Source organism: Chlamydotis macqueenii, chromosome W, assembly GCF_036417535.1.
Source record: "Chlamydotis macqueenii isolate bChlMac1 chromosome W, bChlMac1.mat, whole genome shotgun sequence".
Taxonomy (NCBI): domain Eukaryota; kingdom Metazoa; phylum Chordata; class Aves; order Otidiformes; family Otididae; genus Chlamydotis; species Chlamydotis macqueenii.
The window spans coordinates 4,030,050-4,174,228 of NC_141592.1; the positions used below are offsets into that span (position 1 = coordinate 4,030,050).

Genomic DNA, 144,179 nt, shown 5'->3' on the forward strand with positions numbered 1-144,179 from the left:
TGGTGAGAGGCCAGAGGGTGAGGCCTGCAAGGCCCATGAGGCCTGTGCCTCCCCCTCTGCACCTCTGCCCCCGCTCAGCTTCTTCACATCTTCTCTTCTCTTTTTTTTTTTTCTGTTTTCCCCTTCTTAAATACGTTATCGCAGAGGCGTTATCACGGAACATTCTGCTACCAATCGGCTCAGCCTTGGCCAGCAGCAGGTCCGCCCTAGGCCCAGCCGAGTCCACTGAACAAAGGGGAGCGACTTCTAGTAGTTTCCTACAGAAGCTACCACCTTAGGCCCCCCCTCACTAACAAAACCATGACAGAGACCAAGGACACTGTCTGGGTTTCCAAGTCTCGTTAACGTGCAGAGGCAGGAAGCCGGGCAAAAGACAGACAGAATAATTGACCCAAACTGGCCAAAGAGAGTATTCCATGCCACAAACGTCATGCTCAGTATATAAGTGGGGGTTGACCATGGGAAGGGGCATCCTTTCCATCCTTGGCATCCATTCTTGGCATCCTTGGCATCCATTTTCCACCTTCTCATCTCTCTTGCTTGCTGGCATCGTTCCCTCTACCTTGCTGGCTCGCTTTCACTTTTTTACTTGTTACTTGATGTCGTTTCCGTGATCAGTGCTCGGGACGGGCTGCGTCGGTCATTCGGACATCGGGTGGTGAGAAATCGTACATTGTTAATTTTGTATATTTTGTATATTTTAATATCCTTATATTCTGTTATTTATTGTAGTTTTCCTTTGCTATTTTAGTAAACTGTCATCATCTCAACCCACGAGTTTCCTTTCTTCCCAATTTCTTTCCCCCATCCCACTGGGTAGGGGGAGGGTGAGTGAGAAACTGTGTGGTGACTCGGGCTAAACCACCACATCTTGTAACATTCTTATTTCCTTTTCTTTGCATTTCTTATACTGACATGCTGATTCCAAACACATTCCCAACACCTTGTATATTATTCCCTTTACCATTTTTCAGTTTCCCTCTCACAAAGTTTAAATGTACCTCTGCTTATTCCAATTATCTCAATTTTTGTGCACCCATTCTCCGTGCCTCTGTAAGCAGTCAGTGATTGAATCTGCCATCCTGCCGACTATGCCAATTTTGTCACAGAAGTTTCAGAGATCACTCAGATCTGATCTAGTGGTTAGTTTATTAGGTTCTAATCAGTAATTTAGGTATGTATAATATTTAATAAATATAGATGAATTGGCGGTCAATACTATTTACTACACTTAAAGTTAGTATGGGATACAAAGATTATTGTGTAAGCTTACTATACATATCTTTTGCATGAAAAAAATGTCACTTACCAACCCATCGATGCCTGGTGTCAAGTAAGGGATCTCTCAGCCTTGAGAGATAACCTTGAGAGGCATCTCTACTCAAGGGGAGATCACCGTCGTGCAGCTGGCTGCTGGGGAGGGAGAGCTCAATGGACCCTGATGGCTGCAGATATTTATAGCGTGAAGTGGTTGACTCGTAGTTCATGCAGTTTCTGCCGCTTATCAGCCCTGTCTCCAGCCAAAACATTTTTTGTTTGTTTGTTTTGGTGCTGGGTTCTTGCCGATAGCCTCACACAATAGGATTAACTTTGGTTAGGCCTACTTGCCTGGACCAAAGTTCAGTTAGTTCAAACAGGAGGAGTGCACCCATCACAGGAAGGTAGGGCATGGTTCTCTCTTTGGCTTGAGATATACTTTTGAATTCATTCTCTGCCTGGAGCTTGACTCTTGTGTATCCAGTTAGTTTAATTACCTGGCAATAGGCTCTCCAGCTCTTACCCCTCTTCATCCTGCCCCCTCCACCTGGACACTTCAATCATATTTACCACTGTTGACAGCCTGAGTTCTAGTGCAGACGACTTTAAAAAACAGCTAGATATTGAAAGTATCTTTTTCATGTGTTAATCTTGCAATGTGTGCAATTTTTCTCTTGTAAGGGAATAGTTGTTTCTGCTTGTTTAACAGTATTAACTACTTGTAACAACATACTGCATACTTAAAATATTCTGGGATGATTAAGTTCTGTGCTTAAAACTGTCAAGAAGTTATGAAGCTTGTGTCTTTGCATGTAAACTTTTTAATGATAAATATTTTTTGCTTCTCCAGTTAAGTGTAGTTTGTTCATTTAACTTTCATGAGAGGACAGAATTATTAAACTGAAATAATCCTGATATCACCACTGGGATAACAAAACTTTAAACACTTAGTTTATGAAGAAGTGAACTAAAGCTTGGAGAGACTAATTGATTTGCTGAAGAACAACAAAATGAAACTGCAGCACTGTTGGTAACCTGGCCCCGATAGCAGTCTATTGCTCTACCTAGTAATCACTCTAAAGCAACGCAGAGTTTGTCTGTGTCTAGCTCCTCAAGTATATGGCCAGTGCAAGTTTTGCTTTTGTCTGTGAAGCCACAGAACAAAGTTTTTTACATTTTCCTGTTAGAGCTTCAGGAGGGAGAAGTAAAACTTGGAAGTAGATTGACTATTTCTGAAGGATATCTATATGAAGACTAGCACATCTCTTTAAAGTTGTCAGATATGAAGTGCTCTTGATTGTAGGCAGCTGATGATGATATCCATGAATAACATTTTTTTATGAAGCTTACATGAATGAGTTTTTATGAAATTTTCCATTAGGCAAAGACAATTAATATTTTGTGAAACAGAATCTGACTTGAGCCCATCTCTGTGCAGAAATGAAATAAATAAATATGTCTGCTCTGTGTCTAAGATTGGTGTACTGCACACTAGGTAAACAAACCTAGATTTGGGACAACAATTACGTTGCAATTCGTGAGAAAATTTTTATATTTGGAAGTCTAAATAGAGAGTATTGGTCTAGCTCCAGATGAGATTTTCATTAAAAATGAATAGGAGCCTTTCTGAAAAGCAATATGTTTGGTGCAGAAGGGGCTGGAATCTTTTGCTTATCCACAGGACATGTAGTCTTGGCAAAACTGTCTGAACTTTCTTACCTTGATTCCTCATTTCTGTGATGTGTCTTGACACTGCTTTGCCAGTACTTCTTTTAATGGTAAGAAGATAGTTTAATGATAGGAAGGTAATTTAGTTTCCTGTCACATCAGCTCTAGATTCCTTTGAAGGGGCTAGTATTTAGGATATGAGTTCTCCCCTCTTGTGCCTCTGTTATCATAAGAGAAATAGTTCTGCCTTGGAATTCTTCATAGTTTAGCAGTGTCCCATTTGCTATATGATATTATGGGGTTTTAATTGTCACCTCTCTGGTTTTGGGGGTTTCTGTGGTTTTTTTTTTGTTTGTTTGTTTGGGTTTTTTAAACACTGTTTAGAAGGAAGCTTGCTCTCTTGTGCTGGTTAGAGTTTGTACTGGTTTTTTTTTTTTTTTTTCTTTTTTTTTTTTTTTGGTGCCTTCATGGAGGTGAGGTCCATCCGTGGCTATTGGCCATGATACAGCCTTTGGGGGCTTAACTCAATTGATTTCCCTGGCAGAACTTCCCAGTTGTCATCAAGGATCGCTGTTATACTTGTTTCTTACACTTTTTCCTTGAGTATTAGCTACTGGCTTTTGTACTTCTCAGCTCAAGAGAGTGAGAATACAGCTCTCTGCTGCCACAAATGATGCAATTAAATTTCCAGCATTTGAGGAAATTGCATGAGTCAGCACATATGGAGTGTGAGGCTTGATCTTCACCCTGAGAAAATTGCATTCCTGCCCAGAGTGTTTCCCCTGGATTCTGCTGGTGGCAGGATGCTTAGAGGAGAGAGCCCTTGGTCCCGCCCAGTATCAGGAGCTGTTCCGAGTTCTTAAAAATCATGTGGTGTGCTGGATGATAGCTCTCAAGCCTTCTTTTTCCAGGTTCCGCACTGGTTCAGCTTGGCACCTACATGACCTGGTGGGTAGGTGTCATCATAGTTCAGCCTCAGTCGAGGCCAGATTACTCAGTCTCTCTCTCACTCCCCCCACCCTCCGAGAGAATAGGAGGAGATAACATAAGAAAAAAAGGCTCAAGGTTTGAGATAAGGACAGGGAGAAATCCTTAAAGTTACCGTTATGGGCAAAACTATTCATTTATTACTAAAACTAGCAGGAGAATGAGATAGGGAACAAGATAACCTCCCCCCCACCCCTCCCTCTTCCCAAGCTTAACATTATCTCTACTACCTTCCCCCCCCGAGTGGCACAGGGGGGAAGAGGGAATGGGGGTTACGGTCAGTTCATCACGCGTTGTTTTATGCCACTGCTTCCTCCTCGGGGGAAGAACTCCTCACATTCCTCCCCTGCTCCGTTGTGGGGTCCCACCCATACGCCACAGTCCTTCGTGAAACTGCTCCAGCGTGGGTCATCTCTTCCACGGGGTGCAGTCCCTCTAGAACAGCTGCCCCAGCGGGCCCTCCATGGGCCACAGCCTCCTTCAGGCATCCACCTGCCCCGACGTGGGGTCCTCCATGGGCTGCAGGTGGATATCTACTCCTCCATGGACCTCCATGGACTGCAGGGGGATAACCTGCTCCACCATGGTCGTCACCACAGGCTGCAGGGGAATTCTGGCCAGGAGCCGCATTACTCCTCCCTCTCCTTCTTCACTGACCTTGGCGTCTGCAGCCGTTCCTCTCACATGAAAAATTCTTCGCAACAGGCAGGCAGACACCTCTCAGGATCTTTTTACATTTCTTTCACATCTCATCTCCTCTCCACTTCTTGCAGCCGGGCCAAGCTGACTCGGGCCCAGTCGGCCGCCCAGTGGGAGGCCACAGGGTGAGAGCTGCAAGGCCCACTGAAGGAGCATAGTCATGGACCCCTGCTGTATGCTAAGCGAAAATCATTTATTATTACAGCTTATGTGCTTATATACCCTCCGATCGTCCAACCACCACCAGATGTCCTTTATCTTGTTTTCCTTCTCTCGGGAAGTCCCTTGTTTCTCATTCCCATGGCTTCTTGATACTCGTCGTCCCCAACACTTCCCCCTTCTTGTTTTAACAGCACATGCACTTCTATCAAAAGCTCTTCTGAGGGCTTCTTGTAGACATCATAAAATACAAGGGAGAACACATGCCGTGGTCAACAATACTATAACATAATCCATCCTTACTCCTTCTTGTCCAATCAACAGTTATGCCACACACAAGCTTAGCCAATAAAATTACTGATCACACGTTATACATACTCATGATTGCTAAGCAAAACTAAATTTCACTACCTTCTAGTAATTTTCTACTACGGCATTCTTCTCCTATTACAGACATAACAACTCCCGTAACTTTCTTATCTGCAAAGCCAGTGACTATTTTTTTGCAAGCCTCTGTTGAAACAAGCCATAAATTCTGCTAACAATGTCTTGTATCTTAAAGCTTCCCTTCTCATTCCATGGCTTTCTTCCAGCGAGCATGATTGTATCCCTCTCCCAAGGTCAGTTTGCTTTCACTGACACTGTACTGGCTCAGCGAAATACCCACATCTCCCCCTTCTTTGTTTATGAGAAGAGGCTTGTTTCAACGCTTTATCTATTAAAGTCTGCACACATTTCAACACATACGGAATACAGATCAAAATAGATATATATAAAAAGAATGAATAAGCATCCTGCAGCTATTTGTAATAAGCTTATATCAATCCACCAAAAAGATTTCTGACTATATCAAAACCATCACTTTTTTAGAGTTTCTGTACTCTTTTTTCCACGTTTTGAATACTTTTGTGAATAGATTCTGAATAATCAGAAAGATTCATGGAGAAAAGCCCATCAAAATCCTGGCAACCATTACTTTGTACCTATAATAATAAAAATCCATTGCTGCTCTATTCTGTTACCAACCCGACTACGCTGGAGACACCGATGAGCAGGAGGGTCATTATCAGCGGGGGTCAGAGCAGAGAAAGGAGGCAAGCGCAGCACCCTCAGGACATCCCCTGTTGTTTGTAGAGTGTACTCTGGGTCCCTTCTCTCCTCCGCTCCGAGCCACCTGTTTATACCCTCAGCAGATTCAGTGGAAGAGTACTGACCAGGTGTTGATGCACATGTGGCCAGCACATGCAACAAGGCCTGTCAAATATGTGCTCTGTAGGCTAACAGCGGTTCTGTTTTGTAAAGTAGCGTAGTGTATAGAATCTACATCAGTTAGCAGCATTGATAGTGCCGATGTAGTTGCGTTTATTTGCTTAGCAAGCCAGCAGCCCAATTTATTTAGCGTAGCTAACACCTGGGCACTTGCCACACCAGGTGCAAAGATTGAAGCAGCAATAATTTCACTTGGGTTACAAAACTCTATATTATTGGCAGTCAGATTCAAAGCTATGTGTACTTCATTTAGGTCTTTTATGCTGTAAAATCATTGTATTATTGGGTATAAACACACCTAAGGTCCCTATGGTGCAGGGACCCCCTTTTATATGGGAGGATATACCTGCCCATACACAGTCTCCATATATGAAAAACATACCATCAGGGAGGCCCACTGGAGAAGTGCTGGATTTTGATATGTTAGTGCTCACATGACATGTGAGGGATTTCAGTGATGGTCCATGTAGGGCCACTGTGGGAAATTACAAGCTGCACACAGCTGTGAGAATGTGACCTTGGAGAGGGGAGCTAGGAGGGTTGTTATTGAGCAGGATGTTGCTGCTATCCGGGAACCGCTGTTAGCCAGCAGGGCATGTACTTGGCAGGCCTTGCTGCATGCGCTGGCCACGTGTGCATCAACACCTGGTCAGTACTCTGCCACTGAATCTGCTGAGGGTATAAACAGAGGCGGCTCAGAGTGGAGAGAGAGAGAAAGGACCCAGAGCACACTTTAAGAACAACAGGGGATGCCCTGAAGGTGCTGTGCCTACCTCCCTTCTCTGCTCTGACCCCGCTGATCATCATCCTCCTGCTCGGCGGTGTCTCCAGCTTAGTCGGGGTGGTAAGACTCTCACAAAGGGAAAATAATGCGCTGGTACCTGCTTATGCTAGGAACTGTAACTGCTTATGCTGGTAACTGCTTATGCAAGGCTATGACAGAGCAATAAATACTGTTGTGCTTTTAAATATCATATGTTGGGTGATCTTTGTTCATAGGAATCTTACGAACCGGTACATATGATTACACCACACTGTGTCATTGCAATGTATAGGTTCTGAAGCATTTATAGTCACTACCCCTCTAGTAACATTAGCTCCTGAATAGTTAGAGAAAATAGGCAGAAGTCCATCTTTATTGATCCCAGAAGTTCCATCTCTTGTGGTTCAGTGCTCAGCATTCGCGGCTGCTGTTTTATTACACAGAGTTGCTGTCCTACCGTTATCTGGCAGATTGCCCAAGCATGTTCTGAAAGGGTTATTTGCAGATGATACAGACAGACGAGTGATATCCTGTCCTGTGGCATTAGCTATAGTTACCCACACATTTGTTCTTTCCATGACTGATGTCCATGGGGCTGCCACACAGCTTGTTAACACTCCAATGAACGCAAGGCAGCTTGGAGCACTGGTCGTACCCATCGTGCAGGGATCCATTTGTTTACTGCTCCTGTAGAGACACAAGCATATCTTGTTCCCCATGTTATAAAAGGAAATGGTCCTTCCCAATTACCCGTTTCCAGATTCTTGACCATCACTGGAGCTTGCCCTTGGATGGCCTCATGTACAGTAGATGGTCCAAAATGTTTCTGTATTGGGGAAGAATTGTCACTCCAACAATTTAGAAAATTGAGCACATACGTTGCTTTAGCTAACTTTTCATTTTCAGACTTCCCTTCCATTCCCCCTTGTTTTAACAGCATATTTTTAAGTGTGCCATGGGCATATTCAATGATGGCCTGTCCAGTGGGATAATGTGGGACACCAGTAACATGCTCAATGCCCCAAAGAGCAAGGAAGGTTTGGACTGCACGAGAAGCATACGCTGGCCCGTTATCTGTTTTTATACGCGTGGGAACCCCCATGAAAGCAAATGCTGACGTCCAGTGTTGGCAAACATCTCGAGCATGTTCTCCTGTATGAGCAGAAGCAAATAATAAGCTGGAATGGTTATCAATGGTTACATGCACATATTTGTGTCGGCCAAATGACGGGACATGAGTTATACCAGATTGCCATAATTCTTGAAAGCACGGATTAACCCCATATAAAGGTGGCATAATTGTGTTTTGGCAACTGCTACAGAAACGCACAATTGCCTGAGCTTGTTCCCGTGTCAGCTTAAATTGTCGTTGAAGGGCTTTAGAGTTTTGGTGATAAAATTCATGGGACAGCTTGGCCTGCATGAGTGTGTTTGGAACGAGGGCCACATTAGTGAGAGCGTCTGCTCTTGTGTTACCTTCTGTGACAGGTCCTGGAAGTGAGGTGTGAGCTCTCAGATGTACAATAAAGTACGGATGATCCCGCACATGTGATACCGATAATAGCTGTTGAAACTGGTCATACGACAAGGGTTTATTAATTTCCCTTAACATTGCCCGTTCTGCACGTTGTATTACATTGACCACATAGGCAGACTCAGAGACAATATTGAGGGATTCATCTTTCCACTTATACAAAGCTCGTACCACTGCCGCAAGTTCTACAATTTGGGTTGAACCTTCTACCAATTGTATATCATGATGCTACTCATCATTTTTCTTCCACACAATCACGGATTTGTGCGTTTTTCCTGATCCATCTGTAAATATTGTCAAGGTTTTTTTTTATGGGAGTGTAACTTTGATGAGTTGCTGGATACAACATTAATTCTTCTAAAAATTGCAGCATTGGTTGCTTGGGCCAAGGAATGGAAGTCTGTAGCAAAACTGTTTGGAATGCCGTTTGTGCTTCTGGAGTTAGTCTCCTTTAAGTATTTGGAATAGTGGAGAAAGCAATTCTGTAGAGAGGCCTAATACTGGGTGTACCCAGCTCCCAGCAATTTCTGCAAATCGTTTAAGGCAAACACTGTTTGAGGGATTTTTAACTTTTGTGGCCTAATTGTTCTTTCCATAATTTGCCAGCCGAGATACACCTAGGGACATAACTTTTGAATTTTTTCTGGAGCAATAACCAATTTAAATCCAGATAATGCACTGGTGATATCATTAAGAACTCTGTCCACCAGAGAATCATCAGGTGCTGCAATTAAGGTGTCATCCATATAATGATAAATGAGGCTATTCTTATGTAAGCGCCTTACTGGTGCTATGGCTTGTGTGATGTACCATTGGCAGATGGTTGGACTATTTTTCATAACTTGCAGAAGCACCGTCCAGTAATATCGCTGATTGCTTTCTCCCATATTGATTGAAGGCACAGAAAATGCCAATCGTGGAGCATCCTCAGGATGTAAAGGTATAGTGAAAAAACAATCTTTCAAATCAATTGTGGTAATACTCCAGTGTTGAGGTATCATTGAAGGAGATGGTAACCCCTGTTGCAAAGGTCCCATATCCTCAATTGCCTAATTTACTGCCCTTAAATCCTGGAAGAGTTGCCATTTACCTGATTTTTTTTCTGTATTACAAACACAGGTGCATTCCAGAGACTGTCTGTTGGCTGTATGTGTCCGAGTTGTAATTGCTCGTCAAGTAACTCATTCAAATGGTGCAGCTTTTCTCTTGCTAAAGGCCACTGGTTGACTCAGACGGGAGTATCTGTAACCATGGCAGTTTTTGGGTAAGCTGCCCCTGCCCTGCCGGATGAGGGAGGTGCCTGGTGGCAGCCATGGCCCCGGACACATAAGAAGACAAAAAAAAAAGGCCTGAGGTTTGAGACAAGAACAGGGAGAGATTCTTAAAGCTACCGTTACAAGCAAAACAGACCCGACCCAGGGAAACTATTCATTTATTACTAAAACCAAAGCAGGATAATGAGAAAGGGAACAAGATAACCTCCCCCCACCTCTCCCTCTTCCCAGGCTTAACACCATCTCCACCTCCTTCCCCCCCACCCCGAGCAGGACAGGGCAGGCGGGGGCAGGAAGAGGGAATGGGGGTTATGGTCAGTTCATCACACGTCGCTTTATGCTGCAGTTTACTAAGAGGAAACCTACAATAATAACAAAATATAAGAACATTAATATATATTAAAATGAACAATGTACAATTTCTCACCACCCAATGTCCAAATGAACAATACTCTGTTTGCCTTTGGCCCAGCTTCCTGCACCTGCACATTAACGAGACTTGGAAAGCCAGACAGTGTCCTTGGTCTCATTAACAACAACCCTTATCATCAGAGCATTCTTATCAACATTCTTCACATACAAAATCCAAAGCTACTGAGAGGAAAATTAACTCCATCCCTGCTAAAACCAGGACAGTATTCACCCCTTATTCCATACCATTCACTCCATGCCCATACACACACACATAGACTGCTTATATCTGTCTAGGAAACTTTTAATTTCCTCCGGACTATAATCTGTTAATTTGTCTGTTTGCACTGCCTATCCGTCTCCACTTAAACATCTTATAACTTAACGCTGCACCTTGCACACAACAATATCAACCTGGATGTATCACTTGTTCCAATTGGGTTGACCTGCAACACCACTCAAACCAGAACACTAAGCTATAGCACAAATATAAATCATCTGGAATAAGCTTATGTCTACACCAACAACACTGAACAGTAACAAAAATATGACACCATTGACACAAAGGACACACAAACACACACAAAAAAGCACGACACCATTGACACAAAGGACACACACACACACACCCACACCCCAACATGCCACCTCTATAACGAGGAAGCTCCAAAGGCTGAGGGCTCCTTTTCCAGATCTATGGGACCTGGATCAAAGGGATTTTCCAGCTCTTTGTTTCCACGGGCGGAGGAGCGGACGGGGTAACAGGTGCTGTCGGATTCCCTTTCTGCGTGTGATTCTTTAAGGCTTCAAACACTACATGCCACGCCGGTAATGACTTGAACAGCAGGGTCACCCCGCGTTGCACAGTCCCACAGTTCAACACTTACACTGTCCCAGGTGCCCACCGTGTATATATTGGAGGTGTTAGCATCTGATACGTGAGCAGACACCCAAGTCAACAAGCTCATCAGGTCAGTGTTATTAATAGCACAGTTCTGTTCCTCTAACACTTTTGTTAGAATCGTTAAAATTGATTTATGTTCCTTGGAAGCCGTGCTTCTCATCATTCCTAGCTGCGTTACCTCCCTTATTCAAGGTAACAGATACTGCGGAAACTTCCCCAGTTCGGCTAGGTTTCTTTTTGGAGCCACACTCCCCTCGTTCCCGGCCGCTTACCTCCCTTAGTTGAGGTAACAAACTCGCTGCGCAGGCTTCCTACCAATCGGCCGGGCGTTCCCACCGGAATCACAATCTTCTAATCTTCACTACTTCTAACAAGTCCCTGTTTGAGCGCCATTTGTGGGAACGTAGTCACGGACCCCCACTGCATGCTAAACAAAAATCATTTATTGTTACAGCTTATGTGCTTATATACCCTCCGATCGTCCAGCCACCACCAGGTATCCTTTATCTTGTTTTCCTTCTCTCAGAAAGTCCCTTGTTTCTCATTCCCATGGCTTCTTGTTTCTCATTCTCATGGCTTCTGATACTCGTCATCCCCAACAGCCCACAAGGTTCACACCTCCCCCTCTCTGCCCCCGCTCAGCTGCTTCACATCTTCTCTTCTCTCTTCTTTTTCTGTTTTCCCCTTCTTAAATACGTTATCACAGAGGCATTATCAGGGAACATTCTGCTACCAACTGGCTCAGCCTTGGCCAGCAGTGGGTCCGCCCTAGGCCCAGCCGAGTCCACTGAACAAAGGGGAGCAACCTCTAGCAGTTTCCTACAGAAGCTGCCACCTTAGGCCCCCCTCACTAAACAAAACCAGAACAGGAGGTATTGTGTAAATGACCCAAGAGAATGAACACCTTAGTCTTAGACACCTTAGTCTATTTGTGGAGGCATTGATTTTTATGCAAAAATATGAAGTTTATCTTCTGTGTTGAAAACAGAGGACAAATTATAAAATTGACATATGTGATCAATTCTTTTTGAAAGGTACCATCTTCATTTGCAAGTGTAGTCTTTTTTTTTTTAACCCACTCCCTTGGAAATATGTAGAAGCTGTAAAACAACAGGAAGCCAAATCACTAAAAGCATCCAGAGGAATTTTTTATTATTTTTGTTAACTAATCTGCCCACTCACATCTATCTGTGTTAAGTATTTTTTAAATTAGATAGTCTTTTGATTGCTTATGGAGAGCTGTGGTGAAGTTTACCACTACTTATGCTGGGGCAGGAGGATGCTACTGGATTGTTAGGAAGGATGAAAAAATTTTATTTCCTTTTGTTGAAATGGGGAGCAAGTAGTAATTGATACATAAATAGTGTGGGGTTTTTTTTCCAATTTCGACCTATTCGGCTTCTGTTAACCTTACTAATTGAGGCTCTTTCTATGGGTCATTGGGTTTCCTTCCATCTAACGTAACATCTACAGGAATTTCAGAACAATAAGGAAACAGAACTGTTGTAAAATTGAAGTTTTCCTTCTTCCTGTTAAAGGTAACATTTACACTGAGTGGCTCTAGATTTTGGAATTTGGTGATTTCCAGTGACATTTGATCCAAAATGCTCGATCCTAGGACATGTTAGCAAGTAATCTGCAAAGTTCAAGTGCTGGTTTTTTTCACTGTAGTTGAATATATATTTAGAAAACTGGGGAAGGTGGCAGTTTCACATCTCTTGGGCTGTCTCCTCTGAAGTCCTAAGCCCGTCATTTGGATTTATTGTGAGGCCTGTGTTACATGTAATAACATAATATAGCCAAGATTGCACATGGAAGAGAACCCAGTAAGTGGTTCTCCTTTGTGTTTTCTGTCCATGGTGTAGTCCTGGCTCCTTATAAAGAGTTGGTGCCTAGAGAGATCAGGTGGGAGGAGGGCCGCTAAGATGGTTAGGCCATAAGCAGCATGTTTTCTCCTTTCCCTCAAGCTTGCAGTCCTGCTCTGAGTCTCTACTAAGGCTGAGACTTTCAACTGAATGTGCTGCACCCCTCCCAGTTGTTTCCAACAGGCCTCACAGTTCACTTCTGGTGCCTTGCGAGCTCCATCCTTCAGTTCTCAGCTTCAGTTCAAACTTCTGGCTTATTTTTGCCTGAACAAGTCGCTTGTACACAAAATAACCACTGATAAGTAGGAAATTTGAGGTATTTTTGTCATTGTGTTAGTGGCGATTGTTCAGAAATGTGAATAAAAACAAGTGGGAAGCCAGAAAAAATAACTTCATCCGGATCATAATCTAGTCCTTTCATTCAGGAGGACCATTTTCAGCTTCTTTCAATCCACTGCATTGTAATATGCAGTGCAAGGTCTGAAAAGTCTGATATGTATCACTGAAATCCTCTCCTTTGAGGGGGCTCTGGGGATCACCTCTTCACTGTATTCTGAGTAGTTCACTTCAGCTGTGTCATGAATCTTGCCTTTTTTTTTACATTTCTGTGTGGGTGGGTGAGCCTAAAGGGGCGATTACTGCCAAGGGAAGGACAGTTGCTCCATACATCTCTAGGTGCCCTTGCCTAATGAGCAAGTATGAGGCAGGATCCACTGTCCCTGTGTCAAGAGAAGACCTCTAGGAATGCATTTCTGACAGCCTCCCCAGGCAGTCTGTTCCAGAGCTTTGTTTGTCTTAGTTGTTTTCTGAGGAGAATGGAACCTTTCCAACTTTTTTTTTCCCTTGCTGTAACTGAAAGCCATTGCATCTTACACTGCTAAGCAAAAGTTCATTCCTTTCCTCCATAATCTGTTACATGCTTGAAGACTATTACTACCCTTGGTAAATAGAGGTACTGAAACTGCAGTTTACCCAAACTCAGGCTAATTAATTAAAAATTTTAATAAGAGTATTCAATATAGCATCACACAAAAGGTGCTCTGTGTTTTGTGTTGCCTTTAAGGAACATGCCAATAAACTTTCAAACTAGATGTTCTGGTTTTGTTAGTGAGGGGGGGCCTAAGGTGGTAGCTTCTGTAGGAAACTGCTAGAAGTCGCTCCCCTTTGTTCAGTGGACTCGGCCGGGCCTAGGGCGGACCCGCTGCTGGCCAAGGCCGAGCCAATTGGTAGCAGAATGTCCCGTGATAACGCCTCTGCGATAACGTATTTAAGAAGGGGAAAACAGGAAAAAGAGGGAAGAGAAGATGTGAAGCAGCTGAGCGGGGGGCAGAGAGGGGGAGGCACGAGCCTCATGGGCCTTGCAGGCCTCACCCTCTGGCCTCCCGCCGGGCAGCCGACTGGGCCCAACTCGGCCCGGCCCGGCTGCAAGAAGTGGAGAGGAGATGAGAAGTGAATAAGATGTAAAAAGGATCCTGAGAGGCGTCTGCCAGCCTGTTGTGAGGAACGGCTGCAGACGCCAAGGTCAGTGAAGAAGGAGGGGGAGGAGTAATATGGCTCCTGGCCAAGATTCCTCTGCAACTCGTGGTGAAGACCATGGTGGAGCGGGTTGTCCCCCTGCAGCCCATGGAGGTCCACGGAGGGGCAGAGATCCACCTGCAGCTCGTGGAGGACCCCACGCCAGAGCAGGTGGAGGCCTGAAGGAGGCTGTGGCCCGTGGAGGGCCCGCTGGGACAGCTGTTCTAGAGGGACTGCACCCCGTGGAAGAGATGACCCACGCCGGAGCAGTTTCACGAAGGACTGTGGCCCGTGGGAGGGACCCCACGCTGGAGCAGAGGAGGAATGCGAGGAGTTCTTCCCCTGACGATGATACAGCGGCGTAAAACAACGCGTGATGAACTGACCGCGACCCCCATTCCCTTTCCCCCCCCGTGCCGCTCGGGAGGGGAAGGTAGTAGAGATAATGTTAAGCCCGGGAAGAGGGAGGGGTGGGGGGAGGTTATCTTGTTCCCTGTCTCATTCTCCTGCTAATTTTAGAAAATAAATGAATAGTTTTCCCCAAGTCGAGTCTGTTTTGCCCGTGACGGTAACTTTAAGGATTTCTCCCCGTCCTTATCTCAAACCTTGAGCCGTTTTTCTTATATCATCTCCCCCTGTTCTCTCGGAGGGTGGGGGGAGCGGGAGAGAGACTGCGTAGTCTGGTCCTGATCAGGGCTGAACTACGACACTAGAAAAACTAATGTAAAATGCTTTCTTTTCATCAGAGCTTACTCTTTGCTGTTTAGAGAAGCCATTCTGAAAGAACCACAGCTTTTGTATGTTTGGTCTTCCAGGCAGATTAAGCATTGTTCCCTTACCTGTTAGTTCTCTTTCAGCTACTGGGGTTTAAGCTTTGTTTAAAGAAACTCACTTAAATCAAGGTGCTTTCAGGAAAAGCATTCAGTCCAGAACTCTTACCAGCAGATCCAACTGACAACATACTAGTCATCTGCTAAATTATATTTCTTGAAAAGAGTAATAGAATTTTCATCAATGGTAATTGTGTGAATTGGGCTCTATGAATCAACCTCAGGTAAACTGAGAAAGATTTGGAATCAGTTCTTAATTCTGTCTTGGGCTCAAAAATAAACAAGGAGTAATACTTGACAAAATTGCAAATAAATTGCATCACAGAAAAAAGATGTGTGATGTTGAAGTGTAATTTATTAAAACTCTTCTTTCAGTACAGATTATTATGCTATTTTGGCTTGAAACTATTTCAAATATAAGGTGCCTCTAAAGTATTTATTAGTCCTTCACATTCCTTACATAGCTAAACTTTCTTAGTCTGAATTGTTCAGATTAAGTTCTGTATATTAGCTATTATACTATTATGCTTACATATAAATAGGCTTTATTTTTTTTCATTTCTGTAACTGAGGTGAACTGGAAATGCTTCTATTTTGCTTGAATATGGAACACACAGATGTTTCAGAACATCCTTTATTTGATGCATCTTGTACTTAGAGAAAGGCCGGTTTACATAAAGGGAACCTTAGCAAGCCAACAATAGTAACAGAGCCATAGTAAAATGAAAGTGTGGAATGGACCCAGTGCTAATGCATATAAAGAGAGTACTGAAAAAATTCTAGGCTTCCAGCTTCACTGACTCTAGTATGGAACGTGCTTCTTTATACTCTTTGGCTTCTTCCAATTCTTTTTCATTTTCCTGGAATTAAAAACAAAATTTTTGAGTACTTTGAAAAGAATGGACATGGAGTTAAATTTAAGATGGAAACTATGAAACAAGGGATATATCATTACTGAAAACATCAGTTTTACATAATTCAAAGCACAGGTAAAGCAACCTTTAGAGACTTCCAAGTTCTTAATAAGAATAGTAACTCCTCACATTCCTCATTTTAACTTTATACAGCACAGTGTATGGATCAATAGCATCACTTCTGCATGCTGCTGAAATGTAGACCAGCTAACTGTGAAGTAACTAGCTGAATGATAAAAGGACCCTAAATCCTGCCAGGTACTGAGCATTTATTTTGGAAAACAGTAGAGGCATGCCACCCAAGGACAAGACACCTTGAGTTTTCCTTTGAAAAGAGTTTTGCATTTTAGCTGTCAAATGTGTCTGAGGCTTAATTTATGGTATGTATTTTTAGCCTCACAGTATCATTTACATGTGTAGCAAAATTCTTGGTGAAAAATCAGCTTTTAAAATAAGCATGACTATCTTCCATAGCATAATACAAGTAGTAAGCAAAGTATTTTTACTATTTCAGTTCACTACAAGCATATTATATACATCTACATGATCTACCTAAAGCAAGTGAACTATTTTTTCTGATTGTGTAACTATCACAGGATTTCAGAGTCCATTCTAACAGTTCAGTATTTAAGTGTATGTTGAGTGTGCACTCCCTTAAAGACAGCTTCTGATATTCTAACACACACAGTTTGAATAGACTGAAGACCAAGTTTGCAAAGACAGTTATCTAAAATAAAATATTGGTATGTTATTGGATGCTAGTCTTGGGACCTATAAAAAGTAATTCTTCAATCCAGTTTTAATATGCTGCAATTGCACTACAGACAAGCATGTTTATCCAAGTTCATCAAGGAACAGCAGCATTTCTTAATCAGTGGATTTTGGTGCTATACTTACTAGTAGTTGAGTAAGATCTGCACGTGCAACTTCTAATCTGCGCTGGCAGTCTGGGATCATCATTCGTGACTCTTGTAAGATCTCAATCTGAGAAAATTAGAAGCCAATGAAATGAGAATGTATTCCAGATAGGAATGTTATTTTTTAAGATAAGTCTTTACTCTGAAAAATCAGTAGTCCAGTCAACATCTAGGAACTTCAGAAGAGTGGTACCTATTTTTTGAATAGGCTTTTTTATTAAAAGACACAATTAGCATAATCACTTAAAACTGTTAATTTACAGGACACTTCCATTTACTTTGTGCTTAATTTAATATAAAGTATTAAGTGCAAAAGAATATTTAGAATAACTTTTTCCTTAGAAAAAGGTACTGCCTGGTAAGCTTTCCATACAGCATTTGTTTAAAAAGGCTATTTAAAATAAATTTTCTCCTGTTGTCATGAAGCAGCTTTATCCAAAATGGGATCAGCTGGTTATATATCTCCTACATCTTATGGGTAATAAAGAAAAACAGTGTTCAGATAATACCGCATAGAGATAATTACTGCATGAAAAAAGTTATTGAGTTATTTATCACATTGTGTGCACACTGCAGGAAGCTCTGACTGAAAGAGAAAGGTAAAGAAAAATTAAAAGCAAAGACCAGCAAGCTCATATTTTTGGTGCCTATCATGTATAAAAAGTTATTACTTATCCTTGTGCTTCATTTTAGGATAAAGATTATTCTCACCATGCACTTCGAACAAAATTACTGAACTGGCATCCCACCGAATCTGAACATCCTGCCTCTTCCTACAGAAAACTTCAGATTTATACAAGGGAACATTTATTTCAGGGAACATTTCTGGATCTGAAATCCACCCACTAAGAAAAAAAGGTAAGCAGAGTTGTTAAATAATGTTAAATCTATTTAGAAATGAAAATAGGTTAAATATTTAAGTATGAAACCTCTTCTGCGTTCAGGATAACCTGCAACAGAAGGCTTTCATTTTAAATGGCTTACTTCATTCTGTCATTCCCATGTTGTATTCTTTCAGTATTAATGCTGCTATACTGAAGGGAACACTGTCATCACAAATGGGAAGATAAGCTATGGCTAAGAATGTATTTATGCATATAGGAAGGCCTTTTGTAGTACATGATTATCATCATTCTTAAGTATCATATGCTTAAGTTCTTAGTTCAAGTAATTTTTGAGATAAAGGGTTTAAAAACTTTGTTTCTAATTTCCTTTCAGAGAATCTAGGACAAAACTTGTCTACTTTGATGAAGCAAAGATGGGTGACGAACATTTAAAAAAAGTTAAGATCAAGTTCTAGTTCTCACCAGTATTATTACTTTCTTTTAAGCATTCAGCATTGGACTGTATTAAAAATAAGACTAGCCAGTCTGCATGTTACACTTTCAGTAGTGAATGAATAAAGGCTTGTAACTTCTATAGAATGAGGTTTGTCATGAGATTATGCCTTCTGCTTTATGCACTACAACTTTGTTCTACAAATAATACCTACAGGAGTAAGAATACCCAATAATGACTTCCTTGGGCCAGTAATGCTAAATAGTTGTGTGTTGTAAAGCTGGTGGATGATATGGAAAGTAGTAACTTATTTGATATATGCCATTCAATAAGCGATCTGGGAAGGTATATAAGCTGTAGTCCTGGCTGCTGTAAGAAAAGAACAAAACTACCCTAACCACTCTGTTCAAAACAGAATTTGACTGAGATCCAAAGGGGTACCTGAGTTTTATTTACATTTGTCTGCAGTTATGAAATAATAAATAAGAAACAGAAGGAAAATCAATCCTGTAACTACATTCAGTAGGTGCAAACAATTGGAGATTGGAACAGGAATTTTGTGGAACCAAGATTATTAGTTGATTACTGAACTACTTATGCAAACTTTGATAACTTCTACATAAAACACTTTTTTCCAAGATAATCCCAGGTGGACCATTTACTGTTACAAATGTATATAATAAAGCAAGTCAAAAGCACAAATAATTAGATAAGCTTTAGGACTGGAATTTTTAAAAAGTGTTTGCTCTCCAAATTCTATCAACATTTATTAAGCAGCCCTCTCCCCTCCCCCAATACATTCTAGAAACTTTCTGTCTAAATTCTAAGGAGTTTAAATTATAAGCAAGTCACAGAGGAAGTTATTACATGAAACTGATCTAACTTTGCAAAGAACCATAAATATCTTGTCGTAGTTCAGCCCCGATCGGGACCAGACTACGCAGTCTCTCTCTCACTCCACCCACCCCCCGAGAGAATAGGGAGAGATAATATAAGAAAAAAAGGCTCGAGGTTTGAGACAAGGACAGGGAGAAAATCCTTAAAGTTACCGTTATGGGCAAAACAGACTCAATTTGGGGAAAACTATTCATTTACTACTAAAACTAGCAGGAGAATGAGACAGGGAACAGGATAAACTCCCCCCACCCCTCCCTCTTCCCAGGATTAACATTATCTCTACTACCTTCCCCACATGAGCGGCACAGGGGGGAAGAGGGAATGGGGGTTGTGGTCAGTTCATCACATGTTGTTTTACGTGGCTGCTTCCTCCTTGGGGGAAGAACTCCTCACATTCCTCCCCTGCTCTGTTGTGGGGTCCCTCCCACAGGCCACAGTCCTTCGTGAAACTGCTCTGGCGTGGGTCATCTCTTCCACAGGGTGCAGTCCCTCTAGAACAGCTGCCCCAGCGGGCCCTCCATGGGCCACAGCCTCCTTCAGGCATCCGCCTGCCCCAGCATGGGGTCCTCCATGGGCTGCAGGTGGATCTCTGCCCCTCCATGGACCTCCATGGGCTGCAGGGGGACAACCTGCTCCACCATGGTCTTCACCACAGGCTGCAGGGGAATCTTGGCCAGGAGCCGCGTTACTCCTCCCCCTCCTTCTGAACTGACCTTGGCGTCTGCAGCTGTTTCTCTCACAAGAAAAGTTCTTCACAACAGACTGGCAGACGCCCCTCAGAATTTCTTCACATCATCCAGCTCATCTCCTCTCCACTTCTTGCAGCCGGGCCGGACCGAGTTGGGCCCAGTCGGCTGCCTGGCGAGAGGCCAGAGGGTGAGGCCTGCAAGGCCCATGAAACCTGCGCCTGGCAAGAGGCCAGAGGGTGAGGCCTGCAAGGCCCATGAAGCTTGCGCCTCCCCCTCTGTGCCTCTGCCCCCACTCAGCTTCTTCACATCTTCTCCTCCCCCTTTTTTTTTTTCCTGTTTTCCCCTTCTTAAATACGTTATCGCAGAAGCGTTATCAAGGAACGTTCTGCTACCAATTGGCTTGGCCTTGGCCAGCAGTGGGTCCGCCCTAGGCCCGGCCGAGTCCACTGAACAAAGGGGAGCGACTTCTAGCAGTTTCCTACAGAAGCTACCACCTTAGGCCCCCCCTCACTAAACAAAACCACAACAATCTGCAAGGTTTCTGTGAATTACAATGCCAAACAGAAGTATTAAAAAACTGTTGTAACTGAAATGCATCTAAAGAAAGTGTTAAGACAAAAACAATAAAGCATAAAAGTATGTACAGAGAGAATCAAATTTAATTTGTTGTCAATAAGTGCACGTAGGACCAGAAAAGCTACTGTGACTTGTGAGGATGACGTCCCTATTCCTTTAAGTGTACTGAAAAATCCAGTTAAACAAATCTCTTCAAAGAGACATATTTCTGGTCAGTTGTCTTTTAGGACTGAAGGTATTTCTCCTAAGGGAGGAGATGTCTGGCATCTTTCAAAAGAAAGCAGTCTGCTCAGATGTGATGGAGCTCTCTAACTGTTGAGGTGTATATAGCCTATTTACTAAACATGATGTGGAATTTTGTAAATTGGTTCAGATGTCAAAGAACTATTGTGCAGAACGCACTATTAATAGCCTTCAATTGTGGCTTATTGACACACGGACTCGACTTGTGGTGTAAGCAAGACCCTGTTTATTCTTACAAGTGGGTTTTTATACGTTTCTCTTCTTAAGCATTACCTTTCTTACTTCATTCTTATCCAATCAACAGTTATGCCACATACAAGCTGAGAAACAGCTGAGGAGGTAATGCCTGAGGCTTGATTTTAGCAGGTCCCACAATAAAAGTTCAAAGCCAGTATTTCAACTTATCTAGGCAGATCAGAGCTGCTCAGATGAGGCAGATTCTCTAGTTTTTGGCTCACCCAAGAACTTACGCTAAAACAAATTTCTGATACTTTAAGAACACAAATAAATATTACTGCTTATGAGTGTCGATATCAAGTATTCTCCAACAGGAAGCAATTTTGCTCATCCTAACTGACATGTATTGTATAATGGGGACAACAGTTTTATCAGCTTCAAAAAGATGGAAGCAGAGTTTGGTGGATTTTTTGGTTTTGGGTTGTTTTGGTGTTTTTTTTTCCCAGTTGACCCACAACTTAACAAGAGTTTTAGAGATGTGCAGACTCACAAATAATTTGAAAATAACAACAAGAACACTTCCATAGGACACTCTGTCATTCCTTGATCTTAAGGACAGCCTAATAAACTACTGGGTCACAGGGTATGGTGGCAATATTATTTTATATGACAGGAATGGTATTCTAAACACAAAAGATAGGCTAAGAAAAATTAGAAATGTGAATAAGTCATATATATATACAAATTATATACACACACATGAATATATATTCATGCTTTTAAATACTGCCTCATAATTATTTGCCCTTTGTTGCACAACTGAAAACAGATAATCATAACAGTATGGATCTACTCAAAGACAGTAAGGAAGAAAAGAAAAAGCATGCAAATAATTCAGTTTGCTAAGAAAAGTGCTACTTGTTTGAACTACTTTTCATCAGAAAGTTTGTAAAACACTTAGAATCCATTGACCAGTTACAGTCATATCTGATGGAAGGACAGAGACCCAAAAGAAAAAAAAGGACATCTCTAAGTATCATGAACACCAATGGTTCCAAAATTAATAATCCTACTAAGGAAAAAACTGTAGCACAAAGCAAACAGTGATTCTAAGGCTACTAGTTGGCTAACCAACATATTTGTAACTTAAAACCACAGCATGGTATTACTTCTCACCTCACTGGTAAACAGGAAATATAAAGGCACAAGATGCTGGGACAGGATGGTGGCAAGGGGATGCAGGGAGTAGGACATAGGTGATGTAGGAGAAAGATGGGTATAGGGAAGGCAGGAGCTCACAGGAGATAGAGCATTAAAGGGAATATAGAGGGGAAAAAACCCCAAACACACACAAAAACTGTAGGAAACAAAGTTTTATTAGTTCTACTTCCTTTGAAGCAACTTGGTTTATTTTCACATAGCAGAGCCCAAAAAAAAGCTTAAGCCATCCACAAATATAGGATACAAGAACACACTGCAGTCTATTGTGAGTACTTTGCCAAATACATTTGAACAAAACACTTCTGAAGGACCATGAACAAAAGGCTGAAGTAAAGAATTGGAGAACGTTGTTTTGTTTCTGTAGTGCTTGAGCATTTCAGGCACTGAAATGGCCATGTATCAACCACAAACTAACTACCATTTGTAGCAAGAAAGATGGAGAAGAAAACCCTCTAGATCTAAATGCCTTAGTATTTCAAACAAGCTTTCTCTGTAGCCCCTCTTAGGTGAGGGCCAATCCTGTTTCTTTTAAAGCAGATCACTTCAGGACATAAAAGCCAGAAAGGTTCCTTTGGTCTTTCTGGAAAACAGTTTGTCACTGGCTGTTTTCCACTAGAGTACAACTGTAAGGTGGTTTTCTTCATTGCCAGCAGCGGGGGATGGAGGGAGAACACCACATGATGTGAAGCTAAAAAATGGAGATCCTGTTCAGAGGACAGAAGCAAAACTCCATGTCCTCCACTGAAAAAGTTTTGAATTGAATACTCTGTATCATAAATTACAGATACTGCTCCTTTAAAATTAACTTAGAGGACGATAATGGAATTATCCATTACAGAAAGTTGTCATTTAATCACCAGGCAGCACATTTCCTCTCAGCAACTCAAAACTCTCCCTGAATAGATCTATGTTGATGTCTCACGCTGTAAAAAGGTAAGAGGTGGTAAACATCTGAATGAAGAGGTTTCTATGGGAGCAGAATAAAGAAAACACAGGCTTCCTTTCCTGACAAGAATGGCTCAACCCTGTTAGAAAAAATAATCAAATATTCTCTATGTATGTCGAGATTAAGCCTGAGGGAGAGGTTTAGAGAGTTGGTTTTTGTTGTGGTTTTTTGATTACTTGTTAAGATAGCATATAGATTCTGAATGCATGCTTTGCTAAAAGGTAGCAGGCTGGTTAGGAGATATTTTAGATTAAGCTTGAAGGTTTGGGAGGAATCTCTGACCTGTTTTCTGGAGGCAAAATACCTGGGGAAATATTTGTGCTAAAACTGGAAGCAGAACAGACATGGGAAGTTCCCTACATAGAAAGAAGGAAGAAAAATAAAGTCCAGATTTTCTTCCTCCCTCTAGAGCTGTTGTGGTTTAGCTACAGTCAGCAGAGTACCACACAGCTACTCAATCACTCTGCCCAGGGGATAGGGGAGAGAATCGGAGAAAAAAGAAAACTCGCAGGTTGAGATAAAGACAGTTTACAAGGATAGTAAAGGAAAAGATAATTATATTTATATATAATAATGATAATAATAATAGAAAAATTAGTAATAATAATAATAATTAACCCCACCCAACAAACAAAAATAAAAAAATAACACCAATTATGCACAACTTCTCACCATCCAACGACCCGATGAATGATACAATCCATCCTGAGCAGTAATCACGAGCAGTAATCACGGAATGGAAAACAAAACCTGTAAATGATCCTGGAACGATTCCAAACAGCTAGAGAGAAAAAAAGAGAAAGCCAACTCACTGGCCCACTCCCACTTAAGTACTGAGCATGACATTTATGGCATGGAATACTCTCTTTGGCCAGTTTGGGTCAATTATTCTGGCTATATCCGTAATAGGGGATGGGATATACCCACTCAATGCCATGTTCTTTGGCCCAGGTGTCTATAAGGTTGTTTGGGAAATGGGTACCATTGTCCAATTCAATTCTTTCTGGAGTGCCATGTCACCATAAGACTTGCTTCTCAAGGCTCAGGATAGTGTTTCAGGCAGTGGCATGGGGCACAGGATATGTTTCCAGCCATCCAGTGGTTGCTTCCACCATTGTAAGCACATAGTGCTTGCCTTGGTGGGTTAGTGGGAGTGTGATGTAATCAATCTGTCAGGCCTCTCCATATTTATATTTCAGCCATCATCCTCCGTACCACAGAGGCTTTAACCGCTTGGCTTGCTTAATTGCAGCACATGTTCCACATTCATGGATAACCTGTGCAATAGTGTCCATGGTCAAGTCCACCCCTCGATCATGAGCCCTTCTCCTCTGTTGGCATTCCAAAATCTGGCCAGTCCGTAATTACTCCTAATATCCCTGGGCGAGTGGGGTTTCCTATTTGAGCTCGCTGTGATCAGTGTCACCCAGTTACTCTACATAGCATCAGTTGCATGATGTGTAGAGGGGACCCTTCCTTTGAACATCCAGCCCAGCACTGGAACTCGAGGTGCCAGGAGGAGCTGTGCTTCCGTACCAATCACTTCTGAAGCAGCTCCAACTCCTTCATATGCTGCCAGTATTTCTTTTTCAGTTGGAATATAGCGGGCCTCAGAGCCTCTATAACCCTGGCTCCAACACCCTAGGGTCTATCTCAAGTTTCCCCTGGTGTTCTCTGTCAACTGAACTCCAGATTGTCATAGTTCAGCCCCGATCGGGACCAGCCTATGCAGTCTCTCTCTCACTCCCCCCACCCTCCGAGAGAATAGGGGGAGATGATATAAGGAAAACGGCTCGAGGTTTGAGATAAGGACAGGGAGAAATCCTTAAAGTTACCGTCACAGGCAAAACAGACTCGACTTGGGGAAAAATACTCATTTATTTCTAAAACTAGCAGGAGAATGAGACAAGGAACAAGATAACCTCCCCCCACCCCTCCCTCTTCCCAGGATTAACATTATCTCTACTACCTTCCCTCCCCAGCGAGTGGCACAAGGAGGGGAAGAGGGAATGGGGGTTGTGGTCAGTTCATCACATGTTGTTTTACGTGGCTGCTTCCTCCTCAGGGGAAGAACTCCTCGCATTCCTCCTCTGCTCCAGTGTGGGGTCCCTCCCACGGGCCACAGTCCTTCGTGAAACTGCTCCGGCGTGGGTCATCTCTTCCACGGGGTGCAGTCCCTCCAGAACAGCTGCCCCAGCGGGCCCTCCACGGGCCACAGCCTCCTTCAGGCATCCACCTGCTCCAGCGTGGGGTCCTCCACAGGCTGCAGGTGAATCTCTGCCCCTCCGTGGACCTCCATGGGCTGCAGGGGGACAACCTGCTCCACCATGGTCATCACCACAGGCTGCAGGTGAATCTCTGCCCCTCCGTGGACCTCCATGGGCTGCAGGGGGACAACCTGCTCCACCATGGTCATCACCACAGGCTGCAGGGGAATCTTGGCCAGGAGCCGCGTTACTCCTCCCCCTCCTTCTGAACTGACCTTGGCGTCTGCAGCCGTTCCTCACAACAGGCTGGCAGACGCCTCTCAGGATCCTTTTTACATCTCATTCACTTCTCATCTCCTCTCCACTTCTTGCAGCTAGGCTGGGCCGAATTGGGCCCAGTCGGCTGCCCGGCAGGAGGCCAGAGGGTGAGGCCTACAAGGCCCACAAGGCTCGCGCCTCCCCCTCTCTGCCCCCTGCTCAGCTGCTTCACATCTTCTCCCTTTTTTTTTTTTTTTTTCTGTTTTCCCCTTCTTAAATACATTATCGCAGAGGTGTTATCACGAGACATTCTCCTACCAATTGGCTCAGCCTTGGCCAGCAGCAGGTCCGCCCTAGGCCCATCTGAGTCCACTAAACAAGGGGGAGCAACTTCTAGCAGTTTCCTACAGAAGCTACCACCTTAGGCCCCCCCTCACCCAACAAAACCAGAACAGAACTGTAGGATAACTATTAAAAAACCAAATTATCATTTATCCATAAAAATGCTGACGGTTAACAAAAACATCAGAGTAGATCTACAATCCTACTGAGAGGAAATAAGGAATAGATACCTCAGGCTCTTTCCACACTCACAAGCCTCAAGATAAATGCATGAGATGGGAAAGGATGCTATTTAAGTACAGGACTGTAGCCGGTTCGTAGGATTCCTATGCACAAAGTTCACCCAACATATGATATTTAAAAGCACAACAGTATTTATTGCTCTGTTATAGCCTTGCATAAGCAGTTACCAGCATAAGCAGTTACAGTTCCTAGCATAAGCAGTTACCAGCGCATTGTTTTCCCTTTGTGAGAGTCTTACCACCCCGACTAAGCCGGAGACAGCGCCAAGCAGGAGGATGATGATCAGCGGGGTCAGAGCAGAGAAGGGAGGTAGGCACAGCACCTTCAGGGCCTCCCCTGTTGTTCGTAGAGTGTGCTCTGGGTCCTTTCTCTCTCCCTCTGCTCTGAGCCGCCTCTGTTTATACCCTCAGCAGATTCAGTGGCAGAGTACTGACCAGGTGTTGATGCACACGTGGCCAGCACATGCAGCAAGGCCTGCCAAGTACGTGCCCTGCTGGGTAACAGCGGTTCCCGGATAGCAGCAACATCCTGCTCAATAACAACCCTCCTAGCTCCCCTCTCCGAGGTCACATTCTCACAGCTGGGTGCAGCTTGTAATCTCCCACAGTGGCCCTACATGGACCATCACTGAAATCCCTCACACATGCCACCGCGTGGTCCGTAGTTGGGACACTGTGGTATTCCACAACCCGCACTCTTAAGCGGTGTAAAGCTGTTTCAACAATAGTCCACAACAATAACTGTTTTAACCAACCCCACCCCCATGTCCATCCAGTGAACAGGTTCCGTCCAGTTGCTTCCACTAATTGCTGGTTCAATCGGCGTATCTCTTGCAATTGTGCATGGATGGATTTTGAGTGGTCACTTAAGTTCATGCAACACAAACCATCCAAGTCCTCACATCCATGTCCATGAGCTAGGAGTAAAAAGTCAATAGCAGTGCGATTTTGAAGCGTAGCATGCTGTATACTATCTACATCAAGAAACAAATCAGAAAAAGCTATACTAGTAGCGCTACTAGTAGATTTGAAATAGGTACAGATGTCTGCATCCAGTGTTCCCAGGATTCAAAGTTCTTGTGGGGGTAATGCAGGTGATTTACCCAGATACGGCAGCCAGCTGTCCCACTGGTTTATAAGTTTGGGCAACTGTGTAACTTTGTCGGTGAACTCACTTGCGGTGAAGGGTACTACTACCAAGCTTGTCGTAAATCAGTTCCGGGGAGTCGCTGTGCTGAGACAAAGGGTATCTTGTCTGGTCACCTTCGCCAGTGTCATCCATACGTTTCACTCATGGGGGAAATGTGTATACATAAACCTGTCAAAACAAAAACCAGACAAAACCAAGGTTAACCCCCCCCCCCCGACTCCCCGCCTTTTGTCTTTTTTTGTCTTTTTTTTTTTCTTCTCTTCTTCATTCTCTGCGTCGTAATTGCTGCGCAGGTACACGCAACCAGTTTGATTCACCAGTAAGGGCAATGGTGATGGCCTGTGAATCAGCAGCATCCACCACTTCAGCTGCAACTGGTCCTGGCTGCCCAGGGGGGTGATACCAAACACATGCACCCGCAAACATTTGCAATACAGGGTTGGGTTCAATGTGGAGTGGGGGCATCATCCAAAAATACACAGATGCCAAAAGGCCTGCAGGGATACTCCTACTTGTTGGTGCAGTGTTGCGCAGGCCTAAGAAGATAGGCCGTTGATTGCTACTGTGTACTAGGTTTGTTAGATTAAAACCGCTGATGATATGGTTTGGGTGTAATGTGAAGACGAAAAACACCATCTGTTCTGCTTGTACAGATATTTTTACGTCCAGAGGGAACCACTGAACTTGTCTGCCATCAACTGTTAATGTTTGTGCAGAATAAAGAGATAAGAATACCTGCTCAGTGGTCAATGTAAATTGAGTGCCACTCTCGTATTGCACCAGAGTGAGTGGTACTTTTATTGGCCTGGCTTGGTAATTTTTCATCAATAGGAGGGGTGTTTTATCTCCTGCCACTGCGCGGTTATTCAGCACACACATGGCGGTGGGCAGATGATCTACCCATCGCGTGTATTTTGTACCTCCTAATCTACGCAGTTGCTGTTTCAATAGGCCATTAAGGCGTCCCACCAATCCTGCACCCTGTGGGTGGTAAGGTCAATGCCACACCCACTGTATCTCTCCCTTGGCGGCCCAATTCGCTACTGTATGATTTCTAAAATGAGAACTGATTGCATTTCGATTGGCGTTCCATAGTATGTTTCAATCGTATCCAGACAGCGAACAGTAGTATTAGCATTTGCGTATCTACTAGCTACAGCCACTGTCACTCCAGAAAAGGTGTCTGCAGCCACACACACGTGCCGTTGTCGCCTGTGTTCGGGCAGTGGGCCTATGTAATCGATTTGCCATACTTCCACTGGACATAGGCCACGCTTTATGTGACTGGTTGGTTGTGTGAAAACCTGTTCCTTCAACTGAGAGCACACCTCACATTGGTGTATAACGTCTGTAACCACATCTTGCAGCAAATGAATGCCACGTTGTCGGGCCCACGCTACTGTAGCATCCCGGCCTGCGTGCCCCGCTTTGTCATGAGCCCATTGCGCTAGCGGCCTCTGCTCGTTGCTGTTGTGAATAGCTGCTTTTACCATAGGTCGTGCTATCTGATCTACCTCAGCATTCCACCACGTGGTTTCTGATTGTTCTCTGACATGTGCATGGAACACTCGTACTTCTCGGGTTTGCAACAATTCCCAAATTTTTATCCAGTAATCTTTCCCCCATACTTCTTTGCTACCAATATACCATCCATCTGCATGCTATTTGCCTAACCAATTTACCAATCCCTGGGCTACTGCCCAGGAATCTGTATATAGATAGCAAATGGTGTTCTCTGGAGTGGCATCTATGGCTTGCCACAGAGCGACCGGTTCAGCTAGCTGACTGCTGCCTTCACTCCCTTCCGTAACCAATTGAGTTTTACAACTGGGCTGTAAGGCAACTGCACGCCACATGGATTTGCCTTGTTTTGTTCCAGCACTACCATCTGTGAACCAGGCATGCTTCTTTTGACTTTCAGTTAGCTGTTCATAGGGTACTCCCCAGCGTCCAATCTGATAATTGTATAGATCATGTTTTTTCTCTGCTTCTCCCGTTAGGCTCTGACCTACTAATTCATGCAATTGGTGTACACCTCGCATCCCAGGTTTTGCTCGTTCTTGGATGTACCATTTCATCTTGACTATAGTAGACTCTTGGGCGTGTCCTATTTTGTGACTCGCTGTGGGTGCCAAGGCCCATGAAACTATAGGTACTGCTGATCACACTAATACCTCATGTCCCACTGTCCTGTCTTCTGTATCTAGCAAGGCCCAATAAACCGCTAACAATGCCTTTTCGAAGGCGGTATACCGCTCTTCAGCTCCTGTAAGGCATCATGACCAAAATCCTAGAGGCCGCCTTCGCCCCTCTTGTAACTGCCACAGGCTCCAGAGGGCCACATTCTGCTCCAATGTTACTTGGAGTTCTACCGGACCCACCTGGATAGGGTGTAGTTCCATATGATGTTGGATAAGCTCACGAACTTGTTCAAAAGCCTGCTGGTGTATACCGGCCCACTCAAAGTGCACGTTTTTTTGGGTGATTCTATATAATGGTTTTAATAGTACTGCCAGCCCTGGAACATAGGAACGCCAATATCCTACTGCGCCCAGAAACCTTTGCACTCCTTTTTTATCTTCAGGTCGCGGCCAGTTCCTAATGGTATCCAGAGCTTTGTCAGGAATGCGCTGCATCCCGCGATTCCAGACAATGCCTAAATATTTGACTTCTTGTGCTGGGCCTTATATCTTCTGAGGGTTGACAGCTCCATCCTTCCTGACGCAACAATTTTAATATCGCATCTAGGTGGTGTTGTACTTGGTCAAAACTACTACCTTGTATTAGTACATCATCAATATACTGCACAAGTTGTACACTAGCCTCCATGTGATGTTTTTCTATAGTCCAGTGTATAGCCTGGTGACAAAAGGTCGGGCTGTGTTTATACCCCTGTGGCAGTCTGGTAAAAGTATACTGACTGCCACCCCATGTAAAAGCAAACTGTTTTTGGGTTTCGAGGGGGAAGGGTATGGTAAAGAATGCGTTAGCCACAGCATACCAGGTGCCCTCATGTGACTGGATCTGGTGTACCAAAGTAGCTACCTCTGGCACTGCTGATGTTATGGGTGGAGTATGTTTATTGACCGCTCTGTAATCTACTGTCATTCGCCAACTACCATCAGGTTTCTTCACTGGCCAAATCGGGCTATTAAATGGTGAATGAGTATATCGAATGACTCCGGCTAATAGTAAATAATTAATAGTATCCTGTATTTCTTTCATTACTCCGGGTATCTTATATTGCTTTATATTTACTATTTGGGAAGCAATAGGAATTGCAGCGGGGGCCTGGATTTTTCCCACAGTAATCGCCCGGGCATGGAGCCACCGAGTTGACCCAAAGGCCCATAACATCCCTTCTATCATCATGGTTGCCCCCTTCAACACATCCATCCCTATGATATATTCCCCAATCTCAGCTACTAATACCTGATACATATGGGGGTCCCAATCACCAATCTGCAACTTTAATTTTGTCATTGTTCCCACCACTGGCTGGTTTCCTAGCCCCCATACAGGACTAGTAGTCCCTTGCATCTTGCATGGATTTCCATGTATGATAGTGACCTCTGCCCCCGTATCGACTAATGCTTTGACCCCTTGTTTGTTAGTGGACGACCACCAGATAATACAGCACGTAAAGGGTCAAGGGTCATAGCGCAATACACGGCAATCCAATGCGGGGGCTTGGTCTAATCCCTAATCCTCTTTAAGGTGCCGCTGCACCTTCCTAACATCTGTCCATGGATACATTGAATCCTCAAACTCGGGGGGGGGGGAGGGGGTGCAGATGGTTGTGTGCACCCGAATGACGGAATGTCTGGTTGTCCCAATGACAACTCTTGGGTTTTATGTGTAAGGGGTGCTACGAAACTCATATCTTGCTCATCACAGGCAATCTTTCGTATCCGTTTCTGGTGGATTTCTTGTGCCATGCGCAGCAGCACCTAGAGTGGCTTGCGATCTATTTCCCTCCGATCAACGCTCCTGTCTAAAAGCAAGCAAAACAATTTATTATGCTCCCCTGGCTCCCTCTCTTCTGTCTGGGATCGTGTATTCTGCTTATCTCCTTCTAAGTCCCCCGTAGAGGACTCCAAACCAGGCAAATCTCCCACTTGGTTTATTTTTTCAATAATTTGGTCAATGGGATTCCCTTGCTCTGCTAACAAAATGGGGATTAGATATGGTTTCCAGCCCTTTGGGCAGCCCTCTAGGAGTGTGTTTCGTATTCCCGGGATTAAATGGTTGGCTCAAGTAGAGTTCGGGAGATCCCATCATTACTGCCAGCTTCATGCCTTCTGTTTTTAATAGAGTACAGGCTTGTCGTAGGGTTACCCACTCCCGGGGGCCAACTGGCCAGGCCCCATCGTTAGTATACTGGTCTGACAAGCCTTCTGCCACCACCGCAACCATATTTATTGTGTTGTCACCTAGGCGTCGCAGGGCAGCTTGGACATAGGGGTCAGGAGTGAGGGTCATAAATTTCTTGGCGTCCATCCCATCTAGAAGCACAGTGTCTACCCCTTCTTCCATTAATCGTACTAACCAATTCTGCAGCCACTCCCCAGGCCGTTGCCTATACTTGTCCAGTAAGGTTTTAACTTCCTCCGGACTATAATCCGTTACTTCGTCTGTTCGCACTGCCTGTCCATTTCCATTCGAAACTAGGCGGTGCTTAAATACTGGGGCTGCTCGAGCCCCTTTTTTCATGAGAACCTCAGCTTCTTTCCCTCCATCATCACTAGTCTCCTCTCCCTCACTCGTGCTCCATATGTCCCCATCCCATGTCTCAGGATCCCAACTGGGGTCTTTTACGATTGCCCTCACTCGTGGTCCCATGTCTCAAGTCTTACTGTCCTTTTTGCGCCACCGTCGCGCAGACCATACAGCATACTGCTGTGCCAGTGCTGCACATTTTCCTTCCAACTGTTCCTGTCGCTGTTCCCCTTCCTTTGCTGCCGTCATGAACGTTTGCCTTTGCAACAATATTTCAGCCTTTAAGCGCTCATTCTCCTGTGTGACATCCTGTACTCTTTGCTTCAATTCTCCTACTCGACCCACCATAATCTTATAGGCAAACAACAAGCAACCAGTCATGCATCCGGCATGGGTGAGCCGGTCTCAGGAAGGCATATGGGAAGTTTGTATAAATTCCCCCCAATATTTCAATACCTCCATAGGTTCCACAGCCCCCCATGGTTCGGGTCCCACATGAGTACATGTCTCTAATTAATCCCACAAGGTACACCAGGGCTCTGTAGTCCAGCCAGGTCTATCGACTGGAGGGGCATTTACACCCCCTGTCTTTTTCCACTCAAACATCTTATGAATTAATGCCGCACCTTACACGGGAACAATGCCAAACTGGATGTATCACTTATTCCAATGGGGCCGACCTGCGACACTGCACACACCAGAACACTCAGCTATAGCACAAATATAAATCAGCTGGAATAAACTTATGACCCCACCAACAACACTGGGTGGTAACAAAAGTATAACTCCGTCGACACAAAGGACACCCACACAAACACACCACCTCTATCAAAGGGAGTCCAAGCTCCAAAGACTGAGGGCTCCTCGCCCCTCCCCCCCCCCCCCCCCCGCCACACTCGGGACAGCACACTCTTGGCACAGCAGCGCACTCTACTGACCAAGCCCCGTCCACTCGCTCCTTACTCCTGGGACAGTGCACTCTTGGCACAGCATGCACCCCACTGACCAAGCCCTGTCCACTCGCTCCTTACTTCCCACTCCCTGGGTCGTTTGTGCTACAGGAATCCCATCCTTGTCGCCAATTTATGTAACCAGTTCATAGGATTCCTATGCACAAAGTTCACCCAGCATATGATATTTAAAAGCACAACAGTATTTATAGCTCTGTTATAGCCTTGCATAAGCAGTTACAGCTCCTAGCATAAGCAGTTACCAGCATATTGTTTTCCCTTTGTGAGAGTCTTACCACCCCGACTAAGCCGGAGACACCGCTGAGCAGGAGGATGATGATCAGCAGGGTCAGACCAGAGAAGGGAGGTAGGCACAGCACATTCAGGGTGTCCCCTGTTGTTCATAGAGTGTGCTCTGGGTCCTTTTTCTCCCCCTCTGTTTATACCCTCAGCAGATTCAGTGGCAGAGTACTGACCAGGTGTTGATGCACGCATGGCCAGCACATGCAGCAAGGCCTGCCAAGTATGTGCCCTGCTGGCTAACAGCGGTTCCCGGATAGCAGCAACATCCTGCTCAATAACAACCCTCCTAGCTCCCCTCTCTGAGATAACAACCCTCCTAGCTCCCCTCTCCAAGGTCATGTTCTCACAGCTGTGTGCGGCTTGTAATTTCCCACAGTGGCCCTACACTGACCATCACTGAAATCCCTCACACAAGGACATATCGACAACCACAGAAATAGAGAAAATGAGTGGTTCCTACCATTAGTCTGCGTTCATGAGTAACTACAGTGAAAAGGTTTTATTACAGATAAAGTATCATGAAGCCCTGTGTAAAGTCTTCATATATCAAGAACCATTACAACTGTGTGGAAACTAAGGCTTCATTACAAAAAAAATCCACACGGAGGTACAACTGCATTATTTGCTGCTACCAGTTACGGGTCTTCATGACCCTCTACAGAAACTATATGCAGAATTTACACTTGAAAGAATACATCAGAAGTCTTTTAATACTTTATTTCTAACTTGTACGAACCTGTTTTGCATAAAATAGTTTCGTTTTTAATAAACTTATTTTCAATTTAGTATTTTATTAAAATAAAACTAGTTTTCCTCAAAGTCTTGTGGTTGAAGATAGTGTGATTTTGAGATATAAAATTTATTAAAATATTTTCTTTCATAGTATTTTCCCCCAAATACTGCTCTTCATTTATTATATTTTTTTCTGCCAACGTATTGTCCTAAGCTTTCCCCTAAATTCTAAACTTCTCATCTGCCTTTTGTAGACAAAAAACAGACAGTGTGGTTTTTCTATTTGGGGTTTTTTGTTGTGAGTGGGGGGGGTTGGGAGGGGTTGTTTGTTGTTTTCATTTGAATTTGTTTGTTGTTGGAGTTTGTCTTTTTATGAGGGTTTCTCTGTCGTTTTTTTAAATAAGCTGTAAGTGATGGGAAAGGAAGGGCTTCCCTGCCCCATAATACTAGCGATTCTTTCCCTGGGATATACTACCTACCACAAGTAGATCGATTCAGCTGAAATAAACTACTTGAGAGACAGCAAGTAATGCAAAGACAACATGCACCCAGGACAATGGTAACATATGGGGTCTTCAAGTTATATTCTTGGACAGAGTATACCAGCACTGCGAGCAAACTGTCCTTTTAGTTTCTCAGATATTGAATCTGCTCCCCATTAAATTAGTCTTTCTGGACAGTGCAGGTGAAAGCTAGTATCTAACAACTGGCAACTACCCTAGTTGTTCACTGCCTCAGCTGGAGATCACTTGAGTTCACAGAAACCACAAGGTGCCCAACTGTATAAGCAGTTAGAAGAAAAATTGTGAGTCAAACCCTAACTATTGTTCTACAAGGGGACTGATTCCTCCTTACAGACCAGACACACCCTAAAGTCTACATATGCTTTAGAAAGAGCATGATTAATTTTAAATTTTTCCTTAGACACTTCTGTATTGTCGTCATAGTTTAGTCCCGCTCGGGACCAGACTACGCAGTCTCTCTCTCACTCCCCCCACCCTCCGAGGGAACAGGGAGAGATAATATAAGACAAAAGGCTCGAGGTTTGAGATAAGGACAGGGAGAAATCCTTAAAGTTACCGTCACGGGCAAAACAGACTCGACTTGGGGAAAACTATTCATTTATTACTAAAACCAAAGCAGGATAATGAGACAGGGAACAAGGTAACCTCCCCCCACCCCTCCCTCTTCCTGGGCTTAACATTATCTCTACCACCTTCCCTCCACCCCAAGCGGCACAGTGAGGAGAAGAGGGAATGGGGGTTATGGTCAGTTCATCACACGTCGCTTTACACCGCTCCTTCCTCCTCGGGGGAAGAACTCCTCACATTCCTCCCTTGCTCCATCGTGGGGTCCCTCCCACAGGCTACAGTCTTTCGTGAACTGCTCTGGCGTGGGTCATTTTTCCCATGGGGTGCAGTCCCTCCAGAACGGCTGTCCCAGCGGGCCCTCCACGGGCCACAGCCTCCTTCAGGCATCCACCTGCTCTGGCATGGGGTCCTCCACAGGCTGCAGGTGGATCTCTGCTCCTCTGTGGACCTCCATGGGCTGCAGGGGGACAACCTGCTCCACCATGGTCTTCACCACAGGCTGCAGGGGAATCTTGGCCAGGAGCCACATTACTCCTCTCCCTCCTTCTTCACTGACCTTGGCATCTGCAGCCGTTCCTCTCACAAGAAAAGTTCTTCACAACAGGCTGGCAGACGCCTCTCAGGATCTCTTCACATCATCCAGCTCATCTCCTCTCCACTTCTTGTGGCCGGGCTGGGCCGTGTCAGGCCCAGTCGGCCGCCTGGCAAGAGGCCAGAGGGTGAGGCCTGCAAGGCCCACAAGGCTCACACCTCCCCCTCTCTGCCCCAGCTCAGTGTCTTCACTTATCTCTTTTTTCTGTTTTCCCCTACTTAAATACGTTATCGCAGAGGCGTTATCAGGGAACATTCTGCTACCAATCGGCTCGGCCTTGGCCAGCAGCAGGTCCGCCCTAGGCCCGGCCAAGTTCACTGAACAAAGGGGAGCGACTTCTAGCAGTTTCCTACAGAAGCTACCACCTTAGGCCCCCCTCACTAAACAAAACCAGAACAGTAACTAGAAAGATAAATGAGAATAGTAGTACATTAAGAGGTAAGTAATACTTTTAAGCATCCCTCCCTCAACTCTGGATTTATTTGTATATACATATCTGATTTAGCTGATACCTCAGCTAAAATAAGTTAAAATTATTCTCCTAGTATGAAATGATTTAATTCTTTCCCATCCCCCAAATGCTATTTTTCATTACTAAAATAAAATCCATAACCATATTTTTAAATAAAGTTACTCAGATTAGGAATTATTAACTAAAAGTAATTTTAAAAATATGTAACTTCAGATATTTTTCCTGAAGAACTTCTCAAAGTATTAACTCTATCCAAAATGGGGTTTTTTGAGCAAACTCTCCTGGTATTATATAATTTTCTTTAGTGTAAGAAATTTGATCCTCTGAAAAGCATGCACATTCTTTTGGAGCCTCCAAGTTCTTTATAATCTAAAATATTAACAACTTCCAGAATGTAAAGTGATCTAAAAGAACAATAAGTGAAATTTATACAACTCCTTATATAATAGGAGTCTAGAAAAAGGTACAGGAGATTCTTTTATTTAAGAATGACTATGATTAAATCGGAGCAAAGAACAATTTTATAAAACAAGTTTTAGGATAGTTTACCTGCTTCTTAATTCCATAATCATCACATGCTTCAGCTTTCATTTTTTCAATCTTTTCTTCTTGCTGTTTTGCTTCTTTTTCATACATAACTTTTTCTTTTGCCAGTCTGCAATTAAACCAAGTGTTTGTGTTAATCTGGGTCTATTATGGTAAAAAGTTAAGCCGCTAAACCAAAAAAACCCGCTGAAAGCTGCATCCCTCTAATACACAGTTTTATAAAAAAAAAAAGCTCTTAACCACTGCAAAAGACTGCATCTAGGAAATGCTGAATTTAGCTATAATGTATAATAATTCTTATAAGAATAATTTCAAATAAAAATATTTTTAAAGATTCTGTGTGAGCTTATCCATATTGAATATCCTAAAAAAGCTATATACTGGTACTTCATTTCAAATACATAGAATCATAGAATGGTTAGAGTTGGAAGGGACCTTCAAAGGTCATCTAGTCCAACCCCCCTGCAAGGAGCAGGGACATCCCTGACTAGATCAGGTTGCTCAGAGCCTCATCCAGCCTGGCCTTGAATGTTTCCAGGGATGGGGCATCAACTACCTCTCTGGGCAACCTGTTCCAATGTTCTACCACTCTCATTGTAATTTTTTTTTTCCTAATATCTAATCTGAATCTACCTCCTTCTATTTTAAAACCATTATCCCTCATCCTATTGCAACATGCTCTACGGAAGAGTTTTTCCCTGTCTTTCCTGTAGGTCCCCTTTAGGTACTGGAAGACCACTATGAGGTCTCCCTGGAGCCTCCTCTTCTCCAGGCTGAACAGCCCCAACTCTCTCAGCCTGTCCTCATAGGAGAAGTGCTCCAGCCCTCTGATCATCTTCATGGCCCTCCTCTGGACCCTCTCCAACTGGTCCATGTCTTTCTTATGTTGGGGGCTCCAGAATTGGACGCAATATATAATAGAAAGAAATAAGAAGCTGCCTTGTAGATCTGGATGACTGCTAATAAAGACAGTAGTACAGAGGAGAAAACTATCTTTCTGTCTTAAAAGTAGTCCTCACATCATAGGTAGCCAAAATAAACTTAATATTAAGATGTCTGCAAAGTCAACATTCTTATCACTGACTTTTAGATCAGCATTTGCCAGACTTTCTCATCACCATTCAGACTCTTGACAGTTCTGTGAGTGACCCTTATTAGCTGTTATAGTCATATGGCCTTTCTTCTGTCCTATTCACTACTAAATAACACCACTGCAACTGCAACAAAAAATGACAGACATTCTTCTTAGTAGTAACTGAAAAAAAGTTATCGCATATAAATGAAAAGAATAAGCACTTTCAGGTTCACAAACTATGATCTCAAAAAGGTTTTTTTATTTTTTTTCCTGATCACAACTACATGTCATGCCATTAAATGCAATATTTCCCATACTAGTTTTTGTACAAAATAATGAAAAGCAAACTTCCCAAATAACACAGTAGCCTCATAATCTTGCATTCCCTAGAGTATTTTCTCCATTTACAGTGATGCTGGTTTGGAAGTTATAGACAAAAGTAACAGTTCTAAAATGTACATTACATCAATTTTCTTTATGGTGTTAGTTTTAAAAGGGAAAAGAATCCATCTTTTAATCCTAATAATGGACCCATATCGGGGAGTAGGATGCTTTTTGTTAACAAGCGTAGATTCAACAGTAATGCAAGAAATTTTGAAGGTCAGAAAGGAATATTAAGGTAGTCTAGTCTGATGTCCTGCAGTAATTTTTAGATTGCAGTTCATAGAATCATAGAACTGTTCGGGTTGGAAGGGACGTTAAAGATCATCTAGTTCCAATTCCCTTGCCATGGGCAGGGGCACCTTCCACTGGATCAGGTCACTCAAAGCCCCATCCAACCTGGCCTTGAACACTTCCAGGGATGGGGCATTCACAATTTCACTGGGCAGCCTATTCCAGTGCTCACCACCCTCACAGGAAAGAATTTCCTCCTTATATCTAATCTAAATCTACCTTCTTTCAGCTTTCTGGGCTGCAAGTGCACATTGTCGGCTCATGTTGAGCTTCTCGTTCACCAGCACTCCCAAGTCCTTCTCCTCAGGGCTGCTTAAAACCCATTCTCCGCCCAGCCTATATTTGTGTCTGGGATTGCCATGACCCAGGTGCAGGACCTTGCACTTGGCCTGGTTGAACTTCATGAGGTTGGCACGGGCCCACCTCTCCAGCCTGTCAAGGTCCCTCTGGATGGCATCCCTCCCTTCCAGCATGTCGACAGCACCACACAGCTTGGTGTCATCAGTGAACTTGCTAAGGTTGCACTCAATCCCACTGTCCATGTCACCCACAAAGATGTTGAACAGGGTCGGTCCCAATATTGACCCCTGAGGAACACCACTCCTCACTGATCTCCACTCGGACATCAAGTCATTAACTGCAACTCTCTGAGTGTGAACATCCAGTCAATGCCCTATCCACCGAGTGGTCCGTCCGTCAAATCCATGCCTGTCCAGTTTAGAGAAAAGGATGTCATGTGGGACAGTGTCAAATGCCTTGCACAAGTCCAGGTAGATGATGTCAGTTGGTGATCCCTTGTCCACCGATGCCGTCACCCCGTCATAGAAGGCCACCAAATTGGTCAGGCACGATCTGCCCTTGGTGAAGCCATGTTGGCTGTCACCAACCACCTCCTTGCTCTCCATCTGCCTTAGCATGGCTTCCAGGAGGATCTGCTCCATGACCTTGCCAGGCACAGAGGTGAAGCTGACCGGTCTGTAGTTCCCTGGGTCTTCCTTGTTTCCCTTTTTAACAATGAGGGTTATGTTTTCCCCTTTTCCAGTCATGGGAACCTCACCAGAGTGCCACAGCTTCTCAAATACAATGGACAGTGGCTTGTCAACTTCATCTGCCAGTTCCCTGAGGACCCGTGGATGCATCTCATCAGGTCCCATGGACTTGTGGACCTTCAGGTTCCTTAGACAGTCCCAAACCTGCTCTTCTTCTACAGTGGTCGGTTCTTTATTCTCCCAGTCCCTGCCTTTGCCTTCTGCGACTTAGGCGGTGTGGCTTAGCCCTCGCTGGTGAAGAGTGAGGCAAAAAAAGTCATTAAGTACCTCAGCTTTCTTCATGTCCCGGGTAACCAGGTCTTTCATTTCCTTCTAGAGACGGTCCACATTCTCCCTGGTCTTCCTTTTATCCCTGACGTACCTAAAGAAGCTTTTCTTGTTGTCCTTGATGTCCCTGGCCAGATTTAATTCAATTAGGGCTTTAGCTTTCCTGACCTGATCCCTGTCTGCTCAGAAAACCTCTCTGTATTCCTGCCAGACTACTTGTCCTTGCTTCCACCCTCTATAGGCATCCTTTTTGTGTTTGAGTTTGTCCAGGAGCTCTTTGTTCATTCATGCAGGCTTCCTGGCATTTTTGCCCGACTTGCTCTTCATTGGGATGCATCGCTCCTGAGCTTGGAGGAGGTGATCCTTGAATATCAACCAACTTTCCTGTGCCCCTCTTCCCTCCAGGGCTGCATCCCATGCCACTTTACCCATCAGATCCCTGAGGAGGCCAAAGTCTGCCCTCCTGAAGTCCAGGGCAGAGAGCTTGCTGTGTGCCCTCCTTGCTGCCCTAAGGATCTTGAACTCCACCATCTCATGGTCACTGCAGCCAAGGCTGCCCTTGAGCTCCACATCCCCCACCAGCTCATCCTTTTTGGTGAGAACAAGGTCCAGCATAGCACCCCTCCTCATTGGCTCCTCTATCACCTGCAGGAGGAAGCTGTCATCCACACATTCCAGGAACCTCCTGGGTTGCTTATGCCCTGCTGTGTTGTCCCTCCAACAGACGTTGGAGTGGTTCAAATCCCCCAGGAGGACCAGGGCTTGTGACTGTGAGGCTGCTCCTATCTGCCTGTAGAGGGCCTCATCTGCTAGGTCTTCCTGGTCGGATGGCCTGTAGCACACCCCCACTGTAATGTCCCCTGTCCCTGCCCTCCCTCTAATCCTGACCCATAAGCTCTCTGTCAGCTCCTCATCCATCCCCAGGCAGAGCTCTGTGCACTCCAGCTGGTTGCTGACCTAGAGGGCGACACCCCTTCCTCATCTCCCCTGCCTGTCCTTCCATTCCAACACTCCAGTCATAGGAGCCATCCCACCACATCTCTGTGATACCAATAAGATCATAGCCCCGCACGCATGTGCAATTTCATTATCAGGCTTAATTATTTGTTGTTACTGCAATTTTGCTGTTATATCTCCTACTTTTTACCTATGTTCATTATGTATATGTTGGATTGCATAATACTAAATTAGAACCAAAACATCCTTCAGGATCTGGAGAATTATGAAGTAATTCCCGATTAGCTAATTCAAGACCAAAACAAATACTGAGATATTAATACAAACCTTAGAGCAGAACAAGCGTATATGTCATGGTTTTGTTTAGTGAGGGGGGGCCTAAGGTGGTAGCTTCTGTAGGAAACTGCTAGAAGTCGCTCCCCTTTGTTCAGTGGACTTGGCCAGGCCTAGGGCGGACCCACTGCTGGCCAAGGCCGAGCCGATTGGTAGCAGAATGTCTCGTGATAACGCCTCTGCGATAATGTATTTAAGAATGGGAAAGCAGAAAAAAAAGAGAGAGAAGAGAAGATGTGAAGAAGCTGAGCGGGGGCAGAGGCGCAGAGGGGGAGGCGCAGGCCTCATGGGCCTTGCAGGCCTCACCCTCTGGCCTCTCGCCAGGCAGCCGACTGGGCCCGACTCGGTCCAGCCCGGCTGCAAGAAGTGGAGAGGAGATGAGAAGTGAATGAGATGTAAAAAAGATCCTGAGAGACACCTACCAGCCTGTTGTGAGGAACGGCTGCAGACACCAAGGTGAGTTCAGAAGGAGGGGGAGGAGTAATGCGGCTCCTGGCCAAGATTCCCCTGCAGCCTGTGGTGCAGCCCATGGTGGAGCAGGTTGTCCCCCTGCAGCCCATGGAGGTCCACGGAGGAGCAGAGATCCACTTGGAGCCCGTGAAGGACCCCATACCGGGGGAGGTGGATGCCTGAAGGCAGCTGTGGCCCGTGGAGGGCCCGCTGGGACAGCTGTTCTGGAGAGACTGCACCCGTGGAAGAGATGACCCACGCCGGAGCAGTTCCATGAAGGACTGTGGCCCGTGGGAGGGACCCCACGCTGGAGCAGGGGAGGAATGTGAGGAGTTCTTCCCCCGACCATGAAGCAGCGGCGTAAAACAACATATGATGAACTGACTGCAACCCCCATTCCCTCTTCCCCCCTGTGCCGCTCGGGGGGGGAAGGTAGTAGAGATAATGTTAAGCTTGGGAAGAGGGAGGGGTGGATGGAGGTTATCTTGTTCTCTGTCTCATTATCCTGCTGTTTGTAGTAATAAATGAATAGTTTTCCCCAAGTCGAGTCTGTTTTGCCCGTGACGGTAACTTTAAGGATTTCTCCCTGTCCTTATCTCAAACCTCGAGCCGTTTTTCCTTATATTTTCTCTCCCTGTTCTCTCGGAGTGTGGGGGGAGTGAGAGAGAGACTGCGTAGTCTGGTCTGATCGGGGCTGAACTACGACAGTATATCAGATAAGATTTTTTAAGGAGAACTCAACAGCCAAAAGTACATAATCAGATCCAAGAAGCAAAGAATATTATACAAATGAAAAGAGAATAAAGGTCTTGTAGAGAGATTCTTGGTCACGTTAGCACATCAGAGCAAATTCATTCCTAATTTGTCACAGTTAAGTACTCTACTGGAAGTACTGTTGAGGATGGACAGAACAGCACTGGGTTGATAAGAACCTTTTGTGAACTGAAGCTACCACAAAAGCACCACTGCAGTAATACCTTGAGAAAAATTCCTAAGAGAATATGCTGATATTGCAACAGCAGGAACTCTCTCTGTTTTTGACACAGTGTACATCATCAAAAATTGTTTTGCCAAAATAGTCTTAAGCTGTGGTTCCACAACATTTGATCCCTGGAAACGTTCAAGGCCAGGCTGGATGAGGCTCTGAGCAACCTGATCTAGTCAGGGATGTCCCTGCTCCTTGCAGGGGGGTTGGACTAGATGACCGTTGAAGGTCCCTTCCAACCCTAACCATTCTATGATTCTATGATCTAAATTGTGGCAACTCTCACTTGAACTGGTTTCAAACCCCGTGGAATCACACCATTAGAGAGGGCCTTCAGTCTTATAAAGCAGCAGTGTGTAAAGCATGTAGTGTAGGTATCATCTAGGCCAGTTTCTACAAGTCAGTCAAGTACTAGCTTTGAAAAGTAGTAGTGGGGAAAGACAGAAGTCTAATTGCTACAAATAAAGATACTAATTCAGGGGCTGTAATTCCAACTACTGGAATTAGCTCCAATATTAGCATCAGTAAATATTGATTTAACAGAGAATAAGTTAATTGTTTGATCAAGGCTGCTTAATTTAATTCCAGACAGTATTATTTGCTCTGCTATTTTTAGGTTCCAAAAAAAGTTAATTTTAATCAACCTGTGAGATAGCTGATTTTTTTTGAATGAGAACAGAAAATTCCCTTGAGAAACTGGGGGAGAGATTAAAAGTAGTTTTTACCTTGATTCACTTACTAAAGTGTGTATGCCATCAAAACTAAAGGCAACTTGCATCACTAAACACAGTATTTTGAATTATTTTAATTTTTAGCTAGAATAAAAAGCACAATGTTTGTCACTACTTATGTTTTCACACATCTCCCTCTATGCACACTAACATTTCAAACTGCCTGCTGTTCAAGTTTGCTTACTTTTGTCAAAAGGTAAAGGACTGCATGTTCTGGCTTAGTTTAGAACTAAGTTTAACTTGATTTTTTGCTCACCTTTCTCAGATCTGGATGCTTAATATTTATCCATATTTATCTACCTACTTCTATTTCCGTATTAATTGTACATTTCAGAAGCAGAAGTTGAAATATTCTGCTTTCAAAATTGGAAACATTACATGAAACCTGAATTATAAGACTGTTTTCTGTGACACTTTTTCCATTGCACTTTTTTCAGTAATCAGAACTGTCCAATTTAATGTTCCATTTATCATTCATAAGACTGGGATACTGATATTAATGCTATTAAGAATTTTAGATTTGAAAACATTTCCTTCCTCTAGATGCCATGAAGCTGTTTCTGTTGAGTATGTAGCTTGGAAGATTGTTCTGGTTTTGTTTAGTGAGGGGGGGCCTAAGGTGGTAGCTTCTGTAAGAAGCTGCTAGAAGTTGCTCCCTTTGTTCAATGGACTCGGACGGGCCTAGGGCAGACCCGCTGCTGGCCAAGGCCGAGCCGATTGGTAGCAGAATGTTCCGTGATAACGCCTCTGCGATAATGTATTTAAGAAGGGGAAAAACAAAAAAAAAAGTAGTGAAGATGTAAAGGAGCTGAGCTGGGGCAGAGAGGGGGAGGCGCGAGCCTTGTGGGCTCGGGACTTATCTGCTCGGGACGGGCTGTATCGGGCATTGGGACATTGGGAGGTGAGAAAACATACATTGTTCATTTTGCATATTCTAATACCCTTATATATACCCTTCTAATACCCTTATATTTTGTTACTATTGTAGTTTTCCTTTGCTATTCTAGTAAACTGTCTTCATCTCAACCCATGAGTTTTCCTTTCTTCCCAATTCTCTCCCCCATTCCGCTGTGGAGGGGGAGGGTGAACAAAGAACTGTGTGGTGACCAGGGCTAAAATATCACAGTTCTTTTGGTGCCGAACGTGGGGCACGAAGGGTTGAGGTAACAACAGATCTGACCAGAGTATATTAAAGTTGTTAAAAGTGCTCATTATTTTTATTTAAGAGTCCCTGGTAACAATGTTGCACTACGTGTTTGCATGGTTGTGTTATGTAAATCCTCAGTTGCATCACATATTTCCTATGGTGCTGTTTATCACTTCTCAAAAATGGATCAGAATTATCATTTTACTGTACTGGGCAATACTGCCTTATGATATGATGACATCACTGGTCATGAAATCAGTCTGGTCCTTGTATTCGGCATTGCTGGCATCTCCGTACCTCAGGCACCATTTTTCCTTTTTCTCCCTTTGAACCAATCTATGGGGAAGTCAGGGGAGGATACTTTCCCTTACTCTTATACCTTCACTTTGTAGTAGTTCAGCCCCGATCGGGACCAGACTACACAGTCTCTCTCTCACTCCCCCCACACTCCGAGAGAATAGGGAGAGATAATATAAGGAAAAACGGCTCGAGGTTTGAGATAAGGACACGGAGAAATCCTTAAAGTTACCGTCACGGGCAAAACAGACTCGACTTGGGGAAAACTATTCATTTATTACTACAAACAGCAGGATAATGAGACAGAGAACAAGATAACCTCCCCCCACCCCTCCCTCTTCCCAAGCTTAACATTATCTCTACTACCTTCCCCCTCCCCTGAGCGGCACAGGGGGGAAGAGGGAATGGGGGTTGCAGTCAGTTCATCATACGTTGTTTCATGCCGCTGTTTCATGGTCGGGGGAAGAACTCCTCACATTCCTCCCCTGCTCCAGCGTGGGGTCCCACCCATACGCCACAGTCCTTCGTGAAACTGCTCCGGCGTGGGTCATCTCTTCCACGGGGTGCAGTCCCTCCAGAACGGCTGTTGCAGCGGGCCCTCCACAGGCCAAAGCCGCCTTCAGGCATCCACCTCCCCTGATGTGGGGTCCTTCACGGGCTCCAAGTGGATCTCTGCTCCTCCCTGGACCGCCATGGGCTGCAGGGGGACAACCTGCTCTACCATGGTCATCACCACAGGCTGCAGGAGCCGAATTACTCCTCCCCCTTCTTCTGAACTGACCTTGGCATCTGCAGCCCTTCCTCTCACAAGAAAAGTTCTCCACAACAGGCTGGCAGACGCCTCTCAGAATCTCTTCACATCATCCAGTTCATCTCCTCTCCACTTCTTGCAGCCGGGCCGGGCCGAGTCGGGCCCAGTCGGCCGCCTGGCAAGAGGCCAGAGGGTGAGGCCTGCAAGGCCCATGAGGCCTGCACCTCCCACCCTGCACCTCTGCCCCCGCTCAGCTTCTTCACATCTTCTCTTCTCTTCTATCTTTTTTTTTCTGTTTTCCCCTTCTTAAATACGTTATCGCAGTCCTTCGTGGAACTGCTCCGGCGTGGGTCATCTCTTCCACGGGTGCAGTCCCTCTAGAACAGCTGTCCCAGCGGGCCCTCCACGGGCCACAGCTGCCTTCAGGCATCCACCTCCCCCGGTACGGGGTCCTTCACGGGCTCCAAGTGGATCTCTGCTCCTCCGTGGACCTCCATGGACTGCAGGGGGACAATCCGCTCCACCATGGTCATCACCACAGGCTGCAGGGGAATCTTGGCCAGGAGCCGCATTACTCCTCCCCCTCCTTCTGAACTGACCTTGGCATCTGCAGCTGTTCCTCACAACAGGCTGGCAGATGTCTCTCAGGATCTTTTTTACATCTTATTCACTTCTCATCTCCTTTCCACTTCTTGCAGCCGGGCCGGACCGAGTCGGGCCCAGTCGGCCGCCTGGCGAGAGGCCAGAGGGTGAAGCCTGCAAGGCCCATAGGCCTGCGCCTCCCCCTCTGCGCCTCTGCCCCCGCTCAGCTTCTTCACATCTTCTCTTCTCTTCTCTCTTTTTTTTTTCTGTTTTCCCCTTCTTAAATACGTTATCGCAGAGGCGTTATCACAGAACATTCTGCTACCAATTGGCTTGGCCTTGGCCAGCAGTGGGTCCGCCCTAGGCCCGGCCGAGTCCACTGAACAAAGGGGAGCGACTTCTAGCAGTTTCCTACAGAAGCTACCACCTTAGGCCCCCCCTCACTAACAAAACCACGACACTACTCTAGCCTCCGTGACAGGCACTGCAGCCAAATCAGAGAACCAACCAGTGTCGGTATCAGTTGCCCCTGTACAGACGAAGTGAAAAGTCAGCTCGGAAGCGAAAAAGCTTGGAAGCAAAAGTCAGCTCATTTAGTAAGGGATGAGGAAAGACCAGGACCATCAGGAGCAGAGGAGGAGGAGGAACTCATAAACAAGACTGCAACCACCCAATCCCTATGCTTGAGTGAGCTACAAGATATGCGAAAATATTTCGGCCAGCGTCCAGGCAAGCACCTTGTCACCTGGCCGCTCCGATGCTGGGATAGTGAGGCCAGTAGCCTGGAATTAGAGGGTAAGGAAGCTAAACAGCTGGGATCTCTTTCCAGGGAAGGGGGCATCGACAAAGTGATTGGAAGAGGTGCACAAGCTCTCAGCCTCTGGAGGCGACTACTGTCCAGTATGAAGTAAAGATATCCCTTCAAGGAAGATATTACTTATCATCCAGGCAAGTGGACCACCATGGAGAGAGATATCCAGTATCTAAGGGAATTAGCTGTGCTGGAAGTCATTTACAGTGACCTAGACAGCGAGGTGTCACCCAAAGATCCAGATGAAGTCCAGTGCACACGGCTCATGTGGCAGAAGTTTCTACGGAGCGTACCTTCATCACATGCCAATTCATTGTCAGTACTGCATTGGAAAGATGGAGAGGGACCAACAATGGATGAATTGGCTAGTCAGCTCTGGCAATACAAAGAAACTCCCTCCTCCTCCCTTGTCTCGGCTGTGGAGAAACTGTCTCGGGAGGTCCAGCAGTTAAAAGAGGATAAGTCCTACTCCCCACCAATACAGACGAGTATTTTAGCTATTAGGAGTAAACATTTCCCTGCTCAAGAGAGATGGTACACACGGTGAGGTACCCTGTGGTTTACCTTGTGTAACCAAGGAAAGGACATGAGGGAGTGGGATGGGAAACCTAACTCGGCCCTGGAGACACATGTACGTGAGTTTCGTGGCAAAAAAAATTGCAAATAAATTTTTGCCCTAGAAAATTGCTGCTCCAGTCTCCAATGGACAGTTACCCACACAGAACAGAAGGGCTGATCTTACCTCTGATCCTATGGACGGGAATTCTGATTCATATTTAGAAAAAGTGAGTAGCAAATACTATGAACAGGACTAGAGGGGCCCTGACTCCAGCCAGGTGGAGGAGAGGGACAACCGAGTTGTGAGAGACTGAACTGTAGGACTTCTGTCTCAAAAGATTGCTTAGTCAAGCGAGAAATTCCTCCAACTACTTGATAAGATAAGGACGACTGCAAGACCACAGAGACGCCTGGTTTGTGATTTATGTAACAATGGTGTGAAGAGCAGGGCCAGAGTCATGAAGCATATACATGCAGCTGGTCAGAATCCGCAGCCCTTGAGAGAGGATAAAAGGACTGTTGAGACAAGCCCTCACTGTGATTGTCCACCACCGAAGACAAACCCCGATGCAATTGTCCACCACCGAAGGCAAACACTGACGCAATCGACCACTGCCAAAACACTGAGAGATTTGGACCCCCGGGATGTCGCGGATCCATGGTGGTGACTATTCTTACAACTCTATACCAAATGCTTGCTTAATTTCCACCTTTTCTTCTCACTCTGTCCTATCGCTACTATCATTCAGCTTTTTATAATAAAACTAAGTTTGGTTGCATGGCATTTGACCTCATTTGTGTCTTAATCTCGCTCGAGGCGATGGAACCTGCAGTGAGAGGTTGGTCTAGCCGCCTCGAACCTCCCTGACTTGTCTGAGGTCGGCTAGAACGCAAGGGTGCCTTCCTCTCATCTGAAATCAGATCATAACAACTGTATGGATTTGATGGCCTGGCACATCAGACCCACAAGAGTATAAAGCTCTAGTAGACACTGGTGCACAGTGTACCCTAATGCCATCAAGCTATAAAGGGGCAGAACCCATTTGTATTTCTGGAGTGACAGGAGGATCCCAACATCTGACTGTATTAGAGGCTGAAATGAGTCTGACTCGGAATGAGTGGCAAAAGCACCCCATAGTGACTGGCCCAGATACTCCATGCATTCTTGGTATAGATTACCTCAGGAGTGGGTATTTCAAGGACCCAAAAGGGTACCTGCTTCGGAAGTGGTAGATACGGAAGCACAGCTCCTCCTAGCACCCTGACTGCCAGTGCTGCGCTGGATGTTCAAATGAAGGGTCCCCTCTACACATCATGCCACTGATGCTACGTGGAGTAAATGGGCTGCACTGCTCACACAGCGAGTTTGAATAGGAAACCCCAGTGTTCTGGTTTTGTTTAGTGAGGGGGGGCCTAAGGTGGTAGCTTCTGTAGGAAACTGCTAGAACTTGCTCCCCTTTGTTCAGTGGACTCAGCCGGGCCTAGGGCGGACCCGCTGCTGGCCAAGGCCAAGCCAATTGGTAGCATAATGTTCCCTCATAACACCTCTGCGATAACGTACTTAAGAAGGGGAAAACAGAAAAAAAAAGTAGTGAAGATGCGAAGCAGCTGAGCAGGGGCAGAGAGGGGGAGGCGCGAGCCTTGTGGGCCTTGCAGGCCTCACCCTCTGGCCTCCCACCAGGCAGCCGACTGGGTCTGACTCGGCCCAGCCCGGCTGCAAGAAGTGGAGAGGAGATGAGATGTGAATGAGATGTAAAAAGATCCTGAGAGTTGTCTGCCAGCCTGTTGTGAAGAACTTTTCTTGTGAGAGGAACGGCTGCAGACACCAAGGTCAGTGAAGAAAGAGGGGGAGGAGTAACGCGGCTCCTGGCCAAGATTCCCCTGCAGCCTGTGGTGATGACCATGGTGGAGCAGGTTGTCCCCCTGCAGCCCATGGAGGTCCATGGAGGAGCAGAGATCTACCTGCAGCCCATGGAGGACCCCACGTCGGGGCAGGCGGATGCCTGAAGGAGGCTGTGGCCCATGGAGGGCCCGCTGGGGCAGCTGTTCTGGAGGGACTGCACCCCACGGAAGAGATGATCCACGCCGGAGCAGTTTCACGAAGGACTTTGGCCCGTGGGAGGGACTCCACGATGGAGCAGGGGAGGAATGTGAGGAGTTCCTCCTGCAACAACGAAGTAGCGGCGTAAAACAGCATGCGATGAACTGACCACAACCCCCATTCCCTCTTCCCCGCTGTGCCGCTTGGGGGGGGAGAAGGTAGTAGAGATAATGTTAAGCCCGGGAAGAGGGAGGGGTGGGGGGAGGTTATCTTGTTCCCTGTCTCATTCTCCTGCTAGTTTTAGAAATAAATGAATAGTTTTCCCCAAGTCGAGTCTGTTTTGCCCGTGACGGTAACTTTAAGGATTTCTCCCGGTCCTTATCTCAATCCTCGAGCTGTTTTTCTTATATCATCTCACCCTATTCTCTTGGAGGGTGGGAGGACTGAGAGAAAGACTGCGCAGTCTGGTCCCGATCGGGGCTGAACTACGACACCCAGTCATCCAGGAATCTTAGAAGTTATCAGAGGTAGCCAGCTCTAGTTCTATCACTGCTGCACCTCAAGCAGTTTCATTGAAGCTCATTCTTGGCTGATGAGGGTGATTCCTGCTGCAATATGTTTGATATAACATGTAGTTACTACAGGAATGATGACATACAGTTTAAATTATTGGTTATTTTGACCTATAATCAGAGCTCCTTGAGGTACACATTGGACTTCCCCATCCTCAAGCATTACCCACCAAGTACACCCAAGTCCTTGAGCAAAAGGAATCCCATGCATGGGTTTGCCATTGCCCAAGGGAGGAATAACCCAGACTGTCTTCCCCAACATATTCCTTAAATGCACCACAGGGACTTTATTCCCTTCTACAGTATGTAAAAGTTCTGATTGGGCAGGGCCAGCTCGATTGGCGGATCCTAGAACGTTGACTAACCAGGTGACTTTTGCTAAATGTGTATCCATATATTTGAAGGCTCTACCACCCATTGCTTTCAGTGTAGTTTTCAGCAGTCCATTGTACCGTTCAATCTTTCCAGAGGCTGGTGCATGATGGGGGATGTGGTATACCCACTCAATGGCGTGCTCTTTGGCCCAGGTGTCTATGAGGTTGTATCAGAAACAGGTCCCATTGTCTGACTCAATTCTTTCTGGAGTGCCACGTCGCCACAGAACTTGTTTCTCAAGGCCCAAGATGGTGTTTCGGGCAGTGGCATGGGGTACAGGATATGTCTCTAGCCACCCAGGGGTTGCTTCCACCATTGTAAGCACATGGCGCTTACCTTGACGGGTTTGTGGGAGTGTGATGTAATCAATCTGCCAGGCCTCTCCATATTTCTATTTCAGGCATCGTCCTCCGTACCACAGAGGCTTTATCCGTTTGGCTTGCTTAATTGCAGCACATGGCTCATGTTCATGGATAACCTGTGCAATAGTGTCCATGGTCAAGTCCACCTCTCGATCACAAGCCCTTTTGTATGTTGCATCTATTCCTTGATGGCCCGAGATGTCATGGGCCCACTGATCTAAAAATAGTTCACCCCTGTGTTGCCAGTCTAGATCTACTTGGGAAACTTTGATCTTAGCAGCATGATGCACCCTCTGATTGTTTTGATGTTCTTCTGTGGCCCGACTCTTGGGTACATGGGCATCTACGTGACAGTTTTAAAACCAGATTCTCTAACCGGGCAGCAATATCTTGCCACAATGTCTCAGCACAGATGGGCTTGCCTCTATGCTGCCAGTTGCTCTGCTTCCATTGCTTTAACCACCCCCACAGAGCATTTGCCACCATCCATGAGTCAGTGTAGAGATAGAGCACAGGCCATTTTTCCCATTCATTGATGTCTAAAGCCAGCTGGATGGCTTTCACCTCTGCAAACTGACTGGATTCACCTTGGCCTTCAGTAGCTTCTGCAACTCATCGGATAGTACTCCACACAGCAGTTTTCCACTTCCGATGTTTTCCTACAATATGACAAGACCCATCAGTGAAAAGGGCATATCACTTCTCATTTTCTGGTTGATTATTAAACAATGAGATCTCTTCAGCATGCATCACCTCCTCCTCTGGTGGCTTTCCAAAATCATCACCTTCTGGCCAGTCTGTGATCACTTCTAATATCCCTGGGCAACTGGGGTTTCCTCTTCAAGCCCACTGTGTGATCAGTGTGACCCACTTACTCCATGTAGCACCAGTTGCATGATGTGTAGAGGGGATCCTTCCTTTGAACATCCAGCCCAGCACTGATAGTCGGGGTGCCAGGAAGAGCTGTGCTTCCGTATCAACCATTTCCGAAGCAGCTCGAACTCCTTCAGATGTTGCCAATATTTCTTTTTCAGTTGGGGTATAGTGGGCCTCCGATCCTCTATATCCCTGGCTCCAACATCCTAGGGGTGAACCTTGAGTCTCCCCTGGGGTTCTCTGCCAAAGACTCCCTGGCTGTGGTGTAGAGGATGTTTTTCACCCCTTGTCCTGTCTGGACTGGCCCAAGGGCTACTGCATGAACAATCTCCTGTTTAATTTGTTCAAAGGCTTGTCGTTGCTCAGGGCCCCATTTAAAAGTCATTCCTCTTTACGTTCACTTCACAGAGAGGGCTTACAACCATACTGTCATTTGGAATATGCATTCTCCAGAAACCCACAACATCCAAGAAGGCCTGTGTTTCCTTTTAGTTAGTTGGTGGAACCACAGCTCCTATTTTGTTGACCACATCCATTGGAATGCGATGACGTCCATCTTGCCATTTTACTCCTGAAAACTGGATCTCTTGTACAGGCCCTGTTCTGGTTTTGTTAGTTGGGGGGGGCCTAAGGTGGTAGCTTCTGTAGGAAACTGCTAGAAGTCGCTCCCCTTTATTTAGTGGACTCGGCCGGGCCTAGGGCGGACCCGCTGCTGGCCAAGGCTGAGCCAATTGGTAGCAGAATATCCCGGGATAACGCCTCTGCGATAACGTATTTAAGTAGGGGAAAACAGGAAAAAAAAGGAGGAGAAGATGTGAAGCAGCTGAGCAGGGGCAGAGAGGGGGAGGCGCGAGCCTCATGGGCCTTGCAGGCCTCACCCTCTGGCCTCCCGCCGGGCAGCCGACTGGGCCCAACTCGGCCCGGCCCGGCTGCAAGAAGTGGAGAGGAGATGAGAAGTGAATAAGATGTAAAAAGGATCCTGAGAGGCGTCTGCCAGCCTGTTGTGAGGAACGGCTGCAGATGCCAAGGTCAGTGAAGAAGGAGGGAGAGGAGTAACATGGCTCCTGGCCAAGATTCCTCTGCAACTCGTGGTGAAGACCATGGTGGAGCAGGTTGTCCCCCTGCAGCCCATGGAGGTCCACGGAGGGGCAGAGATCCACCTGCAGCCCCTGGAGGACCCCACGCTGGAGCAGGTGGAGGCCTGAAGGAGGCTGTGGCCCGTGGAGGGCCCGCTGGGACAGCCGTTCTAGAGGGACTGCACCCCGTGGAAGAGATGACCCATGCCGGAGCAGTTTCATGAAGGACTGTGGCCCGTGGGAGGGACCCCACAACGGAGCAGGGGAGGAATGCGAGGAGTTCTTCCCCTGATGATGATACAGCGGCGTAAAACAACGCGTGATGAACTGAACGCGACCCCCATTCCCTTTCCCCCCCCCCGTGCCGCTCGGGGGGGGAAGGTAGTAGAGATAATGTTAAGCTTGGGAAGAGGGAGGGGTGGGGGGAGGTTATCTTGTTCCCTGTCTCATTCTCCTGCTAGTTTTAGAAATAAATGAATAGTTTTCCCCAAGTCGAGTCTGTTTTGCCCATAACGGTAACTTTAAGGATTTCTCCCCGTCCTTATCTCAAACCTTGAGCCGTTTTTCTTATATCATCTCCTCCTATTCTCTCGGAGGGTGGGGGGAGCGAGAGACAGACTGCGTAGTCTGGTCCTGATCGGGGCTGAACTACGACAGGCCCCTTTACCTTGCTTCGTTTTATGGCAAAACTGGATTTCAGGAGGATTTGGACTATTTTCTCTCCCTTTTCAAAAACTACTACGGCTGTAGTGCTCCACATTATGATGTCATCAATGCACTGCATTTGTTCTGGACCTTCAACTTTTTCCAGTGCAGTCTGGATCAGCCCATGGCAAATGGTGGCACTGTGTTTCCACCCCTGGGGAGTTGATTCCAGGTGTTCTGGACGTTTCTCCAAATGAAAGCAAACTATGGCCTGCATATGCTGCCAAAGGGATAGACAAGAACGCATCCTGGCTTGCATCAGGAACAGTGTGGCCAGCAGGAGTAGGGAAGTGATTATGCCCCTGTACTTGGTAGTGGTGAGGCTGCACCTCGAATACTGTGTGCAGTTTTGGGCCCCTCAGTACAAGAAGGAGGTTGAGTTGCTGGAGTGCATCCAAAGGAGGGCAACAAAGATGGTGAGCTGGAGCACAAGTTTTATGCGAAGCAGCTGAGGGAACTGGGGTTGGTTAGACTGGAGAAGAGGAGGCTGAGGGGAGACCTTATTGGTCTCTACAACTACCTGAAACGAGGTTGTAGGGAGGCGGGTGTTGGTGTCTTCTCCCAAGTAACTACTGCTAGGACAAAAAGAAATGGCCTCAAGTTGCAGCAGGAGAGGTTTAAGTTGGATATTAGGAAACATTTCTTTACTGAAAGAGTGATAAGGAACTGGAACACTGTTCTGGTTTTGTTTAGTGAGGGGGGGCCTAACGTGGCAGCTTCCGTAAGAAGCTGCTAGAAGATGTTCCCCTGTGTTCAATGGACTTAGAATCATAGAATCATAGAATGGTTAGGGTTGGAAGGGACCTTCAAAGGTCATCTAGTCCAAACCACCTGCAAGGAGCAGGGACATCCCCAACTAGATCAGGTTGCTCAGAGCCTCATCCAGCCTGGCCTTGAACGTTTCCAGGGATGGGGTATCCACCACCTCTCTGGGCAACCTGTTCCAGTGTTCTATAAATCGCGTTGTAAAAAATTTTTCCCCAATATCCAATCTAAATCTACCCCCCTCTATTTTAAAACCATTACCTCTCGTCCTATTGCAACAGGCCCTACTAAACAGCCTCTCCCCATCTTTCTTGTAGGCCCCCTTGAGGTACTGGAAGACCGCTATCAGGTCTCCCCGGAGCCTCCTCTTCTCCAGGCTGAACAGCCCCAACTCTCTCAACCTGTCCTCATAAGAGAGGTGCTCCAGCCCTCTGATCATCTTCGTGGCCCTCCTCTGGACCTTCTCCAACTGGTCCATGTCCTTCTTGTGTTGGGGGCTCCAGAACTGGACACAGTACTCCAGGTGGGGTCTCACCAGGGCAGAGTAGAGGGGGAGAATCACCTCCCTCGACCTGCTGGCCACGCTCCTCTTGATGCAGCCCAGGATGCGGTTGGCCTTCTGGGCCGCAAGGGCGCATTGCCTGCTCACGTTAAGCTTCTCATCCACCAGCACTCCCAAGTCCTTCTCCTCAGGGCTGCTCTCAATCCATTCCTGGCCCAGCCTGTATTTGTGCCTGGGATTGCCATGACCCAGGTGCAGGACCTTGCACTTGGCCTGGTTGAACTTCAGGAGGTTGGCACGGGCCCATCTCTCCAGCCTGTCAAGGTCCCACTGGATGGCATCCCTGCCTTCCAGCGTGTCAACGGCACCACACAACTTGGTGTCATCGGTGAACTTGCTGAGGGTGCAATCTATCCCACTGTCCATGTCGCCGACAAAGATGTTGAACAGGGCTGGGCCCAGCACAGACCCCTGAGGGACGCCACTCGTGACCGGTCTCCACATGGACACTGAGCTGTTGACCACCACTCTCTGAGTGTGGCCATCCAGCCAGCTCCTGTGATGGTTTAGCCCAAATCACCACACAGTTTCTCGCTCACTCTCCCCCTCCCCAGGGGGATGGGGGAGAGAATTGGGAAGGAAGGAGAACTCGTGGGTTGAGATGAAGACAATTTACTAAAATAAAAGGGAAAACTACAATAATAACAGAATATAAGGATATCAAAAATATACAAAGTGAACAATATGTGTTTTCTCACCACCCGATGTCCCAATGACCGATACAGCCCGTCCCGAGCAGCGATCACGGAAACAAACCCGAGCAGCAAGCAAAGGAGCAAAAAGGGAGCCAGCAAGGTAGGGGGAACGATGCCAGCCAAAACAAGCAGGAAGGATGGATGCCAGGAAGGCAGATACCCACCCTCGCCTGCCCCCACTTATATACTGAGCATGACGTTTATGGCATGGAATACTCTCTTTGGCTAGTTTGGATCAATTATGCTGTCTGTCTTTCTCCCAGCTTCCTGCATCTGCACATTAGCGAGACTTGGAAAGCAGGACGGTGTCCTTGGTCTCATTCACAACAACTGGTATCATCAGGGTGTTTATGAACATTCTTCACACACAAAATCCAAAACATACCAGCTACTGAGAGGAAAAATTAACTCCATCCCTGCCAAAACCAGGACAGTATCCACCCCTTATTCCATACCATCTACGTCATGCGTATACATATACACACACACAGATGTAACTCCTTCAATCTATGGGCTATCCCTCCAAAGTCTGTTGAGTTCATTTAGTCCATGACTTTGGGTTCCATATGTCATACAGTCTTTCAGGACAAGAGAGATCGTATGTAGCATGGGACTGTTGCCTGCTGCATCTGGAACTCGCAGTTGGTACATCTGGCATGGCTGGTGTATCATGTCCATGGTCTGCAAATTGAAGATGTTGATCTCGAGGAAATTGTTGGGCGCCAGTTCCTGTTCCATCATCGTTGCATGTCTCCTGTTTTTATTGAAACTCATTCTTCACTGATCAGGGTGTTCTTGCTGCAATACCTTTGATATGACATATAAGAACTATGGAAATGATTATATACAGTTCACATTATTGGCTGTTCTCACCTAAAATCAGATCTCCTTGAGGTACACATCGGACTTCCCCATCCTCCCGCATCACCCACCAAGTACATCCAGGTCCTTGAGCGAAAGCAATCCCTCGGGTGGGTTTGCCTTTGCCCAGGGGAGGAATAACCCAGACCGTCTTTCCTAACATATTCCTTAGATGCACTACAGGGACTTTATCACCCTCTACAATATGTAACAGTTCTGACTGGGCAGGGCCAGCTCGATTGGTGGATCCCCGAGTGTTAACTAACCAGGTAGCTTTTGCTAAATGTTTATCCCAATTTTTGAAGGTCCCACCACCCATTGCTTTCAGTGTAGTTTTCAGCAGTCCATTGTACCGTTCAATCTTTCCAGAGGCTGGTGCGTGATAGGGGATGTGATATACCCACTCAATGCCGTGCTCTTTGGCCCAGGTATCTATGAGATTGTTTCGGAAATGAGTCCCGTTGTCTGACTCAATTCTTTCTGGAGTACCATGTCGCCAGAGAACTTGCTTCTCAAGGCCCAGGATGGTGTTTCGGGCAGTGGCATGGGGTACAGGATAGGTCTCTAGCCACCCAGTGGTGGCTTCCACCATTGTAAGCACATGGCGCTTACCTTGACGGGTTTGTGGGAGTGTGATGTAATCAATTTGCCAGGCCTCTCCATACTTATACTTCAGCCATCGTTCCCCATAGCAAAGAGGCTTTAATCGCTTGGCCTGCTTAATTGCAGCACATGTTTCACATTCATGGATAACCTGTGCAATGGTATCCATGGTCAAGTCCACCCCTCGATCACGAGCCCATTTGTATGTTGCATCTCTACCTTGATGGCCCGAGGTGTCATGAGCCCACCGAGCTAAAAATAGTTCACTTCTGCGTTGCCAGTCTAGGTCCACTTGGGAAACTTTAATCTTAGCAGCCTGATCCACCCTTTGGTTATTTTGGTGTTCTTCTGTGGCTCGACTCTTGGGTATGTGGGCATCTACATGACGTACTTTTACAACGAGATTCTCTAACCGGGCAGCAATATCTTGCCACAGTGCAGCAGCCCAGATGGGCTTGCCTCTACGCTGCCAGTTGCTCTGCTTCCACTGCTTTAACCACCCCCACAGAGCATTTGCCACCATCCATGAGTCAGTGTAGAGATAGAGTTTTGGCCATTTTTCCCGTTCAGCGATGTCCAAAGCCAACTGGATGGCCTTCACCTCTGCAAACTGACTCGATTCACCTTGGCCATCAGTAGCTTCTGCAACTCGTCGTGTAGGACTCCACACAGCAGCTTTCCACTTCCAATGTTTTCCTACAATACGACAGGACCCATCAGTGAACAGGGCATATCTCTTCTCATCTTCTGGTAAATTATTATATGGTGGGGCTTCTTCAGCACGTGTCACCTCTTCCTCTGGTGGCATTCCAAAATCTTTGCCTTCTGGCCAATCTGTGATTACTTCCAAGATTCCTGGGCGATTGGGGTTTCCTATTCGAGCTCGCTGTGTGATCAGTGCGACCCATTTACTCCATGTGGCATCAGTTGCATGATGTGTAGAGGGGACCTTCCCTTTGAACATCCAGCCCAGCACTGGCAGTCGGGGTGCCAGGAGGAGCTGTGCTTCAGTACCAATCACTTCTGAAGCAGCTCGAACTCCTTCGTATGCTGCCAGTATCTCTTTTTCAGTTGGAGTATAGCAGGCCTCAGATCCTCTATATCCCCGGCTCCAAAAGCCTAGGGGTCGACCTCGAGTCTCCCCTGGTGTTTTCTGCCAAAGACTCCAGGTAGGGCCATTCTCCCCGGCTGCGGTGTAGAGGATGTTTTTAACATCTTGCCCTGTCCGGACTGGCCCAAGGGCTACTGCATGAACAATCTCCTGTTTAATTTGTTCAAAGGCTTGTCGTTGTTCAGGGCCCCATTTAAAATCATTCCTCTTTCGAGTCACTTCATAGAGAGGGCTTACAACCACACTGTAATTTGGAATGTGCATTCTCCAGAAACCCACAACGCCCAAGAAAGCCTGTGTTTCCTTTTTGTTAGCTGGTGGAGCCATAGCTGTTATTTTGTTGACCACATCCATTGGAATGTGACGACGTCCATCTTGCCATTTTACTCCTAAAAACTGGATCTCTTGTGCAGGCCCCTTGACTTTGCTTTGTTTTATGGCAAAACCGGCTTTCAGAAGGATTTGGATTATTTTCTCTCCTTTTTGAAAAACTTCTGCTGCTGTGTTGCCCCATACGATGATGTCATCAATGTATTGCAGGTGCTCTGGAGCTCCACCCTTTTCTAGTACAGTCTGGATCAGTCCATGGCAAATGGTGGGGCTGTGTTTCCACCCCTGGGGCAATCGATTCCAGGTGTACTGGACACCCCTCCAAGTGAAAGCAAACTGTGGCCTGCATTCTGGTGCCAAAGGGATGGAGAAGAACGCATTGGCAATATCGATGGTGGCATACCACTTGGCTGCTTTTGACTCCAGTTCATACTGAAGTTCTAGCATGTCCGGCACGGCAGCACTCAGTGGTGGTGTTACCTCATTCAGGCCACGATAGTCCACTGTTAGTCTCCATTCTCCGTTAGATTTTCTCACTGGCCATATGGGACTGTTAAAGGGTGAGCGGGACTTGCTGATCACTCCCTGGCTCTCCAGTTGACGAATCAGCTTGAGGATGGGGATTATGGAGTCTCGGTTGGTGCGGTATTGCCGCCGGTGCACTGTGGTGGTAGCAATTGGTACCTGTTGTTCCTCAACCTTCAGTAATCCCACAACAGAAGGGTCCTTTGAGAGCTTGGGCAAGGTGGCCAGCTGTTTATTTTCCTCCGTCTCCACAGTGGCTCTACCAAAAGCCCACCGGTACCCTCTTGGGTCTTTGAAATACCCACTCCTGAGGTAATCTATACCAAGAATGCATGGAGCATCTGGGCCAGTCACTATGGGGTGCTTTTGCCACTCATTCCCAGTCAAACTTACTTCAGCCTCCAATACAGTCAGTTCTTGGGATCCTCCTGTCACTCCAGAAATACAAATGGGTTCTGCCCCTTTATAGCTTGATGGCATTAGGGTACACTGTGCACCAGTGTCTACTAGAGCCTTATACTCTCGTGGGTCTGATGTGCCAGGCCATTTAATCCATACAGTCCAATAAACTCTGTTGTCCCTCTCCTCCGCCTGGCTGGAGGCAGGGCCCCTCTAATCCTGTTCATAATATTCATCGCTCACTTCCTGTGAATATGAATCAGAATTCCCTTCCATAGGATCAGAGGTAAGATCAGCCCTTCTATTCCGTCTGGGGAACTGTCCACTGGAGACCGGAGCAGCAGTTTTCCGGGGAGAACCTCTATTTGCAAATGTCTTTCCCCGCAGCTCACGTACCCGTGCCTCTAGGTCTGAGGTAGGTTTCCCATCCCACTTTCTCATGTCCTCTCCTTGGTCACGCAAGGTAAACCACAGGATACCTCGCCGTGTGTACCGTCTCTCTTGAGCAGGGAAACGTTTACTCCTAATAGCTGAAATACTGCTCTGTATGGGCGGGGAGTAGGACCTATCCTCTTTTAACTGCTGGACCTCCCGAGACAGTTTCTCCACAGCTGAGACGAGGGAAGAAGAGAGAGTGTCTTCATATTGCCGGAGCTGAGTAGCCAATTCATCTATTGTTGGTCCCTCTCCCTCTTTCCAGAGCATAATTGCCAATGAATTGGCATACGATGATGGTACACTCCGTAGAAACTTCCGCCACATGAGCCGTGTGCACCGGACTTCATCTGGATCTTGGGGTGACTCCTCGCTGTCTAGGTCACTATAAATGGCTTCCAGCACAGCTAATTCCCTTAGGTACTGGATACCTCTCTCTATAGTGGTCCACTTGCCTGGATGATAAGTAATATCTTCCTTGAAGGGATATCTTTCCTTCATACTTTACAGGAGCCGCCTCCAGAGGCTGAGAGCTTGTGCACCTCTTCCAATTACTTTGTCAATGCCTGCTTCCCTAGAAAGGGATCCCAGCTGTTTAGCTTCCTTACCTTCTAATTCCAGGCTACTGGCCCCATTATCCCAGCATCGAAGCAACCAGGTGAGAAAGTGCTCGCCTGGACGGCGGCCAAAATCTTTTCGTATGTCTCGCAACTCATTCAGGGATAAGGATCGGGTGGTTTCAGTCTCATTTATGAGTTCCTCTCTCATGAGTTCCTCTCTCATGAGTTCCTCTTCTTCTTCCTCTGTTCGTGATGGTCCTGGTTTTCCCTCATCCCTTACTAAACGAGCTGACTTTCGCTTCCAAGATTTCTTCTTCTGTACAGGGGCAACTGATACTGACACAGGTTGGTTCTCTGATTCGGCTGCAGTGCCAGTAGCTAGAGTTGGAGTAGCCGCAGTGCCTGTCATTGGGGCTGGAGTAGCCACAGGGCCGGTAGCCAGGGCTGGAGCAGCTGCAGTGCCGGTAGCCGGGGCTGGTGTAGCCACAGTGCCGGTAGCCGGGGCTGGAGCAGCTGCAGGGCCGGTAGCCGGGGCTGGAGTAGCCGCAGGGCCGGTAGCTGGGGCTGGAGCAGCTGCAGTGCCGGTAGCTGGGGCTGGAGTAGCCGCAGGGCCGGTAGCCGGGGCTGGAGTAGCCAGGGTATCGGTTGGTTGATTTTTTCTCCCTTCTTCCTGAGGGTGCTGCACGTTAAGCAGTGTTTGGTAGATACTAGCCAGTGCCCAGCACAAAGCGGTAAGCTTTGCCTCTTTAGAATAGCTATGGCATTTTTCTTTCAAATATTCAATCACTTCATCTGGATTCTGTAGTTGTTCGGGAGTGAAGTTCCAGACCATTGGAGGTGAGAAGTTTTCTAGGTACCTGCCTGTCTTCTCCCACATACCATGCCACCCCTGCCCCTCCAACCTCAAGGTAGATCTCCGGGTGAATTTTGTAAATAATTGTTTAATCCTAAACAACATCTGAAACCCATTTAGGACACAGAGCAATAGGAGTATGCTGGCTTGCACATCCCAAGGATATTCAAAATTCTCGAGAGCTGATGTGACTCGCTCAAAAGAAAAAAGGGAAGGTAAAGGAGTAGGGGAAGGTACCCTCCTCTGACTTCCCCATAGATTGGTTCTCCAGGGAGAAAAAGAAAAATGTGTGATTATTAATAATTCTTACCAAATGGCATCCAAAGTACGGAGTTGCCAGCAATGCCGAAAACAAGGACCAGATTAGTTTAATGACCAGTGATGATACCATATCATAAGCCAGTAGTGCCCAGTAAATCAAAATGAGAATTCTCATCCATTTCCGAGAAATGATAAACAGCACCAAAGGAAATATGTGATGCAACTTAGGACAGACATAACACAACCATGTGAACACGTAGTACAACATTGTGACCAGGGATTCAAATAAAATAATGAGCACTTGTAACAACTTTAACACACTCTAGTCAGATCTGTCCTTACCTCAACCCTTCGAGCCCCACGTTGGGCGCCAAAATGACTGTGATGGTTTAGTCCAAATCACCACACAGTTTCTCGCTCACTCTCCCCCTCCCCAGGGGGATGGGGGAGAGAATTGGGAAGGAAGGAGAACTCGTGGGTTGAGATGAAGACAATTTACTAAAATAAAAGGGAAAACTACAATAATAACAGAATATAAGGATATTAAAAATATACAAAGTGAACAATATGTGTTTTCTCACCACCCGATGTCCCAATGACCGATACAGCCCGTCCCGAGCAGCGATCACGGAAACAAACCCGAGCAGCAAGCAAAGGAGCAAAAGGGAGCCAGCAAGGTAGGGGGAACGATGCCAGCAAAAACAAGCAGGAAGGATGGATGCCAGGAAGGCAGATACCCACCCTCGCCTGCCCCCACTTATATACTGAGCATGACGTTTATGGCATGGAATACTCTCTTTGGCCAGTTTGGATCAATTATGCTGTCTGTCTTTCTCCCAGCTTCCTGCATCTGCACATTAGCGAGACTTGGAAAGCAGGACGGTGTCCTTGGTCTCATTCACAACAACTGGTATCATCAGGGTGTTTATGAACATTCTTCACACACAAAATCCAAAACATACCAGCTACTGAGAGGAAAAATTAACTCCATCCCTGCCAAAACCAGGACAACTCCTTATCCACCGAGTGGTCCGTCCATCAAACCCATGCCTCTCTAGTTTAGAGAGAAGGATGTCGTGCGGGACAGTGTCAAAAGCTTTGCACAAGTCCAGGTAGATCATGTCAGTTGCTCGGCCCTTGTCCACCAATGCTGTCACGCCGTCATAGAAGGCCACCAAATTGGTCAGGCACGATCTGCCCTTGGTGAAGCCATGTTGGCTGTCACCAACCACCTCCTTGCTCTCCATGTGCCTTAGCATGGTTTCCAGGAGAATCTGCTCCATGACCTTGCCAGGCACAGAGGTGAGGCTGACCGGCCTGTAGTTATGTGGGTCTTCCTTATTCCCCTTTTTAAAAATTGGGGTTATGTTTCCTCTCTTCCAGTCATCGGGGACCTCACCAGACCGCCACGACTTCTCAAATACGATAGCCAGTGGCTTGGCAACTTCATCCGCCAGTTCCCTCAGGACCCGCGGATGGATCTTATCAGGTCCCATGGACTTGTGCACCTTCAGGTTCCTCAGATGATCCCGAACCTGCTCTTCGAGTACAATGGGCAGTTCTTCATCCTCGCAGTCCCTGCTTGCACCTTCTACAGCTTGGGTGGCGGGACAAGAGCTCTTGTCGGTGAAGACTGAGGCAAAAAAGTCATTGAGAACCTCAGCCTTCTCCATGTCCCGGGTAACCAGGACACCAGTTCCCATCCGGAGGGGGCCTATATTTTCCCTGGACTTTCTTTTGTCCCCTACGTACCTATAAAAGCTCTTCTTGTTGCATTTTATATCCCTGGCCAGATTCAGTTCTGCCAGGGCTTTGGCCTTCCTTACCTTATCCCTGGCCACTCGCACAGCCTCTTTGTAGACCTCCCAGGCTACCTGTCCCCACTTCCACCCTCTATAGGGCTCCTTCTTTATTTTCAGTTGGTCCAGGAGCTCCTTGCTCATCCACGCAGGCCTCCTGGCCTTTTTGCCCGACTTGTTCTTCATCAGGATGCACCTCTGCTGAGCTTGGAGGAGGTGCTCCTTGAATGTGGACCAACTTTCCTGGGCCCCTCTTCCCTCCAGGGCCGCCTCCCATGGCACTTGGCCCATCAGGTCGCTGAAGAGGTGGAAGTCTACCCTCTTGAAGTCTAGGGCAGAGAGCTTGCCATGTATTTTCCTTGCTGCCCCGTGGATCTTGAACTCCACCATGTCATGGTCGCTGCAGCCAAGGCTGTCCTTCAGTTTCACATCCCCCACCAGCTCATCCTTTTTGGTGAGCACAAGGTTGAGCATGGCACCCCTCCTTGTCGCCTCCTCTATCACCTGCAGGAGGAAGTTGTCGTCCACGCATTCCAGGAACCTCCTGGACTGCCTGTGCCCTGCCGTGTTGTCCCTCCAACAGATGTCAGGGTGGTTGAAGTCCCCCATGAGGACCAGGGCCTGTGACCGTGAGGCTGCTCCTATCTGGCTATAGAGCGCTTCGTCTGCTCTGTCCTCCTGGCCAGGCGGCCTGTAACAGACCCCCACCGTGACGTCCCCTGTCCATCCCCATCCTCTAATCTTGACCCATAAGCTCTCTGTCAGCTCCTCCTCCATCCCCAGGCGGAGCTCCACACACTCCAGCCGGTTGCTGACGTAGAGAGTGACACCCCCTCCTCGTCTCCCCTTCCTGTCCTTTCTAAAAAGCCTATACCCCTCCATGTTGACGCTCCAGTTGTATGTGTCATCCCACCACGTCTCTGTGATGCCAACGAGGTCGTAGCCCTGCTCGTGTGCAAGCATCTCCAGCTCTTCCTGTTTATTCCCCACGCTGCGTGCATTGGTATAGAGACACTTCAGCTGGGCCCCCGACAAAGCCGACTTGCTGGCTGGAGCAACAGGGGTGCTATTGGATCGCAGTTTAGGTTCATTTGCACTTATCTGTGATCCCTCCTCAGCTTCTGGACCCTCGGTACTGGCACTGGCACCATGCTGACAGCAGTGGGCTGAACTGTGCTCCCCCTCCCCCAGCAACACTAGTTTAAAGCCCTCCGGACGAGCCTGGCAAGTCTTTGTCCAAACACACTCCTCCCATTCTCGGTTAGGTGCACGCCATTCGCCCCTAGCAGCCCGGGCTTCTCAAAGCACGCCCTGTGGTCTAGATACCCAAAGCCCTGGCTGTAGCACCACTCCCTGAGCCACAAGTTAACCTGCCAGATACATCTGGCCCTTTCAGGTCCCTGCCCTTCCACTGGGAGGATTGACAAGAATACCACCTGCGCCCCAGAGCCTTTGACTGTTGAACCCAGAGCCCTGAAATCCCTTTTGATGTTTCTCAGGCTGCTGCCAGCTGTGTCACTGGCCCCCACATGAAACACCAGCAGTGGATAATAGTCTGTGGGCCCTATGAGGCTAGGTAGTCTCTCGGTGACATCCCTGATACGAGCCCCCGGGAGACAGCATACCTCCCAAGAGAGCACATTTGGGCAGCAGATGGGTGCCTCCGTACCTGTCAGGAGGGAGTCACCCACTACTACCACTCGTCTCTTTTTCTTGGTAGCGCTAGTTATTACACGAGCCGGGCACGCTACCTCGCATGGCTCCCGTGCCTCCCCTGAGGTGCTGGGTCTTACTTCTTCAGTCTGCAGAGCAGCAAAGCGGTTCTGCAGGGGCACCTCGGGGTTCTGGGGAAGCTGCTTCTTCTTCCTCCTGCGCCTTGCCCTTGCAGCTTTCCATTCAGTGGCATCTTCTGCCTGCTTGCTAATGTCGTGTGTCAGTGCAGGGGGGGTTGATTGGTTCACTGGGTGCTGCGGTTCCGGTGCAGACTGTGCTTGGAACCAAGCATCCAGCTCCCTCTCCGCCTCCCTGATGTCCCGCAGCCTCCTGCAGCTCAGCCACCTGCCGCAGGAGCTGCTCCACCTGGGCACACCTTCTGCAGTCAGGGCTGCCGCCTGCCCCTGCCCCGGGAGTAGGGTCCAGGCACTGCCTGCAGCCCGAGGTCTGCACCGCAGCCTCCCCCCTCGGCTGCTCCGTCTGCACGGAGGCATCGACCGCCGCAGGGGATGCCGGTGCAGACCTCCCAGCCGGAGGTGCAGCCTTTAAAAAAAAAAAAAAAAAAAAAAAATTAAACGCCACCGCGTCCCTCCCTGGGCCTGCACTCGGCCTGACGGCACCGTCACGGCTGCTGAACCTTCGTTCGCTTGGGGGGCGGGTCATCGGCGCCGGCTTTCACGTCGATGTCGTTCTCGTCTTCATCCTCCTCTCCCTCTTCGTCCTCATCCTCGACATCACCACGCGGCCCGCCGCTGCCCGCAGCCTCTCTCTCCGCCTGCACCAGGGGCGCCAGCAGCTCCGCCACGCGCTCCTGCATCTCGGCCAGCGCCCGCCGCACCGCGCGCAGCCTTGGACGGGCCTAGGGCGGACCCGCTTCTGGCCAAGGCTGAGCCAATTGGAAACAGAATGTTCCCTGATAACACCTCTGCGATAACGTATTTAAGAAGGGGAAAAACAGAAAAAAAAAAGGGAGAAGATGTGGAGATGTTGAGCGGGGACAGAGAGGGGGAGATGTGACCCTTGTGAGCCTTGCAGGCCTCACCCTCTGGCCTCCCGCCAGGCGGCCGTCTGGGCCTGACTCAGCCCAGACCGGCTGCAAGAAAGTGGAGAGGAGATGAGATTTGAAGAGAACCTGAGAGGCATCTGCCTGCATGTTGTGAAGAATTTCTTGTGAGAGGAATGACTGCAGACGCCAAGGTCAGTGAAGAAGGAGGGGGAGGAGTAACGCGGCTCCTGGCCAAGATTCCCCTGCAGCCTGTGGTGATGACCATGGTGAAGCAGGCTGTCCCCCTGCAGCCCATGGAGGTCCACAGAGGAGCAGAGACCCACCTGCAGCCCATGGAGGACCCCACGCTGGGGCAGGTGGAGGCCTGAAGGTGGCTGTGACCCATGGAGAGCCCACTGGGGCAGTCATTCCAGAAGGACTGCACCCCATGAAAAAATGACCCGTGCCGCAGCAGTTTCACAAAGGACTGTAGCCCGTGGGTGGGACCCCACGATGGAGCAGGGGAGGAATGTGAGGAGTTCTTCCCCCGATGACGAAGCAGCAGGATAAAACAACATGTGATGGACTGACCATAACCCCCATTCCCTCTTCCCCCCTGTGCCGCTTGGGGTGGGGGAAAGGAGTTAGAGATAATGTTAAGCCTGGGAAGAGGGAGGGGTGGGGGGAGGTTTACCTTGTTCTCTGTCTCATTCTCCTGCTGTTTTTAATAATAAATGAATAGGTTTCCCCAATTCGAGTCTGTTTTGCCCGTAACAGTGACTTTAAGGATCTCTCCCTGTCCTTATCTCAAACTTCGAGCCTTTTTTCTTATATTATCTCTCCCTGTTTTCTCAGAGGGTGGGGGGAGTGAGAGAGAGAGAGAGACCGCGTAATCTGGTCCTGATCGAGGCTAAACTGTGACAAACACGTAGCCAAAGGAAGTGGTGGAGTCACCATCCCTGGAGGTGTTCAAAGGATGTGTAGACGTGGCACTCCAGGACATGGTTTACTAGGCAAGGGGGTGTTAGGTTGATGGTTGGATTTGATGATCTTGGAGGTCTTTTCCAACCTTAAAGATTCTATGATTAGCAATATCAATGGTGGCATACTACTTGGGTGCCTTGGACTCCAGTTCATACTGAAGTTCTAGCATGTCTGGCACGGTAGCACTCAGTGGTGGTGGTACCTCATTCAGGCCACGATAGTCCACTGTTAACCTCCACTCTCCACTAGATTTTCTCACTGGCCATATGGGACTGTTAAAGGGTGAGTGGGACTTGCTGATCACTCCCTGGCTCTCCAGTTGACAAATCAGTTTATGGATGGGAATCAGGGAGTCTCTGTTGGTGCGATATTGCAGCCAGTGCACAGCTGTGGTAGCAGTCGGTACTTGTTGTTCTTCGACCCTCAACATCCCCCCAATGGAAGGGCACTCCAAGAGACCAGGCAAGGCGGACAGCTGTTTATTTTCCTCCATCTCCATGGTGGTTATACTACAAGTCCACCGGTGCCCTTTTGGGTCTTTGAAATACCCACTCCTGAGGTAATCTATACCAAGAATGCATGGAGCATCTGGGCCAGTCACTATGGGGTGCTTTTGCCACTCATTCCCTGTTAGGCTTACTTCAGCCTCTAATACAGTCAGCTCTTGGGATCCTCCTGTCACTCCAGAAATACAAATGGGTTCTGCCCCTTTATAGCTTGATGGCATTAGGGTACACTGTGCACCAGTGTCTACTAGAGCCTTATACTCTCGTGGGTCTGATGTGTCAGGCCATTTAATCCATACAGTCCAATAAATTCTGTTGTCCCTCTCCTCCACCTGGCTGGAGGCAGGGCCCCTCTAGTCTTGTTCATAGTATTCGCTGCTCACTTCCTGTGAATATGAATCAGAAGTCACTTCCATAGGATCATAGGTAAGATCAGCCCTTCTATTCTGTCTGGGGAACTGTCCATTGGAGACTGGAGCAGCAATTTTCCTGGGAGAACCTCTATTTGCGATTGTTTTTCCTCACAACTCATGTACCTGTGCCTCTAGGGCCAAGGTAGATTTCCCATCCCACTTCCTCACGTCCTCTACTCGGTCATGCAAGGTAAACCACAGGGTACCTCGTCGCGCATTCTGTCTTTGTTGAGCAGGGGGAGATCTTCTAATAGAACCATAGAATCTTTAAGGTTGGAGAAGACCTCCAAGATCATCAAGTCCAACTGTCAACCTAACACCACCATGCCTACTAAACCATGTCCTGGAGTGCCACGTCTACATGTTCTTTGAACACCTCCAGGGATGGTAACTCCACCACTTCCTTTGGCTGCGTGTTCCAGTGCCTGACCACTCTTTCAGTAAAGAAGTGTTTCCTAATATCCAACCTAAACCTCCCCTGCCACAATGTGACGCCATTTCCTCTCATCCTACCACTAGTTACTTGGGAGAAGAGACCAACACCCGCCTCACTACAACCTCCTTTCAGGTAGTTGTAGAGAGCAATAAGGTCTCCCCTCAGCCTCCTCTTCTCCAGACTAAACAATCCCAGTTCCCTCAGCTGCTCCTCATAAGACTTGTGCTCCAGACCCCTCACCAGCTTTGTTGCCCTTCTCTGGATGTGCTCCAGCAACTCAATGTCCTTCTTGTACTGAGGGGCCCAAAACTGAACACAGTATTCGAGGTGCAGTCTTACCAGTGCCGAGTACAGGGGCACGATCATTTCCCTACTCCTGCTGGCCACACTGTTCCTGATACAAGCCAGGATGCTGTTGGCCTTCTTTGCCACCTGGCCACACTGCTGTCTCATGTTCAGCCGGCTGTCTACCAGTACCCCCAGGTCCCTTTCTGCCAGGCAGCTTTCCAGCCACTCTTCCCCAAGCCCGTAGCATTGCATGGGGTTGTTGTGACCCAAGTGCAGGACCCAGCACTTGGCCTTGTTGAACCTCATACAGTTCACCTCAGCCCATCGGTCCAGCCTGTCCAGATCCCTCTGCAGAGCCTTCCTACCTTCAAGCAGATTGACACTCCCGCCCAGTTTGGTGTCATCTGCAAACTTCCTGAGGGAGCACTCAATCCCCTCATCCAGGTCATTGACAAAGATATTAAACAGAACTGGCCCCAGCACTGAGCCCTGGGGAACACTGCTTTGTGACCAACCACCAACTGGATTTAACTCCATTCACCACAAATCTCTGGGCTCGGCCATCCAGCCAGCTTTTAACCCATCGCAGGGTACACCTGTCCAAGCCACGAGCCGTCAGCTTCTCCAGGAGAATGCTGTGGGAGATGTTATCAAAGGCTTTGCTGAAGTCCATGTAGATCACATCCACAGCCTTCTCATCATCCACTCTGCGGGTCACCTGGTCATAGAAGGAGATCAGGCTGGTCAAGCAGGACCTGCCCTTCACGAACCCATGCTGGCTGGGCCTGATCCCCTGCTTGTCCTGCACATGCCAGGTGAGCGCACTCAACGTGAACGGCTCCATAATCTTCCCCAGTATCAAGGTCAGGCTGACAGGCCTGTAGTTTCCCAGATCCTCCTTCTGGCCCTTCTTGTAGATGGGCGTCACATTGGCAAGCCTCCAGTCATCTGGGACCTCCCCTGTTAACCAGGACTGCTGACAGATGATGGAGAGTGGCTTGGCAAGCTCCTCCACCAGCTCCCTTGGTATTCTTGGGTGGATCCCATCCAGCCCCATAGACTTACACATGTCCAGGTGGCATAGCAGTTTGTTAAATCCTTCCTCCTGGATTGTGGGGGGTTCATTCCACTCTCCGTCCCCATCTTCCAGCTCAGGGGGCTGAACACCCTGGGGATAACTGGTCTGACTATTAAAGACTAAGGCAAAGAAGGCATTAAGTACCTCAGCCTTCTCTTCATCCTTGGTGATAATGTTCCCTCTCGCATCCAATAAAGGGTGGAGATTCTCTTTGGCTCTCTTCTTGTTGTTGATATACTTGTAGAAACATTTATTTTTATCCTTAACAACAGTGGCCAGATTGAGTTCTAGCTGGGCTTTTGTCTTTCTAACTTTCTCTCTACATGACCTTATGAGCTCCTTGTACTCTTCTTGAGTTTCCTGCCCCTTCTTCCAAGAGCGGTAGACTCTCCTTTTTTTCCCTGAGTCCTAGCAAAAGCTCCCTGTTCAGCCAGGCCGGTCATCTCCCCCACCGGTTCGTCTTACGCACATGGGGACAGCCTGCTCCTGTGCCTTTAAGACTTCCCTCTTGAAGAACATCCAACCTTCCCGGACCTCTTTGCCTCTCAGGACTGTCTCCCAAAGGGACTCAGTTAACCAGTGTCCTGAACAGGCCAAAGTCTGCCCTCCGGAAGTCCATGGTAGCAGTTTTGTTGACCTCTCTCCTTACCTCTCCAATAACTGAGAACTCTATCATTTCACTAAGTCCAAGATGGTCTCTGACCACCACATCTCCCACTAGCCCTTCTCCGTTTGTAAACAGCAGATAGAGCAAGGCACCTTCCCTGGTAGGCTCACTCACCAGCTGTGTCAGGAAGTTATCTTCCACACATTCCAGGAACCTCCAAGACTGTTTCCTCTCTGCTGTGTTTTATTTCCAGCAGGCATCTGATAAGTTGAAGTACCCTATGAGAACAAGGGCCAGCGATTGTGAGACTTCTGCCAGATGCTTGTAGAACGCTTCATCTGCCTCTTTTTCCTGGTTGGGTGGTCTATAATGTTATATGACATAAAATGCTTAATCAATATAATTTTAGAATAATATGATTTTTGGAAATTAAATATCAACATGAGGTGATTCTCGCTAACTATAGAACTGTAGTCACATAGGTTACATTTTATATGATATCTATTTATCCTTAGAGGGAACAGGGAGTTTTAGAATTGTTAAGAAAATACAATATTTCATTTGTTAGAAGTTAGCCTAGCATATCTGGGGCAATTAAGAAAGGTGGTAGAACAAAGGTAGGCCTCAAACACCAGCTGTGAAGATAGGCCCTGAGCCATCACTTTGGAGCCAAAAAATCAAGGAGCAACGCGACCTGTTCTCAAGACCATATATGGAGATTTTTAAGGAGGGGTTCAATCAGCAAATTCGAGGAGGGGGCACTCCGACGATCCCCAGGACCACCAGAAGAACCTTGACTCAAAAGACTGAGCATGCGCAAGTGGGTGGGGAATATTATAATGTTTTCTAGGAAAACTGATGATTATGTATTAGTATTCCGGGAATTTTTAATGATTATGTATGAAATCACTAAATATATTCTGTCCAGATTTCCAGACCAGCATGCACGCTAGGTGGAAGGATCCCCCGTGCATCTGGCACTGCAATAAAGAATGCCTGCTTCTTAATACTACATTGGTGTTAAGGAGTTTGATTCCCGATTTCGGTGACAATAACAGACACCCAACAGGATATCTGCCTCGTTGGCCTTCCCCCTCATCCTTATCCATAAGCATTCAACCTTATAATCACAATCGTTGAGCTCTATGTAACCAAAACACTCCCTGACATACAGAGCCACCTCACCGCCTCTCCTTCCTTGTCTATCCATCCTGAAGAGCTTGTAGTCGTCCATCGCAGCACTCCAGTCATGAGAGATAGTTTGTGGGGTAACGTTAGCAGGGCTGCACCTACGCAGGAGGGGCGGTCCACGCTGAAGCGCGGATAAGTCCATGAGTGCAGGTGGCAGGTGCGTCCACGTACATGGTGGGCACGGATAAGTCCATGAGTGCAAGGGGCGGGTACGTTCGCGTGCGCAGCGGGTGTCCGGGTATTTAACCCTGTATAGTGCAGCATTAAATTGAAGGCTTGGCTTGACGGTATCCGTGTGATGCCCTGCTTTCCCCGGGGCAGGGCTCCGGTGCGCCCCGGGTTGGTTTGCTGGCAAGGGAGCCGGCAATAGTTGACATACTCGTCTGTACAGGTGGGGAGTAAAACCTATCCTCTTTGAGTTTCTGAAACAGTTTTTCAAACAGGCTTTCAGATCTTTCAATCAGTCTTTCCACAGCTGAGACATAGGCCCATATCACAGAAGACAGATTGTCTTCATATTGTCAGAGCTGGTTAGCCACTGCACGTACTGGTGGTGCGTCATTGTCTTTCAAACTAATTGCTGCCAATGAGTTGGCATATGACGATGGTGTGCTCTGTACAAACTTCTACCACATGGGTTGGGAACATTCAATTGCAGCTGGATCTACGGATGTCCATGGGTCATCCAGGTTACAATAAATCAGCTCCCAAACAACTCATTCCCTCAGAAACTGGATACCTCTCTCCATGGTGGTCCACTTGCTTGGGTGGCATATAATGTCTTCCTTGAAGAAATATCTGTCCCTCACACCTGACAGGAGTCGCCTCCAGAGGCTGCAGGCTGCTGACTCTCTTCCAATCACCCTGTCAATGGCTGCTTCCCTAGATAGAGATCCCAGCTGCCTGGCTGCCCTGCCTTCTAATTCCAGGCTACTGGCCCCACTGTCCCAGCATCGGAGCAACCAGATGACAAGTTGCTCACCTTGATTATGGCTGAAATCCTTTCACATATCTTGCAGCTCACTCAGGGATAGGGATCGGGTGACTACCTCTGCTTCTGCCTCTCCCTGTTGTGATATCCCTGGTTCCTCATCATCTTTCACTATGCGAACTGATTTTTTTGTGTGTGTGTACTTTTTCTGTACTAGGGCAACTGATTCCAGCACAGGTTGTTTTCTTGGTTCATCTGCAGTATTGCTTGCCAGGGTTTAAGTAGCCACAGTGCCTGCCATGGCAGCTGAAGCAATTGCAGAGCCCGTAGCAGGGTCTTGGATAGCCAGAGTGCCTGCCGCAGGGGCTGAAGTAACCACAGTGCTCATAGCGGGAACTGGGGTAGGTGCAGTGCCTGTCATGGGGGCTAAAGTGACTGCAGCATCTGTAGCGGGGATTGGAGTAGCCACAGTGTCTGTAGCGGGGACTGGGGTATCCGCAGTGCCTCTTGCCGGGGTTGGAGTAGCTGCAGTGCCTGCTGCCAGGGTTATGGCAGCCACAGTATTCTTAAATAGTTGTTTAAACTTGATCAAGATCAAGATCCGAGATAGCTGCAAGAGACCTGCCAAGATGAACATGGTGGTTGGGGTATCCCAAGGGTATTCAAAATTCTTAAAAGTTGTTGAAATTAGTTTGGCCAAGTGGGGGAAGCTGTAAACAGATGTTCTCCCTGCAGCCTGGCTTCCTAGACCAAAACAAGAGGTATAATTCCAAAAAACACCCACGAGATGGCTCCCAAAATACCCAGATGGAGTCATTGCTGCCTCTTAACTCTGTGCATCGCCCGCCGCCACTGAATAAAAAAAAACTCTGAGAGCAAGTAAAACATTGTGGCTAGCGATGACCAAACCGACATAATGAATGCTTTTAAGAACACACTGTGTTCAAACCTGTCCTTATCTCAACCCTTCGGGACTGACCGGGGGCTCGAACCTTGGATCCTCAGATTAAAGTCTGACGACCTCTCAACTGATTTAGTGAGGTCCCTTCGTGCCCCACGTTGGGCGCCAAAAAGACTGTGGTGGTTTAGCCCGAGTCACCTGTCCTGGTTTCAGCAGGGATGGAGTTAATTTTCTTCTCAGTAGCCGGTGTGTTTTGGATTTTGTGTGTGAAGAATGTTGATAAAAACACTCTGATGATACGAGTTGTTGTTAATGAGACCAAGGACACTGTCTGGCTTTCCAAGTCTCGTTAAGGTCTCGTTAACATGTAGATGCGGGAAGCTGGGCGAAAGACAGACAGAATAATTGACCCAAACTGGCCAAAGAGAGTATTCCATGCCATAAACGTCATGCTCAGTATATAAGTGGGGGTTGCCCCTGGGAGGGGGCATTCTTTTCTGGCATCCATTCCATTCGGGTATCTGAGCAGGCACCCTTGGCATCCTTTTCTTCTCTCTTGCTTGCTGGCATCGTTCCCTCTACCTTGCTGGCTTGCTCTCCCCACTTTACTTGCTGCTCGGTGTTGTTCCTGTGATCGCTGCTCAGGACGGGCTGCGTCGGTCATTCGGACATCAGGTGGTAAGAAATTGTACATTGTTCATTTTGTATATTTTGTAGATATTAATATCCTTATATCCTGTTAGCTTTGTAGCTTTTAGTATTTTTAGTAAACTGTTTTTATCTCAACACACGAGTTTTCCTTTCTTCCCAATTTCTCTCCCCCGTCCCACTGGGTAGGGGGAGGGTGAGTAAGAAACTGTGTGGTGATCCGGGCTAAACCACCACATCACCACACAGTTTCTCACTCACCCTCCCACTCCCCAGTGGGATGGGGGAGAGAAACTGGGAAGAGAGGAAAACTCGTGGGTTGAGATGAAGACAGCTTACTAGAATAGCAAAGGAAAATTACAATAATAACAGAATATAAGGACACTAAAATATACAAAATTAAAAATGCACAATTTCTCACCACCCAATGTCCCAACGACCGATGCAGCCCATCCCGAGCAGCGATCATGGAAACGAAACCAAGTAGCAAGGAAAGGAGCGAAAGGGAGCCTGCAAGGTAGAGAGCGATACCAGCGAGCAAGAGGGACCTTGACAGGCTGGAGAGGTGGGCATGTGCCAACCTCATGAAGTTCAACCAGGCCAAGTGCAAGGTCCTGCACATGGGTCGTGGCAATCCCAGGCACAAATACAGGCTGGGTGGAGAATGGATTGAGAGCAGCCCTGAGGAGAAGGACTTGGGAGTGCTGGTGGATGAGAAGCTCAACATGAGCCGGCAATGCGCCCTTGTGGCCCAGAAGGCCAACCGCATCCTGGGCTGCATCAAGAGGAGCGTGGCCAGCAGGTCGAGGGAGGTGATTCTGCCCCTCTACTCTGCCCTGGTGAGACCCCACCTGGAGTACTGTGTCCAGTTCTGGAGCCCCCAGCATAAGAAGGACATGGACCAGTTGGAGAAGGTCCAGAGGAGGGCCACGAAGATGATCAGAGGGCTGGAGCACCTCTCCTATGAGGACAGGCTGAGAGAGTTGGGGCTGTTCAGCCTGGAGAAGAGGAGGCTCCGGGGAGACCTGATAGCGGTCTTCCAGTACCTCAAGGGGGCTGTCGTAGTTCAGCCCCGATCGGGACCAGACTACGCAGTCTCTCTCTCGCTCCCCCCACCCTCCAAGAGAATAGGAGGAGATGATATAGGAAAAACGGCTCAAGGTTTGAGATAAGGTCGGGGAGAAATCCTTAAAGTTACCGTTACGGGCAAAACAGACTCGACTTGGGGAAAACTATTCATTTATTTCTAAAACTAGCAGGAGAATGAGACAGGGAACAAGATAACCTCCCCCCACCCCTCCCTCTTCCCGGGCTTAACATTATCTATACTACCTCCCCTCCCGAGCGGCACGGGGTAGGGGGAAGGGAATGGGGGTCGCAGTCAGTTCATCACGCATTGTTTTATGCTGCTGTGTCATCGTCGGGGGAAGAACTCCTCGCATTCCTCCTCTGCTCCATCGTGAGGTCCTTCCCAAGGGCCACAGTCCTTCATGAAACTGCTCCGGCGTGGGTCATCTCTTCCATGGGGTGCAGTCCCTCTAGAACAGCTGTCCCAGCGGGCCCTCCATGGGCCACAGACTCCTTCAGGCCTCCACCTGCTCTGGCGTGGGGTCCTCCACGGGCTGCAGGTGGATCCCTGCCCCTCCGTGGACCTCCATGGGCTGCAGGGGGACAACCTGCTCCACCATGGTCTTCACCACGAGTTGCAGAGGAATCTTGGCCAGGAGCCACGTTACTCCTCTCCCTCCTTCTTCACTGACCTTGGCGTCTGCAGCCGTTCCTCACAACAGGCTGGCAGACGCCTCTCAGGATCCTTTTTACATCTTGTTCACTTCTCATCTCCTCTCCACTTCTTGCAGCCAGGCTGGGCCGAGTCGGGCCCAGTCGGCTGCCCGGCAGGAGGCCAGATGGTGAGGCCTGCAAGGCCCATGAGGCCCGTGCCTCCCCCTCTGCGCCTCTGCCCGTACTCAGCTTCTTCACATCTTCTCTTCCTTTTTTTTTTTTTCTGTTCTCCCCTTCTTAAGTACGTTATCGCAGAGGCATTATCACGGGACATTCTGCTACCAATTGGCTTGGCCTTGGCCAGCAGCGGGTCCGCCCTAGGCCCGGCCGAGTCCACTGAACAAAGGGGAGCGACTTCTAGCAGTTTCCAACAGAAGCTACCACCTTAGGCCCCCCCTCACTAACAAAACCAGAACAGGGGCCTACAGGAAAGATGGGGAGAGACTGTTTAGTAGGGCCTGTTGCGACAGGACGAGGGGTAATGGTTTTAAAATAGAGGGAGGTAGATTCAGATTGGATATTAGGAAAAAAATTTTTACCATGAGGGTTGTAGAGCACTGGAACAGATTGCCCAGAGAGGCAGTTGATGCCCCATCCCTGGAAACGTTCAAGGCCAGGCTGGATGAGGCTCTGAGCAACCTGATCTAGTCAGGGATGTCCCTGCTTCTTGCAGGGGGGTTGGACTAGATGACCTTTAAAGGTCCCTTCCAACCCTAACCATTCTATGATTCTATGATTCTATATACTGAGCGTGACGTTGATGGCATGGAATACTTTCTTTGGCCAGTTTGGGTCAATTATTCTGTCTGTCTTTCCCCAGCTTCCTGCATCTGCACATTAGTGAAGCTTGCAAAGTCAGTGTCCTTGGTCTCATTAGCAAGAACTCATATAATCAGGGTGTTTATGAACATTCTTCTCATTCAAAATCCAAAACACACCAGCTACTGAGAGGGAAATTAACTCCATCCCTGCCAAAACCAGGACAGGTACTCATCCTTTTTAAAAGAAAAATCTTAATTTTGCTCACAAAACAGAAATTCTATTCCTTCTTGCACTCAAGGTAAAACATTTTGGCATACATTACAACATGTATCCTCTCAGCTACGTTAAAATGCTATTGTATTTTTCAAATTTTTCTCAAGTGCAACTATGACATATGATAAGTAAATGGAAATAAAGTAACCAGATGTATTGCCTTCAGTATAAGGCAGAACTTCAGTTGAAAAAAAGAGTAATTTAAAATGCAACACACAAACAAAACATAAAGGACAGTTAAGATTGAGGAAGATTAAGAAATTCAACCTCTCCCCATTTTTTTATATTTACATATATTACAGTTAAGTAATAACAGCATACCTGTAAAATGTATACTGTATCATCAGAATAAATGCATTAATTTTGGTATACACCAAGTTCAGTATGAATACTCCATTCAGAAAAGCCTCTACAAAGCTCCGTAAGGTATATTATAATGCAAAGGTATCCCATTGATCAGCACAAAACTGACCTCAAAATAACTACAGCTTTTGTTCGACACTTCAGAAAAATTCATTGTTGTCTCCCCTCAAACTCAAAAAAGGTAGATGACAACATCCATTCTTTACAGTGTATCACTTGGATAGACTCAGATACTGAGATGTATTTTGTACAGATGTAGTTGTAGAGAGCAATAAGGTCTCCCCTCCCCGCATTCTGCACTTGAGTCACAACAACCCCATGCAACACGACAGGCTTGGGGAAGAGTGGCTGGAAAGTTGCCCGGCAGAAAGGGACCTGGGGGTGCTGGTAGACAGCCAGCTGAACATGAGCCAGCAGCGAGCCCAGGTAGCCAAGAAGGCCAACAGCATTCTGGCTTGTATCAAAAATAGCGTGGCCAGCAGAACTAGGGAAGTGATTGTCCCCCTGTACTCGGCAGTGGTGAGGTCACACCTCAAATATTGTGTTCAATTTTGAGCCCCTTGCTACAAGATATTCAGGTGCTTGAGCAGGTCCAAAGAAGAGCAACAAAGCTGGTGAAAGGTCTAGAGAACAAGTCCTATGAGGAGCAACTGAGGGAACTGGGGTTATTTAGTCTGGAGAAAAGGAGGCTGAGGGGAGACCTCATTGCTCTCTACAATTACCTGAAAGGAGGTTCTAAGGAGGTGGGTGTCAGTCTCTTTTCTCATGTAACCAGAGATAGGAAGAGAGGAAACGACCTCAAGTTGTGCCAGGAGAGGTTTAGATTGGAGATTAGGAAAAATTTCTTCACCAAAAGGGTTATCAAGCACTGGAAGAGGCTGCCCAGGGACTTTGTTGAGTTGCCATCCCTGGAGGTACTTAAAAGACAGTGCAGACATGGTGCTTAGGGACATGGTTTAGTGGTGAACTTGGCAGTGTTAGGTTTATGGTTGGACTCTATGATCCTAAGGGTCTTTTCCAACTTAAATGATTCTATGAAAACTGAAATAAGACTTCATGTAGTTGAAAACACAGTTATTGTTAGCTTTTTAACTTGAAATATTTCACAGAAGCCTGACAGTGTATGTGTACGTTTCCTGAATCCTTGGTAGAGATTTTTACGTTGGGTGTCAGAGGCACTGTATAAGCCAAGAATTTTTCCATACTCATTTGCTGTATACAAAGTTTGTTTGTACAAAAATATAAAGCCTTGCCCGAGTTATGGACAGAAGTACCAAAATAAACATTTGTTTTGCTCTTTCATCACATCCCCAAACCTCTGACCCAAACCCATTTTTATCCCATAAACTGTTTTGTCAATGATGTGCAGTTAGAGGTACTACCTAAGACTCTGCTCTGCCTTTTGTATTTGTAGAAGGGTGATGTCAAAGATGCTCCAATTTCTATCTCCATGTCTGTGACAGCTCTAAACTACAGCCAGTTTTATTTTTATTTCAACACTATAAATCCAGTCATTTGCAATCTAGCTGCACGCTCATTAGCTGCAAAACGTAGCAATTCAGCTCATTTCTGCTCATTCCACTAATCTTCCGTCTGAACTCCATTTATTTGGCACTTTTGCTGCTGCTTCTCCACAAAATACAGTACTGCCCCTTCTAAGATTAATTGATCATAAATTTAATCATAATTTGGATCAAGTCAGGTGGTAAGTGGATCACTTCTGCTTGTTAGCGAAATGTGTGCAAGCATATTGATACATTTTAATTCTTTATCAATTACCACCAAATGAAGTAAATCTATTAAATAAATTCTACCCTGATTGCTATAACAGAGTTTATCAATAGCGATATTTTCAATGATTCTCACTAATATTCTTTTCTGACTGCAGTTGCTGGGTTGTTGGCACAACAACAAAGAATTGATTTTTCATATCGTCAGCTGCATATGCCTCAACAATCCTTCATTAATCAGTTACATTATGGGGCTGCTCCTCCATAATGCGTGTTGCTTTGCTCAGAAAGCCTAAAACTTTGTCATCTTTTATGTCAATTACCAGCAATTTAAATATCCTTCCATCAAGGCAACTTGTAATAGTTAGCATATCCTACACTAAGTGTCTTTAAGCTCTTAGAGATGAGTTAGTTATATTGGCGATACGGTTGTGTTTCGTAATGCTGTCTTTGGAATGCAAATAACAAAGCCACAGGCTAATGAAAAAACATCCCTTGATCTTAATTTCTTATTGCACAGGCTAAGTAAACTTATTTAAAATAAGCTCAGCTGCACCTTTCATATGAATTTGCCAGTATGTTTTCCCCGAAGTCGATGGAAAAGCAGTTCTCTGAAAAAAGGAAAAAAGAATTAGACTCAACACACATTCAATTACTCTAACACTTTATTTTTGAGCCAGGTAGCCAGTATCAGTTCAAATTACAAAAGTAAATTGCTGTTGTCATTTTACATGTGTAAGGAGCTAACGCAAGTGTGCAAAATTGTAGAAAAGCAGAGAAAGGAAGCAGTGGCAATGCTTCATTTAACTTTGCACTATGACTGCAGGTCTTACCCAAAGTCACACTTACTTAAGTGTGCACCCAGCCCTGTTGCAGAATTATAAATGGCCTGGAATAAAGGTGACTGTTCACTGATTTCTATTTCACTAGAAGAATATGACTGAATAAGACATTTCTTCATTACGTGCAAGAAAACTGCTTTTTTCATGCACAAGCAAGCCATTATTCAAAGTCGGTAAAAGTATTTTAAACCAGTGATAAACATGTGGGTTTGTACAAAAGACAACACAAAAAGTTTGTAATTGTTACCAACATATGTATTTTACATAAAATTAGTATTTATTTTGCACATTCCTCTTTCACAATTTACCTTCAGGTTACAGAGGCTAAAGAAATTAGGTTCATTTCCTCCCTTTCTGCTCACCCTCAGACCAGGGCAGGCATCGTGCAGAAAGCTGATGTTCAAACACAGCAAGTCAAGAACCTGGAATTTCTAAAAGCACAAGCATGATGTTTTAAACTAAACTATTCCAGGCTGGTCATTTAAGTAACAGCTTTGGTACCGACAGGATCCGCAGCGGCGCATCCCACCTTCTCGGGTACACCTAACTGAGAAGGGGAAGAGTGTCTTTAGCCAAAGACTTGCCAGACTTGTTAAGAGGGCTTTAAACTAACATTGCCGGGGGAAGGGGGAGCATGATCCAGCCCACCACTAACAGCACGGTGCCAGTGCCAGCACCAAGTGCCCAGAAGCCAGGGAAGGACTGCAGGTGAGTGCGAGAGCACCTAGAATGCAGCTCAATGGAATTGCTATTGCTCCAGCTAGCAAGTCAACTTCATTAGGGGCCCAGCTTAAGTGCCTCTATGCTAATGCATGTAGCATGGGGAACAAACAGGAAGAGTTAGAGATGTATGCACACATGCAGGGCTGCAACTATATTGGCATCACGGAGATGTGGTGGGATGACTCCTATGACTGGAGTGTTGGAATGGAGGGATACAGGCTCTTTAGGAAGGACAGGCAGGGGAGATGAGGAGGGGGTATTGCTCTCTATGTCAGCAACCAGCTGGAGAGCATGGAGCTCTGCCTGGGGATGGATGAGGAGCTGACAGAGAGCTTATGGGTCAGGATTAGAGGGAGGACAGGGACAGGGGACATTACAGTGGGGGTGTGCTACAGGCCATCTGACCAGGAAGACCTAGCAGATGAGGCCCTCTACAGGCAGATAGGAGCAGCCTCACAGTCACAAGCCCTGGTCCTCATGGGGGACTTGAACCACCCCGACATCTATTGGAGGGACAACACAGCAGGGCATAAGCAACCCAGGAGGTTCCTGGAATGTGTGGATGACAGCTTCTTCCTGCAGGTGATAGAGGAGCCAACGAGGAGGGGTGCTATGCTGGACCTTGTTCTCACCCTAGAATCACAGAATCATAGAATGGTTTGAGTTGGAAGGGACCGTTGAAGGTCATCTAGTCCAATCCCCCTGCAGGGAACAGGGACATAAAAAAGTGAATATTGGGTGATATGAGTGCTAGTACAAGTCATCATACTGATGTTAATGACAGTCATCAATGACAGAAACTATTTTCAGTATAAATTTGCATTGGTGCTAATCTGTACACAGCAGTACCCTGGAAAAATGTATAACTCTCAGGAAGAATAGACTGTAAATATTTGTGTTTAAAAAACAAACTGTAGTGGCAAATCTTTTAAAGGGGAAAAAAAAAGCCACGTCTTTATAAAGCTTCCTAAGAAAAAGTAGGGGAATTTTTTGTTTGGTTGTTTTTTAGTCTGGCAAGTTTACTTTCTGTGCAAAATATATGCAGTACACTGACTGAAGAGAGAAGCAGTTGCCAAGCTGTGTGATGGTACCACTTAACACACGGACTACATCCCTAAAAAGTATCTTCCTCTGTGTATAAATAAGAGGTTGGGACTGCACCCAAGTAAGAGCCCAAGACCATGACAACAGACCATCATTCTGTCCAGGACATGTCCAGTTTAAAACACTCACAAACCTTCCTCTCACAGGGATGCAGCAGTGTTGAGAAAAAAAAAAAAATTATTTATGTAACTGTGTTAGTTTTACTTAGTGAAAGGGGGCTACGGTAGCAGCTGCTAGAAGTTGTCCAGTGCATTCGGCCGGGCCTAGGGTGGACCCACTGCTGGCCAAGGCCGAGCCAATTGGTAGCAGAAAACGCCTCTGCGATAACATATTCAAGAAGGGGAAAAACAGGAAAAAAAAAGAAGAGAAGATGTGAAGATGCTGAGTGGGGGCAGAGAGGGGAAGGCACAAGCCTTGTGGGCCTTGCAAGCCTCACCCTCTGGCTTCCTGCCAGGCAGCCATCTGGGCCCAACTCGGCCCATTCCAGCTGCAAGAAGTGGAGGAGATGAGATGTGAAGAGAACCTGAGAGGCCTCTGCCTGCATGTTGTGAAGAATTTCTTGTGAGAGGAAGGGCTGCAGATGCCAAGGTCAGTGAAGAAAGAGGGGGAGGAGTAATGTTGCTCCTGGCAGAGATTCCCCTGCAGCCTGTGGTGATGACCATGGTGAAGCAGACTGTCCCCCTGCAGCCCATGGAGGTCCACAGAGGAGCAGAGACCCACCTGCATCCCATGGAGGACCAGAGATCCACCTGCAGCCCATGGAGGACCCCACACCAGGGCAGGTGGATGCCTGAAGGAGGCTGTGACCCATGGAGGGCCCACTGGGGCAGTCATTCCAGAGGGACTGCACCCTGTGGAAAAAATAAGCCCATGCCGGAGCAGTTTCACAAAGGACTGTAGCCTGTGGGTGGGACCCCACGATGGAGCAGGGGAGGAACATGAGGAGTTCTTCCCCTGACCATGAAGCAGCAGCATAAAACAACGTGTGATGGACTGACCATAACCCCCATTCCCTCTTCCCCACTGTGCCGCTTGGGGTGGGGGGGAAGGTAGTAGAGATAATGTTAAGCCTAGGAAGAGGGAGGGGTGGAGGGAGGTTATCTTGTTCTGTCTGTGATTCTGTCTCATTATCCTGCTTTGGTTTTAGTAATAAATGAATAGTTTTCCCCAGGTTGAGTCTGTTTTGCCCGTGACGGTAACTTTAAGGATTTCTCCCCGTCCTTATCTCAAGCCTTGAGCCTTTTTTCTTATATTATCTCTCCCTATTCCCTTGGAGGGTGGGGGGGAGTAAGAGAGAGATTGTGTAGTCTGCTCCCAAGTGGGTCTAAACTACTATAGTAACCTAAATACTTTTTATTTCTACTTGACCATCATCTGCCAGAAAAAAAATAAGAAACAGTAATTTTGCTTTTATTATTTCTTGGATCTCTTTCCCTTCTGATTTGATTTTCTGCTTTAGGAATATTTGCCCTTTGGCCATAAAGTTCTCTCTTCACACTTGAAACTTTATCCTGAAGTTTCAAGGTAGGGCCTCAAATTTTAAGATATCAATGATTTTTTTTTTTAAACTCAACAAGATTGCTATAAAGAATAAATTATTTAAAGATTAGACTTGAGAGTCACCATCTAAATTAATAGTTTTAATTAATGTATTTTGCAGTTGGGTCAGATGTTAGAAAAAAAGCAAAAGTTTCATTTTTTATATATTTTGTTACAATTTCCACATTCCATTCTGCTTTCTGGCAAGTGTTACAGTTCAGTGGACTATCAGTAAGCATGTGAAAGCTTTTGATTAGAGGCACCTAGGACATAATTAAGGTACCAACTAATAATTGAAGTTTTCCTTTAGTTCTCCACCTTTTAAAATATATTTACTGACCAAGAATTCCCTAATCTTTCCTCTCCTTGGAGACCATAAGTTAAATAAGTATGTCCTGGTTCTGACTAGGATAGAGTTAATATTCAGCTGAGCTAGGAGGAGAACTGGAGCTGGTGGCCCCTATGGCTGGGGCACCCAGCTGGGATAGTTTGCTCATTAGCTAACAGCTGGGGTTAATTTACCCAAATTAGCCAAAGGGCTCTTCCATCCCATGTGACATCATGCTCAGTATATAAGTGAGGAGGGTGGTAAAGAGAGCCTTCTGCTACGCGGGAAGAAATTGGGTGTTGAGATTTGCTGTGAGCCGTTATACTGTGTTTGTTTTCCATTGCTGTTTTGTTTTCTTCTGTTATTGCTGTTAAATGTTTTTTTTTGTGTGTGTTTTATCTCAACCCACACATTTTTGCTGCCTTTTGTATACCAGTTCTCCCTTCTGTCCCACTGGAGGGTGGAGGGAGTGAGAGAGAGAGACTGTGTAGTCTGGTCCTGACCAGGGCTAAACTATGAGAAGTAAAAACTGACAAACAACTGCATACAACCAATATTAGCTTATTTGCATACTTCAAGTCTCCATTTACAACAGCTCTTTTCAGCCATCAGAACTCTACATAAATTTTCAATGGAAGTGAAGGCTCCCAAATACCTGGTTTTAATCTACCGAAAACAAGCTTGGTTTCCTTAGTTATCTTTCAAGGACCCCAAAGCAGAAGTCTATGCCCTCAGAAACAGAGGAAAAAATAACCCAAACAAAATATTTTTACTAGTTTCTCCCAGTCTTTTGAGATTAAAAAGAAGAAACACAAGACCCTGTCTCCAATGACAGCCAGTAGTTAACTACTGGGGAAAGAGTATAAAGAAACAAATCAAACCTGAAGCATCATTTCCTGTGGTATGGCTGCCTCTAGAAATCAAGTTAAGGACTTTTTAACACTGTAAAACAAAACTAAACCATGAATGTTTAATAGTCAGCTCCTGCTGCCCTTTTAAAATCCTTTGCACATTTGACTTACTTATCACTTAACAATCAATTCCACAATTTGTGTGTTCTGTGTAAAAAATACAGTTTTATTATTTTAAAGCTGCAAACTAAAACCAGAACAGCTCAAAAAGCTTGAGAGGGTCTTAGCTAGAAGAAAGAAGAAGAAGAAAAAAAAAAAAAAAAAAAAAGGAGGAATTCCTTAACTACCTTTACCATAATGTCCTAGTTTCAGCAGGGATAGAGTTCATTTTCCTCTCAGTAGCCAGTGTGTTTTGGATTTCATGTGTGAAGAATGTTGATAAACACCCTGATGATATGAGTTGTTACTAATGAGACCAAGGACACTGTCCTGCTTTCCAAGTCTCACTAATGTGCAGATGCAGGAAGCTGGGAGAAAGACAGACAGAATAATTGACCCAAACTGGCCAAAGAGAGTATTCCATGCCATAAACATCATGCTCAGTATGTAAGTGGGGGCAGGCCAGGACAGGTATCTGCCTTCCTGGCATCCATCTCTCTCTCTCGTTTGCTGGCATTGTTCCCCCTACCTTGCTGGCTCCCTTTTCACTCCTTTGCTCACTGTGGATACTGTTTGGTATTCCTGAAGTTTAAAAGAAAGCAAGAACCCCTTCAAACAAGTAGTTTTGTTTCTGGAGACGAGAGTCAACTTGCAATTACCCTTAAACTAATTATCTGGGTTGGTGACTACGTATGCCACAGGTTAATTCAGACAGCACTGTGTAAATGCACATGCGCTCTTTTCTCAACCAGTTCACATCAAGCAGTTTTTATGTGAGACAGAGACTAAATTACTAAGTCTAAAAGACTGAAGCAGTCTTCAATTACAGGGCCAACTCGGGACTTCCTATATCAGATCCTCATGTCAGGAGCACTACAGAAGGTACTTAAGATGTATCTAAGTAGCTCTGGACTGCAACAACATTTCGCTAGCACTGAACCAAAGTTTACAGGCTTGGGCAGTTAAGACTCCAGGACCGAGCTGGTGACAACCCTAGACAACAGCTGCACAATGCTCCTGCACTCTGAGACGGGCTATTTAATTTGGATACAGAGTCAGCTTGTATCTAACAGTGCATGCAATATATTCACCCCACCTGAATCCCTACACTCTTAGATGTGCAGCGTAAACATTAAATAGCTTTATCATGCTGACTCAGTATAGCTGAGCAGCTCTGCAGATCATTCCTCAATACCCATATAATATAGGATATCCAAACTCTTCCCATTAATTGGGCTAACAAGTACTTGTTGCATACAATCTTCTAATTATAATGAGAATAAAGAAAGGAGACATGAGTTTCTTATCAATATATGGAAAAAAAAAGAAAAAAAAGAAAAAAAAACAATAATCAGGGCTAATGCCCTCAGCTAATCAGAAACGAGCAAGAAAGTGACCATAATTCATATGGCAGAAAGAAGACTCAGATAATTTGTGATTTACACCAGAAATAGCAAATTTCTTTAGTAACTGTCGTAGTTCAGCCCTGATCAGGACCAGACTACGCAGTCTCTCTCTCACTCCCCCCACCCTTCGAGAGAACAGGGAGAGAAAATGTAAGAAAAACGGCTCAAGGTTTGAGATAAGGACAGGGAGAAATCCTTAAAGTTACCGTTACGGGCAAAACAGACTCGACTTGGGGAAAACTATTCATTTATTACTACAAATAGCAGGATAATGAGACAGAGAACAAGGTAACCTCCATCCACCCCTCCCTCTTCCCAAGCTTAACATTGTCTCTACTACCTTCCCCCTCCCCCGAGTGTCACAGGGGGGAAGAGGGAATGGGGGTTGCAGTCAGTTCATCATACGTTGTTTTACGCCGCTGCTTTCATGGTCGGGGGAAGAACTCCTCACATTCCTCCCCTGCTCCATCGTGGGGTCCCTCCCACGGGCCACAGTCCTTCGTGGAACTGCTCCAGCATGGGTCATCTCTTCCACGGGTGCAGTCCCTCTAGAACAGCTGTCCCAGCGGGCCCTCCATGGGCCACAGCTGCCTTCAGGCATCCACCTCCCCCGGTACGGGGTCCTTCACGGGCTCCAAGTGGATCTCTGCTCCTCCGTGGACCTCCATGGGCTGCAGGGGGACAACCTGCTCCACCATGGTCGTCACCACAGGCTGCAGGGGAATCTTGGCCAGGAGCAGCATTACTCCTCCCCCTCCTTCTGAACTGACCTTGGCATCTGCAGCCGTTCCTCACAACAGGCTGGTAGATGTCTCTCAGGATCTTTTTTACATCTTATTCACTTCTCATCTCCTTTCCACTTCTTGCAGCCAGGCTAGACCGAGTCGGGCCCAGTCGGCTGCCTGGCAAGAGGCCAGAGGGTGAGGCCTGCAAGGCCCATGAGGCCTGCGCCTCCCCCTCTCCGCCTCTACCCCCGCTCAGCTTCTTCACATCTTCTCTTCTCTCTTTTTTTTTTCTGTTTTCCCCTTCCTAAATACGTTATCGCAGAGGCGTTATCACAGGACATTCTGCTACCAATCGGCTCGGCCTTGGCCAGCAGCAGGCCCGCCCTAGACCTGGCCAAGGCCCCTGAACAAAGGGGAGCGACTTCTAGCAGTTTCCTACAGAAGCTACCACCTTAGCCCCCCCCCCCACTAACAAAACCACGACAGTAACCAAGGTAAATAACTAGTTTTGTGCTTGAATTAGCAATAGTCACCATACAGCAAAAGTAATATCTGCATTCTCTGCAATACTGCATACTTAATTTGCACAAAATGTATCCTGAACTCAGCAGTAAAATAATAACATTTAAATTTATATTTTAAAAGAAATCAACAGTTTTGTGCAACTTGCAGAACTTTCTGTGCTTAGGGGGAAACATAAAGAAAACACAGTATAAGTTGCTTGGCAATGTAAGAATATTTTACAGAGAGAAAAAACAGTATCAATGTCAGTGCTACAGGCAAAAGAACATCTTAGGAAGGTTCCATAGTGTTAGAAAGGTGGTTTTAAAAAAGGGCTGCTTCACAAAAATCAATACACTTTCCTCATAGATTCATGATGTAAAATTCTATAATCAAGGTTTTTAAGTTCGTAGTTATGGTATGTCAGTCACATTTAAACAAGAGTGTAAGATTGTTAAACTAATACAATTGCAATGTGAATTGTCTTAGTCTCATTCTAATCTACTGGTGTCACTTCCATTTAATCAGATGGAAACTACGGGCAAAGGTAAGTGCTATTTTAACATGCCCCAACTTACTTGGATCGCAGTAGTTTCTAAAATCATTGTCAACCTGAAACGAGTATAAGGTATTTTTTTAAGTGGAGTTTCCTCCCCAACAAATAATTCCATCACTCTCCAGCAGGTTGTCTGAGTTTGGATTTACTAAGAGCGTGGAAAAACAACAGAAATGGGGGAAATGGAAAAATACTGTTTCCCAAAGTTCATCTTACAATCTTAACATAAGCCATAATATTAAAAGAGCTGTGAGGTGAGATGCAGTTGCTGCTTGTGGGAATGGAATGTACAATATCCTTGAAATGGGGAACAGAGTGATGCAGAGGTACCACGGCTCATTCCTGTTATCAAGACTGGCAAAGACAACCGCACAACTGCTGTCTCAATAATAACAGTGAGATCATGCCCCGTAGCTGAACTTTGCTCCTTACAACGTCATTATAATACCAAAACACACCTCCATCCCAAAAGCTACCCACCTCTGAGGTGCAACCACCTCTCACTGAGCATGCATTCTGAATTCCTTCTAATCTATACCTTTAAAAGCAAAGCGAGGGAGATTTATACCAATCCTAACAAAGGTATGTATGACTAGAGTCACTCAAGCTCCACCTAAAAGTAAAAAACAGTATAAAAATGGCTTAAGAAAAGGGGGATAGTGGGGAAAAGACCTCCATCAGAACGTCTGGGATCAGTCGACAGGCTGGACCTCTCTCTTCCCCTCCTCCCCCCCAATAAGAGACATCTATTGGGCAAGAGCTCTGCATTATGTGCACTCAGACACTAACATCTTCCTAGCTATTAAAACTTAGTATTGATAAATTATACATCTCTGCCATGACCACTTCCCTGGGGAGCCTGTTCCAGTGACTGACCACCCTCTCAGTGACGAACCTTTTCCTTATGTCCAATCTGAACTTTCCCTGATGCAGCTTCATTCCATTTCCATGTGTCCTGTCACTGGTCACCAGAGAGAGGAGATCAGCATTTCCCCCTCCACTGCCTCCCTTGAGGAAGTTGTAGACTGCAATGAGGTCATCCCTTAGTCTCCTCTTCTCCAAGCTGAACAAGCCAAGTGACCTCAGCTGCTCCTCCTAAGTCTTGCCCTTGAGACCTTTCACCATCTTGGTTGCCCTCCTCTGGATACACTCTAATAGTTTGAGGTCCTTCTTACATTGAGGAGCCCAAAACAGCACACAGTACTCGAAGTGGGGCCACACCAGTGCAGTGTAGAGGGGGGACAATCACCTCCCTCAACTGGCTAGCTATTCTGTGCTTGATGCGCCCCAGGACACAGTTGGCCCTTTCGGCTGCCAGGGCACACTGTTGACTCATATTCAACTTGCCATCAACTCAAACCCCCAGATCTCTTTCTGTGGGGCTGCTCTCCAGCTTCTCGTCCCCCAATTTGTACCTATAACCAGGATTACCCCATGCCAGGTGCAGAATCCGGCACTTGCTCTTGATAAATTTTATATGAATGGCAGTTGCCCAGCTCTCTAGTCTATCCAGATCTTTCTGTAAGGCCTCCCTCAAGGCAGTCCACAGCTCCTCCTAGTTTAGTATCACTGGCAAACTTAATGTACATTCGACTCCTGCATCCAGATAATTTATAAAAACATAGAAAGAGCACTGGCCCTAAAATTGATCCCTGGGGAACCACACTGGTGAATGGCCACCAGCCCGATGTAACCTCATGCACTGTAACTCTCTGAGCCCGACCCGTGTAACCAGTTCGTAGGATTCCTATGCACAAAGTTCACCCAACATATGATATTTAAAAGCACAACAGTATTTATTGCTCTTTTATAGCCTTGTATAAGCAGTTACTAACATATTGTTTTCCTTTTGTGAGAGTCTTACCAACCTGACTAAGCCAGAGACACCGCCAAGCAGGAGGATGATGATCAGCAGGGTCAGACCAGAGAAGGGAGGTAGGCACAGCACCTTCAGGGCCTCCCCTGTTGTTCGTAGAGTGTGCTCTGGGTCCTTTCTCTCTCTCTCTCTCTCTCTCTCTGCTCTGAGCCGCCTCTGTTTATACCCTCATCAGATTCAGTGGAAGAGTACTGACCAGGTGTTGATGCACGCGTGGCCAGCGCATGCAGCAAGGCCTGCCAAGTACGTGCCCTGCTGGCTAACAGCGGTTCCTGGATAGCAGCAACATCCTGCTCAATAACAACCCTCCTAGCTCCCCTCTCTGAGATAACAACCCTCCTAGCTCCCCTCTCCAAGGTCATGTTCTCACAGCTGGGTGCAGCTTGTAATTTCCCACAGTGGCCCTACACTGACCATCACTGAAATCCCTCACACAGCCCATCAGCCAATCATTCACCCAGTGTATTATGGGCTTGTCTATCTGTGTGCTGGACATTTTTTCCAGAAGGATACCATGAGAGACAGGATTAAAAATACTGCTAAAATCCAAAACCACCACATCTATTGGCCTCCCTTAGTCAACTAGATGGGTGACCTTGTCATAAAAGGAAATTCAGTAAAGCAGGACTTTCTGCTCATGAACCCATGCTGGCTATGACCAATGTCCTGGTTTTGGCAGGGATGGAGTTAATTTTTCCTCTCAGTAGCTGGTATGTTTTGGATTTTGTGTGTGAAGAATGTTGATAAAAACCCTGATGATACCAGTTGTTGTGAATGAGACCAAGGACACCGTCCTGCTTTCCAAGTCTCGCTAATTTGCAGATGCAGGAAGCTGGGAGAAAGACAGACAGCATAATTGATCCAAACTGGCCAAAGAGAGTATTCCATGCCATAAACGTCATGCTCAGTATATAAGTGGGGGCAGGCGAGGGTGGGTATCTCCCTTCCTGGCATCCATCCTTCCTGCTTGTTTTTGCTGGCATCGTTCCCCCTACCTTGCTGGCTCCCTTTTGCTCCTTTGCTTGCTGCTCGGTTTTGTTTCCGTGATCGCTGCTCGGGACAGGCTGTATCGGTCATTGGGACATCGGGTGGTGAGAAAACACATATTGTTCACTTTGTATATTTTTAATATCCTTATATTCTGTTATTATTGTAGTTTTCCCTTTTATTTTAGTAAATTGTCTTCATCTCAACCCACGAGTTCTCCTTCCTTCCCAATTCTCTCCCCCATCCCCCTGGGGAGGGGGAGAGTGAGCGAGAAACTGTGTGGTGATTTGGACTAAACCATCACAGTCATTTTGGCGCCCAACGTGGAGCTCGAAGGGTTGAGGTAAGGACAGATCTGACTAGAGTGTGTTAAAGTTGTTACAAGTGCTCATTATTTTATTTGAATCCCTGGTCACAATGTTGTACTACGTGTTCACATGGTTGTGTTATGTCTGTCCTAAGTTGCATCACATATTTCCTTTGGTGCTGTTTATCACTTCTCGGAAATGGATGAGAATTCTCATTTTGATTTACTGGGCACTACTGGCTTATGATACGGTATCATCACTGGTCATTAAACTAATCTGGTCCTTGTTTTCGGCATTGCTGGCAACTCCGTACTTTGGATGCCATTTGGTAAGAATTATTAATAATCACACATTTTTCTTTTTCTCCCCGGAGAACCAATCTATGGGGAAGTCAGAGGAGGGTACCTTCCCCTACTCCTTTACCTTCCCTTTTTCTTTTGAGCGAGTCACATCAGCTCTCGAGAATTTTGAATATCCTTGGGATGTGCAAGCCAGCATACTCCTATTGCTCTGTGTCCTAAATGGGTTTCAGATGTTGTTTAGGATTAAACAATTATTTACAAAATTCACCCGGAGATCTACCTTGAGGTTGGAGGGGCAGGGGTGGCATGGTATGTGGGAGAAGACAGGCAGGTACCTAGAGAACTTCTCACCTCCAATGGTCTGGAACTTCACTCCCGAACAACTACAGAATCCAGATGAAGTGATTGAATATTTGAAAGAAAAATGCCATAGCTATTCTAAAGAGGCAAAGCTTACCGCTTTGTGCTGGGCACTGGCTAGTATCTACCAAACACTGCTTAACGTGCAGCACCCTCAGGAAGAAGGGAGAAAGAATCAACCAACCGATACCCTGGCTACTCCAGCCCCGGCTACCGGCCCTGCGGCTACTCCAGCCCCGGCTACCGGCCCTGCAGCTGCTCCAGCCCCAGCTACCGGCCCTGCGGCTACTCCAGCCCCGCAGCTGCTCCAGCCCCGGCTACCGGCACTGCAGCTGCTCCAGCCCTGGCTACCGGCCCTGTGGCTACTCCAGCCCCAATGACAGGCACTGCGGCTACTCCAACTCTAGTTACTGGCACTGCAGCCGAATCAGAGAACCAGCCTGTGTCAGTATCAGTCGCCCCTGTACAGAAGAAGAAATCTTGGAAGCAAAAGTCAGCTCGTTTAGTAAGGGATGAGGAAAAACCAGGACCATCACGAACAGAGGAAGAAGAAGAGGAACTCATGAGAGAGGAACTCATGAGAGAGGAACTCATAAATGAGACTGAAACCACCCGATCGTTATCCCTGAATGAGTTGCGAGACATACGAAAAGATTTTGGCCGCCGTCCAGGCGAGCATTTTCTCACCTGGTTGCTTCGATGCTGGGATAATGGGGCCAGTAGCCTGGAATTAGAAGGTAAGGAAGCTAAACAGCTGGGATCCCTTTCTAGGGAAGCAGGCATTGACAAAGTAATTGGAAGAGGTGCACAAGCTCTCAGCCTCTGGAGGCGGCTCCTGTAAAGTATGAAGGAAAGATATCCCTTCAAGGAAGATATTACTTATCATCCAGGCAAGTGGACCACTATAGAGAGAGGTATCCAGTACCTAAGGGAATTAGCTGTGCTGGAAGCCATTTATAGTGACCTAGACAGCGAGGAGTCACCCCAAGATCCAGATGAAGTCCGGTGCACACGGCTCATGTGGCGGAAGTTTCTACGGAGTGTACCATCATCGTATGCCAATTCATTGGCAATTATGCTCTGGAAAGAGGGAGAGGGACCAACAATAGATGAATTGGCTACTCAGCTCCGGCAATATGAAGACACTCTCTCTTCTTCCCTCGTCTCAGCTGTGGAGAAACTGTCTCGGGAGGTCCAGCAGTTAAAAGAGGATAGGTCCTACTCCCCGCCCATACAGAGCAGTATTTCAGCTATTAGGAGTAAACGTTTCCCTGCTCAAGAGAGACGGTACACACGGCGAGGTATCCTGTGGTTTACCTTGCGTGACCAAGGAGAGGACATGAGAAAGTGGGATGGGAAACCTACCTCAGACCTAGAGGCACGGGTACGTGAGCTGTGGGGAAAAACATTTGCAAATAGAGGTTCTCCCCGGAAAACTGCTGCTCCGGTCTCCAGTGGACAGTTCCCCAGACGGAATAGAAGGGCTGATCTTACCTCTGATCCTATGGAAGGGAATTCTGATTCATATTCACAGGAAGTGAGCGATGAATATTATGAACAGGATTAGAGGGGCCCTGCCTCCAGCCAGGCGGAGGAGAGGGACAACAGAGTTTATTGGACTGTATGGATTAAATGGCCTGGCACATCAGACCCACGAGAGTATAAGGCTCTAGTAGACACTGGTGCACAGTGTACCCTAATGCCATCAAGCTATAAAGGGGCAGAACCCATTTGTATTTCTGGAGTGACAGGAGGATCCCAAGAACTGACTGTATTGGAGGCTGAAGTAAGTTTGACTGGAAATGAGTGGCAAAAGCACCCCATAGTGACTGGCCCAGATGCTCCATGCATTCTTGGTATAGATTACCTCAGGAGTGGGTATTTCAAAGACCCAAAAGGGCACCGGTGGGCTTTTGGTAGAGCCACTGTGGAGACGGAGGAAAATAAACAGCTGGCCACCTTGCCCAAGCTCTCAAAGGACCCTTCTGTTGTGGGATTACTGAAGGTTGAGGAACAACAGGTACCAATTGCTACCACCACAGTGCACCGGCGGCAATACCGCACCAACCGAGACTCCACAATCCCCATCCTCAAGCTGATTCGTCAACTGGAGAGCCAGGGAGTGATCAGCAAGTCCCGTTCACCCTTTAACAGTCCCATATGGCCAGTGAGAAAATCTAACGGAGAATGGAGACTAACAGTGGACTATCGTGGCCTGAATGAGGTAACACCACCACTGAGTGCTGCCGTGCCGGACATGCTAGAACTTCAGTATGAACTGGAGTCAAAAGCAGCCAAGTGGTATGCCACCATCGATATTGCCAATGCGTTCTTCTCCATCCCTTTGGCACCAGAATGCAGGCCACAGTTTGCTTTCACTTGGAGGGGTGTCCAGTATACCTGGAATCGATTGCCCCAGGGGTGGAAACACAGCCCCACCATCTGCCATGGACTGATCCAGACTGTACTAGAAAAGGGTGGAGCTCCAGAGCACCTGCAATACATTGATGACATCATCGTATGGGGCAACACAGCAGCAGAAGTTTTTCAAAAAGGAGAGAAAATAATCCAAATCCTTCTGAAAGCCGGTTTTGCCATAAAACAAAGCAAAGTCAAGGGGCCTGCACAAGAGATCCAGTTTTTAGGAGTAAAATGGCAAGATGGACGTCGTCACATTCCAATGGATGTGGTCAACAAAATAACAGCTATGGCTCCACCAGCTAACAAAAAGGAAACACAGGCTTTCTTGGGCGTTGTGGGTTTCTGGAGAATGCATATTCCAAATTACAGTATGATTGTAAGCCCTCTCTATGAAGTGACTCGAAAGAGGAATGATTTTAAATGGGGCCCTGAACAACGACAAGCCTTTGAACAAATTAAACAGGAGATTGTTCATGCAGTAGCCCTTGGGCCAGTCCGGACAGGGCAAGATGTTAAAAACATCCTCTACACCGCAGCCGGGGAGAATGGCCCTACCTGGAGTCATTGGCAGAGAACACCAGGGGAGACTCGAGGTCGACCCCTAGGCTTTTGGAGCCGGGGATATAGAGGATCTGAGGCCTGCTATACTCCAACTGAAAAAGAGATACTGGCAGCATACGAAGGAGTTCGAGCTGCTTCAGAAGTGATTGGTACTGAAGCACAGCTCCTCCTGGCACCCCGACTGCCAGTGCTGGGCTGGATGTTCAAAGGGAAGGGCCCCTCTACACATCATGCAACTGATGCCACATGGAGTAAATGGGTCGCACTGATCACACAGCGAGCCCGAATAGGAAACCCCAATCGCCCAGGAATCTTAGAAGTGATCACAGATTGGCCAGAAGGCAAAGATTTTGGAATGCCACCGGAGGAAGAGGTGACACGTGCTGAAGAAGCCCCACCATATAATAATTTACCAGAAGATGAGAAGAGATACGCCCTGTTCACTGATGGGTCCTGTCGTATTGTAGGAAAACATCGGAAGTGGAAAGCTGCTGTGTGGAGTCCTACATGACGAGTTGCAGAAGCTACTGACGGCCAAGGTGAATCGAGTCAGTTTGCAGAGGTGAAGGCCATCCAGTTGGCTTTGGACATCGCTGAACGGGAAAAATGGCCAAAACTCTATCTCTGCACTGACTCATGGATGGTGGCAAATGCTCTGTGGGGGTGGTTAAAGCAGTGGAAGCAGAGCAACTGGCAGCGCAGAGGCAAGCCCATCTGGGCTGCCGCACTGTGGCAAGATATTGCTGCCCGGTTAGAGAATCTCGTTGTAAAAGTACGTCATGTAGATGCCCACATACCCAAGAGTCGAGCCACAGAAGAACACCAAAATAACCACAGGGTGGATCAGGCTGCTAAGATTAAAGTTTCCCAAGTGGACCTAGACTGGCAACACAAAAGTGAACTATTTTTAGCTCGGTGGGCTCATGACACCTCGGGCCATCAAGGAAGAGATGCAACATACAAATGGGCTCGTGATCGAGGGGTGGACTTGACCATGGATACCATTGCACAGGTTATCCATGAATGTGAAACATGTGCTGCAATTAAGCAGGCCAAGCAGTTAAAGCCTCTTTGCTATGGGGAACGATGGCTGAAGTATAAGTATGGAGAGGCCTGGCAAATTGATTACATCACACTCCCACAAACCCGTCAAGGTAAGCGCCATGTGCTTACAATGGTGGAAGCCACCACTGGGTGGCTAGAGACCTATCCTGTACCCCATGCCACTGCCCGAAACACCATCTTGGGCCTTGAGAAGCAAGTTCTCTGGCGACATGGCACTCCAGAAAGAATTGAGTCAGACAACGGGACTCATTTCCGAAACAATCTCATAGACACCTGGGCCAAAGAGCACGGTATTGAGTGGGTATATCACATCCCCTATCACGCACCAGCCTCTGGAAAGATTGAACGGTACAATGGACTGCTGAAAACTACACTGAAAGCAATGGGTGGTGGGACCTTCAAAAATTGGGATAAACATTTAGCAAAAGCTACCTGGTTAGTTAACACTCGGGGATCCACCAATCGAGCTGGCCCTGCCCAGTCAGAACTGTTACATATTGTAGAGGGTGATAAAGTCCCTGTAGTGCATCTAAGGAATATGTTAGGAAAGACGGTCTGGGTTATTCCTCCCCTGGGCAAAGGCAAACCCACCCGAGGGATTGCTTTCGCTCAGGGACCTGTATGTACTTGGTGGGTGATGCGGGAGGATGGGGAAGTCCGATGTGTACCTCAAGGAGATCTGATTTTAGGTGAGAACAGCCAATAATGTGAACTGTATATAATCATTTCCATAGTTCTTATATGTCATATCAAAGGTATTGCAGCAAGAACACCCTGATCAGTGAAGAATGAGTTTCAATAAAACCAAGAGAGATGCAACGATGATGGAACAGGAACTGGCACCCAACAATTCCTTCAAGATCAACATCTTCAATTTGCAGACCATGGACATGATACACCAGCCACGCCAGATGTACCAACTGCGAGTTCCAGATGCAGCATGCAACAGTCCCATGCTACATACCATCTCTCTTGTCCTGAAAGACTGTATGACAGATGGAACCCAAAGTCATGGACTAAATGAACTCAACAGACTTTGGAGGGATAGCCCATAGATTGAAGGAGTTACATCTGTGTGTGTGTATATGTATACGCATGACATAGATGGTATGGAATAAGGGGTGGATACTGTCCTGGTTTTGGCAGGGATGGAGTTAATTTTTCCTCTCAGTAGCTGGTATGTTTTGGATTTCATGTGTGAAGAATGTTCATAAACACCCTGATGATACCAGTTGTTGTGAATGAGACCAAGGACACCGTCCTGCTTTCCAAGTCTCGCTAATTTGCAGATGCAGGAAGCTGGGAGAAAGACAGACAGCATAATTGATCCAAACTGGCCAAAGAGAGTATTCCATGCCATAAACGTCATGCTCAGTATATAAGTGGGGGCAGGCGAGGGTGGGTATCTGCCTTCCTGGCATCCATCCTTCCTGCTTGTTTTGGCTGGCATCGTTCCCCCTACCTTGCTGGCTCCCTTTTGCTCCTTTGCTTGCTGCTCGGGTTTGTTTCCGTGATCGCTGCTCGGGACAGGCTGTATCGGTCATTGGGACATCGGGTGGTGAGAAAACACATATTGTTCACTTTGTATATTTTTGATATCCTTATATTCTGTTATTATTGTAGTTTTCCCTTTTTATTTTAGTAAATTGTCTTCATCTCAACCCACGAGTTCTCCTTCCTTCCCAATTCTCTCCCCCATCCCCCTGGGGAGGGGGAGAGTGAGCGAGAAACTGTGTGGTGATTTGGGCTAAACCATCACACTCCCAGAGTAATCTTCTCCATAATTTTACCAGGCACTGAAGTGAAACTAACAGGTCTATAATTACCAGGATCATCCTTCTTATCCTTCTTGAAAATTGGACATTTGCCAGCTTCCAGTTGACTGGGTCCTCTCCAGACTCCCAATACTGTTGAAAAATAATGGAGAGAGGTGCCGCAATGACATTGGCCAGCAATTTCAATTTCCTGGGATGAATGCCATTGGGTCCCATAGACTTATGCACATCCAGCTGTAGCAGCAAGTCTCAAAACAAGTTCAGATTCGGCTGAGAGTTTATCATCCCCTCAGTCACAGTCTTCCAAACATAGGGCTCCAGGGGTCCTAGGGTCCATCATCAGTGTTAAAGACAGAGGCGAAGAAGGCATTAAACATCTCTGCTTTGTCTAAGTTCCTATTTGTGAGGTAACCAACCTCATCAAGTAATGCACCAATGTTATCTCTGATGCTCACTTTGAAGTGATTGAACAGAAGCATTGCTTGTTAGGACATAAGCCAGAAGTACAGCAAACATTATTCATGCACATCAAATCTACTTTTTTGAAAGACTGGCTAATCAAATTATGCAATCACCAAGAGCCCGGCTATCAGATTTGTCAGAAAAAACAAAGGGTTCTCCCCATTCCTAGTTCAAATTTATTTCACTGATACATAACAATGTAAGAAGCACGAAAGTAAGTAAAGTATCCACAACCTACAATATAATATCTCAAGAGGGGTACACAAAGAATATGATATACAGATAAAAAAAGAAAATAATCCCACATTAAACAGCTGCATTGTTCTTAGTTTGAAAAAAGTGACGATTTAAGTATCCAATGAGCGAAAAGAACAGGCTACAGCAGATGATTAAAAACAGACAAATGAAGTGTCGAAAAAGTTCAATACATCCTAATGGTTCTTGACCCTTATCTTTTTGTATATACTCTTATAGTCTGAGCATTGAACTGGTCTGGTCCTGATCGGGGATCAATCCTTATCTCAAATTCCTCGAGCCCCACGTTGGGCGCCAAAATAACTGTCGTAGTTCAGCCCCGATCAGGACCAGACTACGCAGTCTCTCTCTCGCTCCCCCCACCCTCCGAGAGAATAGGGGGAGATGATATAAGAAAAAACGGCTCAAGGTTTGAGATAAGGACAGGGAGAAATCCTTAAAGTTACCGTCACGGGCAAAACAGACTCGACTTGGGGAAAACTATTCATTTATTTTCTAAAATTAGCAGGAGAATGAGACAGGGAACAAGATAACCTCCCCCCACCCCTCCCTCTTCCCGGGCATAACATTATCTCTACTACCTTCCCCTCCCGAGCGGCACGGGGGGGGGAAAAGGGAATGGGGGTCGCGGTCAGTTCATCACGCGTTGTTTTACGCCGCTGTATCATCATCAGGGGAAGAACTCCTCGCATTCCTCCTCTGCTCCAGCGTGGGGTCCCTCCCACGGGCCACAGTCCTTCGTGAAACTGCTCCAGCGTGGGTCATCTCTTCCACGGGGTGCAGTCCCTCTAGAACAGCTGTCCCAGCGGGCCCTCCACAGGCCACAGCCTCCTTCAGGCCTCCACCTGCTCCAGCGTGGGGTCTTCCACGGGCTGTAGGTGGATCTCTGCTCCTCCGTAGACCTCCATGGGCTGCAGGGGGACAACCCGCTCCACCATGGTCTTCACCACGAGTTGCAGAGGAATCTTGGCCAGGAGCCATATTACTCCTCCCCCTCCTTCTTCACTGACCTTGGCGTCTGCAGCCGTTCCTCACAACAGGCTGGCAGATGCCTCTCAGGATCCTTTTTACATCTTATTCACTTCTCATCTCCTCTCCACTTCTTGCAGCCAGGCCGGGCCAAGTTGGGCCCAGTCGGCTGCCCGGCGGGAGGCCAGAGGGTGAGGCCTGCAAGGCCCACAAGGCTCGCGCCTCCCCCTCTCTGCCCCCCGCTCAGCTGCTTCACATCTTCTCTTCCCCTTTTTCCTGTTTTCCCCTTCTTAAATACGTTATCGCAGAGGCGTTATCACGGGACATTCTGCTACCAATTGGCTCGGCCTTGGCCAGCAGCGGGTCCGCCCTAGGCCCGGCCGAGTCCACTGAACAAAGGGGAGCGACTTCTAGCAGTTTCCTACAGAAGCTGCCACCTTAGGCCCCCCCTCACTAACAAAACCAGAACAATAACAAAGAAACTATTCAACACATGCAAAACACTATACACAATAGATTCAGATAAAGTGTGGAGTGCAAAACAATGAAGAAAAACTAAGATATTGATTTTTATATGCATTTCTATATGCAGACTCCAAGAAGCAACAAAATCATCAACATCATACTCCTCTCAGCAAAGGATTTTAGATTATGATTACTTGCTTGAATTTGTCCCCTCCCCTCTACCAAATTTAGCTAGTGGCCTTAGGACCCAGAGTGCCAGCAAAAAGGTGAGTATATCATCAGGGAAAGGGTGCTATTAGAAACAAAGTAGAAACATTAGAAGCTTTGTGTCTATTAATTTTGACTGTATATAATTTGAATTGTATTACTGTAATTGTAACTGAACTAATATCCAGTAGGAATTTAAGCAATCTACTCAGTAACTTAGATGCTACAAACCTGTAACAAAATTAAAATCAGCATCAGTGGATTTCCATAAATCAAGTGAACAAACAAGAGCCATGCTAAGCAGTAAAGAAATTGCTCACACAGGATAACAACATTTCTAATCTCTTGTTCTCAGCTCTCAGACTCACTTAAACTGCAGCAGCAGAGAAATTCAGATGAAGAACATGCAAGCTAACCTCAGAGCTGGAAGCACTAAGGACAGTGGTATACAGACATTGAGCTAGCTCCACACTAGCATCATTAAATCACTTCCAGGTCCAGGAGGACATAGCCACATGGTACAGCATTCACCATGTGAACATGCAGGCTGGCACCAGCTCTGACTGGGATCTCCACACAGTTGTTCATTGTTTAGTGTTGACTTTCCCTCTCTGTTTCCCAGTCTATAAACATGAGGAAAAAGCTTGTTCACATAACTTTTGTGATGTTTTATTATTAAGCAATGGCCATCTGAAGTGCTATTCAGTATTACTACACAGTTCGCTCAGTAAAACTATCAAACAGCAGCAATGAGTCAGCACAGAAATTTCCACAAATTACAAATTCTACATCAGTAAAACTATGTCTTATTAGATTGTGGTGGGTTGACCCTGGCTGGATGCCAGGTGCCCACCAAGCCGCTTTATCACTCCCTCTCCTCAATTAGACAAGGGGAGAAAATACAATGAAAGGCTCCTGGGTCGAGATAAGGACAGGGAGATCACTCAGCAATTACAGTCATGGGCAAAACAGACTCGGCTTGGGGAAATTAATTTAGTTCATTGCCAATCAAATCAGAGTAGGGTAATGAGAAATAAAAACAAATCTTAAAAACACCTCCCCCCCAGGCTCAACTCCACTCATGATTTTCTTTAACTCCTCTCCCCTGAACTGCACATGGGGATGGGGAATGGGGGTTTTGGTCAGTTCATCACACGTTGTCTCTGCTGCTCCTTCCTCTCTGACACTCTTCCCCTGCTCCAGTGTGGGGTCCCTCCCACAGGAGACAGTCCTCCACGAACTTCTCCAACGTGGGTCTTTCCCACGGGCTGTGGTCCTTCAGGAAATGACTGCTCCCGTGTGGGGTCCTCCACAGGCTGCAGGGGAATCTCTGCTCCAGAGCACCTCCTCCCTCTCATTCTTCACTGACCTTGGTGTCTGTAGAGTTGTTTCTCTCACATATTCTCATTCCTCTCTTCCAGCTGCTGTTGCACAGCAGTTTTTTTTCCCCCCTTCTTAAATATGTTATCACAGAGGTGCTACCGCCATCGCTGATTGGCTCAGCTTGGGCCAGCAGTGGATCCATCTTGGAGCTGGCTGGCACTGGCTCTGTCAGACATGGGGGAAGCTTCTAGCATCTTCTCACAGAAGTCAACTCTGTAGCCCCCTTCTCTGCTACCAAAACCTTGCCACACAAACTCAAAACACAGATACAGCAGTTCTCAAAAATACCTAGATATCAATAAATTATACTTTTGGCTGACAGAAAGAATACAGAGACTGAAAAAAAATGTTAACTTGAGTAAATCTAGTTTTCCCACATCTCAGAATATTTTGTTTACAAAAACTGACACAAACCATCATCCACTTACAAATGCAAAGAGAACATTTACAATGTTCCTGTCCAAGAACACCAATAACCATAACATAGGTCACGAAAGGGACCCAAACCAAGCAGCAGTCACCAAGCAGCTCAATTAGACCACAATAAAACTATCTAGCTGGAAAATAACATGCAAGTTCCTGATTTGTATGCTGTCGTAGTTCAGCCCTGATCGGGACCAGACTACGCAGTCTCTCTCTCACTCCCCCCACCCTCCGAGAGAATAGGGGGAGATGATATAAGGAAAAACGGCTCGAGGTTTGAGATAAGGACAGGGAGAAATCCTTAAAGTTACCATTACAGGCAAAACAGACTCGACTTGGGGAAAACTATTCATTAATTACTACAAACAGCAGGATAATGAGACAGAGAACAAGATAAACCTAATCCCCACCCCTCCCTCTTCCCAAGCTTAACATTACATCTACTACCTTCCTCTCCCAAGCAGCACAGGGAGGAAGAGGGAATGGGGGTTGCAGTCAGTTCATCACACGTTGTTTTACGCCACTGCTTCATGGTCGGGGGAAGAACTCACATTCCTCCTCTGCTCCAGCGTGGGGTCCCACCCATACGCCACAGTCCTTCATGAAACTGCTCCGGCGTGGGTCATCTCTTCCACGGGGTGCAGTCTCTCCAGAACAGCTGTCCCAGCGGGCCCTCCACGGGCCACAGCCGCCTTCAGGCATCCACCTCCCCCGGTACGGGGTCCTTCACGGGCTCCAAGTGGATCTCTGCTCCTCCATGGACCTCCATGGGCTGCAGGGGGGACAACCTGCTCCACCATGGTCATCACCACAGGCTGCAGGGGAATCTTGGCCAGGACCCGCATTACTCCTCCCCCTCCTTCTTCACTGACCTTGGCATCTGCAGCTGTTTCTCCCACAAGAAAAATTCTTCACAACAGGCAGGCAAACGCCTCTCAGGATCTCTTCACATCATCCATCTCATCTTCTCTCCACTTCTTGCAGCCAGGCTGGGCTGAGTTGGGCCCAGTCGGCTGCCCAGCAGGAGGCCAGAGGGGGAGGCCTGAGCCTCCCCCTCTGCGCCTCTGCCCCCACTCAGCTGCTTCACATCTTCTCTTCTCTCTTTTTTTTTTTTTCCTGTTTTCCCCTTCTTAAATATGTTATCGCAGAGGCGTTATCACAGAACATTCTGCTACCAATCGGCTTGGCCTTGGCCAGCAGTGGGTCCACCCTAGGCCCGGCCGAGTCCACTGAAGAAAGGGGAGCGACTTCTAGCAGTTTCCTACAGAAGCTGCCACCTTAGGCCCCCCCTCACTAAACAAAACCACAACATATGCCCTGCACAGTGACAGGAAACAGGACCTTGCAATCATATAATCAATTTCTTGCTTGCAGCAGTATTTGAGAAGTGCTCCTCATTTTGAGGTTGGTTTGGGTTTTTTTTTTTTTTTGAGAACTCAAAAGTGTCTTTATCTAGCATAAACATAATGATAAACCTGTATAAAGTTTACTTTTCTAGTCTTGAAGTCCAATATTTAAAAGTTAAACAAGTATTATACAGTATACCCATTTTACTGTTTAGTCTTTTACTAAGTGGATTTAAGTAAGTCATAATATGAAGTTGATTGTACAAAACTGGACTATTTAACATCCTGATCTGGCACACATAGTAATTCCTGTCTCTGCCTGAGACAGTGCAGTCTTTGTAGGGTGCAGCCTTAATAAATCCCACCATGACCAAATCTTTAACATCAAAGCCTTGTGCTTACAATCATAATAAGAGGGATTCAGGTAGATAAACTGCAACTTTTCTTAGAAAGAAAGACTGTGTTAAAACTAGACAAAACCAAAACTCAAGTCTTGAACTAACTTACCACCGGTTTTGTGGTGTAAACTATCAAATCAAAAATATCCCATTCAAAATTTCTTTTGGTAAAATAGGTAAGACTTCCTGTCTCTGCGAGGTATGCAGCGAGACTGCCCTGTACATTGACAGGGCTGCGTGACAAAAATCCCCGTTTAATTGTGGTCTCGGGAAAGAAAAGCCTTTTCCTGACGACGGCGCGCAAGACGAAGAAACCGGTAGACAAGGCAGAACTCCTGCAAGGCCGCCCTCCAGCACACCTCGGCAGCCCCACCCCACCGCAAAACGCCCCAGCGCAACAACTCCCAGAACCCGCAGCAGGCACGGCCGACAGCGCACGAAGCCCCACTCGCCGCTCTTTCGCTCAGTCCGGCGGAGCACGGGCCATCTCCTCGCTCAGGGCGACGGGGACCGCCCTCAGAGCTCGCAGCAGGGCCGAGCCTGCTCCCGCTCTCCGCTCGCCCCCTCGGGAGCAACGGGACCGCCCTCAGCCTCCCCCCACGGCTCCCCCTCTCGGCGCACGCACTCACCGCCTCACGACGCCGGTCTTGATCTTGATCTGCCTCAAGCGCGGGTCAACCATGACGGAACTAGCGAAGGATCAACACAGACTGAACCCTAGCACCACAAGAACAAAGAATGCGGAACAGGACCGTAACTACACAACCCAATTCCGCGCATGCGCGAAGCCGCCAGCCGGGACGACATCACCGGGGGCGGGGCTCCGCGCCCCACCCCCCCTCCGGCTCGGTGGAGGCGTCCCCATAGCGACCAGAGAAGGCGGGGCCGGGCCGGACTGGGCTAAGTGCGGGCGGGTTCCGTGGGCCCGCAGTAGCTTATGCGGGGCTGCGACCGCCCCTTGAGCGGCCGAGTGTAATTCACCATTTCTTCATAAGCACACACGCAAAAAAAATCTGAATCCACCCTCAGATGCAACAATAGGAGTTATTCTGAGGTAGAAACAAATTAAAAGGCAACATCAGCACTGGAGGTTCAGTCCTAGACTTATAACCAAGGGCTTCAAGGGCTGTTTTCCTTCATGCTTATACTTAGTTGAGGCTAACCATTTAAGGGGTCAAATTCTAGAAAAATAATCTTTTGGGCCTATGTTTGGAAGAACTACCCCTGAATGAGCATTTAAATCAATAAGAAGCAAAAAAATAGCTTTAATGAATAAATAAGAAAGATATATATAGCTTCAGTGGAGTACAGTTCAGGAAGGTCTGTATAGACCTTTTCTTTTTAACATCCTTTTGTCCTGTGTTAGTCACTTACCCTGACTCTCGACACCTGTTAGTGACCAATACCTCTTCAGAAAACACAGATGTGAAGGAGGATGTCATATTCAATTTCATAGAATCATAGAATGGTTAGGGTTGGAAGGGACCTTCAACGGTCATCTAGTCCAACCCCCCTGCAAGGAGCAGGGACATCCCTGACTAGGTCAGGTTGCTCAGAGCCTCATCCAGCCTGGCCTTGAACATTTCCAGGGATGGGGCCTCCACCACCTCTCTGGGCAACCTGTTCCAGTGCTCTACAACTCTCATGATAAAATTTTTTTTCCTAATATCCAATCTAAATCTACCTCCCTCTATTTTAAAACCATTACCCCTCGTCCTATCACAACAGGCCCTACTGAACAGCCTCTCCCCATCTTTCTTGTAGGCCCCCTTGAGGTACTGGAAGACCGCTATAAGGTCTCCCCAGAGCCTCCTCTTCTCCAGGCTGAACAGCCCCAACTCTCTCAGCCTGTCCTCCTAGGAGAGGTGCTCCAGCCCTCTGATCATCTTCGTGGCCCTCCTCTGGACCTTCTCCAACTGGTCCATGTCCTTCTTATGCTGGGGGCTCCAGAACTGGACCAGGGCAGAGTAGAGGGGCAGAATCACCTCCCTCGACCTGCTGGCCACGCTCCTCTTGATGCAGCCCAGGATGCAGTTGGCCTTCTGGGCCACAAGGGCGCATTGCCGGCTCATGTTGAGCTTCTCATCCACCAGCACTCCCAAGTCCTTCTCCTCAGGGCTGCTCTCAATCCATTCTCCGCCCAGCCTGTATTTGTGCCTGGAAATGCCATGACCCAGATGCAGGACCTTGCACTTGGCCTGGTTGAACTTCAGGAGGTTGGCACGGGCCCACCTCTCCAGCCTGTCAAGGTCCCTCTGGATGGCATCCCTCCCTTCCAACGTGTCAACGGCACCACACAACTTGGTGTCATTGGCGAACTTGCTGAGGGTGCACTCTATCCCACTGTCCATGTCGCTGACAAAGATGTTGAACAGGGCCGGGCCCAACACAGACCCCTGAGGGATGCCACTCGTGACCGGTCTCCACTTGGACATTGAGCCGTTGACCACCACTCTCTGAGTGCGGCCATCCAGCCAATTCCTTATCCATCGAGTGGTCCGTCCATCAAACCCATGTCTCTCCACTTTAGAGAGAAGGATGTTGTGTGGGACAGTGTCAAAAGCTTTGCACAAGTCCAGGTAGATGATGTCCCTTGCTCGTCCCTTGTCCACCGATGCTGTGACCCCGTCATAGAAGGCCACCAAATTGGTCAGGCATGATCTGCCCTTGGTGAAGCCATGATGTGCCAGTTATAGGTCATTAGCCAGCAGCCGTAGGAGTGCATTTGGCACTATTGGACCCCCTTCAGACATGGTATAGGGAGGGCCAAGATTGCTCAAGTACACGGAGCTGTGTCTTATTTGCAGAGGAGGATGAACATATTACACAGACCAGCAAACCTCGCCAGGGACATACGTGCTGGGCCAGCCCAAATACAGCCCTGGCTTGGCAGATTGCCTCTGTAGGAAGATGTTGGTCTTAAAATAAGCAGCCTGCATAACACCATCAATGACTGTGACCTGGAGACAAGTCTACAGATGTATTATTTGATATGCAAACCTGACATCACTGGTGCAGGAAGAGGAGGAAGCAGAGCAGTATTCTGGCAGGCGTAAGGGAAAATGTGCTCCCTTGCTTTGACAGAAATCAAATCTTATTAATCCAGCTATAGAAAGTTGTATCAAGTCATACTGGGGCTGAATCTGTTCTCTAAACAATTCCAAGGCAGTGCAATTTCTATTTACGCTACATACCCTTTGGAAATACAGATCTATACAAGGGAAGATGCATTACCGCTCTGCACCCACCTACACATCAATGACTTTTTCAAAACTAGTCTTCAATGTCATTTCAGTATTTGACATAGTTGTTTCATAAACAAAGAGGCCGACAGCAAATAACAGTATGAATATAAAAATTGCCTAGAAGCAGCAGTATTAAGAAAAGTAACTCATGTTTTCAAGTGCTACAAATGTTTTATTTCTAGCCCCGAAGCATTAACTCACATCACTGACAGTGTGCAGGCTCAGCGACTGAATTTTAGAAGTAGAATACAATTGCTTTCTTACAGCTAATTTAGATAAGTAAACAGATAATAATATATCCAAACTGATTTCATATTTAAGCATGTATGATGAAAGCATGAAAAAAAGTGTTGCTGGTGGATGCTGAAGGATATTGTAAAATGTGCTTAAAAGCGTGATCTACTTTGTTATTAATAAAATTTGATATTAGTACCTGAAAATTACAAAGTAACAATTAAAAAACAGTGACCTTATTTCTATGGGTCTGCATATCCAGATATCCAAGAAACTATGCATAATGCTTTCCAAGACAGACACTGCTGTCCTGGTTTCGGCAGGGATGGAGTTAATTTTCCTCTCAGTAGCCAGTGTGGTTTGGATTTCATATGTGAAGAATGCTGATAAACACACCCTGATGAAATGAGTTGTTGCTAATGAGACCAAGGACACTGTCTAGCTTTCCAGGTCTTGCTAATGTGCAAGTGCAGGAAGCTGGGAGGGATATAGCCAGAATAATTGACTCAAACTGGCCAAAGAGAGTATTCCATGCCATAAATGTCACGCTCAGTATATAAGTGGTGACTGGCCGGGGGAGGCATCTCTCTCTCTCACTCCTTTGCTTGCTGCTCGGTTTCGTTTCCATGATCGCTGCTAGGGACAGACCATATCTGTCATTGGGACATTGGGTGGTGAGAAATCGTACATTGTTCATTTCGTACATATTAGTATCCTTATATTCTGTTATTATTGTAGTTTTCCTTTGCTATTCAAGTAAACTGTTTTCGTCTCAACCCATGAGTTTTCCTCTCTTCCCAGTTTCTCTCCCCCATCCCACTGGATAGGGGGAGGGTGAGTAAGAAACTGTGTGGTGACTCGGGCTAAACCACCACAGTCTTTTTGGCGCCCAATGTGGGGCACGAAGGGGCCTCACTAGATCAGTCAGGAGATTGTCAGACTTTAATCTGAGGATCCAAGGTTCCAGCCCTGAGTCAGTCCCAAAGGACTGAGATAAGGACAGGTTTGAACACAGTGTGATGACAACAGATTTGGTACAAGCATTACTTATGTCCATTTGGTCATCGCTGCTCACAATGTTGTTTTATTTGCTCTTGGAGTTGTTTTTAGAGCTGTATTGGGCAGCACCCTACTTGCTGCTGTTTGTCGGTGTTTATGCATGGCTTGTCTTTTCTGGGATTAAACGTATCATTCTGCTATGTTGTGTGGCACTGGTTGGTTTGATGACATCACTGGTATCGGGACCGGTTTCATATTTGTGTTCAATGGTGGCGGGCAGCACGCAGACTGAAGAGGCAGTGGCAGCTCCACCCGGGTATTTCGGGAGCCATCTCGTGGGTGTTGTTTGGAATTATAACTCTTGATTTGGTTTTGGAAGCCAGGTCGTGGAGTGGGTGGGCATCTATTTACAGCTTCCCCCACTTTGCCCAGCTAACTTCAACAGCTTTTGAGAATTTTGAATACCCTTGGGATACCCCAACTGTCGTAGTTTAGCCCTGCTCAGAACCAGACTATGCAGTCTCTCTCTCACTCCCCCCACCCTCTGAAAGAATAGGGAGAGAGAAAATAAGAAAAAAAGGCTCGAGGTTTGAGATAAGGACAGGGAGGAATCCTTAAAGTTACCGTTATGAGCAAAACAGACTCGACTTGGGGAAAGCTATTCATTTATTACTAAAAACAGCAGGATAATGAGACAGAGAACAAGGTAAACCTCCCCCCACCCCTCCCTCTTCCCAGGCTTAACATTATCTTTACCTCCTTCCCCCCACCCCAAGCGGCGCAGGGGGGGAAGAGGGAATGGGGGTTATGGTCATAGAATCATAGAATCATAGAATCATAGAATAGTTAGAGTTGGAAGGGACCTTCAACGGTCATCTAATCCAACCCCCCTGCAAGAAGCAGGGACATCCCTGACTAGATCAGGTTGCTCAGAGCCTCATCCAGCCTGGCCTTGAACGTTTCCAGGGATGGGGCCTCCACCACCTCTCTGGGCAACCTGTTCCAGTGCTCTACAACTCTCATTGTAAAAATTTTTTTTCTAATATCTAATCTAAACCTACCTCCTTCTAATTTAAACCCATTACCCCTTGTCAGTCCATCACATGTCGCATCACACCACTGCTTCATCGTCGGGGGAAGAACTCCTCACATTCCTCCCCTGCTCCATTGTGGGGTCCCACCCACGGGCTACAGTCCTTTGTGAAACTGCTCCGGTGTGGGTCATTTCTTCCCTGGGGTGCAGTCCCTCCAGAATGGCTGCCCCAGCGGGCTCTCCACAGGCCACAGCCTCCTTCAGGCCTCCACCTCCCCTGATGTAGGGTCCTCCATGGGCTGCAGGTGGATCTTTGCTCCTCTGTGGAACCTCCATGGGCTGCAGGGGGACAACCTGCTCCACCATGGTCTTCACCACAGTCTGCAGGGGAATCTTGGCCAGGAACCACATTACTCCTCCCCCTCCTTCTTCACTGACCTTGGCGTCTGCAGCCATTCCTCTCACCAGAAATTCTTCACAACAGGCAGGCAGATGCCTCTCAGGTTCTCTTCACATCTCATCTCCTCTCCACTTTCTTGCAGCCAGGCTGGGCTGAGTTGGGCCCAGACGACCGCCCAGCAGGAGGCCAGAGGGTGAGGCCTGCAAGGCCCACAAGGGTCACATCTCCCCCTCTCTGCCCCCGCTCAGCATCTTCACATCTTCTCTCCTTTTTTTTTTTCTGTTTTTCCCCTTCTTAAATACGTTATCGCAGAGGCGTTATCAGGGAACATTCTCCTACCAATTGGCTCGGCCTTGTCCAGCAGTGGATCCGCCCTAGGCCCGGCCGAGTCCACTAAACAAAGGGGAACAACTTCTAGTAGCTTCTTACAGAAGCTGCCACTGTAGCCCCCCTCACTAAATCAAACCAGAACACCAACTACTACCATGTGCGTGTTGACAGGTCTCTTGCAGCTATCTCAGATCTTGATCTTGTTTAAGTTTAAAAAACTATTTAAGAATACTGTGGCTGCCATAACCCTGGCAGCAGGCATTGTGGATACTCCAACGCTGGCAAGAGGCACTGCGGATACCCCAGTCCCCACTACAGACACTGTGGCTACTCTAACTACTGATACAAATGCTGTGGTGACTTCAGCCCCTATGGAAGGCCACGGCTACCTCAGTCCCTGCTACGGGCACCATGGTTGCTTCAACCTCCATGATAGGCACTGTGGCTACTCAAACCTTGGCAAGCAGTACCGCAGATAAACCAAAACAACAACCTACGCAATTATCAGTTGCCCCTGTACAGAAAAAATACACCAAAAAATCAGTTTGCATAGTGAAAGACATTGAGGAACCAGGGCCATCTCAAGAACAGGGAGAGGCAGAAGCCGAAGTAGTCACCCGATCCCTGTCCCTGAGTGAGCTGCAAGATATGCGAAAGGATTTCAGCCATAATCAAAGTGAGCAACTTGTCACCTGGTTGCTCTGATACTGGGACAGTGGGGCCAGTAGCCTGGAATTGGAAGGTAGAGAAGCCAGGCAGCTGGGATCTCTGTCTAGGGAAGCAGCCATTGACGGGGTCTCCTGCTTTTATTTAGTGAGGCGGGGCTATGGCGGCCCCATTCAGGGCCCCATTTAAAATCATTCTTCTTTCAGGTTACTTCATACAGAAGGCTTACAATTTGGGATATACATCCTTCTTCTGGTTTTGTTTAGTGAGGGGGGAGCCTAAGATGGCAGCTTCTGTAAGAAGCTAGAAGCTGCTAGAAGTTGATTCCCCTTTGTCCAGTGGACTCGCCCGGGCCTAGGGTGGACCTGCTGCTGGCCAAAGCCGAGCCAATTGGTAGCAGAATGTTCCCGGATAACACCTCTGCGATAATGTATTTCAGAAGGTGTCGTAGTTCAGGCCCGATCGGGACCAGACTACGCAGTCTCTCTCTCACTCCCCCCACCCTCCGAGAGAATAGGGGGAGATAATATAACAAAAACGGCTCAAGGTTTGAGATAAGGACAGGGAGAAATCCTTAAAGTTACCATTACAGGCAAAACAGACTCGACTTGGGGAAAACTATTCATTTATTACTAAAAACAGCAGGATAATGAGACAGAGAACAAGATAACCTCCCCCCACCCCTCCCTCTTCCCAAGCTTAACATTATCTCTACTACCTTCCCCCTCCCCCGAGCGGCACAGGGGGGAAGAGGGAATGGGGGTCGCGTTCAGTTCATCACACGTTGTTTTATGCCACTGCTTCATGGTCGGGGGAAGAACTCCTCACATTCCTCCTCTGCTCCGTTGTGGGGTCCCACCCATACACCACAGTCCTTTGTGAAACTGCTCCGGCGTGGGTCATCTCTTCCATGGAGTGCAGTCTCTCCAGAACGGCTGTCCCAGCGGGCCCTCCACGGGCCACAGCCGCCTTCAGGCATCCACCTCCCCCGATGTGGGGTCCTTCACAGGCTCCAAGTGGATCTCTGCTCCTCCGTGGACCTCCATGGGCTGCAGGGGGACAGCCTGCTCCACCATGGTCATCACCACAGGCTGCAGGGGAATCCTGGCCAGGAGCAGCATTACTCCTCCCCCTCCTTCTTCACTGACCTTGGCATCTGCAGCCGTTCCTCACAACAGGCTGGCAGATGTCTCTCAGGATCTTTTTACATCTTATTCACTTCTCATCTCCTCTCCACTTCTTGCAGCCGGGCCGGACCGAGTCGGGCCCAGTTGGCTGCCTGGCAAGAGGCCAGAGGGTGAGGCCTGCAAGGCCCATGAGGCCTGCGCCTCCCCCTCTGTGCCTCTGTCCCCGCTCAGCTTCTTCACATCTTCTCTTCTCTTTTTTTTTTTTTTTCTGTTTTCCCCTTCTTAAATACGTTATCGCAGAGGTGTTATCACGGAACATTCTGCTACCAATCAGCTCGGCCTTGGCCAGCAGCAGGTCCGCCCTGGGCCTGGCCAAGTCCACTGAACAAAGGGGAGCAACTTCTAGCAGTTTCCTACAGAAGCTACCACCTTAGGCCCCCCCTCACTAACCAAAACCACAACAGAAGGGGATAACAGAAAAAAAAAAAGGAGAAGAAAGAAGATGTGAAGAAACTGGAGCAGGGGCAGAGAGGGGGAGGCACAAGCTTTGTGGGCCTTGCAGCCCTCACCCTCTGACCTCCTGCCAGATGGCCATCTGGGCCTGACTCTAGCCCAGCCCGGCTGCAAGAAAGTAGAGAGAAGATGTGAAGAGAACCTGAGAGGCATCTGGTCAGACGCTAAGGTCAGTGAAGAAGGAGGGGGAGGAGTAATGCTCCTCCTGGACGAGATTCCCCTGCAGCCAGTAGTGATGACCGTGGTGGAGCAGGCTGTCCCCCTGCAGTCCATGGAGGACCCCACGCTGGGGCAGGTGGATGCCTGAAGGCGGCTGTGGCCTGTGGAGGGTCTATGCTGGGGCAGCTGTTCCAGAGTGACTGCACCCTGTGGAATAAATGACCCATGCTGGAGCAGTTCACGAAGGACTGTAGCCCATGGGAGGTACCCCACAATGGAGCAGGGGAGGAACGTGAGGATTTCTTTCCCTGATGTGTGATGAACTGATGGTAACCCCCATTCCCTCTTCTCCCCTGTGCTGCTCGGGGTGAGGGGAAGGAGGTAGAGATAAAGTTAAGCCCAGGAAGAGGGAGGGGTGGGGGCAAGTTTTCTTGTTCCCTGTCTCATTACCCTGCTTTGGTTTTAATAATAAACAAATAGTTTTCCCCAAGTCGAGTCTGTTTTGCCTGTAATGGTAACTTTAAGGATTCCTCCCTGTCCTTATCTCAAACCTCGAGCCTTTTTTTCTTATATTATCTCTCCCTATTCCCTCAAGGGTGGGGGGAGCGAGAGACAGACTGCGTAGTCTGGTCCCGAGTGGGGCTAAACTACAATACAGGGTGATTGGAAGAGAGTCAGAAGCCTGCATCCTCTGGTGGAGACTCCTGTCAGGCACAAGGTACAGGTATTACTTCAAGGAAGATATTATATGCCACTCAAGCAAGTGGACCACCATGGGGAGAGGTATCCAGTTTCTGAGGGAATTAGCTGTTCGGGAGCTGATTTATCATAACCTGGATGACCCGCAGACATCTGTGGATCTAGATGAAATCAAATTATCCTGACCCATGTGGCGGAAGTTTGTTCAGAGTGCACCATCATCGTATGACAACTCACTGGCAGCAATGAGTTGGAAAGACGATGAAGCACCAACTGGTAGGTGCAGTGGCTAACCAGCTCTGACAATATGAAGACAATTTCTCTTCCCCAATATGGGCCTGTGTCTCGACTGTGGAAAGACTGACTGAAAAATACAAAAGCCTGTTTGAAAAACTGTTTGAAAAACTGTCACAGGGGTTTCAGAAACTGGAAGAGGATAGGTCTTACTCTCCACCTGCACGGACCAGTATCTCAGCTCTTAGAAGAAGACCTCCTCCTCCTCTTGCTCAAGGGAGACAGTATAAGCGATGAGGTGACCTGTGGTTTACCTTCCGTGACCAAGGAGAGGCTATGAGGAAGTGGGATGGGAAACCTACCTTGGCCCTAGAGGCATGGGTATATGTGTTGCGAGGTAAAACAATCGCAAAAGGAGGTTCTCCCAGGATAACTGCTGCTCCAGTCTCCAATGGAGAGTTCCCCAAACAGCGTAGAAGGGCTGATCTCACCTCCTGATTCATATTCACAAAAAGTGAGTACCAAATATTATAAACAGGACTACTGGAGCCCTGCCTCCAGCCAGGCGGAGGAGAGGGACAGCAGAGTTTACTGGACTGTATGGATTTGATGACCTGGCACATCAGACCCACAAGAGTACAAGGCTCTAGTAGACACTGGTGCACAGTGTACCCTGATACCATCAAGCTATAAAGGGGCAGAACCCATTTGTATTTCTGGAGTGACAGGAGGATCCCAATAACTAACTGTATTGGAGGCCGAAGTGAGTCTGACTGGGAATGAGTGGCAGAAACACCCCATAGTGACTGGTCCAGATGCTCCATGCATTCTTGGTATAGTTTACCTGAAGAGAGGGTATTTCAAAGACCCAAAAGGGTACCGGTGGGCTTTTGGTATAGCCACTGTGGAGATGGAGGAAATCAAACAGCTGTCTACCTTGCCTGGTCTCTTGGAGGACCCTTCTGTTGTGGGGATGTTGAGGGTCGAAGAACAACAGATGCCAATTGCTACCACCGTGATGCACCAGCGGCAATATCGCACCAACCGAGACTCCCTAATCTCCATCCATAACCTGATTTGTTTATTGGAGAGCCAGGGAGTGACGAAAAAGACTCACTCACCCTTTAACAGTCCCATATGGCCAGTGAGAAAATCAAGTGCAGAGTGGAGAGTTTTCTTTTCTTCCCAGTTCTCTCCCCCATCCCCCTGGGGAGGAAGAGACAGAGCAAGCAACTGTGTGGTGACCATGACTAAGCCACAACACACTCCTTTTTTAATTAAAGATTTGTTGAGGTTTTTTCCAGAACTCTTTTGAAATAATTTCTAGCCTAGTCTTTTGTAGATATGTTTCCATGCGAATTAGTGAAGTTACACAAGAGGTGAACACACTCCATTATGAAGATTATAAACTCTGTTGTACCTTTTGAGTGTTACAAAAACTGTAGATTCTTTCATGAATTTTGCAGCATTCTTTGTGTGTTTCATCTGGTTGAATTTTTTTCATAAGGTCTATTAGTCCTAAGTCATTATGTGCACACCGTTGCATAGAGGCGGGTGCCCAAACATAATTTGCTGATGCTCCAGATATGCTGACATATGGAGCAAGATATTCTGTACATTGGACTTTTATATGTATCTTTCCATATTCTCCTGTATTGTGTTGACGCGGAAGTAACGGACACTGCTGACGACCAATATGATCAAGCAAATGCCAATTTATTGTTGATACATCCCGGTTAATATAGCCCTTCTAATTCCGTATCATGCGCAAGCTCTCTACTAACTGGCTAACTATATCATGCACACGCTCCTAGCTAAAATATGATTCGTTAAGTCTCTATGTTCACACGCACGGCTCTCTCCACCTGCACCCTGCTTCACGTTCAGCCCCCAGTCACGTATGCCAGCTGTTTTCCTTCTTCTCAAGGTTGCTTCATTTACTTTCTCACAGGAAGCTTCATTACTTTCTCACAGGCGGCCTCATTATTTTCTCACAGGTGGCTTCAGTACTTTCTTACAGGCAGCTTCAGTACTTTCTCACAAGCGGCTTCAGTGATGTCCTTGAGGCCTGCTGCTCACAAACATAACAATTCCATTCGGTCTGGATTGTTCACTAAGTGCCCCTGATACTCCAGGTATCCAACAAATCCCCCTTTTTGTTTTGAACAATCCAGACCCACTTTCATCATATGTTCCATAGCTTTCACAAAGCATTTTAAAATATACCCCAAAATCATCAGTGTCAACAGCAAACCTGTCAATAATACCAACCCATAAACTATCAAATCTTTTAGCCAGCCTGTGACCCCCAAGGATTTCAACCAGTCTGCTAACCTGCTTTCCCCTTGTATTGCATGCATGTTGCATCATAACTCTGCCAACTGATAGCATATCGACTTAGAGTGATCAGAAACATTCATGCAACACATACCTTCAAAATCTTCATATCCATGTCCATGCGCTAATAACAAAAAATCAATGGCTGCTAGATTGTGCAAAAATGTCATGACGCATGCTATCCATGTCTTCTAATAATCCTGATAACATGCTAGAGGTTAAATTCATCTGCTTTTGTGCCCAACAAGCTAATTTATTTAAGTTAGCTAAAGTTTTTGCAGTTGCTGCCCAAGGAACAGATAAAGATAATCCTATCCGCTCAGCTGTACCCAACAGGGTTAAATTGCTGTCACAATGGGGAGTCAATAGTTTTAGCAATCTTCTTGCTCGAGTATGATACTGTAATGTTCTCATAGATGGAGCAAACACTATCAATTTTCCAAAATAACATGGTCCTCCTATAGCCCTTTTTGGTACTCCTGACCTTATTTTACTACAATATCAACTAAGTTCATGTAGGCCTCTACTGAATCTCCCTTTTTTTTTTTTTTTTTTTTTTTCTTTTTTTTTTTGGTTAGCCAGATTGTCTGTATTGAGTTGTTAATCATTTTTTGCAAGCATGGTATGTTAATGATTATGCCTAGTATGATGCCTAGTATCACAATTCCGATTTTAACCAAGGACAGCAACCACCCAGTTATGCCACACACAAGCTTAGTTAATAAAATTACTGATCACACGTTATACATATTCATGATTGCGAAGCAAAGCTAAGTTTCACTACCTTCTAGTAATTTTCTACTATAACATTTTTCTACTATTATAGATATAACAACTCCAGAAACTTTCTTATCTATAAGAGCAATGACTAGTTTTCTGCAGGCCTCTGTTGAAACAAGCCATAAATTCTGCTAACAATGTTTTGTATCTTAAAGCTTCCCTTCTCATTCCATGGCTTTCTTCCAACAAGCATGATTGTATCCCTCCCCCAAGGTCGGTGTGCTTTCACTGACACCGTACTGGCTCAAGAAATACCGACATCTCCCCCTTCTTTGTTTATGAGAAGAGGCTTGTTTCAATGCTTTATCTGTTAAAGTCTGCACACATTTTAAGACACAGAATACAGATCAAAATACATATATAAAAGGAATGAATAAGCATCCTACAGCTATTAGTAACAAGCTTATATCAAGTCACCAAAAGATTTCTGAATATATCAAAACCATCACTTTGTTGCTGTTTTTGTACTCCTTTTTGCAAGTTTTGAATACTTTGTGAATAGATTCTGAATGATCAGACAGATTCATGCAGCAAAGCCCATCAAAATCCTGACAATCATGATTTTGTGCTAATAATAAAAAAAAAATCTATTGCTGATCTATTCTGTTACTAACCCAACTATGCGAAAGACACCGCTGAGCAAGAGGATGTTTATCAGCCGGGTCAGAGCAGAGAAGGGAGGCAGGCGCAGCACCTTCAGGGCGTCCCCTGTTGTAAATAAAGTGTGCTCTGGGTCCTCTCCCCCTCCCCGCCCCGAGTCACCCCCGTTTTATCCTCAGCAGATTCAGTGAAAGAGTAGCCACTAGACGTTGCTGCACGCGTGGCCAACGCATACAACAAGGCCTGACCAGACGTTGCTGCATGTGTGGCCAGCACATGCAACAAAGCCTGTCAAAATATGTGCTCTGCAGGCTAACAGCGGTTCTGTTTTGTAAAGTAGCATAGTATATAGAATCTACATCAGTTAACAGTGTTAATAGTGCCGATGCAGTTGTATTTATTTGCTTAGCAAGCCAACAGTCCAATTTATTTAGCGTAGTTAACACCTAGGCACTTGCCACACCAGGTGTAAAGACTGAAGCAGCAGTAATTTTACTTAGTTTCCAAATCTCTGTATTATCTTGGCAATCAGATTCAATGCTATGTATGCTTCGTTTAGGTCTTTTATGCTGTCTGGATTTTGATATGTGCTCGCATGATTACATCATGCTGTGTCATTGCAATGTATAGATCTTAAAGCATTTGCAATCATTACCCCTCTAGTAACATTAGCTCTTGAATAGTTAAAAAAAAAATAGACAGATGGACTTTACTGATCTCAAAAAGTTCCATCTTTTGTAGTTTTAGCACTCAGCACTCGTGGTTGCTGCTGTTTTACACAGAGTTGCCGTCCTACTGGTATCTGGCAGGTCAACCAAACATGTTCTGAAAGGCTTACCGACAGATGATACAGACAGGGATCCACTTGTTTACTGCTCCTGTAAAGACATGAGCGTATCCCTTCCCCCATGTTATAAGAGGGAACGGTCCTTCCACTTATACAAAGCTCGACTCAGACAGGAGTATCTGTTAACCATGTCAGGGGCGGGGGGGTGGGGGCGCCTGGCGGCAGCTGTGGCCCCGGGCATATAGGAGGAAAGAAAACTAAAACCCGAGGTTTAAGACAAGAATAGGGAGGGATCCTTAAAGCCACCGCTACAGGCAAAACAGACCATCACTAAAACCAAAGCAGGATAATGAAAAAAGGAACAAGACAACCTCCCCCCAACCCTCCCTCTTCCCTGGCTTAACACCATCTCCACCTCCCTCCCCTGCCCCCTGAGCGGGACAGGGATGGGGGGCGGGAAGAGGGAATGGGGGTTACAGACAGTTAATCACGCACCGCTTTATTGATATCAACGGTTTAACTGCTGCACCTACAGCAGCAGCCATGACTGTAGCCTTTTGTTGTTCTAACATTCGCTCAGCAGCTTCCAGCAGTTGCCCTGTACTAGATCCTTTTGGCAGCACACTAAGGGCTCTCTTAGTTTTTTCATTAGCATTATTAAAGGCAAGCATATCTAAGAACTTTGCTTTCATGTCATCATCCAGATCAGGGTGAGCCATAATTGCGGTGTGCAACCGATCAATAAATTTCCCATATGGTTCTGTGGGACCTTGCCTTACTGACGTAAAGGCAGGTCCGGACTTTTCATTGTACACCCTAGCAAGCGCTCTATAAGCCAAATCTTGGCCCAGTTGTAACACTTCAGTAGCAAATTACGCTTGCCAATCCGATCGTGTGTAGGGTCCCGCTCCCATCAGCATTTGAGTTTGCACCCCAAATAATGGATCACCCTGTTGTCGAGGCGTTGCAGCTGCCCTATCACAAGCAGTCTGCCAGTGCTGAAAAAACTGCAGCTGCTGTGACAGTAGCAAAAGCATCTGGACAATCATTCTAATATCATAAGGAGTTAAAAACTGTGACAAAAAAAAATATGCTGCAACACAGATTGAGCATATGATGATTTTAGCCCATACTGAGTAACTGCACTTTTAGCTTCCTTCAATATTTTCCAGTCTAATGCTTTCCACACACTTCTCCCAGTATTATTGGTCACAACTGGGAATGCCATGGGAAAAGGCTCTCCTTCTATCAAAGCATCTCGAATCACCTCTTTCCACCGCACTATTGGATTCGGATCCCCAGCCCCTCCCGCCAGCGTCCCTTGGAAAGGTGCAAAAAGACTGATCTCACCCGATGTTCCATTAGGAACGAATAGGTTGGACACTGGCAGGTCTCGATGTGGCACAGGCGAAGGAGTTGACAAGTTTCCCAGCGACGCTTCTAGGCGAACCTCTAGGGCTTCTAGCCTTTTTAGTGTCTCTTGCAGCTGTGCATCCTTCAAGCCGGATGAATGTTCATCCCCCTCTTCCTCATGCCGTGGTGGCAGGGAAGAAGGTGGTAACGGGGGATAAACCGGAGCTGTTGGCGCCAGTGAAAAGGCTCGTGACTCTGAGCCTGCACTGGCGCAGTGTGGCGGGGTGCCTGGCGGTGGTACATCTGATGGTGGTGAAAAGCCTTTGGCAGTTTTTCCCTCTGGTGCCCACATATCTATAGTTATAGGGGCTGTGGCTGCATTTCCTGGAGTCCTTGCTGGGACTCGAACCCTGACACCGTCAGCACGAGCTGGGGCGGTGGCAGGGCTCGTTAAACCCGAGAATGGCATGCTAGCAGCGGAGGTGGACCCTTTGGCTGGAGTTAAGGCCGCAAGAGCAGATGTGGCAACTGAATGCTTGGCTTTCATGCTTATCAATGTTTCGTTAATTAGCCTCCACACGGTGGAGAGCTTGCTCGCCTCCTTTGATCCTTTACTTTTTTCATCCCACAGCTCTTTTCCTATCTTTTCCAATGTCGGGAGTTCAAAAGCATCATCAACTGTGGAGATTAATTCCCTTTTCTTTGCCCACTGCAGCAAAGCTTCTAGGATGGCCGAGTCATAAATCAGTCCTCTCATAGAGAGCATATGTTGGAGGAGCTTAACCACTGCTGACTCCTCTTTGGTCAGTGTGGACCCCATCTCCTCCCCGGCCGCTCGCCTGGCCAAGACGAGATTCCCTCCGTACCTTTTGTACCTTTTTGCGCTATAGCGACTTCCCGAGTGCCAGGGCAGCACTCGCCTTCGACCGGCTTCCGCCCCCTCTTCTTTTCCTATTTCGGTTCCGTCGGGATGTCCAACGCCGATCTGAGGGTCCCTGTTCGGGCGCCACCTGTTGACGCGGAAGTCACGGACACTGCTGACGACCAATATGATCAAGCAAATGCCAATTTATTGTTGATACATCCCGGTTAATATAGCCCTTCTAATTCCGTATCATGCGCAAGCTCTCTACTAATTGGTTAACTATATCATGCACACGCTCCTAGCTAAAATATGATTCGTTAAGTCTCTGTGTTCACGCGCACGGCTCTCTCCACCTGCACCCTGCTTCACGTTCAGCCCCCAGTCACGTATGCCAGCTGTTTTCCTTCTTCTCAAGGTTGCTTCATTTACTTTCTCACAGGAAGCTTCATTACTTTCTCACAGGCGGCCTCATTATTTTCTCACAGGTGGCTTCAGTACTTTCTTACAGGCAGCTTCAGTACTTTCTCACAAGCGGCTTCAGTGATGTCCTTGAGGCCTGCTGCTCACAGACATAACAATTCCATTCGGTCTGGATTGTTCACTAAGTGCCCCTGGTACTCCAGGTATCCAACAGTATTGCTCCCTCCCAGCATCTCAAATGTAAAGCTGCAGCTGCCGTGAATATGACTTGCTTCTGTCTGACCATTGTCATCTATTCATCTCAGCTTTTATCTAACTCCACATAAGAAATACATCCAAGGCAGTTTGGTACATGTTTTGCAAAAATTTACTCGAGCGGGTGCAATTTTTGCTGCTGATGTACTTCTGTCTAAAAAATCTTGTCTATTTCTTCTGGAGAAGAGCACATGTAATGATTACTGCTCATTTCTATTTCATTTAAGAACAAAAGACTGGAAGTAGCTAATCAGAATGATGTGCTCAGGTTTCTACACACATAAACAGCTATGTAATCATAGAATCATAGAATCATAGAATAGTTAGGGTTGGAAGGGACCTTCAAAGGTCAACTAGTTCAACTCCCCTGCAGTGAGCAGGGACACCTTCACCTAGATCAGGTTTCTCAGAGCCCCATCCAACCTGACCTTGAATGTTTCCAGGGATGGGGCATCCACCACCTCTCTGGGCATCCTGTTCCAGTGCTTCACCCCCCTCATCATAAATATTTTTTTCCTTATGTTTAGTCTAAATCTACCCTCTTTTAGTTTCAAATCATTACCCCTTGTCCTATTGCTACAGGCCCTGTTAAAACATCTGTCACCATCTTTCTTATAAGCCCCCTTTAAGTACTGGAAGATCACAATAAGTTCTCCCCGGAACCTCCTCTTCTCCAGGCTGAACAGCCCCAACTCTCTCAGCCTGTCCTCATAGGAGAGGTGCTCCAGCCCTCTGATCATCATTGTGGCCCTCCTCTGGAACCTCTCCAACAGATCCATGTCTTTCCTGTGCTGAGGGCTCCAGAACTGGACACAGTACTCCAGGTGGGGTCTCACCAGAGCAGAGTACAGGGGCAGAATCACCTCCCTCGACTTGCTGGCCACGCTTCTTTTGATGCAGCCCAGGATGCGGTTGGCCTTCTGGGCTGCAACCACACATTGACAGCTCATGGCCAGCTTTTCATCCACCAGTTTCCCCGTGTCTTTCTCGGCAGGGCTGCACTCAATCCCTTCATGATCTCAAATGTTCACAGTGCACCCATTTCATCAGGTTGCAAAGCACTTCCTAAAACTCATAACAATCTCTGTTAAAGATCAGCTAAGAATTTAATGCCACACATATGCTTCACCACAAGAAAAGAGTAGATGGACTCAAAGACATTGCTGTATGTCTCTGTGATACGGGCAATTGTAAGTTAATAGGTCTCCCATTTAAAGACTACCCTTAAGAACACAAAATTTCTAAGCTATGCAAATAGAAAATCTCATTAATCCTGTATTCTTATAATGTCTTTTCCTCCCCTTTAAATTAATGATGTTTCCTTGACTTTAGTAAGGGATTTCCTGAAATAACAAGGCTGGATTTTTGTTGCAGTGGAGCTGTTTTGTGTTATACCACTAGTTTATTTGGACTATAGAGCCAACACATTTATCAGCTGATATAGCTAAAATTATAGATATTATGCCACTTCCACCTATGCTGAGGTCAGAGTGTGTTGAGCAGAAGGAGATGCAGTCACATCCGAAGTCCACTAAACCCCAGTGACAGATTCCATCATCTCGTTCATTACCAGTTGGTTTAGACAACTTGAAAAATGCATGGCCTTAGCTGTGCCAAATGTACATTTGCTTCAGCTGAGGACTGAGACCATTACTTTAACAAGTAAATGCTCAGTGAGCTTTTATACTTTTGTTTATCCATTGAAACCATCTGTGCAGTTTCAATATAATTTCATTTTCATTTATGATAAAAAATGTGGAAATTATTTAATCTTCAAATTTTATCTTTTTTTTTGTAGGAAAAACAAATTTAATTCAGCCTCTCTAAAGGATATTACATAAATAAAATTAGATTTTGAGTAAAGGTTAGTAGTGTTTCCTTAATTTTTTTATATATTCAGTAGATAAAATTACCCTCTGTACAGCTGATCAGCACAAAGCTAGACACCATTTAAGTGCACAAGAATTAATTTCCTTGGTTGTGAGCATATAACATAGTATTAGTATTCCGTGTAGTGTAGATCTCTTGACCCACTTTCTTATCAGGTGATCATCACTGGTCAAAATGATCTTCCAAAAATATCCCCCTCAAAATTCTTAGAGTTATTCAATGCCACAAATACAGGCAAGTGGCATAGGTTATTAGCACATAGCCATGGGATAGGACAAGGGTAAAATGAGTTGCTGCTGCAGAGTTTGCGAGATATCTACTGAATACGGTGAATCAAGTGGCAGCTGTGTTTTGTTACAGGAGAGGCTCGATTACGTTGGGAAGTTATGTAAAGGAGGAATGAGTCACCAGGCAGAAACTGAAAAGAGTCAGGGGCAAAGTCTGTTCCCATTTCTGTCTTTGTAGCTTCACCAAACACTGACAGGACAGATTCTGATTTCATCTATGCTTCTGTGAAAAGGAAGTAGCCCACTGGTATGTGGTGGTATAAAATCAGAAGGAAATCTACTCATTTTCAGCAGTTACAGTGACAGTACAATTTCTCTTTGGAAGAGAAGGCAGCAATGGTGTTTCCTCAAATATTACACTATTGGGGAGCATATGTTACAAAACAACCCTCTCATACAGTTTTGAGGGTTAAACTGTGCCTATAATAAATGCTAAGCTACAATTCAAACCTTTTTAGCTAACTCGAGGCTTTTTTTCAAGCAGCTTTTTCTAGCTCAGACCAACCATTAGGTGAAGAGCTGTAAGTAGTGAGAGAAAAAGGGTTTTATGTGTGTGCATCAAAAGGAGAATATATTCCTTTGCAAATTATTTCCATGGGTCCTCTACCTACAAATGAAGAGATATGTGATATAACAACTCATTGTTCTGACACACGTTATAATAATGATGTGCAGTTTTTAATGCATCATGTTACATTAAGCTTAGCCCATGGTCTAACATCATGTAACATAGTCAGGGCAATCCCAGGCACAAATACAGGCTGGGCGGAGAATGGTTTGACAGCAGCCCTGAGAAGAAGGACTTGGGAGTGCTGGTGGATGAGAAGCTCATCATGAGCCGACAATGCGCCCTTGCAGCCCAGAAAGCCAACCGCATCCCGGGCTGCATCAAGAGGAGCATGGAAAAAAAACTGGGTCTCATAGTGCCTAATACACAGGATCCTGTCCAATTCTTTGGCAAATATGCATAAGCTGATTTGCCACAAATCCAATAATGTCCTTCAGGAGTTGGCCAACCATTTGGTATATTTGTTCCATTGGTCCAATTCTTAAATTGATTATTTATTTCCAGGGGGCTTCCCCACTTATCCCAATTATTCCGAGTTTCATTCCATAGGTAACCTCCTTCACACTCCAGGTTACCTACTTGACTCCCATTGTCCCTTAAATTTTGTCAACAACTTTTTCCAATTATACTTGTTTTGAGTACCCATCGTTGTTTCCTATTACCTTTTCCCATTGTTTTCCATTTTTGGGGTTCACTTATGTTGCTTTCCATAGCCTCCCATGGCCATAGTTCACCTTGATTTGTTCCACCACAAACATAACAGTTAGTTACATTTAATGATTTACCTATGTTTTCTGCAAGATTCACAAACATATTTTTAGCAACTTTGGGAATTTCATATTTCACTCCTGTTTCCATCTCATGATAAAAAGAGTTAAACAATAACTGGTGTTGTATTGATTCTCTAGACTTTTCTTTAATTTTTTAAATTCAAAACAATGCCTGGGTCTTCTCCTGTCCCATAGATTTCGTTTGTTCTAATTTCCACCTAATATTGATAAGGGAGTTCTTTTGGATCATAGCATACAGTTCTGTTTCACAAGGTATACTACGTCTGGTTATTAATACAGTTTCCCAGCTTCTGACCCTTACAGTCATAAACAGTATGACAGACCAAAGTCAGGGATGTTATTCTTCCCCTCTTTGTGGTCACTATACACTGACTACAGTTACTCGCTGTCGTCACCAGAGTCAGGAAGCTCACCCCTAACACGGTTAAGAAGAGGTCCGGTTAGGGCCATAGTGCTCGGTAGTCAGGGCCCAAAGGGGTTGCAGCCCTTGGCAGACTTCTTTAAACCACAGCACCGGTTCCCATTCCGGTCTTGCCCTCTCCTTTACCTTTGGAGTTCCAAAGGGTTGGTTCCTTTAAGGGTCAAATGGGATCAGAAAGTAATTCCTGTGCGCTTGTTAACCATCCTTTTAAAACCTGTATGTTATGTCCTAAAAGTTTATACTTCCTCTACATCAGTCTTCAATATATTTTAAAAGAACCTTTGTTATTATAATGTTTACTTAGAACCTTTTCAGATTGCTACAGGAGTTGCCACAATGAAATTTCCCAGTTACTTAGCTTATTGAGGTGTTTAATTCTGTTGTCAGAAGCCCCGATTCAGGTTCACTTTCGTTGTAAAACTATTGTGGTCTCCCCTGGTCTCGAAGTCACGGTCCACTCAGAAATGGGTCCTTTAACTCGTGATACGCGAGTCCACCCCTTCTCTGCAGTCCGGATGGCAGTATCTGTTGTTAACAAGACAAGAAAAGGTCCCTCCCATAGGGGAGATAAGGTTTGTTCTTTCCATGTTTTTATTAGAACTCTATCCCCAGGTTTAAATCGATGGATGGCAAATCCCAAGGGTGGCGTTTGAGCCATCATTCCCATTTCCCTTACTGAGTATTTGTCAAACAAAACTCATTAAACAAAGTACTCCTTTATTCTCGGGTAGATGGAACTAAGAGAGCGAACAAACAGCAGTAATGCACTTGCTGTAGAGAAGAGGAAAAAAAACCAACATTCCAAGAAATTTTTGTTAATACATGCCAATGCAGTTTTATATGAGAAGGGATAGTTCCATTCAAGAGAAACTGCATTTTTCCAGGACACCTGCACTAAAGAAAACATCTCGGACATCACATCCAGCAGTAAGTGCTACACAAATAGGAATGAAACATAACTGTGTCTTTTATTACACTTGCAGTGCTTGTACTCGAACTTTTAATTTGGTCCATCCCATTAAATGTAATGTATGACTACTATTTGCAGTGGTTTGCATTTATGTTTGCATGTTTGTATGCCAGCTCTCTTGCCAGCTAACGTACCCTGCATGCACCGGAGCCCTGCTCCGGGGAAAGCGGGGCATCACACGGATACCGTCAAGCCAAGCCTTCAATTTAATGCTGCGCAACACAGGGTTAAATACCCGTACACCCGCTACGCACGCGAACGCACCCACCCCCTGCACCCATGAATCTATCCGTGCCCGCCACGCACCTGCCCCTGCGCCCATGGACTTATCTGTGCCCACCACTTACGTGGACGCACCTGCCCCCTGCACCCATGGACCTATCTGCGCCTAGCACGCGAATCACCGCGGACTGCCCCTCCTGCATACATGCAGCCCTGCTAACGTGTCGTGGTTTTGTTTAGTGAGGGGGGGCCTAAGGTGGTAGCTTCTGTAGGAAACTGCTAGAAGTCGCTCCCCTTTGTTCAGGGGACTTGGCCAGGCCTAGGGCGGACCCGCTGCTGGCCAAGGCCGAGCCGATTGGTAGCAGAATGTCCCGTGATATCGCCTCTGCGATAACGTATTTAAGAATGGGAAAACAGAAAAAAAAAGAGAGAGAAGAGAAGATGTGAAGAAGCTGAGCGGGGGCAGAGGCGCAGAGGGGGAGGCGCAGGCCTCATGGGCCTTGCAGGCCTCACCCTCTGGCCTCTCGCCAGGCAGCCGACTGGGCCCGACTCGGTCCAGCCCGGCTGCAAGAAGTGGAGAGGAGATGAGAAGTGAATGAGATGCAAAAAAAGATCCTGAGAGACATCTACCAGCCTGTTGTGAGGAACGGCTGCAGACGCCAAGGTCAGTTCAGAAGGAGGGGGAGGAGTAATGTGACTCCTGGCCAAGATTCCCCTGCAGCCTGTGGTGACGACCATGGTGGAGCAGGTTGTCCCCCTGCAGCCCATGGAGGTCCACGGAGGAGCAGAGATCCACTTGGAGCCTGTGAAGGACCCCATACCGGGGGAGGTGGATGCCTGAAGGCAGCTGTGGCCCATGGAGGGCCCGCTGGGACAGCTGTTCTGGAGAGACTGCACCCGTGGAAGAGATGACCCACGCCGGAGCAGTTCCACAAAGGACTGTGGCCCGTGGGAGGGACCCCACGCTGGAGCAGGGGAGGAATGTGAGGAGTTCTTCCCCCGACCATGAAGCAGCGGCGTAAAACAACATATGATGAACTGACTGCAACCCCCATTCCCTCTTCCCCCCTGTGCCGCTCGGGGGGGGAAGGTAGTAGAGATAATGTTAAGCTTGGGAAGAGGGAGGGGTGGATGGAGGTTATCTTGTTCTCTGTCTCATTATCCTGCTGTTTGTAGTAATAAATGAATAGTTTTCCCCAAGTCGAGTCTGTTTTGCCCGTGACGGTAACTTTAAGGATTTCTCCCTGTCCTTATCTCAAACCTCGAGCCGTTTTTCCTTATATTTTCTCTCCCTATTCTCTCGGAGGGTGGGGGGAGTGAGAGAGAGACTGCGTAGTCTGGTCCGATCGGGGCTGAACTACGACATAACGTTACCCCACAATTCCCCCCCTCTATGCTAAATCATCCTGGTCTAATGGCTGGTACTCTGGGGCAGATGCCGCCATAACATCATTGATCATGGAGAGTTGCCTAGTGACCCCTTAATCATAGCATGCAAGAAAGGTAACAATAACAGAAACAAACAAAGCATTATCAAAGAACTGCTAGGATCATCAGACCTACAGACACAATATTTCTTAGCCATCTAGGTAAACCAAACAGGTCTGAAAACTACCCCCAGTCCTTTTAGGGCTTTGACGTTGAATACCGACTGGGCAGCATGCGCACGCGTCTTCTCCAAGGCCGAGGAGGTGTTCTTGCTGAAGTCCAAACAGCAGGAACCCTGGAGACCTAGGACTCCCTCTAGGTCGCTGCAACCGATGCCAGGCCTCGCAAGGGCATAATCTAATGCCAACTTCATTTGTGTCAGTCCTTCATCGTGTGCTGCTAAAGCAGTCGCCGGTTCAGATATGGCGAGGGCTGTGCGGTTGGCATTCCCAAGAGCCCAACAGGCCACGCGCTATGCAAACCTGAGTAAAGTTTGTGTAATGCGAGAACTGCTCCCAGAAATTAGTCGTTATCACTTGCATTGGAAGACTCACAGTCAGGATCAATCCCACTAGGGTGAGCTGGAGAGTGCTGCGCCGCTCGGTCACCCTGCTGATCCTCCAGCCACGGCTGTACCAACCGGGCTGGGATCCATCAGGTCCCTGCACCTGTGGAGATACAAGCATACCCTCGTCCCCATGTTAGCAGATCAGCGGGACCTTCCCAACGTGGGTCTTCTGGCAGGCGGTACCGGACCCCCAGGAGCGCCTTGCCCCCAAACAGCAGCTGACATGAGGAAAAACGGTTTTGGATAGGGGAAATGGATTGGGGGTCAGCGAAGGACCTATGATTCAGTACTACAAGCGCTTCACTGACCAAGACCCCCGGCCAACCCCTCTCTCCCCCCTCTCTTAAGCGCGTTAGCTGTGCTTTCAGGGTTTTGTGTGCGCGTTCTACAATCGCTTGCCCGGTGCTGTTCAGAGGAATGCCAAACGTATGGCAGACTCCCCACATCTGCAGGAAGCGGCGAAATACCCGTGATCGATAATTCGGCCCATTGTCAGTCTTTACCTCCCGAGGTACCCCTAGGCAGGCAAAAGCCCGGTTCCGGTGTAGGATGGATTTCTGTGTCGTGGACGTCGTGAATGGACACATGAAGAGAGCTCGGGAGCAAGTGTCGACCGCAACATGAATGTATTTGAGACAGCCAAATGGCGCGTACTCTGTGATATCCACTTGCCATACCTGGGTCGGAGCATACCCCCGGGGTTAATGCCTGGGTAGTATAAGGCCTGGTTCGGCTTTGCTGCTTGGCATGCTGGACAGGCTGCCACTACAGCCCGAGCCTGTGAGATGGGCAGTCGGAACTGGCATCGTATGGTGTGCGCGCCCTGATGTAGTATTCTCTGTATCACTTTTGTAGGCAGGTGACCAAGCACGGAATGTTAATGATTATACCTAGTATGATGCCTAGTATCACAATTCTGATTTTAGCCAAGGATAGCAACCACCCAGTTATGCCACACACAAGCTTAGCCAATAAAGTTACTGATCACACGTTATACATAACTGCTATAGCAAAGCTAAGTTTCACTACCTTCTAGTAATTTTCTACTATAGCATTCTTCTACTATTACAAACATAACAACTCCAGTAACTTTCTTATCTACAAGACCAGTGACTAGTTTTTTGCAAGCCTCTGTTGAAACAAGCCATAAATTCTGCTAACAATGTCTTGTATCTTAAAGCTTCCCTTCTCATTCCATGGCTTTCTTCCTGCGAGCATGATTGCATTCCTCCCCCAAGGTCAGTTTGCTTTCACTGACACCGTACTGGCTCAAGAAATACCCACATCTCTCTCTTCTTTCTTTATGAGAAGAGGCTTGTTTCAACGCTTTATCTATTAAAGTCTGCACATATTTCAACACACACACGGAATACAGATCAAAATACATATATAAAAAGAATGAATAAGCATCCTACAGCTATTTGTAATAAGCTTATATCAATCCACCAAAAAGATTTCTGAATATATAAAAATCATCACTTTGTTGCAGTTTTTTGTACTCCTTTTTGCAAGTTTTGAATACTTTTGTGCATAGATTCCGAATGATCAGACAGATTCATGCAGCAAAGCCCATCAAAATCCTGACAATCATGATTTTGTGCTAATAATAAAAAAATCTACTACTGATCTATTCTATTACCAACCCGACTACGCCAAAGACACCGCCAAGCAAGAGGATGATGATCAGCAGGGTCAGAGCAGAGAAAGGAGGCAGGCGCAGCACCTTCAGGGCGTCCCCTGTTGTTAATAAAGTGTGCTCCGGGTTCCTCCCCTCTCCTCCGCTCCGAGCCACCTCTGTTTATACCCTCAGCAGATTCAGTGAAAGAGTAGTGACTAGATGTTGCTGCACGCGTGGCCAGCGCACACAACAAGGCCTGATCAGACGTTGCTGCATGTGTGGCCAGCACATGCAGCAAAGCCTGTCAAAATACATGCTCTGCAGGCTAACAGCGGTTCTGTTTTGTAAAATAGTATAGCGTATAGAACCTATATCAATTAACAGTGTTAATAGTACCGATACAATTGCATGTGTTTACTTAGCAAGCCAAAAGCCCAATTTATTTAGCGTAGCTAATGCCTAGGCATTTGCCACATCAAGTGCAAAGATTGAAGCAGCAATAATTTCACCTGGTTTCCAAAACTCTATATTATCTTGGCAATCAGATTCAAAGCTATGTGTACTTCGTTTAGGTCTTTTATGCTGTCTGGATTTTGATATGTGCTCGCGTGATTACACCATGCTGTGTCGTTGCAATGTATAGGTCTTAAAGCATTTACAATCATTACCCCTCTAGTAACATTAGCTCCTGAAGAGTTAAAGAAAATAGGCAGAAGTCCATCTTTAGTGTTCCCAAAAGTTCCATCTTTTGTAATTTAGCACTCAGCACTCGCGGCTGCTGTTGTTTTACACAGAGTTGCCGTCCTACCGTTATCTGGCAGGCTGACCAAGCATGTTCTGAAAGGCTTATTTGCAGATGATACAGACAGACAAATGGTGTCCTGCCCTGTGGCATTAGCCATAGTTACCCACACGTTTGTTCTTTCAATGACTGATGTCCATGGGGCTGCCACACAGATTGTTAACAATCTGATGAACGCAAGGCAGCTTGCATCGCTGGTCATATCCATCGTGCAGGGATCCACTTGTTTACTGCTCCTGTAGAGACACAAGCATATCCTTTCCCCCACGTCATAAGAGGGAATGGTCCTTCCCAATTACCTGTTTCCAGATTCTTAACCATCACTGGAGCTTGCCCTCGGATGGCCTCATGTACAGTAGATGATCCAAAATGTTTCTGTATTGAGGAAGAATTGTCACTCCAGTGATTTAGAAAATTAAGCAGATACATTGCTTTCGCTAACTTTTCGTTTGTAGATTTTCCTCTCATTTCCCTTTTTTTTTTAAACTGATCATATAACAAAGGATTATTAATTTCCTTTAACATTGTCCATTCAGCGCATTGTATTACATTGATCACATAGGCAGACTCAGAGACAATATTGAGGGATTAATCTTTCCACTTATACAAAGCTTGTACCACCACTGCAAGTTCTACAATCTGGGTTGAACCTTCTACCAATTGTACGTCATGATGCCACTTATCATTTTTCTTCCACACAATTACAGATTTGTGCGTTTTTCCTGAACCATCTGTAAATATTGTCAAGGGTTTTTTTTATGGGAGTGTAACTTTGATGAGTTGCTGGATACAACATTAATTCTCTTAAAAATTGCAGCATTGGTTGCTTAGGCAAATGAATGGAGACCTGTAGCAAAGCTGTTTGTAATGCCGTTTGTTCTTCTGGAGTTAGTCTCCTAGAAGACGTTAAATCTGAGTCTCCCTTACGTATCTGGAATAGTGGAGAAAGCAATTCTGTAGAGGTCTAATACCAGGCATACCCAGTTGATAGCTCCCAGCAATTTCTGCAAATCGTTTAAGGCAAACACTCTTTGAGGGATTTTTAACTTTTGTGGCATAATTGTTCTTTCCATAATTTGTCAGCCGAGACACTGCCAGGGACACACCTTTTGAATTTTTTCTTGAGCAATGACCAGTTTAAATCTGGATAATGCACTGGTGATATCATTAAGAACTCTGTCCTCCAGAGAATCATCAGGTGCTGCAATTAAGATATCATCCCTATAATGATAAACGAGGCTATTCCTATGCAAGCACCTTACTGGTGCTATGCCCTGTGCGACGTACCATTGGTAGATGGTTGGACTGTTTTTCATACCCTGCAGAAGTACCGTCCAGTAATATCGCTAATTGGATTCTCCCATATTGATTGAAGGCACAGAAAATGCGAATCGTGGAGCATCCGATTTGTCTGTATTACAAACACAGGTGTATTCTAGGAACTGTCTGTTGGCTTTGTATGTCCAAGTTGTAATCGCTCGTCAGCTCACTCATTCAAATGGTGCAGCTTTTCTCTTGCTAAAGGCCACTGGTCAACTCAGACGGGAGCATCTGTAACCATGGCAGGTTTTGGGTAAGCTGCCCCCGCCCCGCCGGATGCAGGGGGGCGGGGCGGGGGGGGCGCCTGGCGGCAGCAGCGACGAGAGATCCTTAAAGCCACCGTCACAGGCAAAACAGACTCGACCTGGGGAAAATTAATCATTTATTACTAAAACCAAAGCAGGATAATGAGAAAGGGAACAAGACAACCTCCTCCCCTCCCTCTTCCTGGGCTTAACACCATCTCCACCTCCTTCCCCGGCCCCCTGAGCGGGACTGGGCGGGACGGGGCGGGGCGGGGCGGGGCGGGAAGAGGGAATGGGGGCCATGGTCGGCCAATCACACGTTACCTTATGCTGCAGTTTACTAAGAGGAAACCTACAATAATAAGAAAATATAAGAACATTAATATATACAAAATGAACAGTGTACAATTTCTCACCACTCGATGTCCAAATGACCGTGTCCTGGTTTTGGCAGGGATGGAGTTAATTTTTCCTCTCAGTAGCTGGTATGTTTTGGATTTTGTGTGTGAAGAATGTTCATAAACACCCTGATGATACCAGTTGTTGTGAATGAGACCAAGGACACCGTCCTGCTTTCCAAGTCTCGCTAATTTGCAGATGCAGGAAGCTGGGAGAAAGACAGACAGAATAATTGACCCAAACTGGCCAAAGAGAGTATTCCATGCCATAAATGTCATGCTCAGTATATAAGTGGGGGCAGGCGAGGGTGGGTATCTCCCTTCCTGGCATCCATCCTTCCTGCTTGTTTTTGCTGGCATCGTTCCCCCTACCTTGCTGGCTCCCTTTTGCTCCTTTGCTTGCCCCTCGGTTTTGTTTCCATGATCACTGCTCGGGACGGGCTGTATCGGTCATTGGGACATCGGGTGGTGAGAAAACACATATTGTTCACTTTGTATATTTTTAATATCCTTATATTCTGTTATTATTGTAGTTTTCCCTTTTATTTTAGTAAATTGTCTTCATCTCAACCCACGAGTTCTCCTTCCTTCCCAATTCTCTCCCCCATCCCCCTGGGGAGGGGGAGAGTGAGCGAGAAACTGTGTGGTGATTTGGACTAAACCATCACAGTCATTTTGGCGCCCAACGTGGGGCTCGAAGGGTTGAGGTAAGGACAGATCTGACTAGAGTGTGTTAAAGTTGTTACAAGTGCTCATTATTTTATTTGAATCCCTGGTCACAATGTTGTACTACGTGTTCACATGGTTGTGTTATGTCTGTCCTAAGTTGCATCACATATTTCCTTTGGTGCTGTTTATCACTTCTCGGAAATGGATGAGAATTCTCATTTTGATTTACTGGGCACTACTGGCTTATGATACGGTATCATCACTGGTCATTAAACTAATCTGGTCCTTGTTTTCGGCATTGCTGGCAACTCCGTACTTTGGATGCCATTTGGTAAGAATTATTAATAATCACACATTTTTCTTTTTCTCCCCGGAGAACCAATCTATGGGGAAGTCAGAGGAGGGTACCTTCCCCTACTCCTTTACCTTCCCTTTTTCTTTTGAGCGAGTCACATCAGCTCTCGAGAATTTTGAATATCCTTGGGATGTGCAAGCCAGCATACTCCTATTGCTCTGTGTCCTAAATGGGTTTCAGATGTTGTTTAGGATTAAACAATTATTTACAAAATTCACCCGGAGATCTACCTTGAGGTTGGAGGGGCAGGGGTGGCATGGTATGTGGGAGAAGACAGGCAGGTACCTAGAAAACTTCTCACCTCCAATGGTCTGGAACTTCACTCCCGAACAACTACAGAATCCAGATGAAGTGATCGAATATTTGAAAGAAAAATGCCATGGCTATTCTAAAGAGGCAAAGCTTACCGCTTTGTGCTGGGCACTGGCTAGTATCTACCAAACACTGCTTAACGTGCAGCACCCTCAGGAAGAAGGGAGAAAAAATCAACCGACCGATACCCTGGCTACTCCAGCCCCGGCTACCGGCCCTGCGGCTACTCCAGCCCCGGCTACCGGCACTGCAGCTGCTCCAGCCCCAGCTACCGGCCCTGCGGCTACTCCAGCCCCGGCTACCGGCACTGCAGCTGCTCCAGCCCCGGCTACTGGCACTGTGGCTACTCCAGCCCCGGCTACCGGCACTGCAGCTGCTCCAGCCCCGGCTACCGGCACTGTGGCTACTCCAGCCCCGGCTACCGGCACTGCAGCTGCTCCAGCCCTGGCTACCGGCCCTGCGGCTACTCCAGCCCTAATGACAGGCACTGCGGCTACTCCAACTCTAGCTACTGGCACTGCAGCCGAATCAGAGAACCAGCCTGTGTCAGTATCAGTCGCCCCTGTACAGAAGAAGAAATCATGGAAGCGAAAGTCAGCTCGTTTAGTAAGGGATGAGGGAAAACCAGGACCATCACGAACAGAGGAAGAAGAAGAGGAACTCAGGAGAGAGGAACTCATGAGAGAGGAACTCATAAATGAGACTGAAACCACCCGATCCTTATCCCTGAATGAGTTGCGAGACATACGAAAAGATTTTGGCCGCCGTCCAGGCGAGCACTTTCTCACCTGGTTGCTTCGATGCTGGGATAATGGGGCCAGTAGCCTGGAATTAGAAGGTAAGGAAGCTAAACAGCTGGGATCCCTTTCTAGGGAAGCAGGCATTGACAAAGTGATTGGAAGAGGTGCACAAGCTCTCAGCCTCTGGAGGCGGCTCCTGTCAAGTATGAAGGAAAGATATCCCTTCAAGGAAGATATTACTTATCATCCAGGCAAGTGGACCACTATAGAGAGAGGTATCCAGTACCTAAGGGAATTAGCTGTGCTGGAAGCCATTTATAGTGACCTAGACAGCGAGGAGTCACCCCAAGATCCAGATGAAGTCCGGTGCACACGGCTCATGTGGCGGAAGTTTCTACGGAGTGTACCATCATCGTATGCCAATTCATTGGCAATTATGCTCTGGAAAGAGGGAGAGGGACCAACAATAGATGAATTGGCTACTCAGCTCCGGCAATATGAAGACACTCTCTCTTCTTCCCTCGTCTCAGCTGTGGAGAAACTGTCTCGGGAGGTCCAGCAGTTAAAAGAGGATAGGTCCTACTCCCCGCCCATACAGAGCAGTATTTCAGCTATTAGGAGTAAACGTTTCCCTGCTCAAGAGAGACGGTACACACGGCGAGGTATCCTGTGGTTTACCTCGCGTGACCAAGGAGAGGACATGAGAAAGTGGGATGGGAAACCTACCTCAGACCTAGAGGCACGGGTACGTGAGCTGTGGGGAAAAACATTTGCAAATAGAGGTTCTCCCCGGAAAACTGCTGCTCCGGTCTCCAGTGGGCAGTTCCCCAGACGGAATAGAAGGGCTGATCTTACCTATGATCCTATGGAAGGGAATTCTGATTCATATTCACAGGAAGTGAGCGATGAATATTATGAACAGGATTAGAGGGGCCCTGCCTCCAGCCAGGCGGAGGAGAGGGACAACAGAGTTTATTGGACTGTATGGATTAAATGGCCTGGCACATCAGACCCACGAGAGTATAAGGCTCTAGTAGACACTGGTGCACAGTGTACCCTAATGCCATCAAGCTATAAAGGGGCAGAACCCATTTGTATTTCTGGAGTGACAGGAGGATCCCAAGAGCTGACTGTATTAGAGGCTGAAGTAAGTTTGACTGGAAATGAGTGGCAAAAGCACCCCATAGTGACTGGCCCAGATGCTCCATGCATTCTTGGTATAGATTACCTCAGAAGGGGGTATTTCAAAGACCCAAGAGGGCACCGGTGGGCTTTTGGTAGAGCCACTGTGGAGACGGAGGAAAATAAACAGCTGGCCACCTTGCCCAAGCTCTCAAAGGACCCTTCTGTTGTGGGATTACTGAAGGTTGAGGAACAACAGGTACCAATTGCTACCACCACAGTGCACCGGCGGCAATACCGCACCAACCGAGACTCCACAATCCCCATCCTCAAGCTGATTCGTCAACTGGAGAGCCAGGGAGTGATCAGCAAGACCCGTTCACCCTTTAACAGTCCCATATGGCCAGTGAGAAAATCTAACGGAGAATGGAGACTAACAGTGGACTATCGTGGCCTGAATGAGGTAACACCACCACTGAGTGCTGCCGTGCCGGACATGCTAGAACTTCAGTATGAACTGGAGTCAAAAGCAGCCAAGTGGTATGCCACCATCGATATTGCCAATGCGTTCTTCTCCATCCCTTTGGTACCAGAATGCAGGCCACAGTTTGCTTTCACTTGGAGGGGTGTCCAGTATACCTGGAATCGATTGCCCCAGGGGTGGAAACACAGCCCCACCATCTGCCATGGACTGATCCAGACTGTACTAGAAAAGGGTGGAGCTCCAGAGCACCTGCAATACATTGATGACATCATCGTATGGGGCAACACAGCAGCAGAAGTTTTTCAAAAAGGAGAGAAAATAATCCAAATCCTTCTGAAAGCCGGTTTTGCCATAAAACAAAGCAAAGTCAAGGGGCCTGCACAAGAGATCCAGTTTTTAGGAGTAAAATGGCAAGATGGACGTCGTCACATTCCAATGGATGTGGTCAACAAAATAACAGCTATGGCTCCACCAGCTAACAAAAAGGAAACACAGGCTTTCTTGGGCGTTGTGGGTTTCTGGAGAATGCATATTCCAAATTACAGTATGATTGTAAGCCCTCTCTGTGAAGTGACTCGAAAGAGGAATGATTTTAAATGGGGCCCTGAACAACGACAAGCCTTTGAACAAATTAAACAGGAGATTGTTCATGCAGTAGCCCTTGGGCCAGTCCGGACAGGGCAAGATGTTAAAAATATCCTCTACACCGCAGCCGAGGAGAATGGTCCTACCTGGAGTCTTTGGCAGAGAACACCAGGGGAGACTCGAGGTCAACCCCTAGGCTTTTGGAGCCGGGGATATAGAGGATCTGAGGCCTGCTATACTCCAACTGAAAAAGAGATACTGGCAGCATACAAAGGAGTTCGAGCTGCTTCAGAAGTGATTGGTACAGAAGCACAGCTCCTCCTGGCACCCCGACTGCCAGTGCTGGGCTGGATGTTCAAAGGGAAGGTCCCCTCTACACATCATGCAACTGATGCCACGTGGAGTAAATGGGTCGCACTGATCACACAGCGAGCCTGAATAGGAAACCCCAATCGCCCAGGAATCTTAGAAGTGATCACAGATTGGCCAGAAGGCAAAGATTTTGGAATGCCACCAGAGGAAGAGGTGACGCGTGCTGAAGAAGCCCCACCATATTACCAGAAGATGAGAAGAGATACGCCCTGTTCACTGATGGGTCCTGTCGTATTGTAGGAAAACATTGGAAGTGGAAAGCTGCTGTGTGGAGTCCTACATGACGAGTTGCAGAAGCCACTGACGGCCAAGGTGAATCGAGTCAGTTTGCAGAGGTGAAGGCCATCCAGCTGGCTTTAGACATTGCTGAACGGGAAAAATGGCCAAAGCTCTATCTCTACACTGACTCATGGATGGTGGCAAATGCTCTGTGGGGGTGGTTAAAGCAATGGAAGCAGAGCAACTGGCAGCATAGAGGCAAGCCCATCTGGGCTGCCGCACTGTGGCAAGATATTGCTGCCCGGTTAGAGAATCTCGTTGTAAAAGTACGTCATGTAGATGCCCACATACCCAAGAGTCGAGCCACAGAAGAACACCAAAATAACCACAGGGTGGATCAGGCTGCTAAGATTAAAGTTTCCCAAGTGGACCTAGACTGGCAACACAGAAGTGAACTATTTTTAGCTCGGTGGGCTCATGACACCTCGGGCCATCAAGGAAGAGATGCAACATACAAATGGGCTCGTGATCGAGGGGTGGACTTGACCATGGATACCATTGCACAGGTTATCCATGAATGTGAAACATGTGCTGCAATTAAGCAGGCCAAGCGGTTAAAGCCTCTTTGGTATGGAGGACGATGGCTGAAGTATAAGTATGGAGAGGCCTGGCAAATTGATTACATCACACTCCCACAAACCCGTCAAGGTAAGCGCCATGTGCTTACAATGGTGGAAGCCACCACTGGGTGGCTAGAGACCTATCCTGTACCCCATGCCACTGCCCGAAACACCATCCTGGGCCTTGAGAAGCAAGTTCTCTGGCGACATGGCACTCCAGAAAGAATTGAGTCAGACAACGGGACTCATTTCCGAAACAATCTCATAGACACCTGGGCCAAAGAGCACGGTATTGAGTGGGTATATCACATCCCCTATCACGCACCAGCCTCTGGAAAGATTGAACGGTACAATGGACTGCTGAAAACTACACTGAAAGCAATGGGTGGTGGGACCTTCAAAAATTGGGATAAACATTTAGCAAAAGCTACCTGGTTAGTTAACACTCGGGGATCCACCAATCGAGCTGGCCCTGCCCAGTCAGAACTGTTACATATTGTAGAGGGTGATAAAGTCCCTGTAGTGCATCTAAGGAATATGTTAGGAAAGACGGTCTGGGTTATTCCTCCCCTGGGCAAAGGCAAACCCACCCGAGGGATTGCTTTCGCTCAGGGACCTGTATGTACTTGGTGGGTGATGCGGGAGGATGGGGAAGTCCGATGTGTACCTCAAGGAGATCTGATTTTAGGTGAGAACAGCCAATAATGTGAACTGTATATAATCATTTCCATAGTTCTTATATGTCATATCAAAGGTATTGCAGCAAGAACACCCTGATCAGTGAAGAATGAGTTTCAATAAAACCAAGAGAGATGCAACGATGATGGAACAGGAACTGGCACCCAACAATTCCTTCAAGATCAACATCTTCAATTTGCAGACCATGGACATGATACACCAGCCACGCCAGATGTACCAACTGCGAGTTCCAGATGCAGCATGCAACAGTCCCATGCTACATACCATCTCTCTTGTCCTGAAAGACTGTATGACAGATGGAACCCAAAGTCATGGACTAAATGAACTCAACAGACTTTGGAGGGATAGCCCATAGATTGAAGGAGTTACATCTGTGTGTGTGTATATGTATACGCATGACATAGATGGTATGGAATAAGGGGTGGATACTGTCCTGGTTTTGGCAGGGATGGAGTTAATTTTTCCTCTCAGTAGCTGGTATGTTTTGGATTTTGTGTGTGAAGAATGTTGATAAAAACCCTGATGATACCAGCTGTTGTGAATGAGACCAAGGGCACTGTCCTGCTTTCCAAGTCTCGCTAATTTGCAGATGCAGGAAGCTGGGAGAAAGACAGACAGCATAATTGATCCAAACTGGCCAAAGAGAGTATTCCATGCCATAAACGTCATGCTCAGCATATAAGTGGGGGCAGGCGAGGGTGGGTATCTGCCTTCCTGGCATCCATCCTTCCTGCTTGTTTTTGCTGGCATCGTTCCCCCTACCTTGCTGGCTCCCTTTTGCTCCTTTGCTTGCTGCTCGGGTTTGTTTCCGTGATCGCTGCTCGGGACGGGCTGTATCGGTCATTGGGACATCGGGTGGTGAGAAAACACATATTGTTCACTTTGTATATTTTTAATATCCTTATATTCTGTTATTATTGTAGTTTTCCCTTTTATTTTAGTAAATTGTCTTCATCTCAACCCACGAGTTCTCCTTCCTTCCCAATTCTCTCCCCCATCCCCCTGGGGAGGGGGAGAGTGAGCGAGAAACTGTGTGGTGATTTGGGCTAAACCATCACAGACCGATACTCTGTTTTTTTTTTTTTTTGGTTTGGTTGTTTTTTTTGGCCCAGCTTCCTGCACCTGCTCGTTAAGGAGACTTGGAAAGCCAGACAGTGTCCTTGGTCTCATTCACAACAACCCTAATCATCAGAGCATTTTTATCAACATTCTTCACATACAAAACCCAAAGCTACTGAGAGGAAAATTAACTCCATCCCTGCTGAAACCAAGACAGTATTCACCCCTTATTTCACACCATTTACTTCATGCTTATACACACACACACACAAACACGCCACCTCTATAACAAGGAAGCTCCAAAGACCGAAGGCTCCTTTTCTGGATCTATGGGACCTGGATCAAAGGGATTTTCCAGCTCGCTGTTAGTCTTTGTTTCCACGGACGGAGGAGCGGACGGGGTAACGGGTGCTGTTGAATCTCCTTTCTGCGTGTGATTCTTCAAGGCTTCAAACATCACACGCCACACCGGTAATAACTTTTGAACAGCAGGGTCACCCCGCGTTGCACAGTCCCACAGTCTAATACCTATGGTGTTCCAGGAGCCCACTGTATAGATATTACAGAGGTTTGCGTTTGATATGTGAGCGGACACCCAAGTCAACAAGCTCTTCAGGTCAGTGTTATTAATAGCACAGTTCTGTTCTTCTAACACTTTTGTTAGACTCGTTAAAACTGATTTATGTTCCTTTGAAGCAGTGCTTCTCGTCGTTCTGGTCTGGAGGACTGCGGCTCTATCACCTGCCGCTTTATCCTTGATCTTGGGGACCGCGGCTCTTTTCCCCACCGGGAAAGCGCTCGGACCCCGCTCCGCGCCCCGCGACTCCTCGGGCGCCACCTCGAAACTGGCTCCCGCCTCACTATCGCCCCTCCGCGAATTTACAAGCGGTGGAGCCGATGGGGCAGAAAGAGAGACAGAGGGCATTTCTGTGTCCTCATATTTGGGGGGTTGTTCTTTCGGGTCAGGCTCCTCTGGCAAGGAAGGCGTGATACACGGGGGAGTACACCCAAATTCCATCTCCCCTTTACCACCATCAGAGGCTCCCGGCCGAACCAGGCAGATCACCAGAGCGCCACCCCCCGTCCCCTCCGCGCCGTCTCGACCCCGTTCGTCCCCCTCCCCTTCCGAGGGCCACCCTTCTTTGATTGCAGTTAAAGCTGCAACCCACACTTCACGCGCCTCTCGAGCCTTAGCCAGCAGTCTTTTCACCGAACCTAACATCTCCAGCCGCGTCGCCACACCCTTCGTTCCGACCCCCCCTTCTTCCAGTAACTCTTTCCCCGCCGCCTGTAACCGCGCCACGTCCATCACCTCTCCCGGCTTGTTAATCAAGCCCCTTTTCTGCATCCATAGGATGAACTCCATCAACGGTGCCCTATGCACCAGACAATTCACATCTTTACCCAACGCCTTTAATACCTTCACTGTATCAGAGATGGATGCCATCCTAACAGCAGGCAGGCACGACCACCGCGCGGCCCCAGCTCAAAACCGTCCGGACCTGTCACACGTCGGGGTCACCACTTGCAGGCTCTCTTGCCGGCTCACCTACCCCGCACGCACCGGAGCCCCGCCCCGGGGAAAGCAGGGCATCACACGGATACCGCCAAGCCAAGCCTTCAATTTAATGCTGCGCAACATAGGGTTAAATACCTGTACACCCGCTACGCACCAGAACGCACCCGCCCCCTGTGCCCATGGATCTATCCGTGCCCGCCGCGCACCTGCCCCTGCACCCATGGACTTATCCGTGCCCACCATGTACGTGGACGCACCTGCCCCCTGCGCCCATGGACCTATCCGTGCCTAGCGCGCGAATCACCGCGGACTGCCCCTCCTGCATACATGCAGCCCTGCTAACGTTACGTTGCTGGAATTTTACAAAGGAAGCAGTGAAAAAGGCTAACTCATGATCCTAATTAGCTGTCCCAGAATATGCTTTTGAATGAGTTTTGAGCTCTCCAAACATGTCAGTTCCTTCTGTAAAAGGAAGTTAAGCCATCTTCCCCATGGGCCTGGTTCAACAAATGATACATGTTTGCCAAAGCAACTCTTCAGAGTCTGAACAAAGGGAGGGGATTTGGAAATAGGCAGGTCTTTGAAATAAGATTTTAAAAATTAGTAGCTGTTAATATTCTCACTTGAACTATAAGCATTTTTTTTTTATATATAGAGAGAGATGCTGGACAAAGCTAGTACATCCTTGAACAACCACCTGAACTAAGGACAGTATATAAATTAGAGGATTGTTATGGGCAAAATGTACAAGGGCCTAAACCTAGACGTGAAAAAGCACCATAACAAATGACCTCAATACTGTCAAGTCCACCTACTTAATAAAAGTTTCAGAACAAGGCACAATACACTTGAAAAAATCTATTGCCCTTTAGGAGATTTTCACCATTTTCTATGCCACTGTAGATTAGTTGTTAACTGCTCTGGCCACAAAGTCAGCACAGAAATTCCAAGTGGCAGAGGCATTTTTCTGGTGGACAATACTTATCTTTGGCCAGATTTAGCATAAACAGACTATAAATACAATGGAAACCTATCCCATTTTTTTCCAAAAGTGTGGACTACCCCATATGCATATTTAGAATCTGTAAATAGAGTCCCCTTGACTCCGAATACTCAAGTTTAATTCCAAAATCAGGTCCCTTCCTAATTAATTGTATTCTGCCTTAGGGAGTAAAAGTAAATCATTAAGGCAAATTTTCTTCTCTGTTTCCACTTCCACTTCCTTCAAAATAGGCACTTTAAAAGGCTCTCCCTTTGCCCCCACCACTGAAATACTAAAAATAAAAATAATAAAAATTTCTTCCCCATGGGGCCAATCAATAATTCTATCAAGGGCTCTGCTGATGCCGATGTCCCCAGAAGACACAGCCCCCGACACCCCCACTCTTCTCTAAACACCCTCTCATCTCGCTCCCGCCCACCACCGGCTGCTCCTCATCCGCCAGATCCCGACGCTGGGAAGCAGACAAGGAAGCAGCGGTGGGATCAGCCCCGAGCTCAGCTCCTCCTTTCTCTCTCCTTCCACCCAACGCTTCTCCCTCGCCAGAGCGGGAGCCGAGCAGCCGGCCAGCTGAGCCGCACAGGCGCTGCCGGACCACAACCGCTCGCTCCCGCCCCGCGTCCCAGCTCCCAGCGACAGGGACCCAGCGACAAAGCCAAATGTTTACAACACATTTTGTCATTCCTGGCACTCCCGGACCAAGAGAGACAGGCGCATTTGTTGCAAGGCCCCCTGAAGCAATTTGGGCAGATCTGAGGCCCAGAGCCAATCCCTTTGCAGCACGACGGGTCGTTTCTACACCTTTTTTGGACCAGGCGTTCCCTGCCGCAGCTTTACACCCCGCACCCAACAGCAGCTCCAAGACCCAGAACCGGGCTGGACCCGGTGCCTCCTGCAAACCCTCCAGTCTTTCCAGTTTCCTTCCTATATCCCCCCAGGATTTAGCCACAAACCGTGCTCTAAGAAGTGCGGTCCCAGCCACTGTATTTGGCGCCGCCGGAGGTGGGGGGGGGAAGCCGCCGCCGGAGGGAGGGGGCGCCGGAGATGGAAGTCCCCAGAAGACATAGTGCCTGACACCCCTGTTTTTCTTTATGCATTTTCTCATCTCGTTTCCGCTTACGGCAGCTCCTTTGAACATGTCCCTTCTTATTACAGCAGTAACAAACAGGGATTGTGAACCTTTCTCAATATGGTTGTTCCTGGGGTGTTTGTTCTACTTTTTCCTTTTTCTCTCCAGACGGAGTCTTATCCTCCGAACTTTCTTTTACTGCTGCTACAAAAATTCTTGTTCTAGTTTTCTGTTTTTCCTCATCTCTCAAATCCAGTTTTTCAAAAGAGGAGGCCAGAAGACATACGGTTTTAGAGGTTCCTTTGGCGATTTTAATTTATCTTTTTCTTTTACGGGGCCCCTTTTATCCCAATTTCTAATTATTATTATTCCCAATTAACTTTTTACTGGTATATCTGATAATTTGCTCCCTTTTTCTCCTGGTCCTTGGTCTTCGATTTTGTGTGACCCACCTAGGAATTTTGCTGTGGCAATTCCTACAGCCCTTGGTTACCGGTAAGAGTGTCTTGCAGGGGGTTTAGGACCTATCACCCACCCACGACTCCTATAGGAATCGCTTCGGTCCTTCACCGGCCAAGTCCCTCATGGGAGATTGGAACCACGGTTAGAAGACCTCCGCACTCACTTCGGAACCAGGTTCCGTCTCACTCACACTCTTACACACACAGGCAACCGACTCCCACCCAACCAAACAGTATACACTTCGTTCGGATCCAACCGAACGGTTTACTCACGACGCCGTCGTCTTCGTTCGGATCCAACCGAACGGTGCTCCGTTGTCTTCGTTTGGATCTTCGCGAGCAGAATTACGGGCAAAATAAACTGCTGCAGCCGGCAAGGGAGCTCATAAAAATCAAATTCTTTGCTTGCTTCTATTCGGGTTCAGGATGGTGTCAGTCCCGACCCGACCTGACCAGGAGCCACCAATCAAAAAAAAAACGGTGGGGCGCCCCTCCTAGATCAAGTCAGAATTCAGGAACTAAGACCATCCCAGACGAGCCCCCAATTTGTTATAAATGAGTTGCGTCCCAAAACAAGCTTCCAGTTATAGTTTCCAATTTATTGCATAGAGGCAAGCAAACAGCGCTGGGTGCACCGGGCTGAACAGGGCTGAACTACGACACTGGCTTTTTTAAATAGAAGGATCTAAAATTTAGGAAAACTGATGTAAGTGGATGTCAGGCTATTCAGGGAAATAGCAGTGTGTCTCAGTGCAAAGATGAGAGTTAAGATAAAAATAGGGCATTAAAGGACCTTGAGGATGGTGGAATAGCTCAGGTTCATTATAAGAAGGAAAAGGCAGTCAGGGCATGGCTGAAAAAGCAGAAGCGAGGGGAAAGTTACACTAACCTTCTAAGTGACCTAAGGAATAAAAAGTGTCCAGGCAGCTTGAGAAGATTAAAGCAACATTGGCTCAACTCCAATGTCTATAGATCGGTTCTCATATTACATGCTCTACCTGTATATGAACAGTTCAAATGAGCTGGAAAATCAACATAAAGAGAAGATGGACTGTCATTCTTATAATCAGCATCTTCACTACCATAGCAGTAAGTCAGAGGTCCACAGAGGACCTCTTACATACCTCTTGTATCTCCTTCTAGTGATATAAAAAAGTTAATGTTTTGTTTTGCTAAATAAATCATTATCTGTTTGCCCAGCTGCTTGTTAAATTGCTGACATAACAAAGGCTTTAAGTTTCTACTTATTGATGCAGTAAAAATCCCAAGTCCTTGCTATCTAGAGCACATCCCCAGGGTTTCACACCCTGTTACTCATAAACCCCATTGTTACCTTAAGAAGTGTTACCTTACAGGTGACATTATAGTGGGGGTTTGCTACAGGCCACCTGGCCAGGAGGACTGAACGGAG

At 46.8% G+C, this 144,179-nt stretch overlaps 1 protein-coding gene across 1 annotated transcript; it reads right to left on the reverse strand.

Annotated features, from left to right (window-relative positions):
• Nucleotides 1–15,755: 15,755 nt before the first annotated feature.
• LOC147596536 (tubulin-specific chaperone A) lies at nucleotides 15,756–103,684 on the reverse strand. The gene is made up of 4 exons (XM_086769580.1): nucleotides 103,549–103,684; nucleotides 36,601–36,706; nucleotides 16,947–17,033; nucleotides 15,756–15,995 (listed from the first exon to the last, which is right to left on the reverse strand). Exons 1-4 carry the CDS (start codon nucleotides 103,599–103,601, stop codon nucleotides 15,915–15,917), a joined length of 327 nt encoding a protein of 108 aa, XP_086625706.1. The 5' UTR covers nucleotides 103,602–103,684; the 3' UTR covers nucleotides 15,756–15,914.
• Nucleotides 103,685–144,179: the final 40,495 nt, after the last annotated feature.

Coding starts and splice junctions, on each gene's coding strand:
- LOC147596536 (XM_086769580.1), bottom strand. CDS start 103,601: ATGGTTGACCCGCGCTTGAGGCAGATCAAGATCAAGACCGGCGTCGTG. Junction 36,707..103,548: donor AAGACCGGCGTCGTGAGGCG/GTGAGTGCGTGC, acceptor GTTTAATTGCAG/ACTGGCAAAAGAAAAAGTTA. Junction 15,996..16,946: donor CAGATCTTACTCAACTACTA/GTAAGTATAGCA, acceptor TTTTAATTCCAG/GAAAATGAAAAAGAATTGGA.